Source organism: Lampris incognitus, chromosome 10 (assembly GCF_029633865.1).
Source record: "Lampris incognitus isolate fLamInc1 chromosome 10, fLamInc1.hap2, whole genome shotgun sequence".
In the NCBI taxonomy this organism is placed as follows: domain Eukaryota; kingdom Metazoa; phylum Chordata; class Actinopteri; order Lampriformes; family Lampridae; genus Lampris; species Lampris incognitus.
In genome coordinates this window covers 37688872-37833050 of record NC_079220.1, presented here as the reverse complement: position 1 = coordinate 37833050, position 144179 = coordinate 37688872, and the positions used below count along the sequence as shown (strand labels likewise).

At 44.8% G+C, this 144179-nt stretch overlaps 1 protein-coding gene across 1 annotated transcript; it reads left to right on the top strand.

The window, feature by feature from the left end:
* The first annotated feature begins 31446 nt into the window (after positions 1 to 31446).
* On the top strand, positions 31447 to 122823 carry plcd3a (phospholipase C, delta 3a). Its single transcript, XM_056288414.1, has 18 exons — positions 31447 to 31492; positions 35511 to 35661; positions 35799 to 35948; positions 36177 to 36322; positions 58801 to 58968; positions 62603 to 62831; positions 63863 to 63992; positions 70922 to 71147; positions 79468 to 79669; positions 79935 to 80079; positions 80377 to 80529; positions 80737 to 80889; positions 89141 to 89294; positions 90140 to 90256; positions 114349 to 114527; positions 121958 to 122093; positions 122441 to 122590; positions 122681 to 122823. The coding sequence occupies exons 1-18, from the start codon at positions 31447 to 31449 to the stop codon at positions 122821 to 122823; spliced, it is 2778 nt and encodes a 925-aa protein (XP_056144389.1).
* Positions 122824 to 144179: the final 21356 nt, after the last annotated feature.

Here is a 144179-nt window from a genome sequence, read left to right as displayed (position 1 = left end):
TACCTGACGGGTCGCTCCTACCAGGTGACATGGAGGGGATCTGTGTCGGAGCCTCGCAGACTGACTACAGGCGTTCCACAAGGTTTGGTTCTGGGTTCTCTCCTTTTCTTCCTGTACACAACATCCCTGGGTTCTGTTATTCGCTCGCATGACTTCTCTTACCATTGTTATGCCGATGACACCCAACGGATCTTGTCCTTTTCTCCCTCTGACACACAAATAGAGACACGCATTGCTGCGTGCTTGACTGACATCTCGGAGTGGATGGCGACACACCACCTGAAGCTCAATCTAGACAAGACAGAGCTGATGTTCCTCCCGGGGAAAGGTTGCCCGCACCGAGACCTGGCCATCATCATTGACAACATCGTGGTGACGCCAACTCGGACTGTGAGGAATCTGTGTGTGATCCTGTACGACCAACTGTCGTTTGCTGAAAACTTTGCATCGGTTGCTCGCTCCTGCAGATTTCTCCTCTATAACATCAGGAGGATTCGCCTATTGCTCACCGGTGAGATGGCACAGGTGCTCATCCAGGCTCTGGTCATCTCCCGGCTGGACTACAGCATTTCCCTCTTTGCTGGCGTCGGCCATCAGACCTCTGGAGCTTGTTCAGAAAGCTGCAGCTCATCTGGTGTTCAACCGCCCTAAGTTCTCCCACACAACTCCCCTTCTCATGTCGCTACTCTGGCTCCCAGTAGCTGCTCGCATCCAGTTTAAGACTCTGGTGCTAGCCTACAGGGCAGTGAAAGGAACAGCTCCTTCCTATCTCCAGGCCATGGTGAAGCCCTACACCCCCACCCGACCACTTCGCTCTGCTGCCTTGGGATGCCTGGTTGCCCCATCGCTCAGAGGCCCTTGCTGCCAATCGACCTGGTCACAGCTCTTTTCTGTCCTGGCCCCACAGTGGTGGAATGAACTCCCCACTGATGTCAGGACAGCGGAGTCGCTGCCCAACTTTCGGCGCAGGTTGAAATCTCACCTCTTTAAGAACTACTACCCTGTTACTTGTTCTTATCACTTATTGTATTCACTCATTTAAAAAAAAAATCTTTCTTGCACTTTTACTTTTGCACTGGTTTTGCTCTTAGATGATTGTTTAGATGCACTTATGACCTCTGATGACTAGTAGTTCTCCTGATTTCCTACGTTAAATGCACATATTGTAAGTCAGTTTGGATAAAAGCATCGGCTAAATTACTGTAATGTAATGTAATGTAAGATATCAAGCACTAATGAGACTGTGGTCTCATACCAAAAGGTTTAATACCACTACAGTACGCATTCCCTTGCAACTCGGATTTTAACTTTAATGTTCTGTTTTATATTCTTTTATCAACTCAAAGCTTACATGTAGTAATGTAGTTACAAATGTAATTTGCACAAATGTGCACATTTTGCACTGATGCAAACACTTCATCAGGGCCAGGACTATCTCAGAAAAAGAAAGCTGTTGATGTTCCTGGACAAGCAACCTAAGTACTATACCTGTAGCAATCTCATAAAACAACTTCCTTGCAGTGGGTGAGTTGACTGGAAATAAGGCACTGCCTTGCAGCTTGACGGCTTGCATCACTGCATGCTGGTGCTTGCAGGGAGCACTACTGTTGTCATCTGGACAGGTGAATATGCCCATAGACACATTCACCAGGTACACGGCATCTTTTGATGCACTGGGAACGGTATAGTTTGACTCATCTTTTTACAATATGAAAAAAGAGAAGAATGTTGAAGATAATATTATGTATATTGTTTGTTGTGAATATATACAATATGAGCCGATATGCATTGAGAATACACACCTTGACAATTCTGTCAGCACTCATGCTGCCTTTGAATTTGGGCTGCTGCTTCGTGGTCCTGTTGTTTGCCACATCCATCAATCTTCTCACATAATATACGTCCAGCCTGGTTGTGATGAAGTCTACTAGTTGTGTGACATTGTAGGCCTTCAGCCTGTAAAAGATCTTGTCCTTCAGCACCCTCATTGCATGTTCCACAAAGTTTGTGTCGTTACCTCGTGTTGGAAGGTCCAACTGTAGGCAGATAGCCCAAACCTCTACTACTACTACTACTTTCGGCTGCTCCCATTAGGGGTCGCCACAGTGGATCATCCGTTTCCATTTCTTCCTGTCTTCTGCATCTTCCTCTGTCACACCAGCCACCTGCATGTCTTCCCTCACCCCATCCATAAACCTCCTCTTTGGCCTTCTTCTTTTCCTCTTTCCTGGCAGCTCCATATTCAGTATCCTCCCAATATACCCAGCATCTCTCCTCCACACATGTCCAAGCCATCTCAATCTTGCCATCTCAAGATAGCCCAAACCTCATGCCTCTCAATAACTGAAGCCAGATGGTCTTTGTACTTCGAGTGTTGGTTTACTGTGGGGTCCTGGACTGCCTGATGGTATGACGCCTCCAGATCCAGTGGTGACTTGGCATAGATGAAACGCATGAACATTTCAAGGAGATGCTGCTGATAATTTTTTGGCACCCCATGGTGAGCATCCCATAACCATCTCCACATCGCTTGGCGCATGTGGAAGACACAGAGGATGGGGTTGGTTTAAGGGTAAACATCTTTTACTGCCTGTCGCAGAGCTTTAGTCGTCGGTCATTACGACCTGTGGGCCAAGCTCTCCCCTTCCATAAAAGGCTTCCTTGGGAAGAATGGTCTTCAGCAACTTCAGTCCTGCACTGATGGTATTGTGTGACTCAGGGGTTGTGATCACCACTCCCAGTGGCAGCCCACCTGCAGCTGAATGTGTCAGAAGGAGGAAAATCCTGCTGTTCATTCGGTTGCAGTTTCCTGACGAATCAACGAACATCATCTCTCCACTGTGCTTTTCATGTTTGTGCAGTCATTTCATTACAGGACTGCAGACAGTAATGATGGTTTGACCGTCGTCTGTGCACATCTTGGCACATATCTTGCCTTGTTCATTGTTGTAGGCACAACATGCCATCACCAGAAGGTGCTCCATAAGCCCTCTCAAAAATGGTGTAGTATAATCTGTAATGACAATAAAAACACATGCTGGTACTCTTTTTGACACCATTTTAAGTAAAAGAAAGACATTTTCGGGTTTAATTTTGCAGGTTGGGCTTCTTTAGTGTTTTTTCTCTCTCCAAAAAATGGGTTAATCTCCACTTGGCTAGCTTAGAGTAAATAACTAATGTCCATAGGATGATCACTACTAGTTGTATTAAGTATGAACTGACAGCTGGCAATGAAACAGAATTGTGTCAGGGGTATTTTAAAGGGAAAAGAATGGGGAAATTTGAATGCCATTGATACACTTCAAGCACACAATACATTTTGGGGTTGTATTTGAATAAGCAATACGTTAGGAGCAATATTCATGAAAGGAACTTATAACAAAAATTCACATCAGGGCAGGTGGAGTGATCTGCGAGGCATACACATAAGAATCACCCTGCTCCTCCTGAAGGTCGTATTTTAGTGTTCAGTGCTGAAGAGGGAGAGTGGCCACTTTCAAAACAATTTTGTCAGTTTCTACTGTTTCTTTTGACACATCTCAGTGCTGCAAGGCGTCAGCACAAGTCAAGCGGTGGTTATGGTGGTTTTTAATGGTCACATGGAACAAAAAAACCCTCTTGATTGTGGCAATCACCAGATTTACAAAAAAATGGAACTGAAACATGAGCATGTTACCTAGATTAAACGGTATGCAATCTCAAAATTATTGATATGGTATTATGATATTATTATTACTATGTTTAATAGCTAACCTGGACTTTCTGTTTTGACCGAAAGTATTATTATTTTTTTCAGTACAAGGTACAGCCCAGCTGGACAGAAAGCATTCTTTTTTGTAGCTGATGAATGCCATGTTGTGCTGGCATCTTAAGTCAACCTTAGAACATAGAAATGATTCATTAAATTTTTTGACTATTTAAACGATCATAAAATAAAGAACATTCATTTATCATGAATGCTCTTACTCTGTACTTGTTGTGGCGAGCAGAATCCTCAGTAACAGGATAGGTTTTTGCCACCCTCCAGGTAATCTGGGATGACCTTTCAAAGGCTTCCAGCCATCTCTGGACCTCCTCCCTGTGCTTAATTGTAGTTTCAAGGAGGCCCTGACCCCCCCCCTCCAGTGGCTCGTGAGAACACACATTGTGTTCATACCCTTCAGGGAAAAGTTGCTGTTTAAACAGATTAAATATTATTTTAGTAAATCAACATTATTTCAAAATTTAACCCTAACCATCTTAACACAAATTTACAATGAACTATTTATAATAACTGTCTAGTTTACTAGCTTTGAATTAGCTGTCTATTTTAGTAGAACAAAGTAGGGTGTATACATAGTCAATTCAGTCCTATGAGTCTAGTCCCGTGTACGAGAGAAATGTCCTTTATTTTCCTTATAAAATCATACCTCAATACAAAAATGGCTAATGCATGGTCAGACTGTAATTATAATAACTTGTGTTTACCAGTGAGTTACTCTTAGCCATCTAACCTCAAGATGCTCCAGTATCTCCAAATCATCTTTTTTCTCGCAAATATGATACCACTTAATTGGCACAGCTTCATCCTCTCTCTCTTCTTCCTCTCTCACCTCTCCTTCCTTCAGTAGTCTACCTTTATTGATATGAAAGTATAAATGTTAGACATGCTCGGTGAGCATTCAAGAGAGCTAGCATAGCTCGTCCAACGATGCTGGCATGACTACAGTGCCAATAGGAGCTAGAATTGACTGTGTTGGTAATAGCTGATGTAGAACATATGCCTTCTCTATTCCTGTTACATTATACAAAATCATATTCATATAACGTTATCAGTTCATAAACATTAAGGTCTTAATGCTTGCAACATTCATGTTTGTATAACTATACAGTATTAACGCTTGCTTACCTTATGCTCGTTTCCTCAGGATGTCTTGACAAGAGCGAGCAGCAATGTTTCACCGGCCAATCAGGTAGCGCTTCTTCCCGCGCAACTCACCGGTCAATCAGGCAGCGCTTCTTTTAAGAATATTAATGAGCCTTCCTCTGCCATCCTACATTTTGTAAATTTGCGTGCGGGGTCGATAGCTTCCTAACTGCTTCCGGCGTATGACAGCCTGGCTAGTCGATTACCTATCATCTAGACCCCATAACACACCCTCTGTGGGATTTCGGGGATATTTTCAAGGTTAATGTTTTGCCAGAAATGGTCTCATTCCTACCTCAAGCTCGATTACTTCACTGTTCTTTATGAAATGTATTCCATTGCAGTAGTGTGTCATCGATGGGGTAAGTTCTGGCAACGTAAACACATTGCGGTGCAGTGTGTCAGTGAAGCAGTCGCAGGCATCATTAGTAAAGGCCGTTCATCCATTCTCTAAATCATGCCATTCATGGCTATCGGTCATGCAAAATTTTATAATTACAGGCCGTATTGTGCCAGACCATGCTAATGTTATTGCTGATTATTTATCCTATCTTAATTTCCAGGTATTCAAGACTCTTTGCCCAGCAACCAGCCCAACGCCCCGAGCGAGCTCCCCTTTAGAAACATTAGCCCTCTAGCAAACCAATTCTCTCTGTAGTCATATTTAGAATCTACCAGGTTTTATATGAGAAATGGTCTAGTTGCCTCTACCCTCTGCCTGTGCATCCTATGTACAGTTTGGTGCCTCTGCAAATCATTAAGTCTCAAAGATCGCTAAAACCTTAACAGCTTATGGTAGGCAATTGCATATAACCGTTGGTCGGTAGTTGTGTTTTGTCTCACCTATATTAAACTGCACTGTCTAATTACTATTTTTAGGTCATTGCTGACCTCTTTTGGCCAGTCCACTTATTTCTGAATTCCAGGTCATCAATGTCTTATTTCTGCCTAAGCATATCATCACTATTTAATGGCTTTATTTAATGGCTAGTGTTCATTCCTAAACACTAGTCATTGCTTGCTAAGGCCCATTCATGGCAAGGGTCATTGCTGACCTCTAGCCATTGCTGGCTAGCTCAAAAAATGTTAGCTGTCCAGGTCATTGTTAACCATCAGTCATTGTTGGCTAAAGCCCATTCATGGCAAGGCCATTGCTGACCTCTAGCCATTCTGACTAGCTCAAAAATTGCTACATGTCCAGGTTATTGGTGACCATAAGCCATTGCTGGCCCATTCATTGCAAAGTCATTGCTGACCACTAGCCATTGCTGGCTAGTACAAAAATTGTCAGCTGTCCAGGTAATTTCTGACCATTAGTCATTGCTGGTTAAGGCCCATTCATTGTAAGCAGGTCATTCAAGTCATTGCTGATCATTAGCCACTGCTGGCTAAGGTCAAACTTGTTTAAAGTCATTGCTGACCTAGTCATTACTGATTGTTTTGTTTCTCTCTATTCATGTATGGTACTCTGCTACTTAAACTCAAATTTTAATTTTACCATGTCTTGCTCAGTATTTTGTTTCATCTCCTAGCACATTATGCTGTCTTTGTTATGATTATTGTGCCCTGTTCCATTCTTGCTTGGTAAGTAAATATTCTTAGGGGGGGGGGATATGTTAGATAACCCTTGATTAAAAAAAAAAAAAATCTCCGTTGAGTCTTTGATGGCACTGATGCGGTGAAAAATGTAGGAACCTAACCCTATGTAGACATTTATCTTACACCCTGTGTCGCAGGAATTTTGATTATAGACAATAAAATAACTTATTCTTATGTTATAATTAAGTTATAACAGAAATATTTCAGTGAAGCAAAGCAGACCCGGTGCTAGATCAAATCAATAGGATGGGCTTTGATTTTTATGAGGAGGCACACAAAATTACCACAGTAACTGCAAAATAGCAACAGACTGCATGTGCACTGCCGCACTACACAACACTTTGTTTTCGTTAATGAAAAAGTTTAATTTTATGTTTTAGTGCTGAGTGGCACGGTGGTGCAGTGGTGAGTGCGGTCACCTCACAACAAGATCCTGGGTTTGAACCCCGGGGTTGTCCAACCTTGGGGGTCATCCCAGGTTGTCCTCTGTGTGGAGTTTGCATGTTCTCCCCGTGTCTGCGTGGGTTTCCTCTGGGTGGTCCAGTTTCCTCCCACAGTCCAAAGACATGGAGGTCAGGTGAATCGGCCATACTAAATTTTCCGTGTGTGTGTGGGCCCTGTGATGGACTGGTGGCATGTCCAGGCTGTCTCCCTCCCTGCCGCCCAAAGGCTTCAGCATCCCACAACCCTAAGTAAGATAAGCGGCCGGCTTGGGTAACGGAATGGATTTTTTTAGTACTTTTATTATTATTGTAATGGTCACGGATGAATAGGCTCGGTAGCCCTTGGCTAACGGGTCGGACCCTTTGGTCGACTGGTTAACGTTGTTGCCTGCGGTGCAGGAGATGCGGGTTGGGGTCCCGACTGTGGCAGTTCCCGCGGCTGCCCCCGAATTCGCTGCATTGTTATTACTGTTGTCGTGGGTTCCAGTAATCCTCCGTGAACAGAAAACAAAAGGCTGCGTCAGCTTTAATTGAATATTCCAGCCAGGGTCTGTTGTGGTACTATGCAGTTGCAAAAGTCAGTTTCTTCCCTGAAATCATTCGAGCTGGAAACGTGTCCAGTTTTACATGGTTGGGCATGTTATCACCGAGGTCATCCGGCAATACTGATTGCTGTGGAGGTGCTTGCGCCGGTCTGATCCGGTTAGCAGCGAGCAGCTGTTGTTCAAGCTGAGCTTGAGGAGGCCGTTGTTGCTAGTTGTGGTGCTCCAGCGGGGAGCTGATACTGTTGGTTGTGGCACCAGCAATGTTGTAGCATCAAGAGAGGTGGAGGGCATAGTCCACGGTGGTGTAGCGGTCTAAGCATCAGCTTTGTGTCGATGCAGTTGCCCTCTGGGGCCCGGGGCTCGCGCCTCGGTCTCGTCAGATCCGACTATGGCTGGACTCGTTGAAGCAGCAATAGTTGGCAACGCTGTCTTCGGGAGGGGGGCAGAGTCGGGTTGTGTTCATCACAGGAATGCGTCTCTGGGTGTGTCGGAAAAAGTAGTGGTTCGGCCTGGATTCGCCTTGTCATGGAAGTGGCGAGGCGTCTCCTTCGAGACTGCAGGCCGGAGAGATGCAGTTGGCGAACACATGCAGTACGAGAGTGGGTGTTTGAACTAGAATAGGGCTCGATTGGCCACTAAACTGGGAGAAAAAGGGAAAATCTGAAATAATTTTAAAAAAAGCGAGCTAGGTGGAGGGCTCACAGGCTGGTGGTGGTATAGAGAGCGAGGATGCTGATGTGCTGGTTGAGATAGGCTTTTTTAACTAATTTTGTTTGCCCGATTGTGATAATATTGTAACATGCAGGGATAAGTAGACACGTTGGTCCTTGACTAACGGGTCTGACCCTTTAGTCGACTGGTTAACGTTGTCGCTTGCGGAGCGAGAGACACCGGTTCACATCCCGGCTGTGGCGGTTCCTGGACTGCCCCCCGAATTCGCTACATTGGTGTCAGAAGTGGGATGGTGGGACCGTAAGGCCATTGGAAGCGCGTGCGCCCAGAGGCGTGAGGAAGCTGATATGCTGAATCGCGGGGACGCCCTTCCCGAAGGAGGGGGGTTGTGTAGCCTGCATGGATAAGTAGACACATTGGTCCTTGACTAACGGGTCGGACCCTTTAGTCGACTGGTTAACGTTGTCGCTTGCGGTGCAGGAGATACAGGTTCGCGTCCCGGCTGTAGCGACGGTCTCCCTGACTGCCCCCCGAATTCACTACAATATCGATGAAGTGGCAGTTTAGCCTTCTTGTGTTCCTACACTGTTAGCTAATTCCACCTACCAACTTTATTCAAAACTCGAGTCAAACCAAAACTGGAGTCAAGTGATGCAACACTGTGACAGGTTAAAAATGACAATCACAAATAGATTTATTTGTGAAGCTAGGGCCACCGTCAGCAGACAAGGAGTTCAAATAAGCGGGCACAGCATCGTCTGGTCGACCCGCCAAGCCAGCCATGGAGTGATGTGATTAATGAATAATGAAGAAATTCAGGTTAACCCTGACCCCTTTGGAGCCTGTGTCCTTACATATTAGAAGGACATTCAACTTTCTCTGCCTCAGCTCTTTCTCAAGGCATCACACTAAAAAAAGGTCATTTGGTTTTGCCAGTTAAAGGATGGAAATTAAAGCTGGTACTTGTGACACAGGGCATTCCCGTTTGCTGAATAATTTGTCTTTGGTTGGGAACACTAAAAGAGCAGTCCACTCGGACTTATGCACCGTGTGCTGTGTATTTTCCCCTCCCCTACAAATAGCTTTATAATGTTGTGTTTGGTGATGTAGAAAGATTGCTGTTATTGTCATCTGAGATTCCATGCTCACCAAAAGTCATACAAGTACAGATGGATAAATATGTATGTGCCATAGGCATCCGGTTTAATGGGGGCAGTGTATTTGATTTCAGCAGGGAGTTAAAGGTTGTCACTGGGTTCAATAACCCTGGGGCTGTCACAGTCCATCTTAGTTGAGTTATTGTTTTTGTCTCCTCTTGTTTCCTTGTGTCGTGCTTCTTGTTTTATTTTGATACTCACCTTGTCTCTCGTTGCAGATACCTTCACTTCCTGTCCTCCTGTGTTTCCCGCGTGTATGATTACCTGCCCCGCCCTAATGTGTTGCACCTGTGTATTTAGTCTGTGTGCTCCCTGTCTTCTGTGCCAGTTCGTCTTGATCCTTGCATGACAGCGTTCCAGCATTTCCCCCCTTGTGAGTTCTAGATCAGACCTGAGTGTTTTTGGACTTTGCCTTTTGGCTGTCGTTTTTTTTTTGGATACCTTTGCTGAGCTGAATGACTTCTGTGTACCGAAACTTCTGCTGAGTAAAGGACTTTATTTTTGCCCTGTCCTCGAGTGTGTTCTGCTCAAGTTCAGTGCTTGACAGTACGAACTGGCCAAACATGGACCCAGCAGACACGGACTCTGCACGCTTCGTGCTTCAGGCACTCAACCTCACGATCCAGTCACAAGATGAGCAGATCGGTCATCTTCGCCACCACATAAGTGAATTGACCGACCGACAAGATTCTACCGTGATGGCATTCGGTACATAACTGAACTTCCTTGTCGAGCAAATGCAGAAGGTACATATTCTGCCAGCGGGTCCAGAGCCGGTTCCTTCGATTCTTCCGGGTCCGACAGTCAGCGTCGCTCCACCTACTTCAGCCTCAGTCCCAACCTGAACGTTTCTCCGGAGACTCCGGCGCAATCTTCACTTCGAGTTTCAGTCAGCAGCCTTCCCCACTGAACGGTCCAAGGTTGCCTACCTCATCTCTCACCTGACCGGCAGAGCCGAGGCTTGGGCTACAGCCGAGTGGGGTCGTATCCCCTATCTGCAATTACCTGTCTACCATTACCCAGGTTTTCCAGCAGACGGCGCCGGATCGAGAGGCGGCCAGGGCTCTGACGAGGCGGCCATCAGCGGGTTTCGGACTATGCCATAGAATTCCACGCTGGCAGCCAAGAGCAACTGGAAAAAGTCGGCTCTTTTTGACGCCTTCCTGGATGGGTTATCTGAGCCACAAAAAAACCCCCATATGGCTCCCCTCGACTTACCCGCTGACCTGGTTACCTCATCGCCCTGTGTATCAAGATTGATAAAAGACTCTAGACAGAGGACGGTCTTGCTCCCGCTTTTCGCCGCCTTGCCAGCAGAGGCTCCCGAGTGCTCCATCCTCTTCTTCATGGAGACATAATTCACCTGAGCATCATGCGGCGCCAGAGGAACCCATGCAGCTCAGGTGCCTTCGACTTATTCCCGAGGAAAGACAACGACGCATGACAGAGAGACGCTGCCTGTACTGCGGGCTCTCGGGGCATTTCATTGCCACCTGCCAACTGAGAGAAAGAGCCCCGGTTAAGGTGAGAGCTCTCTCTAGCAGAACTGACTGTTTCTAGCCCCCCTCATATTCAGTCTAAGGTTACTCTGTCGACCCCTTCAAACTCCACTGAACAAACTGTCTTGATTGAGGTTCAGATGCCAACCTCATGAACTATCAATTAGCATAACAGTTAGCTCTCAAGCTTTTCTGTCTTCAACAACCACTCAAAGCCAGTGCCAGTGATGGAAGAATTATCTGCAAGGTGACACACCGCACCCAATCTATTACACTGTCTTTTCCTGATTCACGCAATGAAAAGACCAGTTTTCACGTTTTTAACACTCCTCAACACCCACTCATCCTAGGCTCCCCCTGGCTGTCACAACACAATCCCCCAATCCCCATAAAGACTGGTCCACTGGTGAGATCCTCTCCTGGGGTTTGCTAACTTTTACAGAAAGTTAATTCGCAACTTAGGCTCTGTTGCTTTCCCTCTGAATGAACTGACCTCTCCTCAGTCTGCCTTCCAGTGGTCCGCTCAAGCCGACGCAGCTTTTAAAAAAAACTAAAGACTTGTTTCTCCTCAGCTCCTGTCCTCGTACAGCCTGACACCAGCCATCAGTTTGTGGTCGATGTAGATGCTTCTGACATCGATTTGGGAGCAGTGCTTTCCCAAAGGTCAGCTACAGACAATAAATTGCATCCCTGTGCTTCCCTCTCCCCTAAGTTATCATCAGCAAAAAAGGAACTACGACGTGGGCAACCGTGAGCTGCTGGCCATAAAAGTGGCTTTAGAAGAGTGGAGACTGGTTAGAAGGAGCCTCACAACCATACCTGGTCTGGACCGACCATAAAAATTTGGAATACCTCAGATCAGCCAAGAGACTAAACTCTCGTCAAGTAAGGTGGGCTCTGTTTTTCAATCGTTTCCACTTTACTCTGTCCTACAGATGTTAACGCCCCTGAAAAAGGGGTTAAATAATCACTAAAGTGATAAGACAGGTGTTTCCTCGATGAGTATTTTATTGGAACCAGTTCTTCCCAAATAAGTAACAATTTACAAAATAACATAGATACAGGTAAGTAGAGAAGACAGTACACACCATATTTTACCAAAAACAGCTGAAGCTCAGTAACTCTCATAAAATTCACCAAAACTCACTAAAGTGCATCGAACATGTTTCACGAGTAACAGTGCAAAATAAATTAGAACATGTGAAGCCACAGTATTAGCACAAAATGGCGTCTGCACTCAACAAAACAACAGGCTGCTTTTTCACAGTGTGGGGGCACGCTCTCTCTCACACACACACATACAGATACTTAACTAAGCCCGACAAAATTCGGCTCTAATTTCCTCAAAATCTCACTAACAATCTCTGAACACTTTTAACATGTTAGCCAGTTATTAAAGTCACGTTAACTGTTTATAATCCACAACATACCTGAAAAAGGGGTGAAATAATCACTAAAGTGATGACGGGTGTTTCCTCTGAATATTTTATTGAAATGAGCAAATTACCACGAATATCCCTTGGTAGTGGGTAGAGACGGAAGCAATCGATGTCAGACTACCAGATCAAGACCAATCTGTAGATCACAGTTAAACACCATTACCGCTCAAATTGCACAACAGAACAAAGCAAGCAATGAACATGAACCTACAGTATTGCTAATTTGCAACAGACTGTGAATGCACCAGTCATCCTTCCAACCTGTCACACAGACCTGGCTCTAAAAACACCAAACTTGATGCCTTATCGCACCTGTTTCAATCTGAAAATCTGTTTAAAGATCCATCACCTATCCTTCCCTCCTCCTTTGTTGTGGGCTCTTTTAAATGGGACATTGAAAAGAAAGTTAGTGAAGCAAACACTACCTGTGTCATTCCAGGCAGCTGCCCGCCGAACCGGTTGCTTGTTTCCACTGCCCTCCATTCTCAGGTCATCCACTGTATTCACGCCTCTCAGATCTCCTGCCACCCTGGAATCTCTCGAACAACGTTTGTCATCCGTAAGCGGTTTGGGTGGCCAGCAATGGACAAGGAGGTGTCTTGAGTATGTGGCAGCTTGTCCCATATGTGCCTGCAGCACGGTTTCCCATCACCCAGCTCTGGGTCTACTCCACCCTCTTCCTGTGCCCCACCAGCCCTGGTCCGGCATCTCTATGGACTTTGTCATTGGACTTCCCCCTCAGAGGGTAACACCACCATACTCATGGTAGGCGACAGGTTCTCCAAGATGGTTCACATTATTCTCCTACCCAAGCTGCCCTCGGCCAAGGAAAGGGCCGAAGTTATGTTGCATAACGTGTTTCACCTACACGGCTTCCCCAAGGATGTGGTGTCGGACTGGGGCCCGCAGTTCGTGGCACAGTTTTGGAAGGCTTTTTGCACCCTCATTGGAGTGTCGGTCAGCCTCTCGTCTGGTCATCATCCCATACCAACGGCCAGACGGAGAGGCTGAACCAGGAGTTGGAGACTTCCCTGCGCTGTTTGGCCCCGCAGAACCGCAACACATGGACTAAACAACTCACCTGGGTCGAGTATGCGCACAACCCCCCCCCCCCCCCGTGCTTCCTCTGGCCTCTCTCCATTCCAGTGTGTATATGGTTATCAGCCGCCCCTATTCCTAGCTCTCGAGCAGGAGGTCAGCGTTCCATCTGCTTTGGCCATGGTCCGCCGATGTCAATGGACCGGGCTCGACGCACTCTTCTTCGCAACTCTGAACGGTATAAGAGAGCAGTGGATCAGCGGCGGACCCTAGCTCCCTCCTACACCAGTGGACTGAAAGTGTGGCTCTCAACCAAGGACCTTTCCTTGCAGGTGGAATCCAAGAAACTGGCCCCCAGGTTTGTTGGTCCATTCCCCATTTCCAAATTTATTAATCCTGTTGTTGTGAAACTCAAACTGCCTTGGTCCATGAGAGTTCATCCCACCTTCCACGTCAGCCAAGTCAAGCTAGTTAAAGAGAGGTTCCGGCCTCCAGGCCCCCACCACCAGCACAGCTCATCGATGGTGGCCCAGTCTTCTCAGTACGTAAGCTGCTGGCAGTCCGACGTTGGGGTTGGGATCGCCAATAACTGGTGGACTGGGAGGGTTACAGTCCAGAGGAACGTTCCCGGGTTTCCTCCAGCAACCTTATGGACCCTTACCTCATCTGGGACTTCCGCCGTTTTTGTCCGGATGATCCTGGGCTGTCAGGTGCCGGCTGTTGGGGGGCGGAGGGGCGGGGTATTGTCACAGTCCATCTTAGTTATTAAGTTATTGTTTTGTCTGCTTTTGTTTCCTTGTGTCGTGCTTCCTGTTTTAATTTGATTCTCACCTTGTCTCTTGTTGCAGATACCATCACTTCCTGTCCTCCTGTGTTTCCTGCATGTGATTACCTGCCCCGCCCTAATGTGTTGCACGTGTCTTATTGTCTCCCTCCCTAGTGTATTTGTGTGCTCTCTGTCTTCTGTGCCAGTTCTTCTTGATCCTTGCATGACAGCATTCCAGCATTTTTTTCCCTTGTGTTTCCTCTGTGAAGTGTTCTAGATCTTACCTGAGTGTTTTTGGACTGTGCCTTTTGCCTGTCGTTTTGGATACCTTTGCTGAGCAGATTGACCTCTGTGTACCGAACCTTCTGCTGAATGAAGGACTTTATTTTTGCCCCATCCTCGAGTGTGTTTGCATTCTGGGTCCTGCTCTAGTTCAGTGCTTGACAGGGGCTGCAGAGTAGGGAGAGTGCACTTTTCTTTTGTGTGAGGACTACGCCTTGCCTTGTTGCCTTGGCAACATGGAAACAGTATCTGTTACTCTAAAGAGGTAAAAAAAGATTTCTTTGACTAGAAGTGAACAAATAATACGAACAGCAATTGGCTTAGTGCTTGGCAATTTTCCAGAGCTGAAAGCTTTTTGTTTGTTTGTTTTATCTCATGTCTTCTATCATACCTTATGTCTTCTGTGTAGGATAGCGCTTATTTCACAGTTTGAAGTAAAGCGGCCATATCATACTTTTTGGGGTTTTTCCCTATCCTTGTTATATAGCTGGGAGGTGCATGTAAAACGTCTGCAGCGTTATAAAGCCCAAAGTTCGAGCCAGAGGGAGTTGTTCTCCCTGACAGAAAACACTGCCTTGAACGCCTCGTTTGTAGTCCATTTTCTTCCGTTATTTATCTACGTCACTATGTAACAAATTTTCATACTGCCAACCTAGCATCTCTCCACGGGGACACGCAGTGTGATACGACACCGGCAAGAGGATGAGGCGGTGCTCACATGGACTAAGTGCTACCCCTTGCAGGCTTCTGGAAGTTGACCAATCTGAAAAAAGCAGTGGGCTTTTAAGGAGGGGGGCCTTAAATCCATCCATTATCAGAACCGCTTATCCTGCTCTCAGGGTCGCGGGGATGCTGGAACCTATTTCCAGCAGTCATTGGGTGGCCGGTGGGGAGACACCCTGGACAGTTCGCCAGGCCATCACAGGGCTGGGGGCCTTAAAGAGACAGCTAAAATGTCTTGTTTGAGACAGTATGAACTGGGGGGCTGCATGAGGGCCAGTATAAGATAAATAAAATATTTTTTTAACTATGAATCATGCAAAGCTTCTCTAGTGGAGACCCAGAATAAAATATAGAGCTGGAATGAGCATGATATGGCCTCTTTTAAAGGGTTGGCATAATTAGATTAAGTATGTGTAGTTGTATATAATAAATTGTAATTTACAGTTTACCAACTTTTTTTTGTATTCCTTCGTGCCCAGTGTTTCAAAAATTAAAAGTGGTTATTAAGAGTATGAAAAATGTATTGAGGAGAGTGAGAAGCTGTTGTTTACCGAAAAGCCGTGGGAAAGGCAGTTGGTCCTGATAACATACTTATGGAGAGATGGAGGTGTTTAGGAGAGATGGCAGTGGAGTTTTTAACTAAATTGTTTAACACAATCTTGGAAAGTGAGAGGATGCCTGAGGAGTGGAGAAGTATACTGGTACTGATTTTCAAGACTAAGGGTGATGTACAGAGCTGTAGTAACTACAGAGGTATAAAGTTGATCAGCCACAGCATGAAGATATGGGAAAGAGTAATAGAAGCTAGGCTTCGAGGAGAGGTGATGATTAGTGAGCAGCAGTATGGTTTCATGCCACAAAAGAGCACTACAGATGCGATGTTTGCTTTGAGAATGTTGAGAAGTATAGAGGAGGTCAGACGGAGTAACATTGTGTCTTTGTGGATTTAGCGAAAGCATATGACGGTGCTGAGACAGGAGGTGTGGTATTGTAAGAGGAAGTCGGGAGTTGCAGAGAAGTATGTAGGAGTGGTGCAGGATATGTATGAGGGAAGTGTGACAATGGTGAGGTGTGCAGTTGGAATGACAGATGGGTTCAAGGTGGAGGTGGGATTACATCAAGGATTGGCTCTGAACCCTTGTTTGTAATGGAGATAGACAGGTTGACGGACGAGATCAGGCAGGAGTCTCTGTGGACTATGATGTTAGCGGATGACATTGTGATCTGTAGCAACAGTAGGGTGCAGGTTGAGGAGAGCCTGGAGAGGTGGAGGTATGCACTGTAGAGAAGAGGAATGAAAGTCAGTAGGAGTAAGACAATACATATGCATGAATGAGAGGGAGGACAGCGGAATGGTGAGGATGCAAGGAGTAGAGGTGACGAAGGCATATGAGTTTAAATACTTGGGATCAACTGTTCAAAGTAACAGGGAATACAGAAGAGAAGTGAAGTAGAGTGCAGGCAGGGTGGAGAAGAGTAAGGAGTGATTTGTGACAGAAAGGTACCAGCAAGAGTCAAAGGGAAGGTTTACAAGATGGTTGTGAGACCAGCTATGTTATATGGTTTGGAGACAGTGGCATTGATGAAAAGACAGGAGGAGGAGCTGGAGGTGGCAGAGTTGAAGCTGCTAAGATTTTCACTGGGAGTGATGAAGGACAGGATTAGGAATGAGTGTATTAGAGGGACCGCTCAGGTTGGATGGTTTGGAGACAAAGCAAGAGAGGCAATGTTACATTCCCCGTTAAAGGTCCAGGGGAAGAGGGGGGAGTAACAAAGAAAAGAAAAGTATCGCGGGGGAATAAGAAAGGTGGGAGGCGGAACCAGGTGTAAAAACAAAACTAACCCTTAGCCAATATACACAACAAAAGATCAACTGAAGACGCTGGCTCTTAGCTAACCAGGATTAGGTAACAAACAAAATAACTCAGATCTGACTGAAAAAATAAATGAACAATAGCACAGGTTTCACCCTCCTTCTCAAGCAGCATTGACCATAAGCACAACAGTGCTCTCTCTGGCTGCCAACAATGGCCCACTGGCATGGCTGGCCATCTCTCTCCAAGTTATATCCCCAGTTGATGAGGGATTGCAATCACCTGGGCTCAACCAGCAGCTCCATAGGGGGGGGGGCATTATCTGGAGAGGGAAATTACATGCATACACAACACATGGCACTAGGGCCGCAACAGGCAAGATTGAAATGGCTTGGACATGTGTGGAGGAGAGATGCTGGGTATATTGGGAGAAGGATGCTGAATATGGAGCTGCTGGGCAAGAGGAAAAGAGGAAGGCCAAATAGAAGGTTTATGGATGTGGTGAGGGAGGACGTGCAGGTCGCTGGTGTGACAGAGGAAGATGCAGAAGACCGGAAGAAATGGAAACGGATGATCCGCTGTGGCGACCCCTAACGAGAGCAGCCAAAAGTAATAGTAGTAGTAGTAGTAGTAGTGGTAGTAGTGTGTGATACGATATTTATATGGATATTTATTAGTATTAAAGCTAGAATGCTTCAACAATGTATCTTAACGTAAATTTAGAGTCAATGCTGCCTTTCTTTCATTAAACTTGTTTTAAGGTTGAGAAACTTGAACCAGACCCCATGAGATGGTGGTATGTGAGTTTTAGTTATGAGGATGATAATCCTGTTGCGAGCCCACTCTTTTGGAAATGGCTCAAAACAACTGGTTGCCTTTGATCTTTGTAGGCACCCCTGCTGGTCACAATGGTGATATGTACCCTTAGAGGAAAATTTCCCATGAGATTCTCTGCATGTTGATTGTTTTCTTACTGTACACCCAGAAAAAGGCTCAATATATATTATCAGTTGTTTTCTGCATCTGAACCATATTAAGTCTTTACCCTTGGCTGCCCTTCAAAACTTAAATTCACTGTATTGGTTACAGTTTATTAGAAATTTTGTATGGAATTGCAAATTTGTACAGGATGTCCCCCCTTAATGACACAGATAGTTATTTTTTCTAATCATTGTCTTTTAAACATTTAAATTTTGAGGTAGTTAAGAAGCTCCTCGGTGGCAAGGCGCCAGGTGTGGACGAGATTCGCCCTGAGATGCTGAAGGCTCTGGACATTGTTTGGCTGTCTTGGCTGACACGCCTCTTCAGTGTCACATGGAGTTTGGGGACAATACCCGTGGAATGGCAAACTGGGGTGGTGGTTCCCATATTTAAAAAGGGGGACCACAGGGTGTGCTCCAATTATCAGGGCATCACATGGCTCAGCCTCCCTGTTAAAGTCTACTCTAGGCTGCTGGAAAGGAGGCTCCGACTGATTGTTGAACCTCGTATCCAAGAGGAACAGTGCGGATTCCGTCCTGGCCATGGAACAATGGACCAACTCTTTATCCTTGCAGAAGTGCTGAGGGGGGCATGGGAATTTGACCAGCCAGTCTACATGTGTTTTGTGGACTTGGAGAAGACTTACGACTGTGTACCTTGGGGCACTCTGTGGCGGGTACTGCGGAAGTATGGGGTACCAGGGAAGTTGCTACAAGCCATTCGGTCCTTGTATAACCAAAGTGAGAGCTGTGTCCGCATTCTCAGCACAAAGTCAAACACTTTTTTAGTGGATGTCGGACTCTGCCAAGGTTGTCCCTTGTCTCTGATTCTGTTTGTGATAGTCATGGACAGGATCTCAAGGCACAGCCAAGGTGAGGAGTGTGTCCATTTTGGGAACCTCAGAATTGTATCTCTGCTCTTCGCAGATGGTGTGGTTTTGTTGGTTTCATCAGAAGTGCACTGGGGTGGTTTGCAGCCGAGTGTGAAATGGCCGGGATGAGAGTCAGCACCTCCAAGTCTGAGGCTATGGTTCTCTACCGGAAAATGGTGGATTGCTCCCTCTGGGTTGGGGATGAGTTGTTGCCTCAAGTGAAGGAGTTCAAGTATCTCGGGGTCTTGTTCGTGAGTGAGGGTAGGATAGAGTGGGAGATTGACAGGCGTATTGGTGCAGCATCAGCAGTAATGTGGACATGTACTGGAGTGGTGAAGAGGGAGCTGAGCCAGAAGGCAAAGCTCTCAATTTACCAGTTGATCTTTGGTCATGAGCTTTGGGTTGTGACCGAAAGAGTGAGATCGCGGATACAAGCGGCTCAAATGGGTTTCCTCTGCAGGGTTTCTGGGTTCAGCCTTAGAGATAGGGTGAGGAGCTGAGACATCCTGAGGGAGCTCGGAGTAGAGCCGCTGCTCCTTCATGTCAAAAGGAGCCAGTTGAGGTGGTTCGGGCTCCTGATTAGGAAGCCTTCTGGGTCCCTTCCTTTGGAGGTTTTCCGGGCATGGCCAACTGGGGGGAGACCCCGGGATAGACCCAGAACTCGCTGGAGGGACTACATATCCAATCTGGCCTGGGAATGCCTTGGGATCCCTCAGGAGGAGCTGGAGGGCATTGTTGGGGAGAGGGACGTTTGGAGTGCCTTTCTTGGCTTGTTACCACCATGACCCGACCCCGGAGAATCAGCTGAAGATAAATGAATGAATGTCGTTTAAATCACCTTGTGTTATTGAATGGGTTTTTGTTTATTTCAACACGGTTGTTATGTAGTCAAAACAAAGAGCTTGGAGCATTGATAAAATGTATGTCAACAAGATTCTCAGAAGTTTGATACAGGAGATTTAAAGAAGAGGGACTCCAGCTCTTGGCCCTTTAGGAATCATTCCCATTCCTCCCCTTACCTCTTTCAGTGTTGTTTTGCAGAGGGGCCCATTAGAAGCTCATAGCATGTCTGTGGGGGTATGTGCTGTTGTCATGGTGAATTTTGTTGTAGACTTGCAGCCTCCTGGATTGCCTATTAGAATCATTGTATCTTGCATATCTTAATTTTTTTTTGTTAATTTCATTGAATTTACAGATTGAGTTAATGTTATTGACATATTCTTAGATGGTGCCTGTAAATAGACAAAAAAAGTAAAGGTCGGGGAAGTGATGGCAAAGTATGATGTGCAGCTACATATAACAGTTTGACCTGCTTTTGATTGAGTCCTTTGCTCTGCCTATGAGAGGAGTCTTTTATGTGTTGAATGCTTGGTGACTGTAGAAAACAGGGTTGTTGTGGTGCTGGGATTACTGTGGTGGTGCAGGGGTATCTCTGTGTTTGAGCCTGAGATGGGGAGAACTACATGGCCCCTCATTGTTTGTTCCCACATAGGAGGAGGGGTGGGAATGGCTTTTCTTGTGCTGTGCTACTTGGTCTGCCATTTGGCATAGGCAGTAGGAGAATTATACTCAGAGGGGTTAAGGTGATTTAAAGGAAAGATGAAAAAAACACGCCAAATGTGTCTGAATAAATCTTTGGATCACTTGAGGGACTCTGGACTGAGGTTTAAGTTTCCGACTGAGAGAGAGGATGTGACTGTGTAATAGTTCCTATTCCTCTGTGCAAACAATGCAGCTCTTAATCTTCCTAATAAGCATTTTCTACAGCTGTTTTGTTTGAACCGTTAATAGTTTTTTTTCAGTTTAGTTAATGTAGTGAATTATCATTATAGGTATTCATTTATTTTTGTTTTTGATAATTCCTTTGAACAGTATTTTAAATTTGTTTACTGAACAAGGAGTAAATAGGTCTAACCCTATGTGGTAGTACTATTCATACTGCAAGAATGTTTGAATGAAATGCATTGTAGATGAGATGCAATTTGGTGTGCACACTTTGAAGTCTCTGTTTCAGTAAGGCTATGAATTGCTCTAAGAGCCTACTCTGGCCATTTGGTATTTTACCCACAGCATTAATGGCGACAGGCATGGGCATAAGTCCATGAATACTGGGATGGCATCCAGCACCCTGTGCCCCTGTCCACAGGGTTAGTGGTTGTGTCAGGAAGGGCATCCGACGTAAAATTTTGCCAAATCAGTATGCGGATTGACAAGACCATATTGGTTCGGTCAAGGTCCGGGTTAACAACGGCCACCATTTGTGCTGTGCCCTCACAGTGTATTGATGGAAACTATAAAATCTGCTGTGGTGACCCCTGAGAAACAGGGAACAAGCCGAAAGAAGAAGATTAAGGGTGATGGAAACTGGTATGTAAACATGCCTCCCACAACACTGTAGTCCATCTTCTGAGACAGAGGCTTTTGAATTAATTTATTCATGGTATATTCTAAAACCAGTGAGCATAGTCACATTTCTTTATACTTTTACATCCGGTCATGTAAAGGAAGCTCTTTGCAGTAAAATGAATTAAATTATGACTATAAGAATACTCTATTGATGTTTTGTTTACAATTATGTTTTTGCTAATTCAGATAATTCATACACTTGATTCACAAAAGTTGGCCCTGTTGCTCATTTCAGTGTGGTAATAACCCTGCTGCCTGAGGATCAGCGTTGTGTCTGAAACCCGTAGCTCCTGCATGTACCCAATCTCTACAACTACCTGTGTTCCCAGCTTTTTGTGAGTTTCTTTATTTTGCATATATATTAACTTGAATAAACTATTCCCGTACACGACGAGCTTCTTATTTCTTTTAATCCTATTATATTTAACCCTGGCAGGGTTTCCCATTTAGGCCACTCATACTAGAACTGTGTGCAATCGTAGTGCTGTAGGTGGTTGAATAAGCATCTTCCTAAAATATTCCAGATAATGTCTTTCAAAAGGCATGCACTGGTCATCCATGCACGTTACCTGTGATGAGCTGCATGTTTCCCTGATATTCCTATTTACCTTGTCATTCCTCTAGAAAACCCTTACTGTTACTCCGTATAGCTTTTTCTGCCATTTAGTTTTGTCCTAAATCATTATTGATATTGACAATGGTCATTACTGTATGGGCCTTACATCATGACTCAGGTTTTTTTTTTTGGGAAATATTATTGGATCAAAATCCTCCTTAGTTGATTTTCTATTAATTGTAATATCCAAAGAGATCTAATATGTATTGTATGTTGTGACAACCACGGGGGAACTTAGCACCAGACCCAACAACGAAACAGTGACCATCGGCAAGTTGAGCCCGCTGTGGGGATTTATTCAAAACACACAAGGAAAAGCCCTCAACAGGAGTACTGCTCCTTGTCTGAGCCGGCTGGCTCCCGTCTTCCTTGGCTCCTACGCTGGGCAGCCAACACAACTATAGCTTTCTCTCTCGCCCCCTGGTGGCTGTCTCTGGCTCCCTTTTATCCTTGGGCTCATCAGCCTCTGATTGGGGCCAGGTGTGTCGCTCAGTCTCCCTCTCGTTGGGGGGGGGGGAGTAGGTACAGGTGTGTTTCTGGGCTGTGCTGGGTCGCTGGCCATGGTGCAGAAGCTGGGCTGACACTGGGGTTGTCACAATTCTCCCCCCCCAAGAAGGAAGCCAGGGTCCCCATGGATGGCCCAGAGGCAGGCATCGCGGTGGGACAGGGTGTCGGCGTTCTCCCGTTCTGGGTGGTGCACCACTCTGAAACTGTAATCCTGCAACATAAGGAACCATCGTGTTACCCGCTCGTTCGTGTCCTTGGCGGCGGCCATCCACCGGAGCGGAGCGTGGTCCGTGATGAGGTCGAAGCATCTCCCCAGGAGGTAGTAGCGGAGCTTCTCCACTGCCCACTTGATGGCCAATGCCTCCTTCTCTACCGTGGAGTAGGCCCACTCATGGGGCAGGAACTTGGGGTTTATGTAGGTCACCGGATGTTCCTCTCCATCCTTCACCTGGGAGAGGACTGCTCCCACCCCTATGGCTGAAGCATCAGTTTGGACAACAAAAGGCAGGGCAAAATCAGGGGTAACCAGTACGGAATCAGAGCAGAAGGCTTCCCTGAGCATTGTGAAGGCCTCCTCCGCTTCTCTGGTCCAGAGAACGCGGTCAGGTAGGTTCTTCTTGGTGAGGTCGTGGAGCGGGCCGGCCAGGGTTGCGTACTGGGGGATGAACCTCTGGTAGTACCCCACCAGTCCAAGGAACGACTTCACCTGTTTTTTTGTCACAGGGCGGGGCAACTCTCTGATGGCCTCTAGCTTCGGTTCCTGGGGCCACACGTTGCCTCGTCCCACTCGGTAGCCCAGATATGAGGCTTCCTCAAGCCCAAGGCGGCAGTTCCGTGGGTTGGCTGTGAGGCTCGCGGCCCTCAGGGCCCCCAGGACGGCTCGCAGGTGGGTCAGATGACCCCCCCCCAGGTGGCGCTGTGGATCACAATGTCGTTCAGGTAGGCCGCGGTGTAGGCCCGGTGAGGACCCAGGACCGGGTCCATCATCTGCTGGAAGGTGGCGGGAGCCCCATGTACCCCGAACGGGAGTACAGTGTATTGGTACAGCCCAGTTGGGGTCGCAAACGCCGTCTTCCCCCTTGCAGCCGGCGTCAGGGGAACCTGCCAATAGCCTTTAGTTAAGTCAAGGGTTGTAAGGAAACGGGCTGGCCCTAGCCGCTCAATGAGCTCGTCTACCCGGCGCATGGGATAGGCGCCAAACCTAGACACTGCATTCAGCTGCCTGAAATCATTGCAAAACCTAAAAGTCCCACCTGGCTTAGGCACAAGGACTATGGGGCTAGACCAATGGCTCTGAGACTCCTCTATCACCCCCAACTTCAGCATCTTTTCTACCTCCTCCTGATGGCTGTCCGCCTCGCCTCTGGGACCCGGTACGGCCTCACCCGAACGGTCACCCCTGGCTCGGTGTGGGTGTTGTGAGTCGTCACTGTAGTTCGCCCAGGCAGCTCTGAGAAGACGTCATGGTGCTGCAGGACCACTTCACGGAGATCCTGCTGCTGGCTGGGCCCCAACATGGCTCCCATTGGAACCTCAGGGGGGGGAGAGTGGGTTAGAAACACTGGACCGGCCTGTGGGACAGGGTGAGAGTGCCACTTTTTAAGCAGATTGATATGGTAGAGCTGCGTAGGTTTCCAGCTCCCCAGCTGTCTTACCACATAGTTCACCTTCCCCACCTGCTCAACCACCTCGTAAGGCCCCTGCCACTCGGCCAGGAACTTACATTCAGATGAGGGGATTAGGACCAGTACCTTCTCACCTGGCTGGAAGGTATGCACCTGGGCCCCTCTGTTGTACACCCGGGCCTGGGCTTGCTGGGCCTGTTCCAGGTGCGTCCGCACCACCGGCCAGATCTGGGCCAGCCTCTTCATCATCCCCTCCACGTGTTCGATGACGGAGTGGTGGGGGGAGAGACAGCTCTCCCAGACTTCCTTGGCCAGGTCGAGCAGCCCCCTCGGTCTCCTCCCGTACAGCAGCTCGAACGGGGAGAACCCAGTGGAGGCTTGGGGTACCTCCCGGATAGCGAACAGCACATGTGGCAGGAGCTGGTCCCAGTTCTTCCCATCAAGGTCGATTACCTTCTTCAACATGCTCTTGAGGGTCTTGTTAAATCTCTCCACCAGCCCGTCTGTCTGGGGGTCATACACAGACGTCCTCAGCTGCTTCACCTGTAAGAGACTCAGGAGATCCTTTAAGATCCTGGACATAAAGCAGGAGCCCTGGTCTGTTAATATTTCCCTGGCAATCCCCACCCGGCTAAACAGCAGCATCAGCTCCCTGGCTACAGACTTGGAAGAGGCGGCACGCAGTGGCACGGCTTCAGGATACCGAGTGGCGTAGTCCACCATCACCAGTAGATATCTGTGGCCTCTGCTGGTCTTGGGGAGGGGCCCCACTATGTCCATAGCCAGTCTCTCAAATGGGGTTTCGATTATCGGCAATGGGACTAGGGGGTTGTGCACGGTAGGCCTGGGTGCATTTTTCTGACACTCGGGGCATTCTCTATAATAATCACAGACTTCCTTCTTCAACCCAGGCCAATAAAACCTTGCCTCAATTCTCTCCCGGGTCTTCTCCATCCCTAGGTGCACCCCTAATAGGTGGGTGTGGGCCATGTACAGTACTTTGGTTACATATGGCCGGGGTACGACCAGCTGCTCTACCACATCCCCATTGCTTTTCACTACTCTATACAGTAGATTGCGCCGGGTGGCGAAGTGAGGATAAACAAGGGGACTCACTGGATCTAGGGGCTTCCCATTGTGGACTCGCACCTGCGCCCAGGCATTCCTCAGGACCTCGTCCTCCAGCTATGCCGTTGCGAATCGCCCTTCTCGGGCGGCTCCATCCCCAGCAGCAAATGGGAAGTCCGACAGTGTGGTGAGGGGGGAGCTGTCCAGGTCCAGGCCTGTCTGCTGAGCTGGGGCTGGCGAGGCCGCGGTGGTGTCAGGGCTGTCCATGGCGGGCAGTGGGTGGGCCTGCTCACTGGCGGTTGCGGTCTCCTGTGTCTCCAGGGAGGCCTGTTGCTCACGCTGGGCCACGTCATCCTCTCCTCCAGGCCCTTCATCAGTCGAGTGTGTGGGGGACATCAGAGCTGCGCACGCAGCGGGACGACGGTCCCTGCGCCTCCGGGTGGTGCGTGGCCGGCCTCGGCCTCTGTCGCGGTATTCACCCCAGTACTTCTCCAGCAGGGGGCAGTCTCGGCCCAGGAGGAGGGGAACCGGCAGCTCTGGGACCACCCCCAGCTGTACCGCATATGTACCCTTTGGGGTCTGGATCACGATGTGATGAGTCGGGTAGCTGCGGATGTCGCCATGTATGCAGGTCACTTCCACCATCTTCCCTGAGGGGCCATCGACGAGGTCGGGTCGGACCAGGGACAGGTGACTGCCCGTGTCGAGAAGAGCCCACGTATCCTGACACCCCACTTTTACTGGTAGGCGGAGCGCTTCGGACCCCTCGGAGGTCAGGCAGTCGGAGAATAAACAGCGTCCGGCTGATGGGGTTTCTGTATCGCTGGCAGTGGGCATGGAGGCTTCGCCTCCGCCAGGGCACTGGCGAGCTAGCTGTCCCTTCTGTCCACAGGAATAGCAGCGCCAGTCCTCTTGGGGTGATGGTGCTCGGGTTCTTCTCTGGGCGGTGGTGGGCGGGGCTGGCGTGCCCTGCTCCCCACCCCTCGCCTGTCTCTCGGGCCGCGCCTCCCTAGGGCGAATGCTTTGGGCGGCCGCGCCCTTCATCTGCTGGGCTACCTGGTATGCTTCCAGCGCTTGAGCTAATTCATCAATTGAGGTCGGGGATTTCTGGGTGGCCCACCTTTGGGCCTCTGGCGGCAGGGAGCGTACACATTTATCAAGTATTGTAATATTTGCTGGTAATATTTGATTTGCTAATGTCCCTTACGGCTTTCCGTAGCGCCACAACAAAGTCACGTGATGTACGTAACAACGTCAGTCGGAATCCGGTCGGTGAATAAACACCCAGCACGAGAGAAGTCGTCCTTGCTTTATTAATGTTATAAGTTAACTTAGCCAGAGGGCACAGATCATTACATGGTGTCAGAGTAGCGGAGTTTAAATACCCAATATGGATTCGTACGGCGTTCCAGCTCCACGGATGGACTGGGAAACGGCGAACTTACCTGAAGCATGGAGACGATTTCGACAAACAACGGAGCTAATGTTCAAGGGCCCCCTGCGCGGGAAGAACGAAGAGGAGAAATGCAGCTACCTCCTGCTCTGGATAGGGGAAACAGGGCGCGATGTGCACAACACTTGGACACTCAGCGGAGAACAAGCCAAGAAGCTAGAAACGTACTACGATAAGTACACTGAGTACATCACCCCCAAAGCAAACCCGATTTATGCCAGATATAAATTTCATGAAAAGATGCAGGGAGAGAGTGAATCCTTCGAACAATTTGTAACTGAGCTAAAGCTCCTAGTCAAAGACTGTGGCTACCCAAATGCCGACGAGATAGTCAGGGACCGCATCGTGTTTGCCACCAACTCACCCAGAGTGAGAGAAAAGCTACTTAGCCAGGGAGCTGAGCTAACGCTAGAAAAAGCCATAGATGTAGCCCGCTCACACGAGCTAACAAAGCAACAGCTAAAGTCTATGGGCCAGGGCAGCACACATGAAACGGTGCACGCAATAGGCAGAAAGACTTACAAACCGAACGCACCCAAAGCAGCTAACGCTAACTTCAGACAAAGGGAGGGTAACGTTAGCACCGCCGCCAGGGCGTGTAGCTATTGTGGAGGGCTATACGGCGCTAAAGCCACTTGCCCAGCTAAGGGTAAACAATGCATTAAATGCAAGAAGCTCAATCATTTTGCTAAAGTATGCAAGTCTAGCTCCCAGGGACAGACAAAGTACTACCGCGGCACAGTACATGCCGTCGGAGAGAACCCAGAAGAGTACACCACTGACAGAGAGCAGGAAGAACTGTACTTCGACAACATTACAGTGGAGAGCACCGCTGTGGGAGAACAGACAGAGCTGTACATAGACTGCATCTCAATAGAGAACAACGGAAAAAGCAACGAGCAGGCTTACGTAGAGGTTGGAATTGGCACACCTCCACAGAAGGTAAAGTTTAAACTAGACACTGGGGCACAGGTCAATACTATTCCCACCAACCTGTTCAAAAATGTGACACTGAAACCAGCAATACACAGACTCACTGAATATGGAGGAGGCGCGCTGAGCGTGAAAGGCACATGCAAACTCAAATGTAAGTACAGAGACAATGCAATGATGCTGAACTTTTATGTCATTGACACAAACGCCCCACCAGTCATGGCAATGAAAACATGCCGTGACCTAAACTTGGTAAAAATAGTGATGGCTGTGAGCGAGGAAAACAATGTCACATCACAGAGCGTAATGGATGAGTATGCAGATGTTTTCCAGGGAATAGGAGAGTTCCCAGGCGAGTGCACCTTCCGCGTCACACCAGATGCAACGCCGGTCGCCTGCCCGCCACGCAGAATCCCCATCGCCCTACGCAGCAAACTGAGGGACGAGCTTGACAGCATGGAGAAAGGCGGCATAATCTGTAAGGTAACAGAACCCACAGAATGGGTGAACGCACTCGTTATTGTTGAGAAGCCAAAGACAGGCAAACTTAGAGTGTGTTTAGACCCCAGAGCTCTTAACAAAGTGATACAACGACCTCACTACCCCCTCCCCACGCTGGAGGACGCCACCACAAAGCTCGCTGGAGCTGAGTACTTAAGCGTGTTAGACGCGCGGTCAGGCTATTGGGCCATCAAACTGAGCACTGAATCCTCTATGTTGACGACATTTAACACAGTGTTTGGCAGGTATCGTTTCCTCAGACTGCCATTCGGAATCGTGTCCGCTCAAGACGAGTTCCAGAGACGCGTGGATGAAACATATGAAGGATTGGACGGTGTGACGGCCATAGTGGACGACATACTAGTGTTCGGCAAGACTAAAGAGGAACATGACCAGCGTCTCAGAGCGATGCTGAGGCGCACAAGGGAGCGAGGGGTGAGGCTCAACCCCGACAAGTGTCACATATGCGTGTCCGAGGTACGCTACTTCGGCCACACGCTCTCACACGAAGGCATCAAACCAGACCCACACAAGTTGAAGGCGGTCAAGGACATGCGACCCCCACAGAACAAAGCAGAGCTGGAGACAGTCCTCGGGATGATCAACTACCTCGCCAGATTCGCTCCACACCTCTCACAGATAAACTCACCCCTCAGACAGCTTCTGAAACAGGATAGTGAGTTTGTGTGGGATGCAGTCCATGACAAGGCGTTCCAGGAGATGAATAATCTCATTACACAGCACCCAGGTCCAGTACTCTCATATTTCGACCCGCAGAAAGAGCTGCGACTCCAAGTGGATGCATCCAAAAGTGGCCTTGGGGCTGTCATGCTCCAAGATGGCAAACCAATTGCCTATGCGTCCAAGTCACTCAACAGCACTGAAGAAAACTACGCACAGATAGAGAAGGAGCTCTATGCTGTGGTCTTCGGCTGCAAGAGGTTCCACGAGTACATGTACGGACGAAAAGTGATTGTGGAGTCAGACCACAAGCCTCTGGAGGCAATACTAAAAAAGCCACTGGCAGCAGCACCACCCTGGCTGCAACGGATGATCCTGGCGCTCCAAAAATACGACATCCAAATCATCCACCGCCCCGGTAAGGACATACCGGTGGCCGGCACACTGTCACGCAAGTCAATAGAACACCACGACAGTGACCTACAGGAAGGGATGGAGGCCCAAGTGCACACAGTCCTCAGCAACATCCCTGTGAGCGACACAAGACTCACAGAAATCAAGCAGGAAACAGCGCAAGATCCACAGCTCACCACACTCAGACGAGCCACACTCACTGGCTGGCCAGACACAAAGAAAAAGTGCCCGCCCAGCATCCAGGAATACTGGAACCACAGAGCAGAAATATCAGAAATGGACGGTATCCTGTTCAAAGGTGAGAGAATCATTGTCCCCCAAAAGCTTCGCAAGGACATGATACAGCGCATCCATGCCAGCCACCTTGGCGTGGAAAAAAGCAAATGCCGAGCAAGAGACTTACTGTTCTGGCCTGGCATGGGGAAACAGATCGAGGATGCGGTAGCAGACTGCAGCATATGCCAAGAACGGCGCAGCGCAAATGCAAAGGAACCAATGATGTCACACGCCATACCCGAGCGGCCGTGGCAAGTGATAGGCACAGACCTATTCACATGGAACTCACAGGACTTCATAGTCACTGTGGACTACTACTCCAGATTCTTCGAGCTAGAGAGACTTTACAGCTGCACCTCATCTGCCGTCATCATGAAGCTGAAAGCAGCAATGGCTCGACACGGAATCCCCGTGACTATCATCAGCGACAACGGTCCGTGCTACAGCTCTGGTGAGTTCCGCAACTTCTCACAGACATGGGGTTTCTCACACACCACCACAAGCCCCCACTACCCACAGAGCAACGGCCTCTCCGAGAAGACTGTCCAGACGGCCAAACGCATCCTGGACAAAGCCAAAGCTGAGAACAAAGACCCCTACATGAGCTTACTGGAGTATCGCAACACACCGGTGGACAACCTGAAATCACCGGCACGGCTACTGATGAGTCGGAGGCTGCGGTCCATTCTCCCATCAACAGCAAAACACCTGCAGCCACAGATCGCCAGTCAGGAGGATGTTCACGAAAGGAGAGAGGTATGTCAACAGCGCCAGCAGGCATACTACAACCGAACAGCCAAACCTCTGCCCCACCTGCCCGCAGGCACACCAATCCGCTTCCGGCAGGAGGATGGATCCTGGAGACCTGCAACTGTGGAAAGACCAGCGAACACAGACAGGAGCTACCACATCCAAACCAAAGAAGGTCAGATCTACCAACGCAACTGTCAACACCTGCGACAAAGCAGAGTGAACACTCACACTACACACACTTCACAGCAGACTGTTACCAGCGCTAACAACAACACACAAGCCCATCAGCAAGAGCATGCTGAACCTCCAGACACGAACAATCAGCAACAACCAGACACACAGCCTGGTTACACCACGAGGTCAGGTCGCACGATCAAACCAAGACAAATCCTTGACTTATGAATGTTAAAAAAAGAGAATTTTACACCAACCTGTACTATACCTGCTATGTTTTGAAAAGAAATATTTACAGCGTTCACTTACCTTGTGTACCTACCTGCTGTTTGCAGTTACCAGTAATGAAATGAAAAAAAAAAGATGAAATGTTATTACGGTGTCACATTTAGACAGTGAAGGAAACGTTTTACACTACTTTGTTGCAGTCCAGTTATATAAGAGTTCCACTTTCATATTCTTTCTTATTAAGATTGTATTCGCTTATAAACGTGCTCAACGTGGTCTGTATCTCTGCAGAGAAAGCAGCACTTTTCAGAAAAAGGGAGATGTAATATTTGATTTGCTAATGTCCCTTACGGCTTTCCGTAGCGCCACAACAAAGTCACGTGATGTACGTAACGTCAGTCGGAATCCGGTCGGTGAATAAACACCCAGCACGAGAGAAGTCGTCCTTGCTTTATTAATGTTATAAGTTAACTTAGCCAGAGGGCACAGATCATTACAAGTATGACCCTGTCAACCACGGCCGGGCCATCACCCTCTGTCAACCAATTACGTGTTAGCCTTCGCAATTGAGCCAGCTGGCTGCGCACCGGCTCGGTGCCATTATATTCCCATGAAAAAACCCATTGGGCCCTAGTAGCCAAATGGTGTCCATGAATGTTCAGAATCGCTTTCTTAACAGTTTTATAATCGGCTGCAGTTACAGTGTCCAAGTCCTGGTATGCTCGCTGCGCGTCTCCCGTCAGGAACGGGGCGACAACATTCGCCCATTTTGCCTCGGGCCAGCCCCCTCGCGTTGCCACCCGCTCGAAGACCTCCAGGTACGCCGTCACGTCGTCTTCCGGTGTTTGGTGAGACGGCTGGCTGGTGTCCCTCCGGGCAGCGCCGCGGTGTGTCGAGCGCCCAGCTGCGCCACCATCGTCTGGAGAGTGGCCATGCCCTCAGCCTGCTTGGTTTGGGCTTGGATCAGTAACTGCATTGCTGCCTCCATGTTTCGGCTGTTCACGGTCTGCTTCACTGAATCGGGTGTTCTGGTTGTGTTTTCACTCTGCCCGCATCCTCCACCAACTGTGACAACCATGGGGGAACTTAGCACCCGACCCAACAACGAAACAGAGAACGTCGGCAAGTTGAGCCCGCTGTGGGGATTTATTCAAAACACACAAGGAAAAGCCCTCAACAGGAGCACTGCTCCTCATCTGAGCCGGCTGGCTCCCGTCTTCCTTGGCTCCTACGCTGGGCAGCCAACACAACTATAGCGTTCTCTCTCGCCCCCTGGCGGCTGTCTCTGGCTCCCTTTTATCCTTGGGCTCCTCATCAGCCTCTGATTGGGGCCAGGTGTGTCGCTCAGTCTCCCTCTCGTTGAGGGGGGGGGAGTGGGTACAGGTGTGTTTCTGGGCTGTGCTGGGTCGCTGGCCATGGTGCAGAAGCTGGGCTGACACCGGGTTTTTCACAATGTCCAGACAGACTGCTTTCCACCTTTCATGATGTAAATATTAAAACAGTTTCCTGTGTCTTGGACTTCTCCTGACCCATGAGAATGTATTTCAAATGTAAAGATGACTGTGTGACATCTGAGTAGTCAATCTCTCTAAGGACTCTTCTGAACCTCTGTTAGTCAAGACTCTGAAGTTTAGCTTGGCAGGAAGCTGGAAACAAATAACCAAGGATCATCTGTAAAATGAGCATTCTAAAACCTTGTCTCAGCACAAGTCATTAACTCAACAAGGTTTGCATTAAACTAAAACATCATTTTGCGTTTACGGTATAGACAGGAGTATGTGGGCAGGTCTCACAAATACTGAACACAACAGGGCTTTTTGGACAAATATTACTGTTTTATAGAGATCAGCTATTTTTTAAAAGGAACACACACAGCCAAGAAGAAGAAAACACTATTAGTTATTGTACATACATACACTCACCGGCCACTTTATTAGGCACACCTGTCCAACTGCTCGTTAACACAAATTTCTAATCAGCCAATCACATGGCAGCAACTCAATGCATTTAGGCATGTAGACATGGTCAAGACGATCTGCTGCAGTTCAAACCGAGCATCAGAATGGGGAAGAAAGGTGATTTAAGTGACTTTGAACGTGGCATGGTTGTTGGTGCCAGACGGGCTGGTCTGAGTATTTCAGAAACTGCTGATCTACTGGGATTTTCACACACAACCATCTCTAGGGTTTACAGAGAATGGTCCGAAAAAGAGAAAATATCCAGTGAGCGGCAGTTCTGTGGGCGAAAATGCCTTGTTGATGCCAGAGGTCAGAGGAGAATGGCCAGACTGGTTCGAGCTGATAGAAAGGCAACAGTAACTCAAATAACCACTCATTACAACTGAGGTATGCAGAAGAGCATCTCTGAACGCACAACACGTTGAACCTTGAGGCAGATGGGTTACAGCAGCAGAAGACCACACCGGGTGCCACTCCTGTCAGCTAAGAACAGGAAACTGAGGCTACAATTCGCACAGGCTCACCAAAATTGGACAATAGAAGATTGGAAAAACGTTGCCTGGTCTGATGAGTCTCGATTTCTGCTGTGACAGGGTCAGAATTTGGCATCAACAACATGAAAGCATGGATCCATCCTGCCTTGTATCAACGGTTCAGGCTGGTGGTGGTGGTGTAATGGTGTGGGGGATATTTTCTTGGCACACTTTGGGCCCCTTAGTACCAATTGAGCATCGTGTCAACGCCACAGCCTACCTGAGTATTGTTGCTGACCATGTCCATCCCTTTATGACCACAGTGTTCCCATCTGCTGATGGCTTCTTCCAGCAGGATAATGCGCCATGTCATAAAGCTCGAATCATCTCAGACTGGTTTCTTGAACATGACAATGAGTTCACTGTACTCAAATGGCCTCCACAGTCACCAGATCTCAATCCAATAGAGCACCTTTGGGATGTGGTGGACCGGGAGATTCGCATCATGGATGGGCAGCCGACAAATCTGCAGCAACTGCGTGATGCTATCATGTCAATATGGACCAAACTCTCTGAGGAATGTTTCCAGTACCTTGTTGAATCTATGCCACGAAGGATTAAGGCAGTTCTGAAGGCAAAAGGGGGTCCAACCCGGTACTAGCAAGGTGTACCTAATAAAGTGGCCAGTGAGTGTACAACGAAATTTGTTTTTTTGCATTTAACCCATCCTATGCTAGGAGCAGTGGGCAGCAGCAGTGCAGTGCCAGGGACCAACTCCAGTTCTTACAAGCAAAGCTCTTAAAAAAAAATGCATCAATTGGGTTAAATGGCTCTTTAATAGCAGACATTTCTGAACCTCATGGCCCTAATTGTATTTAACCTAAAAATGTTGTTTAAATAATTTCCGATTCAGTGACGTCGTGTACTTTGATGGGCTAATGAATGAAGAAAATGAGAGAGAAGGTTGGATGATGTGGGGATAGTGAATCAGGAAGTGCAGTGGATTAGCAAGGAGGAAGTGAGGGCACTTAAGAGGATGAAGAGTGGAAAGGCGGTTAGTCCAGATGACATACCTGTGGAGGCATGGAGGTGTTTAGGAGAGATGGCAGTGGGGTTTTTAACTAGATTGTTTAACACATTCTTGTAAAGTGAGAGGATGTCTGAGGAATGGTGAGGAAATGTACTGGTACCGGTTTTCAAGAATAAGGGTGATGTGCAGAACTGCAGCAACTACAGAGGTATAAAGTTGATCAGCCACAGCATCAACATATGGGGAAGAGTAATAGAAGCTAGATAAAGATGAGAGGTGATTATTGGCGAGCACCACGAAAGAGCACTACGGATGTGATGTTTGCTCTGAGAATGTTGATGGAGAAGTATAGGGGAATTATCAGTCTACGTCACTCTAACGTCAGGCTGGTTCTTCTGCGCTTTTTTTTATTTAAAAAAAATATTTTTCTACTGCGCATGTCGGCTGCGGCAAGGAAGCGGCTGGCATCATCATGTCGTGTTGTGCAGTTGGTTGCCAGAATCGTTTTGACAAACAACACAAAACGCTCAAGTTTTACCGAATTCCGTCAACTCGCACCCCTTTTAAGGCTAACCGGAGACGTCTTTGGTTGCAAGCAATCAGAAGAAGCGATTGGAGCGAGGAACTAATTAAAAATGCCCGCATTTGCAGTGATCACTTCATAACAGGTAAGTTAACGTTAGGCCTCAGCTAACAGGTTAATCAGCCATAACGTTACATCGCTCTTTTTAACTTAGAACAAACGTTAAATAACGTAATTATCGAGTCCTAAGCATATATAAGTAACAGTGTTTGCAAGCAACAGGCAGAGTAATTATGTTCAAGTTTGAGCTGAACTAGCATAGAAGCTAAAGTACCTTGGTTCAATTTTGCTAAAGTTGTGTTGCTAGTAGCTGTTAACGTAGTAATGGTAGGCCAATGACCTGTTTTGGTGTGTTAACGTTACTGTAAGTCACTGGAATACACTTTATTTGTATAGGAGAGGCATCTGAGGACTTCGACAGTCCTGACATTGTCCCGTCTGTCTTCTCCCACTCAACCCAGTCCAGCAAAGGCGATGCAAAACATGAAAGGTAAATATGGTCACTTCTTTGTGATTTGTTGTTCACTGTGCTCACCCAGCATGACTCGAAGTGCAGAGAAGAAATTGTGAATAATTTAATGTAGCTATATTTTTGTCAGGATTATCTGTTAGGCCAGATAGTTTCTGTTACATCTACATTATCTCATGAAGCCCTTTGAGGCGTGATATGTGATATCCACTGACTTGAATTGAGGATGTGATTAACCTGTGGTCAACTGAGTAAATTAACTCTTTTGTACTAACTGCTTGCTCTCTTCTGTGCGTATTGGATATGAGAGAAAAAGAAGGGATTAAACCCCCCCCCCCCCAACAGACGGCCAGACAATAGACATCAGTCCACAGAAGTTTGTGGAATGGAGCCTGGTGCTGGTTCTTGCACTGGTAAGAACTTCTAACATCTTAACTATTGTACAGTAGGACAGTCACTACCAGGATTAATCAGGTTGTCCTGTTTATATATTTGTTGTGAAAATGTATTTGGCCATGGTTCTGTTTGGCACAGTCTGAATGATCACCCAGAGTGTAGCCGTTTCCCAGATATGAAAAATAGGACTGTGAAATTTCTATTTATCTTTATATCTAATCTCTTTTTCAGAAGCCACGGTCTTGAAGGCTCTCCATGATGACCTTAATCAGAAGTACAGCCAACTTTCTACCGAATGTGACAACCTGCATGTGGACATCAACAAACTCAAAGCTGAGAATGAACAACTAAAAGCAACACTCAGGGGTGGCGTCCGGTTATGGTGAGGTGCTAGGAGGTCGCAACTTTTAAAGCTCTGCTGCTAGCATGCAATCAATCCTACAACACTAATCAGAATCTTAGTTAAAGTCAAGCAACACGTTTATAACAGAACCGGGAATCAAAAATGTCACGAAAAAGTGGCAAAAAGGGCCAAAAGAAACCACTATACGAGGACGAACATTCGGAGGGTGAAAAAACGAGCAACATCATGGCTGACATGGAGGACGACCTCGATGAAGGAGATGGCGAAATAATTGACCCAGACAAGAATAGCAATCGAGATATCACGTAGGCCATACTGTCCTTGAGAAGTGGACTTTATGAGAGAACTGATGTTGTGCAAGCAACAATTACAGAGGTAAGAAAATGGGTACAAGAATGCACAGGGCGTATAGCACACGCAGAACAATGGACTTCTGATGCGGAAGACATTGTGAATGGGCTACTATCCAAAGTGAGCACATTGGAAAGCACCGTTAAAAATCTTGCCGACAAAGTGGACAACTTGGAATGCAGAAGTCGGCGAAACAATGTGAAAATGGTGGGGTTACCGGAGAAGGTAGAGGGCCAGGATGCAGCTGCGTTTTTGGAAAAGTGGCTACCGGAGGCTCTGGGCTTGGAACCACGAGAGGCCTTGGTAATCGAACGGGCTCAGAGAATTGGTGATCCACCAAACAACGACTCGCGCACGACACGTCCAAGGACATTACTATGAAGTTCTTGAACTTTAAGGACAAGGAGAGAGTTTTGAAAGCCGCCAGAACCAAAGGAAAGGTCCTTTACAATAACGAGCAAATTCGTTTTCATCCAGACCTTTCCGCCGGTGTGCACAGGATGCAGTGCGGCTACGATAAAGTGTGAAAGAAGCTGCGAGACAAGGGGATTTACAAGCACAGAATCATCTTAACAGCCTGGCTCCTGGTGACACACGATGAGAGGTCTCACTCCTTCCAGACTCCGGCAGAAGTGGACACGTTTATCCAATCTCTTTGAATGACCGAGGCGGACTTGACGTGGGAATGTTGTGACAGGAAAGTGTAACGACAATAGCCCTACTAACGTTAGTTAAACTAGGCCTATAGCCTAGCCTAGACTACTCTATTTAATAGCCCATTGTTTCCACAAAAGGAAACATGACTATTCTTTTTTTTATCTTTCTTTGAAACGGCTGAGTTTCATTTCCTTTTTCATTACCATGGCCAACATAAATGTTCAACTTTACTGCTGTGGACAGTGGGCCTAAACCGGATAGCCTACTGACGTTTATGCATCCAGGCACTGCACAGAGTTGAAATGACATTTGCTTAGGCTACTTGGGACGTAGGCTACAACCCATCACGGATTTTATGTGGTCAACAGCCGCAGGCTATATTTGGTTTTTTATCAGTATTTTCTTCAGCCTCAGCCTGCGTGGGTTCCAGATATGTGAGTATTTGTTATGTGCTTAGGTTGTTAACACAATATGTAGGCTACAGGTTAGAAATGTTGCGTAGTTCATGATTATAAAGCTACTTAAGTTTAAGTGGTTAGTTTTCGGTAAAAAGAAAAGGAAAGCTAGTTAAGAGCTGAAAAAAAAAGAATAACTAAAAGCTAGAGAGAGTTTCCGTAAGCAGTAGTTATAGAGTGGGAGGGGAGGGGGGTGTCCAGAGGACATGGAGTCCAAGCTCGCATGGGATTCGGGAGGGGGGGGTCTTTTTTGTTTTTCTTTGTTTTTTTGGGGGAGGGTTCCCCGTGTTTAGTGGGTGTGGCTTGTCAATGTATTTTATCAAAACGATCCTTAAAGATATATTGTACTGCATATTGTAATTAATGTCTGATAGTTGTAAGATAAAATTTACCTCATGGAACTGTAGGGGTCTGAACAAACTTACAAAAGTGAAACAAGTGATGAGCAGGATAAAATTCTTGAAATCAAAAGTAGTTTTTTTTTTTTACAAGAAACTCATCTGCTGAGTGGGGATATTTCCAAAATAAGAAGAAGATGGCAGGGTCAGTTGTTGTCTGCTTCCTATACCATCCATGCTGGAGGGGTTATGATACTAATCCATAAATCTGTCCCACTACAGATCCAAAATATAGTTAAGGACCCTGCAGGTAGATATATCATGGTCCAGGGTACTTTATTATCTGAAAATATAAATTTGATAAATGTGTATGGCCCCAGTGAGGATGATCCCAAATTCTATGGTCATTTGTTTCTGACTGCTTCAAATCTCCCTGGGCAATACATAATAACTGGTGACTTTAATTGCACATTGGATCCATTAAGAGACATATCAACTGGTTTAGATGATAGTCACATCAGGTCGAGAAAGACAATACACCATTTTATGAAAGAGTTGAATTTGTTGGATATTTGGAGGCATGGTAAACCAAATGCAGTAGAATATTCCTGTTATTCCAGAACTTACAAAACTCACTCACATATAGACTACTTTTTAGTTTCAGCACTACTTGTTTCCAAAATTGATGAAGGTCATTATAGCAGTATAGTTCTATCTGATCATGCAGCTGTATCCTTGATTTATAAAGATACTAAATTAGTGAGTTATCCCCCAAGATGGTGTTTTCAACCAGGATGGCTTATAAACCCCACATTCATAGATTTTTTTAGATAAACAAATTGACTTATATTTTGAATGTAAGACATCTGCTAGCACAAGATGGGAGGCATTCAAGGCCTATATTAGGGGTCAAATAATTTCTTTTACCAGTTCAAAGAAAAAGAGTGCACAACTTGAAATGACGACATTAGATGAGAAAATTAAAAAAAATTTAAATGGATATATACCATAACAGACATATCTCTCTCAGATAAACATATATAACTACTCCTACTTAGATCTCAGTATAATGAATTATCAGCTAATAAAGCATCTAACGATTTACTGAGACTCAAACAGTCCTACTATGACCAGGGAGAAAAGCCTGGAAAACTCCTACCATGGCGCATTAAACAACAACAAACAGAAAGGTCTATTAACTATATAGAAGCTCCAGATGATAGAACTATAGTAGACCCCACAGAGATTAATGGAGCCTTCAGAGTCTTCTATGGGAAATTGTATAGCTCTGAGTGCTCTTCTAGCCTGGACATGCAGACAGAATTCCTAAACAACCTTAATATTCCCAGAATTTCTGAAGAGGAAAGTAAAATATTAGACAGAAGTATAACAAAATTGGAAATTGCAGAAGTGATTGGCTGTATGCAGGCTGGAAAAACAGCGGGTCCGGATGGCATCCCCATATATATTTATAAAAAAATTCAATCCAAATTACTTTCACCCCTTTTGGAGATGTTTCAGGAGTCCTTTGAGAACGGTCTTCTCCCCACATCCATGCGGGGTGCCCTAATCACACTACTTCCAAAGCCAGGCAAACCAAATACAAAATGTGAAAATATGCATCAAATTGGCCTTTTAAATTCAGATACAAAAATACTCTGTAAAGTTCTTACAAGACGATTGGAGGGCTTACTTCCTCTAGTCCATGGGCCAGACGATATTTCGGTACACTCAAGGTGGCAAAACTTACTTATAATTTTTGAAAGGATCCATGTCTGTAGATGATATTTTGGTATGATAACCATTCCTGAGTGGCGGCTGTATCACAGTTATCAGCTCATGAAGTTAACCACCCGCTAAACTAAATTGCATTTTAGACGCTGGTGCATATCCTGGTTTAGCCTCATGGTCAGGACATTTTTCAATGTTCTATAATATTGTCTTTGGTATCATTTTAAAGGGGACCTTCTTAGCTTTCATTAAAGCCCTGTTGTGGATATTTCTCACAAACATAGAGGTCACTTGAGCTCTTCAACCCGTCAATAACACACATCTTTCTGCAATGTTCGCCTAAACTATATACTTTCTTTTAGCCCTGTGGCATCTAGGAATATCAGGGACACAAAACACAAAAACTGGAATACTCACAGGACTGTAAAGATTCAGAAAATGTATAATATACCCATACTATTTCATTGTGTGAGGTGATTGTGAGCCTTAAATGAGAACTAGACCAAAGCCAGTTAGGTCACAAACTGGTCTCTATACATTTGTTTAAATACACAATCAAAATACATGATAAAAAGGAATACCATAGTGAGGTAATGAACTATTTTAATATTTTAAACAACATTGACATTTACATATACTTAGTCAATGATACATGTAATCCCATATCATTAGTGGGTATATGTAATGGTAATGGGTAGGGTAATGGGTATATGTGAATATGGTTACATTATTGTTATCAAGCTCTGGGTAACCAAGTCCAGAATCAACATCCTGTGCATCAATAGACTACTACCACAGTAATACCATCAGAATCATCACACTATCATTCATCAAACTGCTCGTTTCTCTCATCATCTGACTCCCCAAGTTCAAAGTCCAGTTCTGGACCATCCTGCTGTTTTTGGTTACTGCAGGTCTGTAACCTGCACATGTCTGTGCATGGAAGTCCATTTGACAGGCACATGCAGCTTGGCATTTTGCATGAATGCACACACTTGCATGTTAGCATTTCCAAGACCACATCTGGTGCAGGTGGGGAGCGCATCCAGTAAATGGCCAGCTTGCCTTCATCGTCTGTCCATCCATACTCAGTAGGGCTTGGCACCACAGGGTTAGCCTGCAGACAGCACTTCCATATTGCTGCCTGATAGTTGGCTCGTTGAACATGCATAAAGAGACAGTCTCTACATGGTGGCAGCTGGCTGGACTCAACCTCTCCCCTTTTGGTGCAGAAGAGCTGGTAACACAGTTTGTTCACCTCAGCAGTGCTGCTATTAGCAACATACATCCGACAGGTGAACTACTCAATTTTCTGGAACAGCTCATCACTCACATTCCATGTCTGTCCCAGTTGACTAAAAGTCTCTTGGCAGGAAGTGTGCTTTCTCACTATCTTCAGGGCATTCAGCTTCCCTCGACCAGCGAATGCACTGACAGTGTCGCAGCCTGTGAAGGCATGTAAGCCAATTAGGCTGTCACAGATGCTGTCTCCAAGTGAACTTGCCAGTTTGGTGATGTCGACAAACCGTGTGCGGTTCTGAGTCCCACACTTCTGGTAGATGGGACAGGTGATGTCCTTCTGGAAGCCAAGACAAAGCACCATGACATCAGTGTCCTCAGCTGTGATGATAACTGACTTTGAGCCCGCATTTGCTGCATGCAATGCATGCAGGAGCAGACGGGTGTCAGCTTCTTCATGTGTGGAGTGCAGTTCTGCTGCTTCCTCACACCCATCTTCTGTCAACTTGTAGCAGGTTTCCTCACAGGTCATGTACAACACCTTGCCATGCAGCATAGCTCTGTATCGTGGGAGTTTCCACTCTTCCACCAGAAACTTGATGAGACTGGTCTTGTTGGAGGAACTGCACAGAAATTTTCTCCACTGCTGGACGTGGTGTCCCCCTGCAAGATTCTTGTACTGGAGAGTGATGTCTCCACCCCGGTTCAGTCGTTCAGCATCTTTGATCGAAGTCTGGTGATAGACATCAAAAACAACATCAATCCTCCCACTCTGTGCTCCCTCATGGAGGACCTGGGTCAAGGCTGACTCTGCCACCTGTGCAAAGGTTTTGTTGTTGCCATTCATTTTTTGGACCAGGCTCATCCCATCAATGATGGAAGTAGATGGGATTGGGATGTCTTCTGCAGGAGATACATTCTTTTCAAGCTCTCTGGCAAGTGCAGCCTTGTTTGTTTTTCGTAAGGACCCATCAGCATTTGCCAGTGCCCATGGTAGTGGGCCCAATGGGTAGGCAAGGACATCCTTCAGATTCACCTTCCTGCTTTCAGCCACCAGGATCATGTGACTGAAAAGGTTTCTATCTGCCTTCAGAACCACATCCTGTGCTTTCTTTCCATGAGCTTGTTTTGTGCTGACATTGGAGAATGTTTTCAGACTTTGCTTGGTCATCTTGTCGTGGAATTTCACAGGTGGTGGGTCTGCATCTAACCTTGTTTGCTGGAATGCTTGGTAGGCCTCTTCTCCTTTCTCAAGAGCTCTCAAGAGATCTATGGTCACATCAGGTGGAGCCATGTTGCCAGTGGAGAGGCTAACCAAATCAATCTCATCAGGGGACATAGGATTGAGCCAGTTATTCTCCATAAGGTCCATGAGAGACTGGACATCTGCTTCATCTCTCTTGATCCTTGGACTCTGTAGATCTGGATGAGACCATTTGCACCTGCCTTGACCTGTCAGGTCTCTCAGCTGTCTGAGGTACATGCTTCTATACTCAGCTGTGAGATAATATTTGGTCACAGCTCCTGGCTTCAAGCTGAATCCCTTTGTCCCTCCAGCTGTTTGGGTGTCTTTGTTCACCGTTTCTTCGATAGCTTGGTCAACAGGGATTCGGCCAAAGGGATTGGTGGAGCCCAGTTGGACTGAGAAGCCTCCTTCCATGAATTCTGTGTACACATCTGGGTGTGTGATGGGCAGCTCAGACATCTGGGCGTAGTAGTAGGGGAGGTAGCGTGCATAATTCATCCTGTCATAAGCAAAGCACCATGGGATCATTGCTCGAATGCTAGCCAAGTGTAGCATCCAGTCTCCCTCTCTGGATGCTCGGATGAGCCCCAACAAGATTTCAGCCATGTCCAAATAGGACATCCAGAAGTTCGAGAGGCTGCCGTTTCCACCTCTAAGGAACTCACGGTAGACTTCAAATAGATCCATGATGCGTGTACAAGAGCTGTTCTCGAGGACCTCCTTCAAAGCATGTTGTGAGACTTCTTTCCCAAGGCTGTCAATGGTCTTCAGTGTCTCATTCAGGTGAACCATGTCATTCCTGTGAGTTTCTTCCAACCAGGACAGGAAACCATTCAAGGTCAGTCGCATGAGAGCCTCATACAGGAGCTTGTGTAGTCGCACTGCCCTGTTGTACTTGCGGCCATCCATAACACCAGCAATTGAGCCTTCTGCAATCATGCCAGACTCAATGCAGAGGTCTTCGAGTCCAGCATCTTGGAAACGCGTTCCTATTATTGCCAGCAGTGTGCAGATGGTGTGGAATACCCCAAGCCTAACGATGATATCATGGAACTTGTCATGGTGTTTCCATGTGATCTCGACAGCCTTCGCATACAGGGCTTGGTCAAAGACACAGACAATCTTCCTCAGGCCTAAGCACTGCATGATGCTCAGTGACTGGTTAAGCACCTCGTTGACAGTAGACATTTGTGTCGCTGGAGCACTGATGGTAGGCAGATAGCCTATATTGTCGGGGATGACCGTCATCTCTCCTCGAGTCAGGATGTTGAAGCCTGTCCAGCTGCTGACTGACTGTTCTTCTTGTTGTGACATGCGTGCTAGGACCCAAAGAAGGTTTTTCTCTCTGGCAAGCTTAGTATTGGCTGCAGTATCGGCATCTGACTTTTTGCTTTGTGCTGGCCCTACCCGTTGTCCAGCACTGTAAGTTGGTAACATTGGTGGGGGTCCATCAATGCTTCTCTTCTTTTTTTGGGAACAGTGGGCATGGGTTGGACAGGAAGTGGGTTGACTGGCTTTGCTTGCACAGCAATCCCATTGACTCTGTGAGATGTTCCCTCACCACTGACAGTTTCTTCAAGACGGTCGATATTGTCCCAGGCTAAAGTTGTGAATATGCCAGGATGGATGTTAGCTGGAAGGGCAATGCCACTCCCTGATGATGAGAGTTTCTGGAGACACAGGGCAGTGTTGATCTCTTCCATCTGTGAATAGGACACACTGTGACCAAGTCGGTTGAGGATGTTTATCAACTCTACATTTCCTGTCAACGATTTGACACTGAATGGCAGAACAATGTGCTTGGAAGGCTTGGTATTTCCACATGTCACTGCATATACTATGTCATGGCCAAATGACTGCAGAAGGCACTGCACTCTCTGGGATGCATGATCAGGATCATTTGAGCCTGTGAGTAGAGAGTACAGGAAGATAATGAGCGACTCTGGAATGGTAGGACATTCTGCTTCTGGTTTGACTTCAGGCGGCCAGGTTTGAGGAACATCTTGACTTTTAATGTCTGCTCTCAATTTGATGGCTGCTTTGGCTATAACATCTTGTGCACTGACACTTTTCAGGGTCTGCAGCTCCCTTTTGAGAGACTGATTTTCTTTGGCAAGTTCCCTCATGGACAAGTTATCGGGATAGAGGAGGAATTTTCCTTTCTCATCAGGGAATATCTGCAAGGCTCCAGCAAACTCACTCTCCAGGTTTCGCCTTATGTGCTTCTTGGTAGATTCCTTGACTTGGGCAATGCCTTGGGAGTTCATTGAAGCTACCAGTCTAGAAGAGAGATCAGTCATTGTCATCACTTCAGGATTGCCAAAAAGCTCCATCCTGATGAAGAGGAACAGCTCATTGTATGCCTTATTCACAGCAGCTTCATACTGGGCTGCAGCATCATCATCTTCATTGCTGGCAACCTCTCCTTTGGAAACCTCTTCTTTGGTGTAAAGTCTATAGCATGACCTGTGGTAGTGCCCTTCAGCTGCTACAAGGTCTCTACTCACAATGGCAAGGATTCTGCTGTCCCTTTTCTTTGTGGCTGCACTCCTGATCTTTGCATCAGCTCGCAGTTCTCGACACTGCACCAGTACTTCTCTCGTATTCTGTCTCTTGGAATATTTGCTGTTTTTCTGACAAAATATGCACTCTGCATCATAAGTCCTAGATGTACTTGGAGCATGTTGAGCTACTCTCTTAGATTGTTTCTCTTCAGCAGAGACACAACTTTTCTTTTCTTTTGCAAGGAGGCCATCAAGAATTTGCTTCATAGTGAAGATACTGCGACACTTTCTGTGGTAGTAGATTGCTGGAATCTGTCCCTCAGGAATGTCTTTTGCCAGTTTCAAAACTGGTGCATGATTTCGTATCTGAGCTGCCCTGAGCAGAGTTCTCCATGAGTCGACACTTTGTAGTGAAACCAGCTTATCTGTATCATCAGAACAGTGGATAATGCACTCCACCCGTGGGTGCTTTGGTATTGGGTAAAAACTTGCTTGTTCACCAGTGGCCATATTCAGTTAGTTTTCACCTGCCACATACAAACAAATACATGTAACTTAGGTGTATGAACACTACTAAAACAAAGTTTACTTTGCTTCACCAGCGTCATATTACCATTATTTATCTTACATAGCCACAAATAGATACATTACCTAGTTGCTATGCAACAGCTGTATTTTGTCCACATGAGGCCGCTAAAATCAACACAAGATGAAAGTTCCTCGTAGCCACTTTAACTAATCATATTAACATATACATTAAAAGAACATGCTAACATTATGGGAAATTAGCTTACAATCTTCTCCAGAGTGAGACAAGAAGATAGATACCAGTTTCCTCTATATGTGTTTAGTAGAAAGCTATCTGGCTGCACGTTAGCCTAGCTTAGCACAATGAATGGAAGTACACAGTACTGGTTATCCTTGGTTGTTGGCCAACTAAGAACTGTCCCAGAGTTTAAGCTAGGCTAATCAGTACCAGGGGTGTTGAAATGCTATGTTTGTAAAAATCTGGGCAAATACACAATCGTGAGAGGCACAGAAACAGGTTTCCTGAAAGAAAAATGAAATAGCTGCTCATTTGGAAAGGTTATCATGTATTATTTTACTTCTGTTAGTGTACCAAATAAAATGGCACCAGTGAAGTTGTGTCACCTTGGGTGATATCGATATCTGGTCTGACCCATGGACTAACTGGCTTTGGTCTAGTTAGTTTCTTAGTAATAATGCCCTTCTAATTTAAGGTTCACAATCACCTCACACAATGAAATAGTATGGGTATATTATACATTTCCTGAATCTTTACAGTCCTGTGAGTATTCCAGTTTTTGTGTTTTGTGTCCCTGATATTCCTAGATGCCACAGGGCTAAAAGAAAGTATATAGTTTAGGCGAACATTGCAGAAAGATGTGTGTTATTGACGGGTTGAAGAGCTCAAGTGACCTCTATATTTGTGAGAAATATCCACAACAGGGCTTGAATGAAAGCTAAGAAGGTCCCCTTTAAAATGATACCAAAGACAATATTATAGAACATTGAAAAATGTCCTGACCATGAGGCTAAACCAGGATATGCACCAGTGTCTAAAATGCAATTTAGTTTAGCGGGTGGTTAACTACATGAGCTGATAACTGTGATACAGCTGCCACTCAGGAATGGTTATCATACCAAAATATCATCTACAGACATGGATCCTTTCAAAAATTATAAGTAAGTTTTGCCACCTTGAGTGTACCGAAATAGGAAATTTTGGGCTCTGGCCCATGGACTACTCAGGTGGTGGGGCAAGACCAAAACGGATTTATCCAAGGTAGACAGTGCTTTCATAATGTTAGACGAGTGCTCAATATTTTACACAGCCAGAAAGAGGTGACAGACACTGCCTTACTCTCACTTCATGCCGAGAAGGCCTTTGACCGTGTTGAATGGCCTTATTTGTTCGAGGTGCTCTCCCGCTTTGGCTTTGGAGATACATTTTGTAAATGGGTGAGAGTGCTCTGTACTGGGATTCCTGTGGAAGTCCTGACTAATAGTATGATTTCTAAACCTTTTACCATCTCTAGAAGTTGCCCGCAAGGGAGTCCTTTATCACCATTGCTTTTTATCCTTGCGATAGAGCCATTTGCCATAGCGGTGAGGATGCACAGTGACATTTATGGAATTCGAGAAGGTCATTTAAAACATAAAATAGTGCTCTTTGCTGATGATGTAATTTTGCTCCTAAAAAAATCTACATAGCTCTATCCCCGTACTCCTAGGTCTTATTGAAACATTTGGAAAAATATCTGGATATAAAGTTAATCATTCAAAATCATCTATAATTCTACTTAATGAATCAGGGAGGGAAAATAGCCATGTAAATGCTTCTACTTTCAATTCAATGGATAATTTCACATATTTGGGAATAAAAATTGTCCCTGAGGTGAATAGGATTGCTCAGAAAAATTATGACCCAATTCTGGAAGCTAGTATCTCATCAATAGAACGTTGGACATCTTTACCTATTTCAATGATTGGCAGGATAAATATTCTAAAAATGAACATACTCCTTAAATTTCTTTATTTGTTCCAGAATATCCCCCTGCCCCCTCCCTCATCTTTGTTTACTAGAATCAATAAATTGTTTACCAACTTTATTTGGCAAAATAAGTGTCCCAGATTACGTTTATCTTTACTGTATCTACCATATGACCAAAGAGGCCTTAAATGCCCAAACATCTAATGGTATTACTGGGCAGCTCAATTGTGGTCCATTATGTTTTATTTTTCATCCGGAACCCTCCCTGCTTGGTTGGATTTGGAATCCTCATCTGTTACACCAAGATTACCATTGCACTTATATTTGTATTCAGCAGATCGTAAATACCTGGGGAAAAATACAGAGAACCCTATTATATTGAATATGCTTGATGTTTGGTTTGACACTTGTAAATATTTGAATATAAACTCTTCCTGGTCATGCTTCAGTCCTATTTGGGGTAATGCCAATTTTAAACCAGGGAACAGTGATACATGATTTCGAATGTGGGTTGAAAAAGGGTTAAGGAAAGTGCAAGACATGTACAGTGAAAAGGAAGTATTTATGTCATTTGCAGAAATATCGACCAAATATGACATTCCAAAGAATCATTTTTTCAAATAACTTCAATTTAGGAGCTTTATATCCTCATCTCAAAATCATTCATTAGATAAACCTGGCATTTCTACATTAGAGGTAGCAGTCACTAGACGTTGTTATGATAAAGGTTTAATTTCAACTCTGTATGATTTGTTTGTGTCTGGATCTGATGATTCATCTGAATCAAAGCTGAGATTATGGGAGGAAGATATAGGGGAGGAAATATCTTTAGAAGACTGGAGTGAGGCATGTAAGGAGGCACAGAGGCAGACAATCAGCAGTAGCTTGAAACTTATCCAGTATAAATGGCTGATGCGGACATATATAACTCCGGTTAAAATACATAAGTTTAATGATAACATTCCTGATACTGGTATCAAGTGTACAGACACAAGAGGAACACTATATCATTGTATATGGGAATGTGTGAAACTGAAAACCTTTTGGCAAGATGTTATTGATATGATCTATCAAATTTTATCAAAGAAATTACCATTGGATCTCAAGCTTTTTATTCTTGGTATATATCCTACCAACCCACATTTACAAAGCAGAGAGTTCAGGTTTATAGACATGTGTATATTACAAGCTAAACGTATAATTGCTCTTAATTGGAAAAATGTTGATGGACCAAGAATTGGAATGTGGATCAAAGAAATGGCGTCAAACATGTCAATGGAAAAGATAACGTATATTGTTAGATGTAAACAAAATGTTTTTGATGATATCTGGACACCCTTTGTGTACTTCTTAAGGTATAATGTTAATGTTGGCAACTTGCTTCAGCAAGAACTGGGGGAGTAGGGTAGATTTACAGTGGCTTGCAAAAGTATTCATACCCCTTGAACTTTTCCACATTTTGTCATGTTTCGACCACAAACATAACTATATTTTATTGGAATTTTATGTGAAAGACCAACACAAAGTGGCACACAATTGTGAAGTACAAAGAAAATTATACATGATTTTAATTTTTTTTACAAATAAAAAACTGAAAATTGCGGTGTGCCAAAGTATTCAGCCCCCCTGAGTCAGTACTTTGTGGAACCGCCTTTTTCTGCAATTACAGCTGCAAGTCTTTTGGGGTATGTCTCTACCAGCTTTACACACCTAGAGACTGAAATTTTTGCCCATTCTTCTTTGCAAAACAGCTCAAGCTCAGTCAGATTAGATGGAGAGTGTTTGTGAATGGCATTTTTGAGATCTTGCCACAGATTCTCAATTGGATTTAGGTCTGGACTTTGACTGGGCCATTCTAACACATGAATATGTTTTGTTTTAAACCATTCCATTGTAGCCCTAGCTTTATGTTTAGGGTCGTTGTCCTGTTGGAAGGTGAACCTCCGCCCCAGTCTCGTCTTTTGCAGACTCCAACAGGTTTCTTCCAAGATTGCCCTGTATTTGGCCCCATCAATCTTCCCATCAACTCTGACCGTCTTCCCTGTCCCTGCTGAAGAGAAGCACCCCCAGAGCATGATGCTGCCACCACCATGTTTGACAGTGGGGATGATGGTGTGTTCAGAGTGATGTGCAGTGTTAGTTTTCCGCCACACATAGCGTTTTACATTTAGGCCAAAAAGTTTAATTTTGGTCTCATCTGACCAGAGCATCTTCTTCCACATGTTTGCTGTGTCCCCCACATGGCTTCTGGCAAACTGCAAACGGGACTTCTTATGGTTTTCTTTTAACAATGGCTTTCTTCTTGCCACTCTTCCATAAAGGCCAGATTTGTGCAGTGCATGACCAATAGTTGTCCTGTGGACAGATTCCCCCACCTGAGCTGTGGATCTCTGCAGTTCGTCCAGAGTCACCACCGGCCTCTTGGCTGCATCTCTGATCAGTTCTCTCCTTGTTCGGCCTATAAGTTTAGGTGGACGGCCTTGTCTTGGTAGGTTTGCAGTTGTGCCATACTCTTTCCATTTCCAGATGATGGATTGAACAGTGCTCCGTGAGATGTTCAAAGTGTGGGAAATCATTTTATAGCCTAACCCTGCTTTAAACTTCTCCACAACTTTATCCTTGACATGTCTGGTGTGTTCCTTGGACTTCATGATGCTGTTTGCTCCCCAATATTCTCTTAACAAATCTCTGAGGCCGTCACAGAACAGCTGTATTTGTACTGAGATTAGATTACACACAGGTTGACTCTATTTAGTCATTAGGTCAACATTCGATCATTCAGCAATCATCAGGCAACTGGTTGCACTCAGAGAAAAGGGGGCTGAATACTTTTGCACACCGCACTTTAAAGTTTTTTATTTGTAAAAAAAAAGATAAAATCATGTATAATTTTCTTTGTACTTCACAATTGTGTGCCACTTTGTGTTGGTCTTTCACATAAAATTCCAATAAAAAATATTTATGTCTGTGGTCGTAACATGACAAAATGTGGAAAAGTTCAAGGGGTATGAATACTTTTGCAAGCCACTGTATATGATCGTGTACATTGACCAGAAAAACAGCCTTTAAATCTTCTTTCTTTTTAATGTTTTTTTTCTTTTTCCTTTTTTTCATCTTCTCGTTACTTTTGTTTATTTTATATGACTTTCTTTTTTGTACTTAAGTTGTTAGGGATTGGGTTATGGGAGGGAGAACAGGGTGAAAAATGTTTGCTGTGTTCTGTACTGTTGATGTAAAATTTGATGTGATTTGCAAACTGAAAACCAATAAATATATTGTTAAAAAAAAGCAACACTCAGGGACACACAGTTTTCCTTTAGCTCTATCAAATGCAAAGCAGCACAGGTTCAGTTTTTCACAGGTCTGACCAGTGTCATTTTTGAGTGGTTGCTCCAAACGGTAAAAGACAGTGTAGAGGTTGTGCGTGGCTCTCTGACCCTGGAGGACCATCTATTGGCTATCCTGGTGAAACTCCGATGAGGGCTCAACAACAAGGATATTGCATTCAGATTTAATGTTACCAAATGTGACATCTCTAAGATTATGAGAAGTTGGCTCCCTGTTATGTCTCAGGTTTTGAAACCTCTCATCAAGTGGCCAAGCAAGCATGCAATATTAGGGAATATGCCAAAATGTTTTAAAGCTAAATACGCACATTGCAGATGCATTATTGACTGCACTGACATTTTTATTAACAGACTCACGGATCTAACCTCCAGAGCCCAAACATATTTGAATTATAAGAGCCACAACACAGTTAAGTATTTGGTTGGCTTGTCACCTGCAGTAGCCATTACTTTTCTGTCCGTAGGTTGGGGTGGGCATATTTCTGATAAACAACTTAGAACTGAGTCTGGATTTTATGACCTAGAAGTAAATGATGAGGTACTAGCAGATCGTGTTTTTACCATCAGAGATGAGCTTGCCGTACGCAGTACCACCCTTAGAATCCCTCACTTTACGAAAGGTAAAAAGCAGCTCTCTGCTCAAGAAGTGGAAACATCAAGGCGTTTGTCTAACATGAGAATACACATTGAAAGAGCAATAGGTAGATGGAAGAATTTCAAAATTCTGACAACTGTACAGGTAATGGAATAACAGTTCCATTCACACACTCTTAGATGACATGGTGATTGTGTATGCAGCATTAACAAACCTCTGTAAATATATAGTCCCTAGAAAATAACTTGTCAATGTTTTGATAAAGGATCCATGAAATTATAATCTACATTTTCCAGCATGTAGAGTCAAAGATAAATTTCAAGGTTTTTATTAGTCCTACGTTTATGTGCAGGTACAGCAGCAGTGACAAGAGGTATTTTTTTTGTTTTTTTACAAGATGCACACTTATTGTAAAAAAATTTTTTTTTTATTGAGATTAATTCAACATTCAATTGTTTTAATGTAAGATACAACTACAGGCAGTGCCAATTTATTACTGCATTAAATGATTTGTTTCACAGTACATCTTTTTGACTTCATTTTTTTTGCAGTGTTCACAATACCAATCCACAATCCTTCTTTTGATTTTTCGTAGTGAAAATGGTTCTTGCACTTTGCACACTTTCTGAACTCTGGCCTTTCACAGTGGGAGCAGACTGTAGGTGCTTGTATGTTTGGGTCCATGCTGGGGGTTAAGAGCTCAGGCAAAACACTTTGTTTGAAGAACTGTTCATCAACAGGCAAGACTGTTTGCAGCATTTTTTCATCTCTGGCTAAGCGAGTGATAATTACATCCTGCTCTGTCCAAACCACAAAGTCGCAGTACTGGACGTCACATACAAACATGAAGCTGAACTTGGTGGTAGTATTCATAGTTCTTCTTGAGGTGTAGTGATTTGTCTAAGCAAAACAGTGTCCTCACTGCTTCCTGTCAGACCATCACGGTATTTTTATGGGCACTTAATCTCCACAGTTCCTCTCCCATAGCAGGTACAGTTTGCCATTCCATCTGGTGATGCCCCAAGATGTGGTTTGTCTGGATGCACAACAAAACTGCAGAGTTTCATGTCGAAGTTTTGATGTTGTGGTTTCATTATTGCTCTGTATCATTTTCTGGCTGTGTCTGAAGTAATACTTGGGGTAGTATTGGTAGAGGATCAATGACCACACCGGGTTATAGAACTCAGATTTAATTGTGGCTCAGTAGGCAGACGTAATAACCATACATGGTAGTAGTGTAACTATAATAACAGTCCGGGTAGTACATAACACCTAGTGTAGTTCCAGTGGATATACATAGCATTATATCACTACATCCCCCCTGTTTAGTTTTCAATTTTTTCAGTATCAAAATACTCAAGAACATTCGATTATATAAACCAACATATCACACAATTCCAATGTGGTACAATCATTGATCAGCATTGTACAGTCATTACACAGAGGTTGCCTTCTCTTTTTCTTTTTTTAAACAACACAACTCAAAATTGTCCATCTCACAAAACAATAAACATATTCAGAGCCCTCCTTTTTGTGTGATTGTCTGTACTCATAGTCCTTGTAGTGATCTGGTTTGGAAACAGCTCTTCCATATCTTGTGCATACTGGCTGGAAGAAGTTCCAGCTGCATGAGTGTCCTGTTGAGGTTCTGTGAAGCGGGTTCTTGCGCTCCTCAGTGCATGGGGGTGGTGAATTTCCCGCAGGTGGCTCCTGCCACGTCTGAGTTTGTTCCCATTTGATGTTTGCACAATGTAGCTCCTTGGCTCATTGCACTTTCGTATGACAGTGGCTGGATACCACGTCCCTTTTTCCTTGTTTAGGACAGATATGTGCTGTCCGGGACCGAGTGGAGGTAGTTCTCTGCCGCTGCTGCGGTCATGATGTTACTTCATGTCTGCTGTTCTCTGCTCCAGGTGAGTCGGTTTTCCTCCTTGCCTGGGTCCCCTCGATTCGTCAGCAGGGTGGTGACTGGCCTTCCGAAGATCAGTTCTGCTGGTGATGGTAGTTTACTGTCGATGGGTGTTGCTCTGACCTGTAGTAAGACCACTTGTATATTACCTCCTTGTCTCATGGTTTTCTTCACAATGGATTTGATGTGTCGCACATGCCTCTCAATGAATCCATTGCTTTCTGGATAGTGGGATGAGCTTGTCACGTGCCTGATTCCCCAGTCAGCCGTGCATTTCTGGAACGCGTGCCCTGTGTACTGGGGTCCATTATCTGTAAGTATCTTGTCAGGCCTTCCAAAAAGAGACATGTACATTTCCATTTTTTGTGCTACTGCCCGGCTGGACACAGGCATGGGCATTTCATCCACTAGAGGGAACTTAGAATATCTGTCCACAATCAGTAAATACTGATGTCCATCGATCTCGAATAGATCAGAAGCTAGGGATTGCCATGGTTTTGACAGTGTGTTGTGTGGGTTGAGAGGTTGCTCTGGATTTGCATCCTGATGTTCCACGCATACGCTACATGACCTGCAGACTCTTTTGATGTCATCATTCATGCTGATCCAGTAGACACTTTCTCTCGCCAGTCGCCGTGTCTTTTCGATGCCCTGGTGTCCTACATGCAGCTGTTCGAGTATAGAATCAGTCATGGAGTCTGGGATGAGCACCGGTCTGCCTTTGAATATGTCTCCTGCTTCAACTGCGAGCTCATCTCTGAATGACCAGTACTCACGTAGTTGTCTTGGTAGATCTTTGATGTTGTCTGGCCATCCCTGGTGGATCATCTCTTTCAGTGCATTGAGTCTGGGGTCGCTGGTGGTTTCCGTTCAGAGTGCATCCTGTTTCTCGGGAGAGAAGTTTATTATGCAACAGTGAGCATCTCTGGATCCTCGACTTCTGCCTCTATTCCACCAATGCGCTCGTCTAGCTCGATGTTGCTGTTGTTCTCAGGGTTGGGTAGTCGGCTGAGTGTGTCTGCCAGGACCATCTGGTTTCCTGGTCGATACGTGACCTCGTAGTTGTATTCTTGTGTTTTTATCAGCATTCGCTGAAGCCGTGGCAGGGCGGCATGCAGTGGCTTTGTGCATATGGTAACGAGGGGTTTGTGGTCTGTAACTACAATGAATGACTTCCCATACAGGTAGGTATGGTATCGCTGCATTCCATAGACTATGGCCAGCATTTCTCGCTCTATGTTGCTGTACCTGGATTGGCAGTCGTCCAGTGTCTTTGAGCCAAAAGCTATGGGTCTGTTGTTCTGCACTAATGCCACGCCCAGTCCTTTCTGTGATGCATCGACCTCAAGTGTCAGAGGTGTGCTTGGATCATAGTACTTCAGGCAGTCATGTTCGGTGATAACTCAGTTCAGATCCTCAAAGCTCTTTTAGTGGTCAGTGTCCCATGTCCAAGGCACGTCACTTTTCAGCAGCACCCTCAGTGTGTGTGCTTTGTCTGCGAACTTTGGGATGTAGGGTGACAGGTAGGTCAGCATCCCCAAGAATCTGCTCAGTTCATCTTTGTTCCGGGGTGTCGGCATTTTCTGGATGTCCCTGATTTTGGCTGGGTCAGGTTTGATGCCTTTGTCTGTGTACAGGTTGCCAAAGAATGAGATGCTTGTCTGTTTGATTGTGCACTTGTCACTGTTGAACACAATACCTGTCTTGGCTGATCTCTCCATCAGGTTGGTCAGGTTCCTGTCATGCTCCTCTTCGTTCGCTCCGTAGACTGCGATATCATCGGCTATGCTGACGACACTGTCGAGCCACTCCAGGATTTGGTCCATCTTTGCCTGGAAGAGATGTTGAGAGACACTGAGACCAATATCCAGCTTTTGCGTCAAGTTTACTGAATATTTTTGCATTTGCAAACTTCGGGTTCAGTTCCTCCACAGTAGGACTCTTGTGTGGGCATCTCCTAAGGCTGGCATTAAGCTTTTAGGGGTCTAAGCATATACGAAGGAAACTGTCTTTCTTTGTGCTGTATGCCAGACTCGAGCACCAGTCTGTGTGCTGTTCTACTTTTCTTAACACATCTTGTTCGACTAGGTTATTCAGTTCATCTTTCAGTTTGTCTTTGATGTGGATGCTGCACTTACGTGGTGGGTCTATGAATGGTTCAGCATCCTTTTTCAGGAAGAGCTTGGCCTTTCCACTGAAATTGCCAATTTTGTCAAACTGGTCTGGGTATGCTCTCTTTAGGTCTGCGCTATTAGATATGGTCATTTTGGGTTTTGTCTGTCTTGTGTTGACTTTTTCCTGGTTTGCATTTCCTTTCTCGGTCACTGCATCTACATTGACAGTCACTAGGTTTAACAGTTCACATGTTTGGCAGCCCAACTATGGCTGGCCCTGGTACGTCTACAACGTAGAACTTTGCATTAATCCATTTGGATTCTTTGTACTGGCATAGAATGTCAATGGTGCCTAGGCAGGGGATGGCGTGACCATTGTATGCAGATAGCCTCCTGTTGGTTTTTTTCAGTCGTTTCTGGGTGCATGCATTTACACCGTACATCTGCTTGAAGGTACGTAATGGGAGTGTGTTGCCTGACGCACCTGTGTCTATCTTCAGACGTAGTGTGTATCTACGACCAGGTAGGTCAGGTGGTGTCACCTTCAGGACTGTGTACGCCTCCTCTCTTGTCGGCTTGCTGTCTATGCTATGCATGCACTTTTCACTGATAGTTATGGAGTGGAACTGTTTCTGGTAGGTACTTTCGTTCTCACTGTCCGTTTCACTGCTACTCTCTACAGCATGTATGCGAGTCCTGCTCTGTTGCTTTTTGTCTTTATAGGTTTTGCGCTTGTGCTGTTTGTCTTGTGGTGTGTGGGACTTACTTCCCCCGCTTCTGCTCTGGCTGGAGTGTTCCTGGCACTCTTGTTTGGCCTTCCTGCAGCACCGCTCCCAGTGACCTTTTGCACCACACATATTGCATTCATCATCATATGCAGGACATCGACGTGGTTTGTGGCTTCTCCCACAGTTACGACATATGCGGTCCCTGTCCACAGCATGGATTCTCTCATTGTGTGACAGGCTAAGTTTGCCTAACTGTTCATTGCCTGCTGTCAGGGCTTCATATTTTCGTCCCTCGGCCAGAACCTCTGCTAAGGAGTATCCTTTTGGTTTGCCGTATAGATCATTCCTCAGAGCATCATGGGGAGTGCTCGCAATAATGAGCTCAATCATATGCTCGTTAAGCTCTTCGTCTGAAAACTGACATTTCTGTGCTAGTGTTCTGGCTCTGGTCACAAAATCATCAATATTCTCATCTGGTTTCTGTCTGTGTTGCATCAGTTGCAGTCTATGGATTCTGAAATTTACATTCAACTTTAGCTGTTTTTCAAAGAAGTCTCATAGTTTGGCAGGCTTTTTCTTTTCGTCATCGGTGAGACCACTGGCGTTCAGTCTTTTTAATCCTTCATCTCCAATTCCAAGACATATTTTCGTAGCTTGTTTAGCTGCGCCATTTATTTCTTCATCTTCTAAATACAGAGTCATTTTCTGTTTTATACAGTGAAATTGCCTCACCCAGGCCCGGGTCTGACCAATTCATCGTCGGTAGATGCGATGCCATGACGTCTCCTGTTGCTAGCTAGCTAGTTAGCTTTGCGGCTAGCTCAGCTCCGGCGCACTCTTGCTTGAATGATGACAGAAATTATCCACGGACAATTTTATCAGTCTATCTTCATTCTTCATAGAGAGTACTTTACCGCTGCCACCATGAAGTAATACTTGGGGTAGTATTGGTAGAGGATCAATGACCACAACGGGTTATAGAACTCAGGTTTAATCGTGGCTCAGTAGGCAGACATAATAACCATACATGGTAGTGGTGTAACCATAATAACAATCCGGGTAGTACATAACACCTAGTGTAGTTCCAGTGGATATACATTGCATTATATCACTACAGTGTCCTCATTCTTTCTTTCCCAATCTATTGCATTTACACGGGACAAGTCTTTGTCATCGTAGTGCATTACCTGTTTGACTAAGTTCGTTTTAGCTGTCTCGGCTCTTACAGTGCATACACGATGTACGGTGGTGCTGACCTGAGCTTAAAGCATATGGGTCTCCAAGACGTATCCATTCACCAAGGTTAATTTCGTAGCATAACTGGTCTTATCACTGGGTGACAAGCTGTTGTAGTAGGCAGAAAACATTTTGAAACTAAAATCAAGCCGTTGTAATGTATCGGAAGTTCGCTAGCCATTTTCATACCAAGCCGAGACGGTAATCAACAGTCCGGTAACGTTCTTCCTGCAGCCAAGCGGTGCGCGCATCCCCAGTGTTTGATAACAAATAATTCTTCTATACAGAAGGCCAGAAGGAATTACGTTGTGTCTTTGTGGATTTACAGAAAACATATGACAGGGGGCTGAGACGGGAGGTGTGGTACTGTATGAGGAAGTCGGGAGTTGCAGAGAAGTATGTAGGAGTGGTGTAAGATATGTATGAGGGCAGTGTGACGATGAGGCATGTGGTTGGAATGACAGGTGGGTTCAAGGTGGAGGTGGAATTACATCAAAGGATCAGCTCTGAGCCCTTTCTTGTTTGCAATAGTGATGGATATCAGGCAGGAGTCTCCGTGGACTATGATGTTTACGGATAACATTGTGATCTGTAGCAAGACTAGGGTGCAAGTTGAGGAGAGCCTGGAGAGGTGGAGGTATGCACTGGAGAGAAGAGGAAGAAAGTCAGTAGGAGTAAGACGGAATACATATGCATGAATGAGAGGGAGGACATTAGAATGGTGAGGATGCAAGGAGTAGAGGTGACAAAGGTGGATGAGTTTAAATACTTGGGGTCAACTGTTCAAAGTAACAGGGAGTGCAGAAGAGAGGTGAAGAAGAGAGTGCAGGTAGGGTGGAGTGGGTGGAGAAGAGTGTCAGGAGTGATTTGCAACAGAAGGGTACCAGCAAGAGTTAAAGGGAAGGTTTACAAGATGGTTGTGAGACCAGCTATGTTATATGGGTTGGAGACAGTGGCACTGATGAAAAGACAGGAGGCGGAGCTGGAGGTGGCAGAGTTGAAGATGCTAAGATTTTCATTGTGAGTGATAAAGAAGGACAGGATTAGGAACGATGATGTTAGCGGATGACATTGTGATCTGTAGCAACCGTAGGGTGCAGGTTGAGGAGAGCCTGAAGAGGTGAAGGTATGCACTGTAGAGAAGAGGAATGAAAGTCAGTAAGAGTAAGAATACATATGCATGAATGAGAGGGAGGACAGCGGAATGGTGAGGATGCAAGGAGTAGAGGTGGCAAAGGCATATGAGTTTAAATACTTGGGATCAACTGTTCAAAGTAACGGAATGCAGAAGAGAGGTGAAGTAGAGTGCAGGCAGGGTGGAGAAGAGTAAGAAGTGATTTGTGACAGAAAGGTACCAGCAAGAGTAAAAGGGAAGGTTTACAAGATAGTTGTGAGACCAGCTATGTTATATGGTTTGAAGACAGTGGCACTGATGAAAAGACAGGAGATGGAACTGGGGGTGGCAGAGTTGAAGATACTAAGATTTTCATTGGGAGTGATAAAGAAGGACAGGATTAGGAATTAGTATATTAGAGGGACAGCTCAGGTTGGACGGTTTGGAGACAAAGCAAGAGTGGCAAGATTGAGATGGCTTGGACATGTGTGGGAGAGATGCTGGGTATATTGGGAGAAGGATGCTGAATATGGAGCTGCCAGGGAAGAGGAAAAGAGGAAGGCAAAAGAGGAGGTTTATGGATGTGCTGAGAGAGGACATGCAGGTGGCTGGTGTGACAGAGGAAGATGCAGAGGACAGGAAGAGATGGAAACAGATGATCCGCTGTGGCGACCCCTTATGGAAGCAGCCGAAAGCAGCAGCAGCAGTAGTAGTAGTAGCAGTAGTAGTAGTAGTTAGTATTCAGTGACATGTCAATTACTTAATAATGTTCATTGTGAAATTAAGGCAAGGAACGAGACTGCCTGAAAAGAAATGTTAATACATTTTATTTATTTATTTATTTATTTATTTATTTATTCATTCATTTACAGCAGGGGGACATGATGTGAACTTTCTAGGAACTCCCAATCAAATCATTTAGAACTATGATAAAACAGAAATATATAATGAAATACACATTGTACAGATTCCTTTTGTTAATTATGACATACAGTCTAAGTCATGACGTACTCACACAAAGTCAAAGTTGTTATCCATTAATTTTCCATTTTCTGCTGATTTCTATTTGGTGCTCCAGGGGTTCAAGATAATGAGGACATACGTGTGATGATGCAGGGCTCCAGCATGGTAAAGGTGCGCTCTTCAAGATGGCAGAAGAGCCGTAACCTGAAGTTATTGGAGGATGGGGTCACTGTGTGGTGCGAGTCCACCAAGAGCTCCCGCAAGGCCAAAGCCCAACAGACATGTAAGTATGCCCACAGCCTCTAACTCCTGGGACAAGCTAAGCTGCAGGGAGAAAAGAGAGTGTGTTGGCTGGTAAGAGCAAACTAAGATGTAAAGGAGAGATACAGGTAGAGGAAGAGGAAAGGGAGGAGAGATTTTGTTATGAGCAGTGAGGCTATATATTTGAATTTGATTTCCTTTGCTTTGCCACCTGCTTCTGGGCTGGGTTTAGAGACCCGTGCCTGAGCTGAGAAAAGATTGTAGTTCTTCTTCTTCTTCTTCTTCTTCTGCTTCTGCTGCTTCTTCCACTTCTTTTTCTTCTGCTTCTGTTTCTTCTGCTTTTGCTTTTGCTTTTTCTCTTTCTTTTGGATACTCCCATTAGGGGTCACCACAGCGGATCAACCATTTCCATCTCTTAAGACTGTAGTTATCTTATAAAGTGTGCAGTGGAACACATTTGCTCTTTACAACAGCTACCATCCCATCCACTCCATTGTCAGTAGAAAATAGTTCTGGAATATATTTTCAACATTATTTTTCTCTGTGTCTGCTTGCTTAATTGACTGATCTATTGAATAGCAGGCTGTTTTCTGTACATAACTGGCATCTATGTTCAGTTTACTAGCTTTGTAATTTGTTCATAGAAACACATACCCAATTAAATTTAAATAAATAATTGAATAATAATATTAATAATAAATAATTTTTAAAATGTTAAATTACATATGTGGGTGTAAAGAGCATTTAAGTACACTACCGTTCAAAAGTTTGGGATCACCCAAACAATTTTGTGTTTTCCATGAAAAGTCACACTTATTCACCACCATATGTTGTGAAATGAATAGAAAATAGAGTCAAGACATTGACAAGGTTAGAAATAATGATTTGTATTTGAAATAAGATTTTTTTACATCAAACTTTGCTTTCGTCAAAGAATCCTCCATTTGCAGCAATTACAGCATTGCAGACCTTTGGCATTCTAGCTGTTAATTTGTTGAGGTAATCTGGAGAAATTGCACCCCACGCTTCCAGAAGCAGCTCCCACAAGTTGGATTGGTTGGATGGGCACTTCTTTGAGCAGATTGAGTTTCTGGAGCATCACATTTGTGGGGTCAATTAAACGCTCAAAATGGCCAGAAAAAGAGAACTTTCATCTGAAACTCGACAGTCTATTCTTGTTCTTAGAAATGAAGGCTATTCCATGCGAGAAATTGCTAAGAAATTGAAGATTTCCTACACCGGTGTGTACTACTCCCTTCAGAGGACAGCACAAACAGGCTCTAACCAGAGTAGAAAAAGAAGTGGGAGGCCGCGTTGCACAACTGAGCAAGAAGATAAGTACATTAGAGTCTCTAGTTTGAGAAACAGACGCCTCACAGGTCCCCAACTGGCATCTTCATTAAATAGTACCTGTTAGAGCCTGTTTGTGCTGTCCTCTGAAGGGAGTAGTACACACCGGTGTAGGAAATCTTCAATTTCTTAGCAATTTCTCGCATGGAATAGCCTTCATTTCTAAGAACAAGAATAGACTGTCGAGTTTCAGATGAAAGTTCTCTTTTTCTGGCCATTTTGAGCGTTTAATTGACCCCACAAATGTGATGCTCCAGAAACTCAATCTGCTCAAAGAAGTGCCCATCCAACCAATCCAACTTGTGGGAGCTGCTTCTGGAAGCGTGGGGTGCAATTTCTCCAGATTACCTCAACAAATTAACAGCTAGAATGCCAAAGGTCTGCAATGCTGTAATTGCTGCAAATGGAGGATTCTTTGACGAAAGCAAAGTTTGATGTAAAAAAAAAATCTTATTTCAAATACAAATCATTATTTCTAACCTTGTCAATGTCTTGACTCTATTTTCTATTCATTTCACAACATAGGGTGGTGAATAAGTGTGACTTTTCATGGAAAACACAAAATTGTTTGGGTGATCCCAAACTTTTGAACGGTAGTGTATGTGAGAGAATTCATTTTCATTTTTTTAATGAAATTAGGTCTGGAATTTCAGCATATTTTAATGTTTCATTCTTCTGTTCAAATTTCATTGCTAAGGTAGGAATGAGAACTTACACTTGAGGGAAGAGGAAAAGGTCTTAGGGGCAACTGACATTCACATGATCAGCTTTTCTCCCTCGCCCCCTTACTCTTTCTCTCTCGCTCTAATTATCCTCCTTCTTTTTTTTGTTGCTCTGGCCTTTACCTTTTCCACTTTTGCTGTGTTTGTGTCATGTTTATCAGTGTCTCTCTCCCTGATCATAGAATACATGTAATTTCCCTCTTACTGACATTGCGTTGCTCTCGCAGCTTGCATACAGCCTTGCACAGCATAAGAAGTCCATGGGTGGTGACAGCAAATGTGATTCTGTTGCAGTCATGCTAGAAATAGACAGTGTGTTGGTGTTATGATCTGCGACACCCAGACTCTCTCTCTGGCACTCAACTATCACGACAATATACAGGGCAAAGGGCAGGGTGACCACCTGAGCAGACAGAAACACTGACGTATAAGCTCACTGACGCATTGCTTTCTTCTGTGTACTTCTTCTTTTGTGTGTGTGTGTGTGTGTGTGTGTGTGTGTGTGTGTGTGTGTGTGTGTGTGTGTGTGTGTGTGTGTGTGTGTGTGTGTGTGTGTGTGTGTACTCAGCTTAAAGGCTTGAACTTATGCCTCTGACCCTGCTCCTCCAGGGTCAGTCTGGTCTGGTTCCTGCCGCTCATCATGAAGCCTTTTCCCTCTGTAGGTGTGTGCATGCCAGTTCACACCACACTGGCATGACCCCCCCCCCCTCCCAACACACACACACACACACACACACACACACACTACAAATACTCCATGCTTGTAGTTATAGGTATTGGGTAACCACAGAGAAGGAATGCGTCAGCACTTCTGAAGAGGTGGATGGGGCCTTTATAATGTCTAGCAAGAGAAAGAAGCCATTGTTTGGACAGACACTGCTTATTGCCCATGTGAGCAAACATTGCACTGTCATTATCAGTCATATATTGCTTTTCTCACTGGACAGCTGATCTTAGAGCAGAAATGGACAACCCCCTGTACTAAACAATATTGCTGTGAAAAGAAAGGATTTTACCCCTTTCTCTGTACTGGGCATTGGGTGTTTGGTTTGTGCTGTGGAGTTGATTTCTCTGAGCAGTTATTTAAAGCAAAATGTGAGGCACTGTCTACCCATATCATTGGATATTGCTGACTCAAAGATCATTTACAGCGGCCGATGAGATGGCATCATGTTTTCAGTGGCTTTAGAGAGAGCATCTGTTGGTATTTAACTGAAGATGTAGCATATGCTCCAGTGTCCAACCAATACCATAGTTGCAGGTTAAATTTATTCTATTCAGACGCATGTACATTGTGCACATTTGCTACACTGATGCTTGTAAAGGTCATTTTTACAACAGCCATATTTGTACCAAAGTATTGCATTGGTATGTCTGGGTGCAAGGCAGAATTTATGACTATGCCTACTTAACATTTGAACCTTGACCTTTCAGTTGCTCTCAATTCTCCTTTAGCACCATGTGCTTTCAAGACTACTGTGGTGTCCAACTAGAGCTCTGGTCACCAACCAACTCTTTGGCTTTTTTGTCCCTATTGACTTTTATACCAACCTTCACTACCATATCTCCCCTCTGTCCTCCCAGTCTCAGTGACAGAGGTGGAATGTGTGCGGGAGGGCTGTCAGTCAGAAGCCCTCCGGACACTGTATGGATCAGTGCCAGAAAATCAGTGCTTCACAGTGGTGTTTCGAGGACCCAGGAAGAGCCTGGACCTGCTGTGCCCCAGTGCAGATGAAGCTCAGTGCTGGGTCCGTGGAATCCGCACCTTGAAGGAATGTGTGGCCAACATGACCCAGAAGGAGAAGCTGGATCAATATCCTTACCATCTCAACGTGCCATCTTCAGCCCAGAATAAATATAGGGCGGTTGAGACTGAGTTGCTAAGATGACCAACCCTGCTTTGGTTGTAACACTGTAACATGTGCCATCTGATGTCCACAGCATAGCTAAGATGTGCAGCAATGACCAGCCAAAAACACTGTCTAAATATAGTCTGAATATTCTCGTCAATTATAATCCCTCATAGCCACTCAGAGACATAAGTGTAGTTAGCCTTTATCTCTAAGATCCTCCTTGCTTCTTTGTTTTTCTAATTTTATGTTGAAATAATTTTTAGTAGTGAAAACACAAATCAAAAGGGCAATTTGGCATATGTTAGTGCATGATAGTAATGTGCAGTAGATGGTTCAGGGGTTAAAAAGTGTCAAACCTTTTTCTTTTTTTTACAATTGGTCTTTTTGTGTGGTTTCAAGTTTCCATTTATTTTAATATTTATAGAAAGTTGAATGGGCTGTATATCCACCTTTTGAAATGCAATTTAGATGGGCGTAAAGTAGCTAGTGGGAGACAAAAGAAACACAGAAAAAACTCTGGCAGGATTCAATCCTTGGCCAGTAAGGGTGCACACAGACATACCCACTCAAACATCTTCAAGCACCACATTTTTCGTTATTGAATTTGTGGAATATGAAAGATTCGACATGAAAAATGTAATATTGTCTTTCAGCTTTTGATGTTTACTGAGCTCCATGACAAACAATGCTAAGATAATCACCAAGGTAAAAAAAAGACCAATTTTAAATGATTGTTTTATATTTTCCACTACGTGCAGATTAGCATCTGGATATACTACCTTACTCACTCACTTAATATAGATAATTACCCATGTTCATCAAAGGCAAAACTCTTGTAATGATTAAAATAACACTGAATTAGTATTCAATACACCTGATTTAAATGTATCACTATGTGATGGAAAATGTATCACTGCGTACACAAACTACCTTCAAAGTACGCATGGTGGTATATTGGTTTAATCTACTTCTATTCCTTAACCACCAACACTTGGATCCGTGGCTACCTCAGACGGGCTGATCAGAACCAGGATGGCAAGATGAGCTACGATGAGGTCAAACGACTACTGCAGATGATCAACATTGACCTAAATGAACAGTATGCCCGCTCTTTATTCAAGGTTAGAGTTATGAGAACATTCCAAAATGTTCTTGTACTTTCAAAATATCTTAAGTTCTCTTATTCCAGAAAGTTGAATCAGTTTATCTGGACACAACATTTAGTGGGAGAAATATTTCCTCACTCATCTAAGCGACTTCATAAGTTTCAATTGGCTGCAGGAATCCCCAACCTTATAAACAATACAGTTCCATAACAACTGAAACCAGCACAGTTGCATCACAACCAAAACCAGTGATCGGTTTCATATGGAAATTGCTGTGACCATTAATGAGAGTTAAAATGGCCATGTGTACTACTCACAGAGGATTGGGGAATAGTTGCAATCACAGCATTGTAAGATGGATTTACTGTTAGCGCCCCCCCCCCGACTTGCGGATGGTCGTTCTCTCTTCATATAGATGGGCTTTTTGACTCCCTGTTCAAACCAGCGTTCCTCCCTATCAAGGTTGTGCACATCCTCATCCTTGAAAAAGTGGCCACTGGCCTGTAGATGGGTGTAGACTGCAGAGTCCTGGTCTGACGTGTTAGCTCTCCTGTGTTGTGCCATACTCTTCACCAGAGTCTGTTTGGTTTCCCCAATGTACAATTCATGTTAATCCTCCTGGCACTTAACAGTATACACTATACCACTGTTTGTGCCTGGAGACCTGATCCTTGGGGTGGACCAATTTCTGGCACAGCGTTGTTTTGGAGTTTGAAAGCAACCAAGACGTGTTGTTTGGAAAATATGTGTCTCAACTTTTGCGACACTACTGCCACATACGGAATCACCACTGGTGATTGGACAAAAGCTTAGACAGCTTTTGTCCTTCTCCTCTCTTTGATTGGCTGGTGCATTGCTTGGGCGTCTTCCTGGCTTTGACAAATGCCTGGTTAGGATAACCACACTTAACCAGGGCCTGTTTAATGTGGGATTTCTCCCCTTCCCTGTCCTCTGTGTCAGTTGGGACATTGTCAGCTCGGTGGTGCAGTGTCCTGATGACTCCTAGTTTGTGCTCCAGTGGATGATGAGAGTCAAACCTTAACTACTGATCAGTATGTGTTGGTTTACGGTAACCATCAACAGTCAAATGTCCCCCATCACCAATTGCATTTCACAGTTTAAGAAGGCTAACCTGTCATTTTTCACATCCTCCCTGGTGAACTTGATCTGGTTGTCCACAGAGTTTATGTGTTCAGTGAAATTTGGTACCTACTGAGATTTAAGTTTAACCCTGGTGTCATCCACATATCTACACCAGTGGCTAGGTGGTGTCCCTGGATAGGACCTCAGAGCCCTCTTTTCCACTTCCTCCATATAAAAGTTGGCAACTACATTTAGGTCCCCGGTTTCACCTATTGTTAACTATAGTTTCACCCATGTTTTTGCCTATAGTACTGCCGCCTGTATGTGAAGTAGTTGGACTGAAGACACAGCTTAAATAAACAAGCTGCCCATGTAAGAACAAAGTCAGCTGTCCAAAGTCAGGTCAGGGAACTGAAGAACCAGTGGTGGACAAAGAAGTCCCTTGAGATCCAACACCTTGCAGACTCTGGGGATACCAGAGGCTTCTTCGACGCTACTAAAGCAATATACGGCCCCAACCACCACCATCTAACCCCCCTTCACTCGAAAGATTGGCACACACTGCTAACAGATGAGTCTATCAAAGAGTGGTGGAAAGAGCACTACCAGGACCTGTTTAACCAGGACTCTAGCCCTGAGATGGATGCCTTCCAACAACTCCTTCAACAACCCAAAGAGGAGGACATGGCAGCACCACCTAGTCTAAGAGAAGTACAGGAGGCCATCAAGAAAATTGAAATCAACAAGGCTGCTGGTCCCTATGGAATACCGGCAGAAGTATTGAGGGCAGGTGGACCTACACTACTCAGACATATCCATGCCCTGCTACATAAAATATGGGAAAAGGAGGAAATTCCTGTGCAACGTAGGGATGCACTCATTGTCTCTATCTTTAAGAAAGGGGACAAAGCTGAATGCGGAAACTACCGTGGCATCTCCCTGCTTACCACCACAGGGAAAACCCTGGCTAGGGTCTTGGCCAACGAATATCAGGAAATTCTGACAGAATTCCAGAGTGGTTTTCGTCCTAACAGAGGCATCACTTACATGATTTTTACCATTTGCCAACTCCATGAAAAAGCCCAGGAACAGAATTAACCATTGTACATGGCCTTTATAGACTTAACCAAAAGCTTTTGAAACTGTGAAGTGCCAGGCCTTCTGGTTAGTTGTGTCAAAAATAGGCTGCCCTGACAAATATATCAGAGTACTACAACTACTACATGACAATATGTCAGAGTACTCAGCAGGCTGTGTCATTGCCCCAACCCTGTTCTCTGTCTTCACTGCTACCATCCTCCACCTCACAGGTCCCAATCTGCCTCAGGGAGTCAAAATAATGTACAGAACTGATGGGTATCTTCTGAACATTAACAGGTTCAGGGCTAAATGTGAAACCACCTCCGCATCCATCATTGACCTGCAGTACACTGATGACAATGCCTTAGTGTTAGAAGAGGAACTACAGAGCATACTGGACACCTTTGTACAGACATACAAGCAGCTTGGCCTGGACATTAACATAAAAGATCCATATCCTCTTCCAACCCCCACCCAACAGAAATATGCCTGCTCTGCACCCATCCATCTCTGCAGACAACACTGACTCAAAAACGTGGAAGAGTTCCCATGTCTTGGCAGCCTCCTCTCTTCCAAAACCAACATTGACATTGAAATACACAATTGTCTAAGTTGTGCCAGCCAAGCCTTTTCAAGATTAAGTAAAAGGGTTTTTGAAAACCGCGACCTTCAGGCCAGAAAAAAATTCTGGTGTACAAAGTGGCAGTGTTGCCCACCCTACTGTATGGGTCAAAAAGCTGAACCACATATAGCAGGCACCTGAAGGCACTCGAGACATACCAACAGCAATACCTCAGGGAGATCTTTAAGATCAGCTGGGAGGATAAGCGCTCCAACTTCAGTGTCCTCAATGAGGCCAATATGCCTACTATAACTGCCACTATCGCACAACATCAGCTGAGATGGACTGGCTATGTATTCCACATGTCTGACTCTCACCTCACGAAACAAGTCAAGTCAATTTTATTTGTATAGCCCAATATCACAGATTACAAATTTGCCTCAAGGGGCTTACTCTCAGCTCATAACAGGCTGCCGTGCTCCAGGAGGAGAAAAGAAGCACTATAAAGATAACATCAAGGTCCACATCAAAATATTTGGCATCGACCTTAACACCTGGGGACAAGCAGCAAAAAACAGTGAAGCCTGGAGACTGGCTGTCTGTGAGGGTGTTGGGTGCGACAACCATGACCCCCACCGTACTGCCGAAAACAAGCGCAGACTCAGAAAGGAGCGAGTTACCAGAAAGGCCAAAACCACACCCTCAACCATTGCTTTACACCTTTGCCCACATTGTCCCAAAATATGCGGTTCCAGGATCAGCCTCCATGCCTACCTGAAGACCCACAAGTACCTAGAAGGAGGACAGTCATACTCGACCCCGAGTGACTACTGATGAAGTACGTGGACCAAAGACACAGTTTCAGGAGCAGATCCACTTGGTCAGTGTTAGGGGTTGTCTTATTGCTAAGGGTGGGGTTGTCAATGTCATATGGACTACCTCCACTGCTTCAGCAAGGGGAATGCATGTGAAGAGGGACACAACATCAGAGGAGACTATTGTTTCATCTGCCTCCGTAATGATGTCCCTGTCCCTCATCCACAAAATCCATCCATCCATCCATCCATTTTCCAAGCCGCTTATCCTGCTCTCAGGGTCGCGGGGATGCTGGAGCCTATCCCAGCAGTCACTGGGCGGGGAGACACCCTGGACAGGCCTCCAGACTGTCAACACAGCGCCGGCATACACACACATACCCACACACATTCATACCTAGGGACAATTTAGTATAGTGTTCTGAATGTGATGTTCAGTACTGCCTATCAACTGCTTAAGAATAGATGCCAAAAATTTAGAGATGTTATAGGTCACTGAGTTAATCATACAAACATTAGGCCATCAACAATCACACATCCTGTTTATGTATCTTTTTTTTCTTTTTTTTTTTGATCCTCCCCTTCCCCCTTTTCTCCTCAATTGTACTTGGCCAATTACCCTACTCTTCACATCCGGCTTCGCATCCGCAGACACGACCAATTGTGTCTGTAGAGATGCCCGACCAAGCCGGAGGTAATACGGGGATTCAAACCGCTGACCCCCGTGTTGGTAGGCAATGGAATAGATGGCTGCGCTACCCCATTGAACACCTTTGGGATGAACTAGAACAGAGATTGCAAGCCAGGTCTTCTCGTCCAACAGCAGTGCCGGACCTCACAAATGCTTTTCCCACAGACGCACTCCTAAATCTTGTGGAAAACCTTCCCAGAAGATTGGAAGCTGTTATAGCTGCAAAGTGGGGACCAGCTCCATATTAATGCCTATGGATTTAGAATGGGATGTCATAAAGCTGCTGTAGGTGTAATGGCCGGGTGTCCCAATACTTTTGTCCATATACGTATAAGGCAACACAATGGCCCAGTGGTTAGCACTGCTGTCCCACAGCAAGAAAGTCCTGAGTTCGAACCCCAGGCTGTCCCAGGTCCTTTCTGTGTGGAGTTTGCATGTTCACCCCGTGTCTGTGTGGGTGCTCCGGTTTCCTCCCACCATCAAAAAGACATGCATGTTAGAGTTAATACTCCTGTCTGTGCCCCTGACTAAGGCAATGGAAAGAAGAACTGGAGTTGGTCCCCAGGTGCTGTAGCTGCCTACTGTTCCTATACAATAGGATGGGTTAAATGCAGAATACAAATTCATTGTAAGAATACAATTTGTTGTAAGAATCCAGTGTCAAATAAAGTGGCTTTCATTCATTCATTTAATTCATATAATCTAACAAATTCAGACAATCTATCATCTTTTTCTTCTAACTCCCTGGATCTCGTTTCAGGGGCTCATAAGTATTTACATCGCTAAGTAATGTCATAACTTTCTCATGATAGTCTGTCTGGTTTAATACAACAGTGCATCTACCTTTGTCTGCCAGAAAGATGCTGAGGCAGGCTGAGACTTTCGTCCGCAGTTACGCTGCCTCTGGGTCTGTGATGTTGTTGTTACAGATCACTGATTCCATGGCTGTGGTCAGTTCCACTAGTGGGACTTGTCTCGGCATGACAGAAAAATTCAGCCCCTTAGCAAGGATGTCTTTCTCTACCTGGGTGATTTGTCTATCGGACAGATTCTTCACCCCCTTGTTCACATTACCGGTGGGTGTCTGGCATCCATCTCTCTGTCTGGCATTGTCTGCCGATGTCTCTGGCGTGCAGCAAGTAGGCCGAGTTTCTTTTGCTGCCTTGTTTTCGACTTTCCATGTTGTGCTAGACGAGCCTTCCCCATGAACTCAATCACATATTGGAAAGTGGTCTCATCTACATGCGACGTAAGTCTGTTCGATCTGCTCCTCTTTGGCTTTCAAAATGTCGATGGTAAAACTAGTATGCCTCACCCGTTTGTTCAACTGCTGGCTCTGTGCCTTCTGGATTATCTTGCTAGCTCGGGGTGGCCCTTGACAGATTTCATTTGCAGGCTCTTAGGTGTAATCCTGCTGTCTGCATCTGAGGCTGAATCTGAGGTGGGTCCTGTAGTCTGCCATCTTACACGCCTTTCACTCATACTAACATACAAGTTAAAGGCAATCCTCGCTGAAATGAGTCAAAATGTCTTAATGCATTCTCAATAATCCAGGTAAGGAAATCCCAGAAAGTTGAATCAGTTCATCTGGACATTTAGTTGGAGAAATGTTTCATCACTCATCACCCAGTTGTTCTCAAACCCCAAAACATGCTGCGCCAGAGACTGATCCAACCCAAGGATCGGGTCCCCCGGTACAAACAGAGCAATATAGTGTACGTTGTAAAGTGCCAGGAGGATCCCCGTGACTTATATATCGGGGGAACCAAACAGACTCTGGCGAAGAGGATGGCACAACACAGAAGAGCTAATGTGTCAAGCCAGGACTGTGCAGTCTACACCCATCTCTACAGGCCAATGGGCCACTCCTTCAAGAGTGGGGATGTGCACATCCTTGATAGGGAGGAACACTGGTTTGAACAGGGAGTCAAAGAGGGAACGACCATCCCTGAACTGAGGCGGGGGCTAAGAGTACATCTGCCGCCATCTTATAATGCTGTGATTGTTGTACAAATGGCCCTTTTAACTCTGATTATTGGTCACGGCAATTTGCATATGAAACCAATCACTGGTTTTGGTTGTGATGCAACTGTCCCGGTTTTGGTCATTATGCAACTGTGCTGTTTATAAGGTTGGGGATACCTGCAGTGAGCCGAGACTGAGGAGGTCACTTAGATGAGTGATGAAACCTTTCTTCCACGAAACATTGTGTGCAGATGAACTGATTCACCTTTATTGGATTTCCTTACCTGGATTATTGAGCATGCATCAATAATCATCTGTGTTTTATTACCAAACCCATGGCAAGCCCACCAGCAGCCCCCATTGACCTCCTTATATTTCCTCACCAGTTAGCCAGTTATGTCTTTAATGTAGAGAACTACTACCTGTTACTGCACTTTAGCTCCACATTACACCGGATTGTTGTGTTCATGCTCCCTCAAAATTAAATCCCTACGACTACTTCTCAGTGAATATTTTCTGAAAGTATTTTGATTCTGGAGCTTTCCAGGGAATTTGGTGCATTACCAAAATAAAAGCATGCCACAGTTTACCCAATTAAATAAGGACTCTTCACCGTAAAGCTATAGTGCTACACTGCTTTATTTGTCTTCCTGCTTGTTGAGCTCTTTGACACTGTGGCTCTGACTGTTTTGTTAGGTTTACCAAACTCTTCAAAACCCTTTCCATCTCTGTGTCCTCCATTTTCCAGAAGTGCGACCGATCGTGTGATGGCCGTTTGGATCACATAGAGATTGAGGAGTTCTGCCGAGAGCTGCTGCGGCGGCCAGAACTGGACGCAGTATTCCGATATTATTCTAGCAATGGTTTTGTCCTAACCACTGCTGAACTCCGTGACTTCCTAGGAGACCAGGGGGAGGATGCCTCCTTGTTTCATGCTCAGAGCCTTATAGTTTCCTATGAGCTCAATGAATGGGGTACGTCCTTTAAACACTGTTCTGCCCCAAATATATTTTATATGTTAAAGAGACACTAAGTTGACTGCTGAAATATGTTTTGTTTGGTTTATCTATGCATGGATGATTGTGGAGCTTTTATTTTGAAGCCCGCTATGATCAGGGAAAACAGGAAGTAGGAAGAACCTTAAACTGTGAAAGGGCATGGTTGCATCTGTATGGTTTCTCATGTCTAATCCAAATTAATCCATTGTGTGTATCCCTCAGAAAGCAATGGCTATAAGTGTTACATGTTCTTTACATATTTGATAATTGATAGTGATGGGTTTTATGGACATTTTGCAAGTTTGTATGAACATTAATAGCTTAATGTCTTATAGATGGGTTTCCTGTTTACAGACATTACTGGGTGCATGTGCAGCCAGGGGGCAAAACCGCTTTGGTAGCTCTCAAAAGTTTATGAGACTCAACAATGAAAATGTTGAAAAATTTCCACCCATCCTTTTGGCGGTTTGTGCAGTTTATTGCACAACAGCTGCGCGTCATCTTTGCTGTGTCTGAGCACTATCTAGATTAAAGTCTCTGCTCTGTAGCTGCTTTCTGCCCCCTAGTTGTGCACGCATCTCTGTGATGACGTTGCACAGAAGCCCTCCTACAGCCTATAAGATAACAATATCATATACTTACCTTTGTAGACCATTAGATGAGTAGCAGGTAACGTTAGGCTATTCATATTTACCTGTTGCTCACATAACAGTCCATTAAGGCTATTTTGAATCTTCTTTTCTAGTTTCACTCCAATTCAATCTTGTCATCTTGATTTACCCGCTGTGTATGAAGTCATTAAACGAGCAAGCACGCTCACTCTCCTGGCTCTTAAAAAAGAGTTTAGATGGCTATTTATCTATGTTAACACTTGTGAAGTAAAACACAGAGCGAATAGTACTGTGAAAAGCCACTGATATCAGAGGGATTCATCCACCACAGTTATGGAAGTCCCAAACAATAGAAAAAGATGAAAAAGCATAATCAGTGTCCAGCTGTAAGCACACATCTTCCTCCAAGTGTTCAGTAGCCAGTGCTGCTGCTAAAGCTAGAGCCGCAGCTGAAGCCATGCGACCAGGGTAACATTCACACAAAAGGAGCAAGAATTGAAAAACAGAACCTAATTAGATCTGGAAAAGGCTACACTGGAAGCGGACCTAGAAGAACTAGAACTTTAAAAAGCAGCTGCTGCTGCCATTGCAGAGGCTGAAGCAGGAATACAATGTGAGGATATGTGCTGTGCCAGGAGCAGCGTCTCATCACAGACAAGTAGACAGCAAACATTTGTACCTGGAACATCAGGCTCAGGACAGCTTCAACCCTACAGCACCCTCTCTATATCAAAGAGTCACCGCCATTATCAAAATAGGGAGCCCCTAAGTTAAGCCCTACATACCACCATGATGTCTCACTCCTAATGCCAAAGCACACAGCAGAATGAGTACTTACCAACATCAGAGCACCAGACACAGCTGCCTTAGCACCCCAGATCATACTCTCACTCCTCCTATAAGACCTATCAGGGGCAGGGCTCTTCTTCATTCAGGCATGTGAGCTATCCAAACCATTTTCCTAGGAACAACACACAGGACTCTCCTATTACCTCAGTTGCTAACATGATACTTTGCTAAATATTTGGCCTGCAGGGAGTTAATTACTACAGGGCTTATTGAATTTGATAATCAGCCTGAGAGCTTCAGAGCATGGCAATCCTCCTTTAATGCCACTCAGGGCTTAGAGCTAACATCCAGTGAAGAGTTAGATCTACTGGTAAAATGGCTAGGGAAGGAATCATCTGAACACATAAAAAGAATTTGAGCCATCCATGTCACCAACCGTCAAGGTGCACTTCAGTTGTCTTGGATAAGATTCTAAGAGTGCTACACTACCCCTGAAGTGATAGAGAGCACTCTATTTAAGTGGCTGGACAGCTTTCCTCATCTCATGTTGAAGGAAAATGTTAAACTAAGAGAACTTAGTTTAGCTCAAGGGGATGGTCTGGTCTTAGTTACATTGACACACCTCGAGGCATTAACCATTGAAAAGTTGCCACTGAACCTACAACAGAAATTGCTTTCTGCTGGTTCAAGATACAAAGAACAACACAGGGTTTGCTTTCCCCATTCTCTTTCTTTGCTTTGTCAGCAGCCAGGCAAAGGCCAGAAACGATCCTAGCTTTGTGTGACAAACAGCAGCCACACTCATTACCATAATGAAAGGCCCATAGCAAAGCATGATGGTGTGAAGACTGCTATATCTGTCCATAAGATGGATGTGTTCACAACAACAGATTCAATCTTGATGCATAGAGCAGAGATGGACAAGAAATGTAGTAGTGATCCAGCTAAGTACTGTCCACTTCGTAATAAATCTCATCCTCTGGAAAAACGTAGAGGCTTTAAAATGAAGCTGCTGACAGAACACAAGAAGTTACTAAAAGAACACAGACAAAGTTTGAGGTGCTGCTGTGCTACTCATGTGGCCAAGGAATGTCCAGTGGAGCTGAAATGCATCGAGTGCCACAGTGATCGACAATGCACAGCCATGCTTCCAGACACTACCCTCTCACCAGCAGTGTCTCCTGTGATCAGCCAGACACAGAGCAGCAAAACAACTCCCCTCCAGAGGTAACTTCAAGGTGCACTGAGGTCTGCGGAGGTTTCCCAGTGCAATCTTGTGTGAAGATGTACTTGGTGCAAGTTTTCTGATGAGGATAATGAGAACACCCTTGATCACTTGCTGGCCAGATCTGAGTTTTTCCAGCTCTTTGGCATCCATGGTAACCTTTTGCCTTACCAGATGAGGACCTGTGCTGACACAACTGAAATGACTGTAAGGATGGCAGTCGGTTTTCAGGTAAAAGCAATAAATGATGAAGTGTGTTTAGACTTACCACCACTCACTGAATGTAATGAGATCCTGAGCATAGATCAGAAATCCCCTCAACAGAGGTTGCGCTTTTCCATGCTCATTTGAAACCCATGGCGCCTTACATCCCAGAGCAGGATCCTGAGGCGCAGATCCTAATCTTAATCTACTGGGGAGAGACCTCATATGTGTTCACAAGGTGAGAGAGCAAATCAATTGGCCCTACAATGCACCTTCACCCAGCGTTTGGATTTAGGGTGGGTGATGATGGGAGAAGTTTGCATCGACAGTGCCCACAAGCTTACTGTGGCCATCTTTTAAGACTAATAACCTGCAGAACTAACGTCCATCTTTCTGACACTATATCAGAGTCACATCTGCATTAAAGAAAAGGTGAGCTACGGCAGGGAGCACAGGCATAGTATCTCCACCCATCTGTCCAGCCATTCTGCTGTTGGTGTGCCTGCTGAAGACAAGCTTGGACTAAGTGTGTTCATGAGAACAGAAAATGATAACAAACCCCCTTTGTCTGTTCAAGATGAGACCTTTCTGAAGACCATGCATAAAGAGTTCCAGCGAGATGAGCAAAACAGCTGGATTGCTCCCCTACCATTAAGGTCAAACAGACCATGCCTTCCAAATAACCATAAACAATCCCTCTCCTGCCTCCATTCCTTGTAATGCACACTGAACAAAATCCTGACATGAAGGAACAGTTTGTTGGCTTTATGGGGAAGCTCTTTGAAAACGGACACGCAGAGAAAGCACCCCCTCTCCACAAAAATGTAGTGTTGGTACTTACCCATTTTTGGGGTGTACCACCCCCAAAAGCCGTGTCAGATATGAGTTGTGTTTGACTCGAGCATGTAAGAAGGTGGCATCTTTCCTAACAGCGTCCTGCTCTCAGGCCCTGACTTAAATAACTCCCTCCTCGGAGTATTGCCTAGGTTCAGAAAGGAACTTGTTGCACTAACAGCCGACATCTAACATATGTTCAATGGCTACTTGGTGAAAGAAGACCACAGAAACTACTTAAGATTCATCTGGCACAAGGATAATGACCTGACTAAGGAGGTAACAGAATATCCTATGTGAGTGCATATGTTTGGCAATAGCCCTTCACGTGCAGTGGCTATAGCATATGGTTTTCGAAGAGCCACCCAAGAAGATTGAGAGGTATGGATCTGACTCATGCCACTTTGTTGAGAAACACTTTTATATGGATGACAGACTCATCTCCCCCTCGACTGAAACCGAGGCCACTGATCTGCTCAAATGCATTCAAGCATCACTGTCAAAATCGAAACTTAAGCTGCATAAAATTGACTCACATAGCATGTGGGGAAGCCTGGCCTGAGTGGCTAAAATGTAGGAGGCAGACTCAAAACAGTTGCTATATAATAGAACGATTTATTTACAGGGTGTAGCTACATATGAACTGAACAAACAGCTCCCAACAATTGAGCTTTAAATTAACAAATAAATGAACAAAACTCAACTCATAACAATTGAAACCACTCATGCACACATCCACACCCTGACGTCCTACAGCCCACTAACAACTCCAAAGCTACTGCTTAAATACTCCTTGAGTTGATCAGCAGCACCTGAGTTTAGGCTGCACCGCTGTGGCAAGGAAAGCCAACCCCTGGTACCAACTGAGATGATGATAGGACAAATGGTTGTTTTCTCACCCACTTTGTCACATAGCGTCACAGTGATGCAAGCTTTCACACCTGGAGACCTGGATATGGGCCTAAAAGACTTATTCTTTGATGAAGAAGCTCTGCCTATACAAAGAAGCCTTGGTTTGTGCTGGGACATAATAGACATTGACACTTTTACATTCAGAGTAGCAATTAGCGACAAGCCGTTCATCCGCTGTGGAGTGCTATCCGCTGTCAATAGCCTCTTCAACCCCTTGGGCTTAGTTGCACCAGTGACCATCCAGGGGCGAGCACTGCTCAGGGAACTTTCTGCTGACGTTCATGACTGGGACACTAAACTTCCTGCAGAGAAGTTAAACAAGTGGGAAACATGGAAAAAATCGTTACAGGATTTGAGTAGCCTCCATCTCCCCCACTCATACATACAACAGTCATTCTCCAGTGCCACATACACTGAGTTGTCTCTTCGCCGATGCTTCTAACTGGGCCATAGGAGCAGTGGCTTACCTGAAGGTTATCACAACAGATGGGCAGTGTAGAGATGCGTTTGTGCTCGGGAAAGCAAAGCTAGCTCCTCAACCAGAGCCTACTATCCCTCACCTCAAACTATGCAGAGCTGTTTGGCTGTTGAAATAGCTGAACTAATCCTTGATGAGCTTGACCACAAGCCAGATACTGTTAAGTTTTACTGTGACAGCAAAGTCATCCTCGGATATATACACAATGACTCTAAGCGATTCTTTGTATATGTGCATAATCTTGTTTACCGTATATGCCAGACAACTTCTTCTGAACAGTGGCACTACATACCTACGGATCAAAATCCAGCTGATCTGGCCACCAGGTCTGTGCCCACATCACGGCTTATCAACACCATGTTTGTTTACAGGACCAGAGTTCCTTCACAATCTACCTCAGTCTGAAACAGACAAGTCTTTTAAGCTGGTAGATCCTGAAACAGACATAGACGTGAGACCTCAGCTGACCACCCTTGCTACTCACATAAGTGAAGGTAAACTCACATCAGAATGGTTTCATCACTTGTCCACTTGGAATCTTTGCTGAGAGCAGTTTCTTTCTTGATCCACCAAACTCATTCATACAAGTCAGACTTGTCAGATATGTGTAAAGGATGGCATCAGTACAACAAACCTCGTACTCCAAAGGAGCTGGCAGCAGCAAAGCTAGCCATACTCAAGCCAGTCCAAAGAGATGCTTATGCAGAAGAGAATGCTGTGCTACAAGAGAACAGAGCAATCTCAAGACCTTAGACTTAGTAGACTGCTTTTATTTGTCATTGTCTTATATGTATGTCTCATACATACAAGGGAATGAAATTACGTTTCACAAGGACCTCAGTGCCACATAAAAACAAATAACACACAATAAATATTAAAAACAAAGTGCATTAAAATCACGAATTACTTCACAGACCTAAACATCACAAGCACACCTGACACGGACAGTGAATAAGACAGTCAAAAATTATTTTGCGAAGGTCTAAGTATTCAGACTGTTGAGGAACCTCACAGCCTGAGGAATGAAACTGTTGCATAGTCTGGTGGAGGCAGCATGGATGCTCCAGTCTATCAAGTGCAGTCCTAGATTCTGATCCTTTCATGCCTGATGGTCTCTGGTAGACTGGCGGACGTCTGAGACATCTATTGATCCTAAAGTGAGAAAACCAATCATTTCCCCAAAACAATGTCATGTCACAAAATTACTGGTGAGCCATTACCACACAAAAGTGGAACACAAAGAGTGACAATTAAGATGGGGGCAGTCAGAGCTGCTGGCCTGTGGATTGTTGCTGGCAAGAGGCTGATAGGTTCAGTCCTCATCACTTTGTCACCTGCCATAAGCTAGGAGGGAAGCTTGAGGTGGCCAACCTCCCTCCAGAACATCCGAGCTTGTCCCCACCATTCATGTATGTGGGATTAGATGTTTTTGGTCCCTGGAATGTGGTCACCTGACATACCAGAGGTGCTGCAGCTCAGAACAAGCTGTTGGCTAAACATTTTACATGCATGAGTACGATGGCTGTGCATGTAGAATTTATAGAATTCATGGACTCAGCCATTTGTATCAATCTCCTACAAGGGTTTTTTGCTTTAAGAGGGCCAGCAAAGCAGCGGTGCATCAAGATACAAACTTTGTTGGAGCCAGTTTTGAACTCGGCATGGGTCAAGATGATCCAAGCCAAACCAACACTCTAAAGTACCTTCATGAGAATGGTTGTACATGAGAATTCAACCCCCCACACGCATCTCACATGGCGGGCATGTGTGAGCACATGATTGACATAACCCGAAGGATACTTGACTCCATGTTGCTGCAAACCAAACATACTCACCCGATTCATGAAGTGCTCTGTACTTTAATGGTAGAGGTGTTTGCCATAATCAATGCAAGACCATTAGTCCCTGTCTCCTCCGAACCCTCTTCACCAATGCTCTTGCTATGCTTTTGACCCAAAAACCAGGTGTGCCTACTCCAGGTGGCAGTTTCAGTGAAAGGGATCTTTTCATGTGCCAGTGGAGACAAGTGGAGGCACTAGCAAATGAGTTTTGGACCTGATGTAGATATGACTATCGCCACACTTTTCAGCCAAGGTGCAAGTGGCACACAGCATGTTGAAACCTGCAAGCTAGAGACATTGTGCTACTTAAACAGAGCCAGTCACCTCACAATGAGTGGCCAATAGCTCTGGTCACTTCCACCCTTCCAAGCAGTGATGGGAAGGTCTGCAAAATCCAGGTCAGGATGACATCACAAGACAAATATATTTTTAAGGCCTATTTCTGATGTTGTCTTGCTCCTGCTAAAAGAAAGTCATAGGTCAAGTAAGGACAGTTAAGTCTTGAATGGCATCAGTAAATGCCAGATGGGGAGTGTTCTTCCCCGAATAGGTTTTATATGTTAAAGAGATACTAAGTTGACTGTTGAAATGTTTTTTATTGTTATATATGCAGAGATGATTGTGGAGCAATCATCTGTGCAGGATTTTGAAGCCCGCAATGATAGGGGAAAACAGGAAGTAGGAAGAACCATAAAATGTGAAAAGGCATGGTTGCATCTGTATAGTTTCTCATGTCTAATCCAAATTGATCTATTGTGTGTATCCCTCAGAAAGCAATGGCTGTAAGTTTTACATGTTCTTTACATGTTCGCTAATTGATAGTGATGAGTTTTATGGACATCTTTCAAGTTTGTATGAACATAAGCTTAATGTCTTATAGCCTTTAAGATAACAATATCATATACTTACCTGCTACTCACCTAGTGGTCTACAACGGTGAGGGTGTTCATATTTACCTGTTGCTCACATAGCAGTCCAGTAAGGCTATTTTTGTATCTTCTTTAATAATTTCCCTCCAATTCAATGTTGTCATCTTGATTTACTCACTATTAAAGAAGCAAGCACACTCACTCTCATGGCTCTTGAAAATGAGTTTGGCTGGCTCTTTATCAATGTTAACACTTGGGAAGTAAAACATATAGAGAGAACAGTACAAAACCCTAAACCATTAAGTTCAGACTGGTTTCTGAGACTGTGATTAACTTAATCCCAGTGATATAGAGAGTGTATATTAACCTTGGTTTAAGTCTACATTTCTAAACCTTGTTTTATCTTGTGTTTTCTTGCTTTGTACAAACACCGATCTGACTGTAAGTACAATTTAGACTAGTAGATATCATCACTGATTTTGCTGATAAATTTATGAAAGGATTTGATGGATCTTCTTTACAACTTAATCCAGCTCAGAAGAACCAATTCATGACACAGAATGGTTTCACCATGTACATGCTGTCGCTGGAGAATGATGTTTTTAACCCCGACCATGCCAGAGTCTACCAAGACATGAACCTCCCCTTGGCCCACTACTTCATTTCCTCCTCTCACAACACATATCTTACCAAGGACCAAGTCACCAGCACTAGCAGCACTGAGCCATACATCAGGTATTCATGGAGAGATCCTGTAATCCATTCTGAAACCTAAATCTGCACCAAACAGCTTGGAGTAACGTGTACAAACACTCAAAAGGAATAACATACAATGAAAATAGTAAAGATGGTTTTTAGGAAATAAGTTAATTGGTTTGCCTATGGTTAAAAATTAAGTCCAGCTTTTCTGGAAAAAAGAAGGAAAAATAACTATTTCAAATATTATTAAAAGTGTCAGGAAACCAACATAGCAATATCCCTCCCTGCTTGTCACTGATAGGGCTCTGAATCAGGGCTGTCGCTGTGTTGAACTTGACTGCTGGGATGGAGATAAAGGGGAACCTGTAATATACCATGGGCACACTCTCACCTCCAAGGTGCTGTTCAAAGAGGTTATTGAAACCATTGCCCAGTATGCCTTCAAGGTAAGATAAACTTAGTTATCTTTACTGATGCAATCTTCAGGTTGGACACTATTCATGTAGTTCTTTGTTTGTTCAAATGGAATAGTCTCAAATCAGCGGCAGTAAAACAAATCCAAAATCTTGACTTCTTGCATCTACTAGCTTAAATATTACTACTACATTCTTGGCTCTTAGACAGTCCTGCAGTATCTTGGCTTTAATATTGTGGCATTGGTGTTAAGTCTTGTGCTAACACATGTTGGTTCAGTTGCACTTTAATGGCTTGGGAGAATAGATATCTTCTACTAATTTGTGCAGACTTCTCCATACCCCCTAATTCTGTCCTTGGAGAACCACTGTTCTGTGGAGCAGCAGGCTGTCATGGCCAAACACCTCTGTACCATCCTGGGCAGTAAGCTTCTCACCAAGCCACTCAATGACCAGCCACTGAAGGAACTCCCATCTCCTGAGGTACAAGTCTCCTCAAATGCATTTGTGTGCGCACATACACACACACACACACACACACACACACACACACACACACACACACACACACACACACCTGTGTCCTTGTCTTTCTCTTAGTTTTTCTCTCTTTTGTGCTATCCTGATCCTGTGTGGGAGTCATTGCCACAAAGCTCCCCTAATGGAATATTTCCATGGCTCTCCTTGTAGGAGCTGAGAGGATATATTCTGGTGAAAGGAAAGAAGGAGACCCCTCACCTGGGCCAGCTGGTGAAGACCTGCAGCTATGCCAGTTTCTCATCTAGCTCTGATGATGAGTTAACAGGTGGTAATAGAAACACGCCCAAGAAGGATGCTGGAAAGGTCAGTTCAAGAATAATTATCATTATACCTCTGCAGTATGACTGAGTAGTTGATATATATCTATATTGTAGCGAATTCGAGGGGCAGTCCGGGAACCGTCGCCACAGCCGGGCCGCGAACCCGTATCTCCTGCACCGCAAGCGACAATGTTAACCAGTCGACTAAAGGGTCTGACCCGTTAGTCAAGGACTAACGTGTCTACTTATCCATGCACGTTAAACTACCCCCCTCCTTCGGGAAGCGCGTCCCCGCGCTTCAGCATATCAGCTCCCTCACGCCTCTGGGCACACGCGCTTCCGATAACCTCACGGTCTCACGATCCCACTTCTAACACCAATGTAGCGAATTCGGGGGGCAGTCCGGGAACCGTCGCCACAGCCGGGACGCGAACCCGTATCTCTTGTACCGCAAGCGACAACGTTAACCAGTCTGACCCGTTAGTCAAGGACGAACGTGTCTACTTATCCATGCATGTTACAATATCATGGATTTATGCATGCTCAATAATCCAGGTAAGGAAATTACAGAAAGTTGAATCAGTTTATCTGGACACAACATTTACTGAGAGAAACGTTTCATCACTCATCTAAGTGACCTCTTCAGTCTCAACTGACTGCAGGTATGCCACCCTTATAAACAATACAGTGGCATAATGACCAAAAATAATGATCGGTTTCATATTGTTTGTAGGATTAACTCAGTGACCTATAATATCTCTAAGATTCTGGCATCTATTCTTACCCCGTTGGTAGGCAGTAATGAACATCACATTCAGAACACTAGGATTTTGTGGATAAGGTGAGGGGACATCATTATGGAGGGGGATGAAACAATGTGTAAGGCTATAGGAGTGTGTGTATAGACCACCTTGGCCAATTAACAAAATATATAACCCACTGATCTAAGCTGGGTTTGACAAAGGAGGAGTTGAAGGAAAAAACACAACGGACACAGTTATTTTAGAAAATGAATAAGCTGGCATGTATTTTACAACAAAATGAAATATGTCACAAGTGCACTTCGGTATAGAATAGAAAAATAATAAACTCTGTTTTTTCAGTTCAGTATTAAACCCGCTTTGTTTTTTGTTTGTAATGTCCCTTTAAATGAAAATAAAAATTAGAGCTCTTTTGTTGAACGTCCACAAAAAAATGATGAAAATTCTACCCGGGTAGTATAATTTTGAATTTGGAGATCTCCCAGGAAAAAAGAAAAACTTATCTGACTGTCCAAAGGAGTTGAATCAAGTGCAACTGAACTTGGTATACTATATCCGTGAAGACGTTTCGCCTCTCATCCAAGAGAGGCCATTCCTCAGTTCGTGCCTTTCTGACTAGACCAAGCTAGTCTGACTGGCTGGTGATGAAACTCAGAATTTATCCTCTTGGAGTCGTTATCAGAGCTATAGATGTCCATGGCTCTTTGTGTCCCGATGTTTACCAACGCCCATCGCTAACAGAGCCATAGATATGAGTGGCTCTTTTGTGTGCCGATATTTTGGCCGCGCCCGTCGTTATCGGAGCTATTGATATGCGTGGCTCTCCTGTGCTCCAATCAATGTCCAGCCGCGCCCGTCCTCCTGTGCTCCTCTTATCCTGTGTTTGACATCTTTGCCACTGAGGAAGTGGCAGAGTGCACTGGCTGGAATGGCGGATTTCTTCCCCCACGTGCTGTCCACGTTGCTCTCACTTTGTCAGAATCATACACGGAAAAAAACAAAAAAGCAATCTGCATATGGCAGGAGAAATCAGTAAATGTCTACTACTCAAATGCACCAGATATGGAATTTGACTCTATACTGTATCGCTCACATTCCCAAAACATAGAATTAGGAAACAAATCAACAACAAAAAGGAATTAAGCTACTGAAACAGCATATGGGCTAACGAGACGTAGTCACTTAGCTCTGTGTAGCTAACAGCACTAACCACGGCAGAATCAATACATTCATCACTTTAGATACCACTTTCAATGAAATAGCAGGCTGTATGTTTAATAATCCTCCGATTGTTTTTTTTAAAATAATGGAATATCTTAGGCTCTCGTTATCATTTGAACAAGACAGCAACGAAAATATTAGAGTGGCAAAGTTAGATCAAAGTCAGCCGATTCCGCTGAGCTAAATTGGCTAATGGCTAATGCAGCACAGCTAGCTACTGTTAACACTCACAGGAGAATCTGGGAAAAAGAACACAACATCCTCAAGGGCAATCCTCAACGAAATCCTCTTTAATAATCAAATTAAAAAACAAAAAAACAAAAAACAAAGCAAAACTTAAAACTTTAGTGGCTACGTTTGTAATAATAATAATAATAATAATAATAATAATAATAGTACATTAAACTTATACAGCGCTTTTCTAATACTCAAAGTCGCTTATGTAGACTTCAATCATAGAATTTAGGTCAACTTAATTGCTTCAGTAGCTTTCTAGAATCAGTCTCGCTCTGCAAGCAATCTACGACGTTCTGAACGTGGCTTAGACTGTCCCTTACTACACACTGCTAGCGCCCTCTACTGGATGGCTGGGGGGACATGCTAAAATGTATAACAACTTAATTAGTAGGGCAGCTAAATTTATGGGGGTTACAAATTATTTCTTATGGTGTTACATCTCTCCACGGGTGTTCCTGTTGATGAAGCAGTGGAGGTAGTCCATATGAAATTACAAAATGACCCCACCCTTAGAAACAGGACCACCTTTAACACTGACCAAGTGTGTCTGCTTCTGAAGCTGTGTGTTCAGTCCACATACTTCACATACAGGGGCAGTACTATAGACAGAGGCATGGGTGTGATATGGGTTCTCCAGTCGCACCTGTAGTGGCCAACTTGTATATGGAGGAAGTGAAAAAGAGGGCTCTGATGTCCGATCCAGGGACACCGCCTGGCCATTGGTTCAGATTTGTGGACAACACTTGGGTTAAAATTAAATATCAGGACATACTATATTTAACTGACCACATTAACTCTGTGGACAACCACATCAAGTTCACCAGGAAGGATGTGAAAAATGACAGATTAGCCTTCTTAGACTAGGAAATTGCAGTTGATGATGGGGGGGAGGTTTGATTGTTGATCTGCTTCTTCTTCTTCTCCTTCTTCTTCTTTCAGCTTGTTCCCTCTTTCTCAGGGGTTGTCACAGCAGATTTTTCCCCTCCATAGCTTTCTGTCTGACCCATCCGTCTCCCACAGTCCAACCCTCATGTCCTCCTCTATCTGGTCTCACCATCTTTTCCTTAGTCGTTCTCTTTTTCTTTTGCCAGTTATTTCCAGGTTCAATGCCTTCTTTCCTATATAGTCTATGCCTCCTCTCTGTACATGTCCAAACCATCTCAATCTTGTCTTTCTCAACTTCTCATCCATTTCTCTGATCTTGAACGTAGCTCTCAGTTCTTCATTTTTCTTCTGGTCTTTTCTAGTCACACCCAAGGACCAATACAGCATATTCATCTCTGCTACCTGTAATCTTTAGTCCTCTAATCTCTAGCACTTCTCTCCAATCTTCCAAGATCTGTCCCCAACCTTTCCTTGTCCTCGTTTGCTAGCACGATGTCATCAGCAAACATCATGCTCCATGGTGAGTTTTTCTTAAGATGTTCTGTGAGAGTGTCGATCAGTATCACAAACAGGGAAGGGCTCAATGCCAATCCATAATGCAGTCCTGCCTTAACCTCAAACTCACTTGTTCCCACTGCACATCGAACTATGGTCCTACAGTCCCTGTACATGTCCTGAATTATGCTGATGTAATTTTCTGCCACTTTCTTCGCTCCCTGGCAAGACCACAACTCCTCTCTCAGTACTCTGTCATGTGCCTTCTCCAAATCAATAAATATGTAGGTCAATTCTTTCTGTCCTTCAATGTATTTTTCAGCTAAGGTCCTGAGTACAAATGCCACATCTGTGGTACTTCTTCCAGGCATGAATCCAAATTGTTCTTTCCCTATAGTCACTTCTTCCTAAGTCTCGCTTCAATCACTCTCTCCCATAACTTCATTGTGTGTCCCATCACTTTTATCCGTCTGTAGTTGCAACTTTGAGCATCACCTTTTTTCTTGTAACTTGGTACACTGTACTCTTTCTCCATTCATCTGGCATTTTCCCAGTCTGTATTATGTTGTTGAAGAGTCTAGTAAGGAACTCTATGCAAGTATCGCCTAAGTAATTCCAGACTTCTGCTGGTATGTTGTCCAGTCCCACAGCTTTTCAATTTTTCATTCATTGCAACGCTTTTATCACCTCATCCCTTGTAATCTCTCCCACGTCCTCTTCGTTCCTTGGTGGTTCATCTGTCCTTCTTTCTCTGTTATTCTCTTCATTCATTTGGTGACTGAAATAATCCCTCCATCTCTCTAAAATATCATAAACTTTCGACAATACTCTTCCATCTGCGTCCTTGCTCAGTTTTAATTGTTCAACATATTTGCTTGCTCTGTCTCTCTGTTTGGCTATTACATATATATATATATATATATATATATATATATATATATATACACTATATATACACTATATATACACTATATGTACAAAAGTATTCGGACACCTGGCCATTACACCTACAGGAGCTTTTATGACATCCCATTCTAAATCCATAGGCATTAATACGGAGTTGGTCCCCCCTTTGCAGCTATAACAGCTTCCACTCTTCTGGGAAGGCTTTTCACAAGATTTTGGAGCGTGTCTGTGGGAATTTTTGCCCATTCATCCAGAAGAGCATTTGTGAGGTCAGGCACTGATGTTGGATGAGAAGACTTGGCTCGCACTCACCGTTCTAGTTTATCCCAAAGGTGTTTGATGGGGTTGAGGTCAACGCTCTGTGTGGGCCAGTTAAGAGCTTTCACACCAAACTCACCCAACCATGTCTTTTTGGGCCTTGCTTTGTGCACTGGAGCACAGTCATGCAGGAACAGAAAAGGGCCCTCCCCAAACTGTTCCCACAAAGTTGGAAGCATAAAATTGTCCAAAATGTCTTGGTATGCTGAAGCATTAAGATTTCTCGTCACTGGAACTACTAAGGGGCCTAGCCCTGAAAAACAACCCCATATCATTATCCCTCCTCTGTCAAACTTTACAGTTGGCACAATTCAGTCAGGCAGGTAACGTTCTCCCGGCGTCTGCCAAACCCAGACTCGTCCATCAGACTGCCAGATAGAGAAGCATGATTCGTCACTAAACAAAACATGTTTCCACTGCTCCAGAGTCCTGTGGCATCTGACGCTTGGCATTGTGCTTGGTGATGTAAGGCTTTCATGCAGCTGCTTGGCCATGGAAACCCATTCCATGAAGCTCCTGGCGCACAGTTTTTGTGCTGATGTTAATGCCAGAGGAAGTTTGGAACTCTGCAGTTATTGAGTCAGCAGAACGTTGGCAACTTTTACACACTATGTGCCTCAGCACTCGTTGACCCCACTGTGTGACTTAACGTGGTCTGCCACTTCGTGGCTGAGTTGCTGTTATTCCTAAATGCTTCCACTTTTCAATAATACCACTTACAGTTGACCGTGGAATATCTAGCAGGGAAGAAATTTCACAAACTGACTTATTGCAAAAGTGGCATCCTATGACAGTTCCACGCTTGAATTCACTGAGATCTTCAGAAAGGCCCATTCTTTCACAAATGTTTTAAATGCAGACTGCATGGCTAGCTGCTTGATTTTATACACCTGTGGCAATGGGTCTGAATGACACACTTGAATTCAATGATTAAGAGGTGTGTCCCAATACTTTTGTATTGGGAGAGAAGGATATATCCTTCTCTCCTTCCTTTGTATTTAGTCTTTTGTACAGGTCCTTGTGTGGTCTTGCCCTTGCTATTGCTACCACTCTCTTTGTTCTTTCTTAGTTTTCTTGTGTTCATATTTGTTTAACTCATTCTCGTTTTTGTCCAGCTTAATTTTGGCCAATTTTTTCTTCTTTATGCAGTGCTGAACTTCTTCCTCCCAACTCCAACTTTTCTGTCTTTTCTTTTTACCCCCCTGAGATTCTCCTTGTGGTCCCCTGCCTGCTTCCCTTGGTCCTTCTGGTGTTCTTTTCCAATCTAGTGTCAATCTATCCCCCAACAGCTCTCTTACCTTCATCCTAAAGCTTTCTGTACAAGGGTCCTCTTTCAGCTTCCACCATTGAATCGTGCATGCTGCTGGTCTTTGTACTCAGAGTTTGCTGCTTGTCTTTATTCGGCATATCAGTGGTCTATGTTGTCTTGTTACCCACTCACTTGGTATTACTTTGCAATTTACAGCTTCCCTCAAGTACCACTTTCTGCATAAAATGTAGTCTAGCTATGTAGTTCTGCCTCCACTCTTGTAGGTTGCTGTCTGATCTTCCCTCTTTTTGAAATATGTATTAACAGCCATATCCTTCCTTGTAGCAAAATCAACTATCAGCTCCCCACCTCCATTTCTCATTCCAAACCCACATTTTCCCATGACATCCTCATCACCACCGTTTCCTTCTCTCACATGTCCATTCAAGTCTGTTCCAATAAACACACTTTAATCCCTTGGTATGCCTGCCATTATATCGTCCAGTTGTCTCCAGAAATTCACCTTGTATACCTCATTGCAATCCACCTGTGGTGCACATGAACGTATTATATTTGCCAGATGTCCATACAAATCCAACCTCACCCACATCAGCCTATCTGATTCTCTCTTTACTTCTATGACTTTCTGTTGTAGCTCTCTGTCTAGGATTATTCCCACACTGTTCCTTTTAGTGTCTGTCCGATGGTAGTATATCTTATAATCTCCAATCTCTCGTGCCTTGCTTCCTTTACATTTTGTCTCCTGAACACACATCACTTGTATTCTTCTCCTGTTCATCATATCTGCTATTTCTCTCCCTCTGTCTGTCATTGTCCCAACATTAAGTGTGGCTATTCTAAACCTTTCTTCTTCAGTTGTCTCTTCTCTCTTTTCTGTCTTGCTTGTAACCCTCCTCCCCGCTGTCTTTTCCTACATTCCCCAACAGGTGCATAGTTTCCATTGGTACCCTGTGAGGGCACAGCACCAATGGCGGATGTTGTTAACCCTGACTTCGACCGATCCGATATGTCATTCCAGGTCTTTTCAAGCCGCATAATGATTTGGCAGAATTTTATGTTGGATGCCCTTCCTGACACAACCACTAACCTTATGGACAGGGGCACAGGTAAAGTGCTGGATGCCATCCCAGCATTCATGGACTTACGCCCATGCCTGTCACCAGAGGACATTTGATTGTTGGTGTTTACGTAAACCAACACATAACGATCCGGATTTAAGATATGACTCTCATCATCCACTGGAGCACAAACTAGGAGTCATCAGGACGTTGTAGCACTGAACTGACAATGTCCCCGACGTCACTCCAGCCGGGGAAGGGGATAAATCCCACATTAAAAAGGCCCTGGTTAAATGTGGTTATCACGCCTCGGTGTTTGTCAAAGCCAGGAGGGTGCCCAAACGGTGCACCAGCTGATCGAAGAGAGAAGGGCAACAGCTGTCTAATTGTAAACCAGCAGTGATTCTGTAGTATGTGGCGGGAGTTTCGAAACAGTTGAGACACATATTTTCCAGAAATCACATTCAGTTGCTTTCAAACCCCAAAATACGCTGTGTCAGAAATTAGTCCAACCCAAGGATCAGGTCCCCCAACACAAACAGAGCAATATCGTGTACGCTGTTAAGTGCTGGAAGGACTGCCATGACTTGTACATCGGGGGAACCAAACAGACGCTGGCCAAAAGGATGGCAAAACACAGAAGAGATAATGCTTTAGGCCAGGACTCTACAGTCTACACCCATCTACAGGCCAGTGATCACTCTTTCAAGGATGACGATATGGACATCCTTGATAAGGAGCAATGCTGGACTGAACAGGGAGTCAAAGAGGCCATCTTTGTGAAGAGGGAATGACCACCCCTGAACTAAGGTTGGGGGGCCTAAGAGTATATCTGTCACCATCTTAGAATGCTGTGATTGCAACTATTTCCCAATTCTCTGTGAATAGTACACATTACCATTGTAACTCTAATTAATGCTCACGGCAATTTGCATATGAAGCCGATCGTTGTTTTTGGTCGTTATGCCACTGTATTGATTATAAGGATGGGGATACCTGCAGTCAGTTGAGACTGATGAGGTCACTTAGATGAGTGATAAAACGTTTCTCTCAAAACACATTGTGTCCAGATGAACTGATTCAACTTTCTGTGATATATCATGAATGGTTTTCAAGTTTCGCTGTTGTTTTTGCTCTTCCTAGGTTGTCTCTACTAAATTGAGCCCAGAGCTTTCTGAGCAAGTGGTGTACTGCAGGAGTGTCCCCTTCCGTGGATTTGAACGAGTGTCTGAAAAACCAGCGAATGAGATGTCCTCCTTCTCTGAGAATGATGCCCTAAGACACATCAAAGACTCGGGTAATACATTGAAACTTTAAATTCCCGGAAAGTAAATGAAAAGGATTTATTTCATACTTAACCAACACTTTATATGTAAACAATGTATGTCTTTATGCATGCTCAATAATACAGGTAAGAAAATCAAAGAAAGAACGTTGAGTCTGTTCATCTGGACACGTTTATTGACAGATACATTTCATCACTCATCTAAATGACCTCTTCAGTTTAAAAGAGACTAGACGAGATTGAACAGGTCACTTAGATGAGTGATGAAACGTAGTGTCAAAAACGTTATATCCTGATGAAGTGATTCAACTTTCTTTGATTTTTTTCCTGGGTTATTGAGCATACATAAAGGCATATTGAAAGAACCATTTCATCACTCGTCTAAGTGACTGCTTCGGTCTCAACTGACTGTAGGTATCCTCACCCGTATAAACAATACAGTGGCATAATGACCAAAAAACAATGATCAGTTTCATATGCAAATTGCCATGACCATTAATTAGAGTTACAATGGCAATGTGGGGCCTAAGAGTATATCTGTTGCCATCTTATAATGCTGTGATTGCAATAATTCCCCAATCCTCTGTGAAGAGTACGCATGGTCATTGTACTTTAGTTAATGGTCACAACAATTTGCATATGAAACTGATCGTTGTTTTTGGTCGTTATAACACTGTGTTATTTATAAGGGTGGGGATACCTGCAGTCAGTTGAGACTGAAGAGGTCACTTAGATGATGGGTGAAACGTTTATTCCAATAAACGTTATGTCCAGATGAACTGATTCAACTTTCTGTGGTAAGCAATGTTTATATATATCCTTGTCATTTGTTTTGTTCTACCTTTTCATTTATGCAGGAAAACTGTTTGTAAGACATAACAGCAGGCAGCTGAGCCGGATCTATCCCTCTGGTCAGCGCCTCCAGTCATCCAACTATGACCCCCAGGAAATGTGGAATGTTGGCTGCCAGATGGGTCAGTATTCAGGCCAGAGGGTTGTATGGATTGTTGGATTATTATTCCATCTTTACAACAACAGATCAATATCCAGCTCAGATCAACCCAACTCATGCACACAAATTCTGCCCGAAATCTGGGTGTCATGATTGATGAGTAACTAACCTTTAAGGTTCACGTGGCCTGGATTGCTCAGTTGTGCTGATTTGCCATCAGGAAAATTAGACCCTACTGTCTGAGCATGCAGCACAACTCCTGCTACAGGGTCTTGTAATACCACACATTGACTACTGCATCGCCATACTGGCAGGCCTCCTTGCATGCACTTTCAAACCTCTGCAAATGATTCAGAATGCGGCAGTGCATCTGGTCTTCAACCAATCCAAAACAGCACATGTCACTCCCCTGTTCATATCCCTCCACTGGCTCCCAGTCGCTGCCCGTATCAAATTCAAAACTTTAATGCTCGCTGACAAACCCACAACAAAAACGGCTCCCACCTACCTGAACTCTCGCTTTCAGGTCTACATTCAGTCCTGCGCAGTACACTCTGCCAGTGAAGGTGCCTGGCACTTCTGCCACAACAGGGCCCTAAGTCACTAGCCAGACTCTTCTCTTCTGTAGTTCCCAGGTTGGGGAACGAGTTACCAAATTCCATTCGATCCAGTGAATCCCTCTCCATCTTTAAGAAGCTAAAGACCCAGCTTTTTCACGAACACCTCCACACCTACTACTATGACTACTACTATTACTACTACGGCTATTGGCTGCTCCCGTTAGGGGTCGCCACAGCGGATCATCCGTTTCCATTTCTTCATGTCCTCTGCATCTTCCTCTGTCACAGCTGCGTCTCCTCTCTCACCACATCTATAAACCTCCTCTTTGGCCTGCCTCTTTTTCTCTTTCCTGAGAGCACCATATTCAGCATCCTTCTCCCAATATACCCAGCGTCTCTCCGCCATACATGTCGAAGCCATCTCAGTCTTGCCTCTCTTGCATTGTCTCCAAACTGTCCAACCTGGGCTGTCCCTCTAATATACTCGTTCCTAATTATGTCCTTCTTCGTCAATCCCAATGAAAATCTTAGCATCTTCAACTCTGCCACCATAAACCATATAACATAGCTGGTCTCATAACCATCTTGTAAACCTTCCCTTTAACTCTTGCTGGTACCCTTCTGTCAAAAATCACTCCTGGTACTCTTCTCCACCCACTCCACCTCTCTTCTGCACTCCCCGTTACTTTGGACAGTTGACTCCAAGTATTTAAACTCGTACACCTTTTCACCTCTACTCCTTGCATCCTCACCATTCCACTGTCCTCCCTTTCATTCACGCATATGTATTCCATCTTGCTCCCACTGACTTTCATTCCTCTTCTCTCCAATGCATACCTCCACCTCTCCAAGCTGTCATCAACCTGCACCCTACTCTCACTACAGATTACAATCCATCCGTCCATCCATTATCCGAACTGCTTATCCTGCTCTCAGAGTCGCGGGGATGCTAGAGCTTATCCCAGCAGTCATTGGGTGGCAGGCAGGGAGACACGCTGGACAGACCGCACAGACCATCACACAGGACCATAATCCATGAAGACTGCCTGATCTCGTCCATCAACTTGTCCATCACCATTGCAAACAAGAAAGGGCTCAGAGCCGATCCTTGATGTAATCCCACCTCCAACTTGAACACATCTGTCATTCCAACTGCACACCTCACCACTGTCACACTTCCCTCATACATATCCTGCATCACTCCTACATACTTCTCTGCAACTCCCAACTTCTTCATACAATACCACACCTCCTCTCTCGTACACCTTGAACACCTCCACACCTGATGGTATTTAACAAAAGAAAATCACTTCTATGCCCCTATGCATTGCCTTTTACGCACTGTGTGTTGACACCTATGTCCTATTGGACTTGAATCTAGTTTTTTGGCACTGACTTGCATTGTCACCTCCTGACTAGATCCTTGCTTGTGTTGTATTAACTCTCAGATGTACATTGCTTTGGATAAAAGCGTCTGCTAAATGAAATTGTAACATTGTAACATTGTATGGATGCTCTTATGATGCTAGAACATGCACACAATTTTGTCAGTTCATTTGTAAACTCTTATGTAGTCAAGAAATCCCAAACGAGAATGACCACCAGTACACAAGAGTAATGCATTCTTTTTAACACTCCCAGGGGCCAGCAGAGAATATTCCTTTGTGTTTGTTTCAGTATCTTGTTGTGTTATGCCAACACACACTGTTGTCACGGGCAGAAATTTCACATGGACTGTGTGAAATGTGTGACCACACAGGGCCTCGTGCCTCTAAGGCTTCATGCCTGGCCTGCAATCCTATAGTTGTTCTGTTCTTTGTTTTTTAATATACTTTTTTTTATGACTGTTTATGACTGTTCTTGAACCAACATGCTTCTAAAGTGAAATTCCTGTGTGTCAATCCAACACACTGCTTTCCAGGTGCCAAGGTAAATGACATTCTGGTAGAACTTCCTAGTCTGCTATCCCAGTATACCTTCCGTTGAGAAAGTTGTCATTCACGTTGGCACAAATGACTTTCCACGGCAGCAGTCAGAGCTTTTAAAATCGGATTTCATGCGTCTTTTTAACCTTCTAAAACTTAGTAGGAAGGAAGTTTTTATCTGTGGCCAACCTCCCACTTTTGGCCATGGCATTGTTTGCTTTAGCAGAGTTTTGCAGCTTCACACTTGGCTTCAGTCGAAGTGCTCTCATTTGCAATTTGGTTTTATTGACAAATTTAATCTGTTCTGGAAGCGCTCTTCTATTTTTAAACATGATGGGCTCCATCCAAATTGAGCAGGCTCACGAATGCTGGCTGCAAGAATGTTTTATTCCATTGTCTCCAACTCTCGTGTTCGTGCTATGGACAACAACATTTGGTACCCGTACACAGGTGAGGACAGTTCCGTCAGTAATTGACGTCCACAGGGGCAGAGTGCATTCAATTTTGGTTCTGCAGTAAACCATACAAAAAACCAAAAAAAAGGGGAAGGGGGAGGGGGTACCGGAGGGTGTGCTCCAATTATTGGGGCGTCACACTGCTCAGTCTCCCTGGGAAAGTCTACTCTAGGGTGCTGGAAAGGAGGCTGCGACCGACTGTCGAACCTCGGCTCCAGGAGGAACAATGCAGATTCCATCCTGGCCATGGAACAATGCACCAACTCTTTACTCTTGCGGAAGTGCTGAGGGAGGCATGGGAGTTTGACCAGCCAGTCTACATGTGTTTTGTGGACTTGGAGAAGGCTTATGACCATGTGCACCGGGGCAGTCTGTGGGGGGTACTGCGGGAGTATGGGGTACTGTGCCATTGTTACAAGCCACCCAGTCCTTAAATAACCAAAGTGAGAGTTGTGTCTGTATTCTCAGCATAAAGTCACACATGTTTTCGGTGGGTGTCGGACTCTGCCAAGGTTGTCCCTTGTCTCCGATTCTGTTTGTGATATTCATGGACAGGATCTCAAAGTGCAGCCAAGGTGAGGATTGTGTCCGTTTTTGAAACCTCAGAATTGCATCTCTGCTCTTCGCAGATGATGTGGTTAGGTTGGCTTCATCAGAATGCGACCTCCAGCACACACTGGGGCAGTTTGCACCTGAGTGTGAAATGGCCCGGATGAGAATCAACACCTCCAATCTGTTGTGATTGTTGCCATCTTACAATTCTGTGATTGCATCTATTCCTCAACCCTCTGTGAATAGTACACATGGCCATTGAAACTCCAGTTAATGGTCACACCACATGAAACTGGTCATTGGTTTTGGTCGTTATACATCGGTCACCATCTTACTGTGATTGCAACATTTCCTAATCTTCTGTGAATAATACACATGGCCTTTGAAACTCTAGTTAGTGGTCACACCCATACTTGCAGATGAAACTGGTTGATGGTTTCGGTCGTTAGGCAACTATATTGTACTGTGTTGTTTATAAGGGGTGGGGGGCCTGCAGTCAGTTTAGACTGAAGATGTAACTTAGCTGAGTGATGAAATGTATCTGTCACTAAACGTATCATCTTCTTTGATAACTAATAAGCCATTTTAGTTAATGATCTTACGAGAAGCACAAAACACCTGTGATTTTTTGTGCTTCTCGTAACATCAATAAATGAACAGACGACTGGAGTGAACGATGGCTTTAGCGAGGTCTCACAGGATATATTTACACATGGCAGGTGGCTTCCTGACTGAATGTAGTAAGTACCTAACTACCTAGCTGGCTACAATATCCTCCAATCAGCAGGGGGCGTACTTAGACTAGAGCACAGTCATGTAATGATCTGCTTGTGAACATTACATCACTTTTTTTTTAACAATAACTCCGTTTCAATTTCTGAAGTGCTACTGAAGTACTTTCCATGTAAGCATACTCAAATACCCAACAATAAAAAGATAAAAACCCATAATGGCGTTAAATTTGACTGTTATTCCTTACTCACAATAAACGCATTTGCTGTAGCTGTCCCTGAAACAACGGAAAAGTCAGTTTGTATAGTGCAACCAAAACAGTCCTTTACTTTGTGCTTTAAGCTTGCTTGTGTAGAAAAGTCCATGGAACAATATTCTTTGTTTGGAAAAGTCTCAAATGACAACAACATTGCCAGTCCATGAGATAGAATAATCTCTCAGTCCATAACAGTCCATATCGGTTCGTGAGACTACTCATATTCACAGAGGTAGGGAGGAGGACGTCTGTTGTGCCAAACAGGATATCTTGGAGGTGGCGTGTTGACAACGGTTATCGTCATCTGGCTCTGGTGGAATACTCTGGAGCTAGCTCAGTAGGGATATTCTTGAAGAAGGATGAGTTCCTTTTGATGGAGTGCCCTTCCTTTGTTGCTGTGACCATCAAGCCTTTGATCTTTGACAGTGTATGGTTTACTGTTGTAGGATGTGGTGAGCTTGTTGTGCTTAGACTGGCGGTGGAGCACGGTGTCTCCTAGGGTGAGAGTACTTGGTGGTGTGTGACGACGTGTGTCGGCATAAGCTTTCATCTTAACTTTAGCTTCTCAATATTTTGCTCGGATTCCATGATCTGAGCTGTTGGGAGTGGAATGGTTGACTGTGGGAATCTTTGTGTAGATATTCTGTTGGAACAGAAGCTCCATTGGTGAAGCATATTTGGTGCTGTGTGGTGTGGAATGATACTCTCGAAGGATGATGTTGAGATGCTGCTTCCATGGTATGCCTTGTGTTCCTGCAACACGGATGGTCTTGCTTACTGTGCGCATAAAACATTCTGCAGTGGCGTTAGCCTGGGGCCACTGGGGTGTGATTTTGCAGTGGTGAAACCCAAAGTAGGTTGTGAACTGGGCAAACTGGTCACCATTACATGGAGGGCTATTGTCTGTTTTAAGCAGTCTGGGGATTCCAAACATGGATAATGCTTTTTCTATAACTGGTATGACTGTGTTAGCTGAAGTTGACTTAACAGACACAACTACCGGGTACTGTGTGTATTAATCCACAATGACAAGTAGATACTCTCCAGTGGGGAGAGGTCTGTAGAAGTCTGCACTTATGCTATGCCAGGGGGCTTCTGGTAACTCAACATTTACAGTGGCTCTGAGTGTGTGACTGATGTGTTCGCCTGGCATGCTATACAGTTTTTGACTGTAGCTTCTGCTTGCTGGTCCATGTTTGGAAACCAAACTTTTGTCCTGAGGAGTATTTTGTTCTTAACAATGCCCTGATGTCCCTCGTGGGCGAGCTGTAGCACATCTGTTCTGTAGGGCTGCGGGGATGACGATTCTCATGTTTCTTAAGATGATATAGTCGGTGGGTGACATTGTTAGTTCACTGCCGATTTGTTTGAACTGTTTCAGAATGGTAGTGTGTTATGTGTCATGTGTGACCTTATGCCACGTATTGTTTCTGATATGTGCACTGACCTTGATAACACTTTATTTTCGGGGGTCGAGTAATAAGGTGGTAATTATCACGTAATTTCTTAGAAATAAGGTTGGAATTACCTTGTAATTTCCTAGTAATAAGGTGGTAGTTTTTACAGGTAATTTTACAGCTAACCCTAACTCTAACCCTAACCCTAACCCAAATTACAAGGTAATTTCAACCTTATTTCTAAGAAATTAAATGATAACTACCACCTTATTACTAGGAAATTACTAGGCAATTTCCGACCCCCTAAAATAAAGTGTAACCCTGACCTTTTGTAGGATCGGGTCTTTCAGAGTCTCCTCTTTGGTCTCTGTGAGAGTCATTACTTCGGGTGTAGCGTGATGTGTCATGAAGTTGACATATTCCTCTGCTACTTTTGCTGCCCGTGTGTTGTCACCTGTCTGTGTGGGTATGGGATGATGGGACATGTTGTCATCTCATTTTCTATACTCCACTTTGTAGTTACATGGCTGAAGCCCAAGTCCCCATCTCTCGATTCTGGCAGGTGGTTTTGATTTGGGATTGTTCCAGATGATCTCAAGGGCCTTGTGATCAGTCACTAGTGTAAATGGATGTCCGTATATGTGTAAGTGGAAATGCTCGCAGTTCCAGACAACAGCCAGTGCTTCTCGCTCTGTCTGTGAGTAGCACTTTTCCACATTGCTGAGAGCACGGCTTGCATAGGCTATGGCTCGTCTCTCACCTTTCTCCTTTTGATAAAGGATGGCGCTAAGCCCTACAGGGCTGGTGTTGGTGATCAGCTTTTTCTTTGTTTTGATCAAAGTATGACATGGTGGTATCACTGGTGAGACTGTCTTTGATGGCGTTTAGTGCTGTTTCTTGTTCTGGACCCCACTCCCATGGTGTATCTTTCCTTGTGAGCTTGCACAGTGGTGCAGAGATAGAGGCAAAGCCTTTGATGAATCGAGAACAGTAATTAACCATCCCAAGTAGACTCCTGATTTCACCTGGATCCTTTGGGTCGCTGGGCTGCTGTACCCCTGCTACCTTTTTGGGGTCCGCTGAGATGCTGTCAGCAGAAAAGATGAATCCAAAGAATTCATGCCTGGACATGTTGAATTCATATTTCTTTCGGTAGAGTGTGAGGCCACTCTCTTTGAGCCTCTGGAACACTGCTCTGAGGTTGCTGTCATGCTCAGACTGGGAGGTACCATAGACGATGATGTCGTCACTCAAGATTTTTCACTCCTTTGAGGCCTTGGAGAGTCTGGTAGATTGTGTTCTGAAACACATCTGCAGCTGATGAGATGCAGAAGTTCAGGTGTTTATATCTCCTCAAACCAAGGTGGCTGGGGAACGTGGTTATATACCTGCTGTCAGGGTGGGGCTCTAGCTGGTGGTACCCTGCTGTCAGATCCAGCTTAGAAAACACAATGGCTCCCTTCAATTGATGAATAACATCATCCATGGTGAGTGTGATGTGACATTCACGTTTGATGGCAGTGTTTGCTTTACGCATGTCCACACAGATTCTCACTTTGTCTGGGTCTTTTCGTTTCGGGGGTATGACAATGTGAGAGACTGATGGTGTGGGACCTGACAATGTCTCAATTATGTCATCTGCTTCCAGCTTTTGCAGTTCATCTCCTAGTTTCTGCCTTATGTGGAATGGCACACACCTGTGCGGTTGGCATGTGGGTTGGACATTGGGGTTGATATGGAGCTTAACCTGAAAGTGTTTCAGCTTGCCAATGCCATCAAACAGCTCTGGGTAGCTGTTGACAAGCTTGTCTGCAACTATCCTGCTGGTTGGTGTGGGTGACAGGGAGGGCTCTATCTTGATCAGTCCTAGCTCCATAGATGTGCTTAAGTATGGAGAAACTGTCCCCTTGAATCACATAGAACATGCCTGTCTGTGAATATTCTCATTCATCCAGGTCATGGTTATCCAAAGGAGTTGAATCAAGTGCAACTGGACTTGGTATATATCAGTGAAGACGTTTCGCCTCTCATCCAAGGGGCTTCCTCAGTTCGTGCCTTTCTGACTAGACCAAGCTAGTCTGACTGGCTGGTCTCATCACCAGCCAGTCAGAAATGCTTATCCTGCTCTCAGGGTCGCGGGGATGCTGGAGCCTATCCCAGCACTCATTCTCCTGCTAAGTGCAACAGCAATGCTTTTAGATTAGCATCTCCAGTGATGTTCATATAGCTATGGTATAATTTTCAAACCGTTGTACCCATTTTATCCATTGTGGTCCAATAGAACTGGGATCGCTTTCAGTATCAAAGGGGAGGAGAACGACGTTGCCTGCGAGCGACATTGTAGTGTTTGGGAGTTAGCTTGTGTCCTCGTTAGCTTAGCTTAGCAACCCACTCGGTGTTTTCCTCTTCTTCTTTTTTTTTCTCTCTCGATGAAATTTTCCTTCATCGCACAGGTTTGATCCTCATCACCAGTGTGATATTTTGTGTTTCTCATAACTAGGGTTTCCAACTCCCTGATTTGTAAATAAGGGACAGGGGACAGGGTGGGGTGGGGGGTCTCAGGTCCCGACTCCCTATAACAAATATAATGTGTCTTACACCTGCATGACTGAATTATTATTACATTTACTGTATCTAAATATACCATGTACTTGGTTGTAAGAATTAATATTCATACCATAATCCCATCAAGGACATGCAATAGCTTCAACCATTTACCAGACATACAGGTGCATGTCAAAAAATTAGAACATTGTGGAAAAGTTCATTATTTTATGTAATTTAAGTCAAAAAGTGAAACTTTCATGTGCTTCTGGATTCATTACACATAAAGTATGTCAAGCCTTTTTTTGTTTTAATCTTGATGATTACGGCTTACAGCTCATGAAAATCAAAAATCCAGTATCTCAAAATATTAGAATACTACATAAGACCAATCCAAAAAAGGATTTATAATACAGAAATGTCGACCTTCTGAAAAGTATGTTCATTTATGCACTCAATACTTGGTCGGGATTCCCTCTGCACAAATTACTGCATCAATGCGGCGTGGAATGGAGGCAATAAGCCTGTGGCACTGCTGAGGTGTTATGGAAGTCCAGGTTGCTTTGATAGCGGCCTTCAGCTCGTCTGCATTGTTGGGTCTGGTGTCTCTCATCTTCCTCTTGACAATACTCCATAGATTCTCTATGGGGTTCAGGTCAGGTGAGTTGGCTGGCCAATCAAGCACAGTAATACCATGGTAATTAAACCAGTTACTAGTAGTTTTGGCACTGTGGGCAGGTGCCAAGTCCTGCTGGAAAATGAAATCAGCGTCTACATAAAGCTTGTTAGCAGACGGAAGCATGAAGTGCTCTAAAATCTCCTGGTAGACGGCTGCATTGACTCTGAGCTTGATAAAACACAGTGGACCAACACCAGCAGATGACATGGCACCCCAAATCATCACTGACTGTGGAAACTTCACACTGGACTTCAAGCAACTTGGATTCTGTGCCTCTCCACTCTTCCTCCAGACTCTGGGACCTTGATTTCCAAATGAAATGCAACATTTACTTTCATCTGAAAAGAGGACTTTGGACCACTGACCAACGATCCAGTTCTTTTTTCTCCTTAGCCCAGGCAAGACGCTTCTGACGTTGTCTCTGGTTCAGGAGTGGCTTGACACTAGGAATGCGACACTTGTAGCCCAGTTCCTGGGCATGTCTGTGCGGGATGGCTCTTGATGCACTAACTCAAGCCTCAGTTCACTCCTTGTGAAGCTCCCCCAAGTTCTTGAATCAGCCTTGCTTGACAATCCTCTCAAGGCTGCGGCCATCCCTGTTGCTTGTGCACCTTTTCCTACCACATTTTTCCCTTCGAGTCAACTTTCCATGGATATGCTTTAATACAGCACTCTGCGAACAGCCAGCCCTTTCAGCAATGATCTTCTGTGGCTTACCCTCCTTGTGGAGGGTGTCAGTGACTGTCTTCCGGACAACTGTCAAGTCAGCAGTCTTCCCCATGATTGTGGTTGTGTGTACTGAACCAGACTGAGAGATTTAAGGCTCAGGAAACCTTTGCAGGCATTTTGAGTTAATTAGATGATTAGAGCTCTTCTCAGGACTGTTTGAGTCTAGAATATATACAATTTTCACAGAAATATTGAACTTTTCCACGATATTCTAATTTTTTGAGATGCACCTGTATATCCATCAGCCCATGCACTAAGAAAAACACACAAATACCTTAATTTGATCACTTTGCTATTTTTGAACAATAGAAATACATGTGTAACAGATTATCATTCAGTAATTTTAATTGGTCAGTGCAAAATAACAGTTCAGTTATTCAATCTTCACATTGGCATGTATTTATTCAAGAACTTTCTTTTGACATGTAACATGTTCTCCAGTAGTGCAAACAACTTTCTTTTAATGGCGCAAAACAGTATTTTCTCATTCTTTAGAATAAAAAAATCTTATTAAAGAACTTTCTTTTAACATGTAACATGTTTTGCAGTAGTGCAAAACAGCAATTTCACATATTATTTGGAATAAAACAATCATTAGTGCAAACACCATTTTAGATTTCAGATCTTGAAATTATTCCACAAAGGTTCATGGTTGAATATACTGTAAACAAAAGCACTTTTTGTGCCTCAAATGTCAAAGGCCATGACTACACTTAATACCAATAACAATTATATCAAGAAATAGTTATATAGAATTCACTTGTGTAGGCCGCTCTGATGGCCCAGCGGAATAACCCGCCGTTCTTGCAATCCGCTCGTCATGTAGCTGGGAGGTTCGTATCCCAGACTCGCCGTAACTGGTCACGGCCAGAGCGTCCACGGGGTAAGACATTAATTAGGTCACCCTTACACGAGGGATAGTGGGTGTGGATCGGTGTAGCGTTCGGGGACTCGTCGTTCTCCAGCGACCCCTCTGGCCCATCCGGGCGCCTGCAGCCAAGCAACCGAAAGCATTCTCCCTACGTCTCCTTCGCAGCCTGAGGGTAATGGAATCCATGCGAGGTTTCAACGTGTAAAATGGCGTGAGCAGCCGACACGAGTTTGAAGGAAGCTGGTGTTATGACTATCTCCTTCCTGTGGAAACGTGAGCCAGGGGAGTTGTTCGACAAGAGTTCCGGCCATATGCCATTGGGTTAATCGGGTGGGATAAGGGGAAAAACTAGAAATAAATTAAAAAAAAAAAGAATTCACTTGTGTAGCCTATTATTAATATCAGGAATAGAAGAAAAAAAGGAATTAATAAAAGCACAGTCATCATAGCTGGGAGCATATACACTGGCAAGGACAAACCGCTTATTGAAAAGCTGTCCTGCGACAATAACACATATGCCATTTGGGTCTGCAATTATTTTGTCACTTTCAAAAGAAACACTTTGTGTACAAGAATAGCTGTGGCTCTGGCCTAAGAATCAAACTTGAAATGAAATACTTTCCCTACCCAGCACCTCTGGATTCTTAAATGCGTCTCTTGAAGGAAGGCTACTCCTGCCCCCAGTTGATCCAGATGTGCCAGCACTTTACTCCTCTTCAAAGACTGATTAAGAGATTTCACGTTCCAAGAAATAAAATTGACCTTTCTACCACTATTCCTAACCATGCTCATAATTTCCTAGGTTGCATTGTAAAATACAGAGCATTATACCAAGGTACAGAATACTATTAAGTATGTCAAGAGCATGCTGGAGGTGAAGAGAGTGTCAGACAGAGTGATGAGTATGAAGCTGGGAATTGATGGTGTATTGCTGAATGTTAGCAGCGCATATGCCCCGCAAGTTGGGTGTGAGATGGACGAGAAAGAATAATTCTGGAGTGAGTTGGACGACGTGGTGGAGAGGGTACAAAAGGAGGAGAGAGTGGTGATTGGAGTGGACTTCAATTGACATGTTGGTGAAGGGAACAGGGGTGATGAGGAGGTGATGGGAAGGTATGGAGGAGAGAAATGTGGAAGGACAGTTGGTGGTCAATTTTGGGAAAAGGATGGAAATGGCTGTGGTTAATACATATTTCAAGAAGAGGGAAGAACACAGGGTGACGTACAAGAGTGGAGGAAAGTGCACACAGGTGGACTGTATCTTATGTACAAGGCACGATCTAAAAGGGATTGGAGACTGCAAGGTGGTGACAGGGGAGAACGTTGCTAGGCAGCATCGGATGGTGGTCTGTAGGATGACTTTGGAGACCAAGAAGAGAAAGTGAAGGCAGAGCCGAAGATCAAATGGTGGAAGTTGAAGAAGGAAGACTGTTGTGTGGAGTTCAGGCAGGAGTTAAGACAGGCACTGGGTGGTAGTGAAGAGTTGCCAGATGGCTGGGCAACCACTGCAGAAATAGTGAGGGAGACAGCTAGAAAGGTACTTGGTGTGTCATCAGGACAGAGGAAGGAAGACAATGAGACTTGGTGGTGGAATGAGGAAGTACAGCAAAGTATACAGAGGAAGAGGTTGGCAAAGAAGAAGTGGGATAGTCAGAGAGATGAAGAAAGTAGACAGGAGTACAAGGAGATGCAGCGTAAAGCGAAGAGAGAGTTGGCAAAGGAAAAGGCATATGGTGATTTGTATGACAGGTTAGACACTATGGAAGGAAAAAATGACTTGGCTAGACAGAGGGACCAAGCTGCGAAGGATTTGCAGCAAGTTAGGGCGATCAAGGATAGATATGGAAATGTGCTGACAAGCGAGGAGAGTGTCTGAGAAGGTTGAAGGAGTACTTTGAGGGGCTGATGAATGAAGAAAATGAGAGAGAGAGAAGGTTGGATGATGTAGGGATAGTGAATGAGGAAGTTCAGTGGATTAGCAAGGAGGAAGTGAGGGCAGCTATGAAGAGGATGAAGATTGGAAAGGCAGTTGGTCCTGATGACATACCTGTGGAGGCATGGAGATGTTTAGGAGAGATGGCAGTGGGGTTTTTAACTAGATTGTTTAACACAATCTCGGAAAGTGAGAGGATGCCTGAGGAGTGGAGAAGAAGCATACTGGTACCGATTTTCAAGAACAAGGGCGGTGTTCAGAACTGTAGCAACTACAGAGGTATAAAGTTAATCAGCCACAGCATGAAGATATGGGAAAGAGTACTAGAAGCTAGGTTAAGAGGAGAGGTGATGATTAGCGAGCAGCAGTATGGTTTCATGCCACAAAAGAGCACCACAGATGCGATGTTTGCTTTGAGAATGTTGATTGAGAAGTATAGAGAAGGCCAGAAAGAGTTGCATTGTGCAGGATATGTATGAGGGAAGTGTGACAATGGTGAGGTGTGTGGTTGGAATCACAGATCGGTTCAAAGTGGAGGTGGGATTACATCAAGGATTGGCTCTGAGCCCTTTCTTGTTTGCAATGGTAATGGACAGGTTGACGGACAAGATCAGGCTGGAGTCTCCATGGATGATAATGTTCGCGGATGACATTGTGATCTGTAGCAAGAGTAGGATGCAGATTGAGGAGAGCCTGGAGAGGTGGAGGTATGCACTGGAGAGAAGAGGAATGAAGTTCAGTAGGAGCAAGATGGAATACCTATGCGTGAATGAGAGGGAGGAAAGTGGAATGGTCAGGATGCAAGGAGTGGAGATGACGAAGGCATATGAGTTTAAATACTTGGGGTCAACTGTCCAAAGTAACGGGGAATGCAGTAGAGAGGTGAAGAAGAGAGTGCAGGCAGGGTGGAGTGGATGGAGAAGAGTGTCAGGGGTGATTTGCGACAGAAGGGTACCAGCAAGTGTTAAAGGGAAGGTTTACAGGATGGTTGTGAGACCAGCTATGTTATATGGTTTGGAGACAGTGGCACTGACGAAAAGACAGGAGGCGGAGCTGGAGGTGGCAGAGTTGAAGATGCTAAGATTTTCACTGGGAGTGACGAAGAGGGACAGGATTAGGAATGATTATATTAGAGGGACCGCTCAAGTTGGACGGTTTGGAGACAAAGCAAGAGAGGCAATATTGAGATGGCTTGGACATGTGTGGAGGAGAGATGCTGGGTACATTGGGAGTAGGATGCTGAATATGGAGCTTCCAGGGAAGAGGAAAAGAAGAAGGCCAAAGAGGAGGTTTATGGACGTGGTGAGGGAGGACATGCAGGTTGCTGGTGTGACAGAGGAAGACGCAGAAGACAGGATGAAATGGAAACGGATGATCCGCTGTGGCGACCCCTAACGGGAGCAGCCGAAAGTAGTAGTAGTAGTAGACAGAATACTATTAAGTACAAGGAAAGTGTTACAGTAAAAAAGAATGAGTGTAATTAACAGCGATAAAATAACAAATGGTGAACTTGAAAGAAATGAGATACAAACAGTATATAGAGAGACAAAAAAAACCCCAAAACGAGAGATCGAGGATGCCCCCCACCCCCACCCCGCACTTACCCCAACCGAGTGCGTCAGAGCCCCAGACAGCATGTATGCAAAAAAGGTGCATCGCCAATTTACAACATTGCACCTTAGCTCCCCTCGCTTAACAAAGGATTCATAACCACGTCTTTTTTTTCTTTTCTTTTTACCAAGTGTGGTTAGTTTGTGCCATGCCTGTGTCCTATGTCATTGTTTACTCTTAGCTTAAATTTTGGCTATTTTATGACGCCCTATCCTGACATTCGGCATCAGGAAAACAATAACCAACAATAAGAAAAGAACAACAACAAACAGATATGTTATACCTGTATGTACAAAGCATTGTAACTTGCACGAATAAGTCGGGTCGGACCCTGTAGTCGACTCGTTAACGTTGTCGCTCGCGGTGCAGGAGATACGGGTTCGTGTCCTGGTTGCAGCGGTTCCTGGGCTGCTCCCCCTAATTCGCTACCGTATGAAGGAAATATTAGGCAGATAACCGACCCTACTTAGCAGTAATATCACCAACGGTTTAATACGACATACCATCATCTTCAGTCCTTTCCGGACTGTTTTTTTCCACCTCAGGTAGAATCTTGCTCTCAACAAAAGCAGCCGCCTCCGTCGGTGTTTCAAATACGTGCTTTGTCCCATTGAAAACGAGCCGCAGTTTTGCTGGATGTAGAAGGGAATATTTCACATGCCTCCCGAAGTTGTTTCTTCACCGGGAGGAATGCGGCTCTTTTGTGCAATAAATCAGCACTGAGATCTGGGTAGAAACTGATGTTTCTTCCTCGATAAGTTAGCTGTCCTCTCTCCCATGACATCCGCAGGATCTGCTTCTTAGTCTGGAAATAATGCATATGAACCACCATAGCCCGTGGAGGAACTGTCGACGTTTGTCAGAGAGGTTTCAATGTCCGCAAATTTTTCGACATTTGCAGAGACAGTAGTTTGGAGGACTGATACAGAAGAACGTAACTCTGCTAATATTTCCTCCTTCACTACCGCCACGTCAGCTTTGATACCCTCTCCCAATTCCTTCAGTATCTGTGCCAGATCTAAGCTAGCCGTGTCAGCCATTAGCCCGCTCGCACACGGTTTAGGTGACGAGGTCTTGTTGGCGTTTTTAACCCTGCCGCTTTTGGTAGACATTGTTACAGGTCAAACAATGATCGTAACGATAATAACACTGATAGTTATAAAACGGCGCAGGTTTAAGTAAAAAAAAAGGGAAAAGCGTGTATTAAAGGAATGAATTGTACAGAAGATGAGGAGCGCTTTGGAAAGACGTCCTTACTCCGCCATGACCCGGAAGTCCCCAAAACTAATGGGGCTTTCTATCAAAATCGGACTGAGAAATGGATCCATGTATTTATGTAAACTACTAATAAGACACGTTAGTCCCTAGTTAACGGGTCTGACCCTTTAGCCGAGCGGTTAGTGATGTCGCCTTGTGGAACAGTACACCACGTCTCGAATCCCGCACCGGGCAAGAAAATAACCGGTTACATTGGTGGCAGCGGTGGGATCTGGAAGTGTGCAGATCCTCAGAAGTCTCTTCTCTTAAGTGGACACGTTGGTCCTTGACTAACGAGTCGGACCCTTTAGTCGACTGGTTAACGTTGTCGCTTGCGGGGCAGGAGAGACGAGTTCGCGCCCCGGCTGTGGTGATGGTTACCAGGCTGCCCCCCTAATTCGCGACAGTATTACACATTATACCTGTTCTTAGAGCTCTGCATTGGGTCCCCATCAAAAATAATGTCATTTTTCAAATTATGTTAATTGTATACAAAGCACTAAATGGCCTTGCACCACACTATATAAAAGGCATGTTTATTACTTACAAACCAGCAAGAACTCTCAGGTCCAAAGGCAGTGGTCTTTTAATCATCCTTCGTGCTGTTGTGACTTCTCTTATGTACACTATTGTAGTGTTACTATTCGTGGGTTACTAACTTAATCACTAATATATATACTAAGTACACAGAGACGAGGATGCGGCACAAGTCTGATCTTTACTGACGGAGACATCACACACTACTAGGCTCGACCAGTGTATTACAGAACTCAGTAGTGGTGACAGTCCAACACAATCGAGCACCGAGTGCTCGATCCAATACACCACATCCCTCTTTTCCAACTGAGATGTGGCCTACTCATCAGTTTCTTCAACAGTAGACCCTTTACCGAACCATTAACACTATGGCATTAACACTGACCAAGTCTTTTCTACTTGCATACTTCAATGATTAATACAGCATTTTTTTTAAATGACAGATGACTCTCATTAAACAACATAAACCATTTCCTTTTCACATTCTGGTGGTTAGCATGTAAACATTTTGAACATTCAGCAATCTTGCAACATTTCAGGTTAAACACACCTTGTACTCTTTGTTTCACCTTCTTTTTTTCTTAATAAACACTTGAATGATCACACAAAAGAACCCTGAGGTTAGTCATTGTATCTGGCAGGGCGCCTAACTGCTCTGCCGCACTTTGTGTAGCATGTGGGTGTACTGCCTGTAGTCACCGGAGGAGGGTCGTGTGGTGGCAGGTCATGTGGTGGTGAGTCGACTGGCACAGGCGCTTGTGAGGGTGAGGGTTGTACCTCTGGGTCAAAATGTTCCTCACTGTCCGTGTCTCTGAATAGGCTCGGATGTATCTTCCTCAGATGTCGCCTGTTCGTTCTTTGCATCCTCCCAGCCGGTGTGTGCACAGTGTAGGACCGTGGTTCATCTCGCTGTCGGATGACAACGGCAGGCTCCCAGCCGCGCCGCATTTGCATGTGTACGGTGTCTCCTGGGGTCAACACTGGCAGGGGCTTTGCACACTGGTCGTAATGTTGTTTTTGGCGGAACTGCAGGTTCCGGATCTTGCTGTGAATGTGCTGTGGGACTGATTGTGTCAGCACAGCACTGGAGCACGGAAGTGTGCTTCGTAGAACTCTCCCCATCAACATTTGTGCAGGTGATACGTCCAGTCCTGTCACCGGTGTGTTCCTCAGTGACAGCAGCACCAGATGTGGGTCAGTGCCGGTCTGCATTGCCTTCTTCAGCGCATGTTTCACTGTCTTTATGGCTCTCTCAGCCATGCCATTTGAAGAGGGAAAACCTGGGCTGGAGTGTGTGAGCTTGAACTCCCATGAAGCTGCAAATGACTTCATCTCATAGCTGGCAAATGGGACATGGTCACTCACTATCTCCCTAGGAATCCCGTGTCTGGCAAACACAGACTTCATCTTCTGGATTACTGTGTATGCTGTTTTGTCAGATATGTTGAGCACTTCAGGATATTTGGTTAGGTAATCAACTAACAACAGGTATGACTGACCGTGTAGCTCGAAGATGTCAGCTCCGACTTTCATCCATGGCAGTTCTGGGACCTGATGCGGCATAAGTGGCTCAGCCTGCTGTTTGGGCTATAGCTGCTGGCATTGCACGCACTTTTCCACCATTGCCTCTATATCTCGTGCCATGCCAGGCCAGTAGAGAGACTTTCTTGCTCTGGCTTTTGTGCGCTGCACTCCTTGGTGTGCAAGATGCAGCTTCTCCAAAATCGTGCTCCTGAAGCTCTGGGGTATGATGATTTTGTCTCCGACCAAGACAATGTCATCTTCCATGCTTATAATGTCCTTTACTGCCCTGTAGGCGTGTAGTTTTCTGTCCAAACTTTTCTTTTTCATGGGCCAGCCTTTCTTGTGTTTCTCACACACAGCTTGCAGCACGCTATCTGCTGCAGTTGCTTTCTTTAATTGGCTGAGTGTTTCCTCGCTCAAGGCATCTGTGGCATCCAAGGCATACACAACTCTCTCATCACAAGGGTTTTCATCAATATGGTCACCTTCTCTGCTAGCTGTAGCGCGTGAGAGTGTGTCGGCAATGTACATGTGCTTGCCTGGTGTGTATGTTACACTCAGATCATACCTCTGCAGTTGTAAAAGCATACCTTGCAGCCGCGCAGGTGCTTTGCTCAGCGGCTTGCGCATGATGACCTCCAGAGGCTTATGATCGGACTGGACAGTTACTGGTCTGCCGTAGACATACTGGTGGAATCTCTTAGCAGCAAACACTATAGCGAGCAACTCTTTCTCTATCTGTGCGTACCTCTTTTCTGTGTCGGTGAGCGCTCGTGAGGCATAGCACACTGGGCGGTCGTCCTGCATCAGACAGGCTCCCAGTCCATCCTTTGAGGAGTCTGCTTGTAGAGTGAGAGGCTGCTTGTGATTGTAGTATCTCAGCACAGGGGCTTGTGTGAGGATGGTCTTTAGTGCCTTTAGCGCTGAGCTGTGGTGCGGGCACCATTGCCACGCTACATCATTCTTGAGCAGCTGTCTGAGGGGTGCCGTGAGTGAGGCTTCGTTTGGTATGTATTGCGCTAGGAATTTTGTCATTCCCAGCAGACGTTGGAGACTTTGTTTGTCTTCCGGGGTTGGCATGTCGACAATCGCTTTGATCTTTGTGTCGTCAGCTCTCTGTCCTGCTGCCGTGATGACGTGTCCCATGTACTTTACAGTGTCAACTTTAAACTGGATCTTGTCCCTGTTAAATTTCACATGTGCGGTCTTGGCTCTCTCCATTACTTTCTGCAGGATTTCATCGTGTTCCCGCTCTGATGACGCTGTGATGATCATGTCGTCTGCTATAATGTACACACCTGGGATATCGCCGAAGGTCTCACAGTTCTTTTGTTGAAACACTTCGCTGGCCGATTTGATCCCGAATGGGAGTCTGAGGAAGCGGAACCGGCCCCACGGCGTGTTGAAGGTGCATAGCTTAGGCGACGGCTCATCTAGTTTGATCTGCCAGTATCCATCCTTTTCATCTAGGATGGAGAAGATGGATTTTCCTGTTAGCCTGCTGCGCACGTCTTCCGGTGTAGGAACGGAGTAGTGTTGACGCTTGACTGCCTCATTCAGGTTGCAAGGATCCAAACATACCCTTAGCGCACTATTTTTTTTTCTTTGTGGCAACAAGACTGTTCACCCATTATGTAGGTTCATTGACAGGAGTTATGACTTTCCTGTTCTGCAAGTCTGCGAGTGTCTCTCTTAGTGAGTCCATGATGGAGAGTGGTACGTTCCTGCACGCGTGAATCACAGGCGTGACGCTGGGGTCAATGTGTATGTGATGAACTCCAGGAAATTCGCCTAATCCTGTGAAGACCTCCGCATACCTCTGCAGCAGCTCCTCTTTGGTGGCCGGAGGTTTTGCTGGTTGTGGGGACTCCACTGCAAGCGCCTCGACTCTTCTCACCAGCTGCAGCTCTTCACACGCATCTCCACCCAGGATTGGCTTGTCAGCTCGGCTAGACACATGGAAGTCCAATATAGCCGTATGCTTAGATGTGCGGCAATCTAGAGATGCAACACCATCTGAGGGTAGTCGTGCACCACCAAAAGCAATCAGCACAGTCTTTGTGGGCCGTAACTGAACGGGACCTGATAGCTGCCGGAATACGCGCATAGGAAGCACATTTGCGTCGGCGCCTGTGTCCAACTTGAAGTTAATTGCTACGCCTCTGACCGTGGCTGTTTCACGCCATACAGTGCCTTTAGCTTGGTGGGCTGCTTTGTTTTTGTATTTTCCAATCATGCCTATATATAAGGAATCAATTTCACTTTCTAGATTATGCACTGGCTTTGTCTTGTAATTGCCGCTTTTTTCAGTGCTTAATTTACACACCTTGGAAAAATGATTGTTCTTACCACATTTGTGGCACACTGCACCATAAGCTGGGCATTGACGGGGCTCATGTTTATTTCCACACTTGTGGCAGAGAGTTGTTGCTACATGCCTCTTGCTGCTCGTTTTGTTCTTGTTCCAGCTGCCCGTGCGCGTTTGCCCTGTTGCTTTCTTCAATGCCTCCACTGAGGCGTCTTGGACAACATGTGACGTCTGCATCGCTTGTATTTGTGACTTAGCGAGCTCGGCTGATCTACATATCTCTACGGCCCTGCGCAAAGTAAGCTCATTATCACGTAACAGTCTTTCTTTCAAACGGGCATCATTTATGCTGAACACTAATTTATCCGTTATCATGTCATCTTCATGTCTGCCAAACTCACAGTCTTTGCTCTTCTGGCGCAGCTCTGTGATGAACCTGTCCGCCGATATTCCTGCTGACATCGTGTGCGACCAGAATTGATGGCGTTCGAACACGACGTTCTTCCGAGGGCTGCAGTAGTCCTTGAAGGCTTTCAGAACGTCCTCCATCGATTCGTCGTCTCCTTCTGGGATGACGGTGAGTGTGTTACACACTTCCAGCGCCTCCTCGCCGATGGTGTGAAGCAGAATGGCTATTTTAACCGTCTCTTCCTTATCCAACGCACCTGAAGCGGTCATGTACAGCTGGAAACGCTGCTCCCATCTTCTCCAGTTTTCTGCGACATTCCCGGTAAGTATCAGCGGTGGTGGCGGCTTGAACTGTTCCATATTTGTGCGCAGGCTAGCACGTGTTAGCTAGCTGCCTCAGCTACCAGCGAACTCGTTGAAGTACCGCCCTCGAATTATACCGTAACTCCGTCTTCTGACACCATGTTGTGACTTCTCTTATGTACACTATTGTAGTGTTACTATTCGTGGGATACTAACTTAATCACTAATATATATAAGTACACAGAGACGAGGATGCGGCACAAGTCTGATCTTTACTGACGGAGACATCACACACTACTAGGCTCGACCAGTGTATTACAGAACTCAGTAGTGGTGACGGTCCAACACAATCGAGCACCGAGTGCTCGATCCAATACACCACACGTGCTAGGTCTAGAGCAGGGGAAGCTGCAATTTGTATTTATGCCCCAAGTAGATGGAACGCCCTGCCTGAGACCTGAGAGAGGCCCCCGCACTGGACACATTTAAAAACAGGTGAAAAACCTTACTTTTTAAAACAGCATTTGGCTAAGTTCTTGGTGTGTGTGTGTGTGTGTGTGTGTGTGTGTGTGTGTGTGTGTGTGTGTGTGTGTGTGTGTGTGTGTGTGTGTTTTGCTATTTTTGTATATTCTGCTCCGATTGTTTTACTTTCAATTAATCAGTTTTATGGCACTTTATTTCTTTTACTAAGGCTCCAGGACCCCCGCGACCCTGAGAACAGGATAAGCGGTTCAGCTAATGGATGGGTGGAAGTTTTAAACTTGTCTTTACTTTTATAAAAAAAAATTGTCTTTTTGTGTGTGTGTGGGGGGAGATTTTAGTGTTTTATTGTGTGATTTACTGACTGATTGATTATGCATAGTTAAGGTAACATGAAAAAATATCAGATAAATTATTCAAGTTTTTTTCATTTTTGATATTGGTTCATTTCGCTGCTCACTGCGAGGAAGATGGAGAAGAGGAAACAATGTCGGCTGCATGAAAGCGTGACCGATTTTGTAAACATGAGTCGGTTGCCGAGAAAAGGAAATGATTAAAAGGAAGAAATAATTTCATAAGTCACTGTGAGGATCTCTGGATAATTTGTTAACACTTTCAGCGATGTGGTTGCTGAGAAGGTGTGCAAAGCTAGCGGGTGTGTGTGACTGTGACCATAGACTACGTGTAATGACCGAATAATGTAATGATGGAGTGAAATCAAGATATCAATCGTCGAAATTGTTCAATCGTTTGACGTCATCAAGAAGGCGCCGTGGACGGTCGCCTCGGTTCTGCGCTCCAGGGACGTACACGGACATTTTGAGGGGCAGGGGCTCAAGCTAAGAAAAAGGGCACCCCACCCCCACCCATCCTTGATGTCGGCACACTACACCATGACACCATTAAATAGTACAGTATGTCTAAACACACTCATTCACACGCACGAGTGTGCGTGCGCAGACAGACAAACACAGAATGGTGTGCTATTTGTACCTGGATGAAAACCTCACTAGGAATAGTGAAGTAATATGAATATGAATTAGGGATAGTGACGTCAGCATCATTCAATCACATTCAATCACGATCCCTAATTCATATTGAAGAATGAAAAAAAGAAACTGTACACTGTTATACAGTTAACACACTTTATTACTGTATAACTATTTACATGATCAACAATACTAAATTAGCAACCTAATCTTTGGTAGGTCGTAGAAGTTAATACTTTATTGAAAATACTTCAACCTATTTACAATGTACACAATACTACTACTACTACTACTACTACTGCACAATTTACTTACACAATACTCAATGAACAACCTAAACAGTTCTTTGTTGGTGGTGGTGTTATAGTTTTTGAGTATGGATTATGGATTTCACCAAGTTAACACACTTTATTGAAAGTACTTCAAACTATTTACAATTTACACAATACCCTACACAATTTACTACTTGAACAATACTAAATTAACAACCTAAACTAATATTTTGTCCTCCAGTGTTCTGCCTGTGGGTGTTACAGCAAAATCTTTCTGTTTGTTACCATTTCTTGAAAGATCTTCATGACCTCATCCTTGTTGATGGGGATGTCCTTCTCTATGGCTAGAAGCAGGAGATCAGAGAGTCTTTCATGTCCACAAAGGTTTCTAAGTTTGATTTTCACCAGCTTCAGCTTGGAGAAGAAGCATTCAACACTGGTTGTTGACACAGGTAGTGTCGCATAGATCTTCAGCAACTTGAAGAGTGTTGGAAACACAGATTGGGCATTGAACTCTTGGAATATTCCCAACATTGCCTGAGCACTCTTCTTGGGGCATGCATATGCACAGTGGAAGACTCAGCTCAGTTCGTAGCTGGTCCTCCTCTTGGAAACTACACTACATCACAATACGTACGTGTCAGAGGACACGGTTTTGCGAGAGCGAAATACGTGTATATGGACACGTATTAGTTGGCACTGGGGCCGCAATTCCGCCTTCTGGCCACTGGGGGCGCAAGAAAAAGGGCGGACAGCGTCATGGTGGCAGCAGTCCTGCAACCAACATAGTAGATGAATGCGGGAGGTGCGGCAAGACGCAGCACACCGATGAGCGGAAGTGTCCTGCAATGAACAGTAAGTGCAACAACTGTCATAAAAAGGGACATTGGGAGCGTGTATGTCACTCTAAAGCGGTGAGAGACGTCACTGAAGAGGTTAAACAGCTGTACTTTCTGGGAGAAGTTGGCAAAGACAGCAGTCAGGAACATTCGCTCCGCCATCTTTGTTCAATATTTTTGACATTCTATTGCGTCATCACCATGGTCATGACAGACCTAGTAGGCTACAGGGCGCCCCTAGCGGCATCTGTGAGATACGTGTCAATGAACACGTATAAGTGACTTGCAGAAGCGTGTCCATAGACACGTAAAGAGGAGGCGACCGGTCTGAAATAAAGTGACAGCTGAGCTAACTTGATAATGTAAAGCCAATAGTTTTACCGTTGATTTTTTTCCTTTGAAAGACTATAATAGCAGAAAGTCATAGCTGAGACTGTGTATTATGATCCTGTATTATTCTACTCATTAACATGTATTGTACCTAGATTACGCATGCAATATAACTAGAAACACACAGTAGAACTAGATGAGCAATGTGTGTGTGACCGTGATTCATGCACATACATGTCAATGAGCAGGACGTTGCACTTTAAGTTTGCACAGGGCCTTGCTCCCTCCTGCGACAGCCCACGTCACAGGCATTTACTGATTCACTCAATTCAGACTTTACCCTTGCTGAAAGTTTCTTTTCTGTTGGCAAGTGCAGTTTTATTTTTTCTCTTCACATACAAAGACATTACATAGACATATTAAATATTACATTTTCATATTACTTTTTAATCTTTTTTCAGTCTTGTGTATGTTTCATGCGAGCAACCCACCAAGGCCCACCACACCCTTGTTTGTGTAAATGTACTTAGTAAATGAAAGTAGATTCTGCTCCTGATTGTGTGATTTAAAAAAAAAATTTTTTTAAATGTGTCACTGACTCTGCTCTCCCGTTGGACATGCAGTGGCCATGAACTTCCAGACACCAGGAGAGCAGATGGATTTGAACCAAGGTCGCTTTCTACCCAATGGTTGCTGTGGATATGTCCTCAAGCCCAGCTTCCTGTGTAGCCCTATCTCCAACTTCAACCCAGAGAACACAGGAGGCGGCCCTGGTCACGTCCCCACCCAGCTGACCATACGAGTAAGGAGTGACTTTGTGACAAAAAGTGTTAATGACCATTTCAAATAATATAGCTGAGATTATTGTAAAGTTTTATCAAACTTTTGGAAAGCATCTTTGTGTTTGACAGAGAAGACTTTTTCAGCTTTTTTTTTGGATATCTTAAAAGTAAATTATATTTTGTTTAGTTTTTTTTTTTACAACTTGGGTCTTATTTTCATAGTTTTTGCTGTCGTGCATATCAGATTAGAAATAATTTTCCTTTTCAAATCATTGTTTACTGGCTTAATTTTGGCGATTTTGGACATGGGACCACCGCTCGACATCACTTTACATCATCACAACTGAACACAAGCCTCAACCTGTCCTTTCAACAACAATAATAAAAGAAAAACTTGGTGCCTCAGTTAGACTGTGTACATGATTTCCCATTATCTATGATGCCTCAATCACACTGGCTGCATGGTTACTTCTACATACGATAATATAGATAGGTCATTCCTGCAAGTTGCACCAGGCTAGAGGGACGGGCTGGCAGAAGTGTGGTGTGTTTGGTGAGATTTTTTGGAGAGAGAAAATCTAAATTTTAAAATAACCCAGTGGTCTGTGCATAAAGTGGTCTTTGACTGGATGGCAGGGACTGGAGGCGGCAGTGGGGGTCAAGGGTCAATTGCAGAGCAAAATGAGATGGATCATTATAGTAAAAGCTGCAGTAAGGTGACATTAGATTTTAAAGGATGGGGAGTAAGGTAATCAGGGAGGAAAGACCACTCAAAGTCAGGATGAAAGTGGCAGTTCAGATGAGATAAAGGGAATTTGAGAACTGCTCAGAGGAAAATAGATGATCCCACTTCTGACACCAATGTAGCGAATTCGGGGGGCAGAGTCCGGGAGACCGTCGCCACAACCGGGATGCGAACCCGTGTCTGCCGCTCCGCAAGCGACAACGTTAACCAGTCGACTAAAGGGTCCGACCCGTCAGTCAAGGACCAACGTGTCTACTTATCATGCACATTACAGTATTTACACCCCTTCACTTTCCCCACATTTTGTTATGTTACAGCCTTATTCCAAAATGGATTAAATTCCTTTTTTTTCTTATCAATCTACAAACAATATCCCATAATGACAAAGAGAAAAAAGTTTTGTAGAATTTTTTGCAAAGTTATTAAAAATAAAAAACTTAAATATTGCATGTACATAAGTATTCACACCCTTTACTCAGTACTTAGTTGAGGCACCCTTGGCAGCGATTACAGCCTCAGGTCTTCTTGGGTATGAAGCTACAAGCTTGGCATAACTATATTTGTGGTATTTCTCCCATTCTTCTCTGCAGATCCTCTCGAGCTCTGTTAGGTTAGATGGGGAGCGTCGCTGCAAAACTATTTCCAGAGATGTTCAATGGGGTTCAAGTCTGGGCTCTGGCTGGGCCACTCAAGGACATTCACAGACTTGTCCCGAAGCCACTCCTTCATTGTCTTGGCTGTGTGCTTAGGGTCATTGTCGTGTTGAAAGGTAAACCTTCGCCCCAGTCTGAGGTCCTCAGCGCTCTGGCGCAGGTTTTCATCAAGGATCTCTCTGTACTTTGCTCCATTCATCTTTCCCTCGATCCTGACTAGTCTCCCAGTTCCTGCCGCTGAAAAATATCCCCACAGTATGATGCTGCCACCACCATGCTTCACTGTAGGGATGGTATTAGCAAGGTGATGAGAGCTGCCTGGTTTCCTCCAGACGTGACGTTTGGCATTCAGGCCAAAGAGTTCAATCTTGGTTTCATCAGACCAGAGAATCTTGTTTCTCATGGTCTGAGAGTCCTTTAGGTGCTTTCTGGCAAACTCCAAGCAGGCTGTCATGTGCCTTTTACTGAGCAGAGGCTTCCGTCTGGCCACTCTACCATAAAGGCCTGATTGGTGGAGCGCTGCAGAGATGGTTTTCCTTCTGGAAGGTTCTCCCATCTCCACAGAGGAATGCTGGAGCTCTGTCAGAGTGACCATCGGGTTCTTGGTCACCTCCCTGACCACGGCCCTTCTCCCCCGATTTCTCAGTTTGTCTGGGCGGCCAGCTCTAGGAAGAGTCCTGGTGGATCCAAACTTCTTCCATTTACGAATGATGGAGACCACTGTGCTCTTCAGGACCTTCAAAGCTGTAGAAAAATTTTTGTACCCTTCCCCAGATAAGTGCCTCGATACAATCCTGTCTCAGAGGTCCACAGACAATTCCTTTGACTTCATGGCTTGGTTTCTGCTCTGACATGCACTGTCAACAGTGGGACCTTATATAGACAGGTGTGTACCTTTCCAAATCATGTCCAATGAATTGAATTTACTATGGGTGGACTCCAATCAAGATGTAGAAACATCTCAAGGATGATTGGTGGAAACAGGATGAACCTGAGCTCAATTTTGAGCGTCATAGCTAAGGGCGTGAATACTTATGTACATGCAATATTTCAGTTTTTTATTTTTAATAAATTTGCAAAAATTTCTACAAAACCTTTTTCACTTTGTCATTATGGGGTATTGTGTGTAGATTGATGAGAAAAAAAGGAATGTAATCCATTTTGGAATAAGGCTGTAACATAACAAAATGTGGGGAAAGTGAAGGGGTGTGAATACTTTCCGGATGCACTGTATATACTGTAAATGTATATACTTTGTGGCTAAATTAATAAATTGTACCTTCCAATCAAGATACACTATGCTCGCAGCAAGATACCTTGACACCAAAGCCTTGGAAGAGGTGTGAGAAGACAAGAGCAGCACAACATAAGCACAGAATGCCAGTCTGTTTGGATTTAGCTTTACTGTCTCAGTCATCAACTACTGGCAGTGATCACTATCCCCTATTATGTCAGATAGATATGGGAAAACGTAAATTACAAGTGTATATTAGAAGGATGGGTATCTAGTAACGCACAACAAACATTTGAGAATATAAGTGAACAAAGTATAAAGCGGACCAATACAACTTAAGATATTGATACATTTAATGTTGATATTAGAAAAATAATTATGGGAGCTGCTAATCAGAACTCTGTAAGGTGTGTGTGGGGGGGGGGAGTGGTGGTAGACACCTAAACATGATAAGGCAGTTAAAGATCGGAATAAGGCATTAAGATAATTTAAAAAGTCTTATAATTTCAGTAATCTTACAGAAAACAAAATAAAGCAACAGTAAGGAAAACAATTAGGGAGGCAAATAGAAACTATCGGGGCATCCGGGTAGCGTAGCAGTCTGTTCCATTGCCTACCAACATGGGTATTGCTGGTTCAAATCCCTGTGTTACCTCCGGCTTGGCTGAGCGTCCCTACAGACACAATTGGCCGTGTCTGTGGGTGGGAAGCCGGATGCAGGTATATGTCCTGGTTGCTGCACTAACGCCTCCTCTAGCTGGTCGGAGCATCTGTTTGGGGGGGGGCTTGGGGGAATAGCGCGATACTCCCACACGCTATGTCCCCCTGGTGAAACTCCTCACTGTCAGGTGAAAAGAAGCGGCTGGCGACTCCACATGTATCGGAGGAGACGTGGTAGTCTGCAGCCCTCCCTGGATCGGCAGAGGGGATGGAGCACCGACCGGGATGGCTCGGAAGAGTGGGGTAATTGGCTGGATACAACTGGGGAGAAAAAAGGGGGGGCTATCGGTAGGAAATAATACACCAATAGAAGAGGTATGGGGTGTAATTAAAAGATGAGTGGTGTTACAGGTTGTGCAGGAGGACCCAGACGACCACACGGGAGGCGGAGGTCTCTTAATAGTGTTTAATGAAAATTAACAAAGGGAAAAAACAATATCGGAGAGAGAAATGTGGGATGTGTATGGTGCTCAGGTAGTTTTGTTAGTGGGGTGTGTGAATACGCTATGTGTAGTGACAGGCGGTAATGTGTCTAGCTATGTGTTAGTGTAAATTATCCTAAGTGTGTGTAAAATTTGAATGGGGTATTGGGTGTTGTGTAAGTATGCGTGTATCAGCCAAAGCACCAAGTCCGAGTTCAAAGTCTAAGTGGTAGTCCGAGGAAGTAGGTTGGTTGGCAGGTGAGCCAGCTCTGCACAACCGGTCAGAGGTATCCTATGGGAAGATCTGTCAATGAGTTTGAGAGAAGGCCAGGTTCTTGTAGGGGTAGAAGTGACTGCAGATGGGGAACATCCAGAGGGAACGGTAGAGGTAGGTTGCGAGGGTTGTGAGGGTGAAACCGTAACAAGTGGGGTGAGAAGAGAAAGGGGGTATCCTGTTTAGAACATGAAGTAATATTCACAGTTAATGATCAAGATAAAGCTAATATGATAGCAAGAGTTTTTTTTTCTAGAATGCACAGTTCAGGGAATTTAACAGAGGAGGCAAAAAATGAAAGGGATAAAACCAGAAAAACATTTTCATTGGTTGGAAAGTAATGAAGAGCTGGGGATAGTATACATTCCTTGTTTTCATTGGATGAGTTAAAAAAGGGCAATTGAGAAATCAAGAGTTACTTCACCGGTAAGGATCAAATAAGTTATATAATGAAATCTCATCCAGGTGAGATTTCATTATAGGTTTTATTAGAACTTTACAAAAGCGTAGGGATGGAGGGTCAATTAGCAATAAGCTGGAAACAAGTAGTCATAGTTCCATCCATCCAGCTATCCGTTATCCGAACCGCTTATCCTGGTCTCAGGGTCGCAAGCATGCTGGAGCCCATCCCAGCAGGCGTAGTTCCAATAAGCTGGAAACAAGTAGCCACAGTTCCAATAGGGAAACAAGGGAAAAGCCTTTCAGTGTCAACAGACTGCACTTTCATGTCTCATCTTTGTAAAATAATGACGAATGAATAATGATGACAGAAAGACTAGTTTCTTATCTGGAATCAAGAAACCTAATGTCCTAATGTCAGAAATGTAGAAACCTTATGTAGAAAAGATATAACTATATGTAATGAGGTTTTAAATGTTGTGAGATGTACTGTGGGCAAGGAATGGGGAGCCGATAGATCAGCTTTGAAATCAATATACTTGGGTTTGATTATGTTGGTAATGGATTATAGATGCAGCTTATGGTTCAGCTTCAAAATCATTGCTAAAACAACTGAATTTAATTCAAGCTCCGGCTCCGAGAATCTGTTGTGGTCCTTTCAAATCAACATTGATTCCAGCATTGCAAGTTAAACATGGGAGAAATGTCAGCAGCAGGTGAGAGGGACATGTTGGGTCAGTTTGCAAGGTTATAGTAGAAGTCCTTCGGCTGAAAATGTTATGGAGAATGTTAGGAACATAAGAGTGGGATAATGAATAGTTGTTGTTGGATGGTATGTGTAAAAGCTAGTGAAATGGAAGTTTTGAATAAGCATTATAGTCCAACAGTGTTCCTTCCTACAATTCCACCTTAGACATTACTGCAGCCAGATGCTGACCTGGAGATTTTATTTTCATTGGTTGGTAATACAAGATCTGGAGGGAGAAATAGGATAAGAAAATGTCTCCATTTGGTTAAGACTGGAACACACAGAACTAAATATAGCACTTTATTTGTCATAATAAAAATTAAATTGGTAGGTGTGATAATTGTGATGATGAAGAAACTGTAAATCACGTAATTAAAAATTGTAGAAAATACACTTGAGAAATATTGAAGATTAGGCAACAAGAGATTGGGGAAGACTAAAATGTAAATATGATTCTGAATAAAGTATCAGGAAATAGTATCATATTTTCATTACAGTACTTAATAGCAACAGGGCTTATAAATAGAATATGAGGTTCTATATATATATATACACTACCGTTCAAAAGTTTGGGATCACCCAAACAATTTCGTGTTTTCCATGAAAAGTCACACTTATTCACCACCATATGTTGTGAAATGAATAGAAAATAGAGTCAAGACATTGACAAGGTTAGAAATAATGATTTGTATTTGAAATAAGATTTTTTTTACATCAAACTTTGCTTTCGTCAAAGAATCCTCCATTTGCAGCAATTACAGCATTGCAGACCTTTGGCATTCTAGCTGTTAATTTGTTGAGGTAATCTGGAGAAATTGCACCCCACGCTTCCAGAAGCAGCTCCCACAAGTTGGATTGGTTGGATGGGCACTTCTTTGAGCAGATTGAGTTTCTGGAGCATCACATTTGTGGGGTCAATTAAACGCTCAAAATGGCCAGAAAAAGAGAACTTTCATCTGAAACTCGACAGTCTATTCTTGTTCTTAGAAATGAAGGCTATTCCATGCGAGAAATTGCTAAGAAATTGAAGATTTCCTACACCGGTGTGTACTACTCCCTTCAGAGGACAGCACAAACAGGCTCTAACCAGAGTAGAAAAAGAAGTGGGAGGCCGCGTTGCACAACTGAGCAAGAAGATAAGTACATTAGAGTCTCTAGTTTGAGAAACAGACGCCTCACAGGTCCCCAACTGGCATCTTCATTAAATAGTACCTGTTAGAGCCTGTTTGTGCTGTCCTCTGAAGGGAGTAGTACACACCGGTGTAGGAAATCTTCAATTTCTTAGCAGTTTCTCGCATGGAATAGCCTTCATTTCTAAGAACAAGAATAGACTGTCGAGTTTCAGATGAAAGTTCTCTTTTTCTGGCCATTTTGAGCGTTTAATTGACCCCACAAATGTGATGCTCCAGAAACTCAATCTGCTCAAAGAAGTGCCCATCCAACCAATCCAACTTGTGGGAGCTGCTTCTGGAAGCGTGGGGTGCAATTTCTCCAGATTACCTCAACAAATTAACAGCTAGAATGCCAAAGGTCTGCAATGCTGTAATTGCTGCAAATGGAGGATTCTTTGACGAAAGCAAAGTTTGATGTAAAAAAAATCTTATTTCAAATACAAATCATTATTTCTAACCTTGTCAATGTCTTGACTCTATTTTCTATTCATTTCACAACATATGGTGGTGAATAAGTGTGACTTTTCATGGAAAACACAAAATTGTTTGGGTGATCCCAAACTTTTGAACGGTAGTGTATATATATATATATATATATATATATATATATATATATATATATATATATATATATATATATATATATACACATACTATATTTATATATACATACTATATTTCATGTAAGGCTACTCACTTCATACTCTAGGTCAGGGGATGGTGGTGATGCACCCTTTCTTGTTTGTCAATCACTGTAAAATAATACTATACGAACACTTTTTCCCACTTCAATATATGTGGTTTAGGTAACTGAATTAAATTGGCCTGGTTGAAACATATCTGATGGTTGTGCTTCGTGTTGTGATGTTATGCGCAAGGATGGACCTGTTTCCAAAATCTCTACAATGAAACTGCTGAGTAAAACGATATCATTTTACTCAGAAAAATATAAAAACAACACCTGGGTTGTCAAAAAAAAAAGAAGGGAAAAAAAGGCGGAATTGTCCTATTAACATAATTGTAGTGACTTTCATATGAGAATTTGAGATGCAGAGGAAATGATTGCAAATATTTTATTTTCAGATAATATCTGCACAGCAGCTGCCAAAAATCAAAACAGACAAGGCGAGTTCCATTGTCGACCCACAGGTTTGGGTGGAAATTCATGGAGTGGCTATTGATAATTCAAGAGACAAAACCCACCGCATTGACAACAATGGTAACATTACCATTTCACTTCATGCATGCCATACAATAAAGCATCAACCTCGAAGTTTGTGTTAGCTAAGTAGGGAGACCCTTCCTTCATTTTTTACAGACCTTATGAATCTTAAATAATTTGTTTGTATCCTTTCTATATTTTGAATTATGAATAAGTGGCAAATTAGCAACCAGTCTTCAAAGTCAGAACTCAACAATAATTATGTTAATATCTGATTTTGTTTAGTGAGTTTTCATAAGCATGCTTTGTATCGTAAACCTTGACTAATTTGTTCGTTTGTTTTGTTTTGTTTGTTTGGGGTTTTTTTGGGGGTTTTTTTTACAATTCACTTGCGCCCTCTACAGGTTTCAACCCACGCTGGGACTGCACCCTGAGCTTCCAGCTGCAAGTTCCTGAACTGGCCCTGGTGCGCTTTGTAGTCGAGGACCATGAACACACTACTAAGAATGACTTTGTGGGCCAATTCACTCTTCCTTTCTCAAGCTTATGCACAGGTCAACAGAAGTATCTACTGAACCAATGACATGATAGTGCTCGTCTCTGCATGCTGTTCAAAACGTTGATATTATACTTCTCTTCTTCAGGTTATCGACATGTTCACTTACTGAAGGCAGATGGTTCCAGTCTGTCTCCTGCCACGCTCTTCATCCAAGTGAAGGTGTCCCGCAAGGGAGTGCCCATCAAAACTGTTTCAGAGCGCATGGGCTTGGCCAAGGGCAAGGACTGACATGCAAACTGTGTGGGGAAAACCGCATTAGTGACAAATAAGATCTTTCTTTGAATGTTAGCCCAGAATGTGAAGAAAGTAGAATTTCACCAGTCTGTCTCCCAGTTTCAAGCTGAAGTTTACAGCAAACCCCTTCTGAACAAAAAAGAGAGATGCCAAGCATCAGTCAAAGATGATGAAAGACGACAAATAATTTTCCTTTACTGCATGAGAAATACATGCTGCATTGTGGCAGTATTTTACCCTCCCTATCATGGCAGAGCTCGTTGCACTCAACTGCAATGAAAACTGGACTTACTGGATTGTGAGACACGGATCTTATCTGTCTCCACAATGGTTCTAAATGATATTAACTTTCATATCAAGGAGGAGATCCCAGAAATGTGGGACATAGTATTAATGTGTTCCTTCACTTTTTTGAAAATGATTAGGATTTATAAACATCATCATTGGGTTTTAAATCAGTATTACAGAAAAGCTCTTACTTGACATGGGACCAGCTGTCTCAGGTAAGAGGCCATTTAGACAAGATGTAAAATTCAACATGAAGGCTGCTGCAAGTTTCTCTGTTTTAGCTCTAAATGTGCTGAAATATATTTGTACTGAAATGTGATTGTAATATTTGCCACATTACCTTTGAATGAAGGCTGATGAAATTATCAAAGTATTCATGCAGTTTTTGTAATTTCATTCACTTTTATTAGCCTCTATTTAATATTCTAATTTCAATTTTTGTCAGCAGAAATGTATTTCAGTTTCAATTAGTTATACATTTTCAGAAAACAAGAATAGACTAACTAAACTTAGCACAAAAAGTAAGGAAATTTGTGTTTGGTAGATTATTTCTTTGTTGTAACAATGCTTCTTGGCAATAAATCTTATATCAGGCACCTGATTGTCAGCACCTGGGGTACCAGAAGCTCAAAACAAGAGTCAATAGCAACAGCAAAATAAGCTGTTTGGCATTGGCAGAGAAGATTTGGCAAATTTTTCATGGGCGCAACCCACATACTCAGCTCTGCTGCTCATCCCACAAATGCATGTTCCTTACAAATGTGGCACATTTAAAAGGGAAATAAACAGGTTTTCCAACGGTATAAGATTTATTGCCAAGAAGCATTGTTACAACAAAGAATAATCTACCAAACACAAATTTCCTTTCTTTTTGTGCTAAGTAGACTTCAACTAATTAATGGTTAATATAAATATTAATACTATAAATGTTAGCTCTCATAACGTCTTCACTATTCTGTCATTTGAAGTTATGAGAAAAGATTGTGTTGGTGTGCTTTTGTTTGAGAACATTTCATAAAAGGTAATGTGAGCTATTCAGTTTAAAATCATGCTTTCATGTTTGATTACTTAAAATAGGTTTAAGTATGCTAGCTGCCTCAAGTTAAATGCATACCTGCAGGGGCTATTTCATTTGCTAACACCCTTGTGCTATGGATAGTTTGGATTCAAAATGGAAAATTGCTAGTTTAGAATAGTTGTCAAATCTAGCCTCCAACTACGCCAAAATGACATCATAAGATCTCTTATAGATAAGAGGTGATGTGTTTTCAATAATATTTAGTGAAAAGGTGCCAAGTGGCACCTTTAAAAAGGTGTTTGCAAGTTACATGTCATTGTACCTGATAAGAAAGGGTTTCCTAATTCTGACACTAAAACCCTATATTGTGCCAGTGAAGGAATGAAGAAACCTTTAGTGTTAATTAATGTAAGTTATGTGAAGGGTATTGGGGGTATTATGTGTCTCAACCAATGTAAAATATAAAACCTACATCTTAATAAAAACACTAAAATCAAATTGATATGTAAACTTTTCTTTTGTGTCTACATGTGTAAGAGAGGGGTAGATGGTTGTACAGAGTGAGTAATCTCTACAAAGATAGAATGGTCTCTGAGTGGATTTTGTGTATATTTTGCATTATGCTATGAACAATAAACTCACTGCTATCTGATAGCTTCAGGATAACCAGAAGGCCATTGACTTGTTTCCATATGCAAGGCTTTACAAAAACACCATGGATGCAAGTTTGGTGGGTATGACATTTGATCGAGCTGCAGAAGCACTTCAAGGCAGAGAGGGAACTTAACATTTGGAATGTTAACTTGGACGAATTTCATCTCTAGAGTATGGTCAAACGGCGGGCCAGTCAACCCATCCAGAACTGTCTGCAGGTCCCACTGATGGACAAGGTGTTGAGTAGGGGGCCTCAGCCTACAGAGCCCATCAGGAAGCACTTGACCAAGGGGTAATTTACTTTTACTTCATGCTTCTACTGAAATGCTACATGGAGAGCTGCTAAGAATCCATTCTACTTAAAGACTAAAGGTCTAAAGTTTGGTGAAGATCTCTCAAAGGGGGAATGTGAATGGAGACAGAAGTTGTGGCCTGGGATGCAGAAAGTGCGTGCAGAGGGAAAGGTAGCTTATTTTGTTGGAGTCAGAGCATGCATCCAGGGCCAGGGATAATTAACACCTAGAGGTTAAGCTACTCCTGCGTAAGTAATGGATCAGTCATCTTCCGCACATGCTCCGTCTTGGTATTGATTTTGTTTTGTTTTGGTGAATTCAATTCTTAGGGACTGGCAGTTGTCAAAGCCTATTTAGAACTCAACGGAGCACTTTTTTTCCCCTTTTTTGCTTTGAGACTTTTATTCTGAACTCGATGACAGCGATAATTCCGTTTTATTACCTTTCTGTCTTTTTTAGTGTAATGGTGCAGCTGTATACTTCAACATATTTGTTCTACTTTAAGTCTTTATTACTAATACGTTGTTCTATTGTTTGTTCTTCGTGTTTTTATGTCTTGTTCTATCTTATCTTTGAATGCCAGGGGGTTAAGCAATAATGTCAAACCTAAGGCCTTATATTTGTTTACAAAAAGGTTCAAAACTGATTTTGTATTTTTTTCAAGAGTCCCATTCTATTCAAAGTGATACAACTTTTTGGAGATCACAATGGGGCAATGATATATGGTTATCTCATGGAACAGAAATATCTGTAGGGGTCCCATCTTTGAAAAATAATTATGATGGTGTTATTTTGCACTGTGAGTGTGACCCAGAGGGTCACTTCATCTGCCAAGTCTTAAACTGCTTTAATACTATCCTGGTCATAACAAATATCTATGGGTACAAGTCAAAGTTTGGTGTAATGATGTCCTACTAATGGACTAGAATGCAAGTTCAAACAGCGGCTATCTAACTATCCAGGTGCTTACTTGCGGATAGGAGGAGACTTTAATTCAGTTTTAGACGAAGCTGTTGACAGGTGGCCCCCATGTCAAAGGCCTAATCAAAATTCCTCTTTAAAGCTGTTCATGGATAGATTTGATATTGAAGATATACGGAAAGAGGAATTTAACTGACAGAGTTTATACTTGAAGCAACAAGGGTGGCCCTAGACTATCATGCTTAGATTACTGGCTTGTTTCTTAAAAACTTGCCTAAGGATTTGTGTACAGTCAAGGTGATTGCAATTCCACTTAGAGACCACAAAGCCATCTACATTCATGTCAGATTTGTGTCTGATTATGGTACTATGAGGGGTTGCTCTTTCTGGAAATTGAATAACTCTTTGCTAAAACATGGTATTGTTAAAATCGAATTGGAACGGATTATTACCTTTTATTGGAATAAAGCACAAGCTGAGGGATTGTTTGGTTGTAATTGGGAGTTCCTAAAATATGAAATTGGTAAATATTTAGGCAGTATGGACATGATTATGCTGTTGTATCCAGCAAAACTCGGACCACGACTTTGAATCAAACTGTGTTTATTGCTGCCACAGTAAACGTTATATACACGTACAGTATAGTATCAACCACGCCTTGTGTTACTGCTGCAAACCGACTGCCGTAAACCGGCTGTAGTAAAACTTAAAGCTGCAGTGTCCTAGACTAGTCACACTTTTGTGACTTATACACAACATTCCCCCCCCCCCTCTACAGAAATCAGCAGAACAGTGAACATGAATGAACTGTATCACAACTAGGTAAACTGGGTGGACTACCAGCGTAGCCATGTGGATTATTCTACCACGTGACAGGCCACGCTCTAACTAACCTAAACGTCAGAAGTCCGTAACATAGTCTTTCAGATAGCCTGGTGGAGCCTGAGCTCGAGCTGGCCGGGCCTCATGATCAGCTGCGGGGCCCCCACCCTCAGCTGGGTGTCCCTCTGCGGGTTCTGGCTGTGCTATGAGAAAGTCACAGTCTGCCGCCATGGAACCCCAGTTCTCCGAGGCATTGGGGTGTGTGGTGTTAGGTGGAGTTACCTTGTGAAGTCGGCTGGCATGCCACCGTGACCCATCAGAGAGGCGGAATGTCGCTGCACCTAGCTGACTGGTGACCTGCAGTGGTGCCGACCAGAAGCAGAGCAATTTGTGACCCTGGTGCGTCCGACGGACCCGGACCCAGTCCAGAACTGTGAACTGTGGCACACGCACTTTACACCTTCTGTCAAACCGCTGTTTCATCTGATGTTGATGGCCAGCGACCCTGCTGCTGTGCTGGACCGGCGTTACCGATGCAGGTGCGGTAGCCAACTGTGCTTGCAGGCGATCCAGAGGAAGTTGGAGCTCCCAGCCTATCATGAGGTGGGCTGGTGAGCTGCCTGGGGTTGAGTGTGGTGTCGCCCGGTAGTGCAGCATGGTGTGAAGTAAAGCAGCTGAGAAAGGTAAACCGTCAGCCAGATGTGCCCTGATGTCGTTTTTTAGTGTTTGGTTGAACCTTTCCACACCCCCATTGGCTTCTGGGTGGTAAAAGGCAGTGCGAATGTGGTTGATCCCTTTGTCTGCCAGGAAAGCTACAAATTCAGCTGAGATAAACTGCGGGCCGTTATCCATAGTGATTCTGTTAGGGATCCCCCATCTGGCGAACAGAGAGGCGAGGAAGGCAGTGACCACCTGGGTCGTGACCGAACCCGCAGCGATCACTTCCGGCCACTTAGAGTGGAGGTCGTATGCCACCACAAGGAAGCGCTGACTATGCGGGACACCGTGGCGCTCTCCACAGATATCCACCTGGATATGCTCCCAGGCAGTGGCAGGCCAGTGTACTGGTTGTAGTGGGGGTGGGGCCAGCGGGCCAGTCTTCCCACTGATGAGGCAGGCTGTGCAGTCTTTTACCATGGCCTCGATGTCCCTGTCAATGCCCGGCCACCACACAAGGCTCCTGCAACGCTGCTTCACCTTCACAATGCCCAAATGACCTTCGTGGGCCATGGCCAGGATACGTGCCCGCAGGCTGACAGGGACCACTGTGCAGAGCCCCCGAGCCACGCAGACATCATGCCAACAGGACAGCTCCTCCCTGACCCTCCTGTACGGTACCAGCTCCTCAGGGACCGTCAGGGGCCAGCCCTCCCGGATGAAGGTACGCAGTTGGGAGAGGAGGGGGTCCGCCTCCGAGGCAAGCTGGAGGTCCTGGAGAGAAACTGCAGCTTGGAGTGGGGTGTGCAACATTTGAATGAGGTCTGGCTCCGTTAGGTCTGGGCCTGAGTCTGGTGGGGGGCCAGGGCTAGCTCTGGAAAGAAGGTCCGGCACTACGTTATCCCGACCTGGGGTGAACTGAGGGGAGAAGTCGTACTGCTGGAGCCTCTTGGACCAGCGGTGGACACGCAGCAGTTTGTGTCCTGACCCAGATGAAGCTAGTAGGGACATGAGGGCCTGGTGGTCAGTCCGCAGCGTGAAGTGCCTCCCATACAGGTACATGTGCCAACGCTCACACGCCCACACACATGCCAATGGCTCCCGCTCCCCCACGGAGTATTTCTGTTCAGCCGCAGTGAGTGAGCGAGAGGCGAATGCAACAGGGCCCTCAGTGTCGTGCTGGAGCTGGGCCAGCACAGTGCCCACTGCTGTGTTGGAGGCGTCACAGGTCACTATAGTGGGGCTGTTAATGTCAAAATGTGCCAGCACCGGGGGAGATGTAAGTTGTTCCTTAAGCTGGTGCACAGCTGCAGAGCAGGCCGGGGTCCATGTCCAGGCCGCATTCTTTTTTAGGAGTTCCCGTAGTGGGGTTGTGGTTGAAGAATACTGAGGCAGGAAGCGCAAGTAATAGGCCGTCATACCCAGGACGGAAGCGAGCTGGGTCGAGCATGTGGGTTCAGGGAGGCGTTGTATTGCCTCCACATTAGAAAGGAGCGGGCTGACGCCATCAGCAGTCAGGCAGAAACCCACAAACTCAATGGCGGGTACTGAGAAGGTGCACTTCTCACCATTCAGCGTGAGATTGTGGCTGGCGAGGACATTGAGCACCCTAGTGAGGCGCTCATCATGGACAGCTGCAGTCGGGCCATGCACCACAATGTCATCCAGGTACATGACCACCCCAGGAATGCCGGCAAATATGGTGGGCATAATTTTCTGAAAGCAACTGGGGGCAGAGCTAAGGCCGAATGGCATACGTGTGTAGTGGTAAACCCCAGTGTGTGTCAGAAAGGCAGTGAGGCCACGGCTATCAGGGTGTAGTGGGACCTGCAGGTAGCCCTGGCAGAGGTCGAGTTTTGAGAACATGGAGGAGCCGTGAAATTTGGACGTCAACTCCTCTACTGTCGGTAGTGGGTACTTATCCGGAATCACCGCCTTGTTCACTGACCTGAGATTGATGCATGGACGCAGCCCTCCTGACTTTTTCTTTGCCACCACCAGGTTGGAGATCCAGGGTGATGCGTCCACGCGCTCGATTATGCCTGCGTTTAGCAGCTTCCCCAGTTCAGCAGTTACGTCGTCACGCAGGGCAAGAGGTAGGCGGCGCAGAGGCTGGATGACTGCGCACACCTCAGAATTCAGGAGGGGCTGGTGGTTAAAAGCAGTTAGGCAGCCCAGGCCGCTGAACAGAGAAGGCCAGCGCTGCTCCCATGACAGGCCCACAGCCAGGATGGTACAGCCAGCATTGTCCATGAGAGAGAACCCTAAGTCACAGAACAAATCCAGACCCATAAGGTTAGCTCCATGATGGGACACCTGGAAAGTGAATGAGGTGAGGGCTTTGGTCCCATACCGAATTGAAAAGTCTACGGTACCCACCATACCAATCTTGGAATTGGCATAGCCGTACAGGTCCTCCGCATCAGTCCTGATGTGCTGCAGGGGAAAAAACCGTCGGACTGTGGACACGTTCAGTAACGACTTTGAAGCCCCTGTGTCTAGCAGGAGCGGCAAACACACCCCGTCCAATTCCACAGTGCACCACTTGAAGGGCCGGGCCTGGGAGCTTACTGAATGGATGGTCGTTGGCGCCGGTGGGCGGTAAACACTTTGCATTTGAGGGGAAGCAGCAGGGTTGGGATGACAAACCCTCGCAAAGTGGTTTAACTTGCTGCAACGTGAACATGTCTGTCCTTTGGCCGGGCAGGTAGGGCTACGGGTGGGGTGATTTGAAGAGCCGCAATTACTACATGCCGTGCGTGTTGGCGCTCTCTGGCGCCCAGCAAAATTCACCTCTGCGTTGCTCACCTCGGGTTCGGGTGGAGTCGAGGAGGGCTGTACAGTCTGTGTTGCCAGCATGGATAGTGGGGAACATGCTAATTGAGATGCTAATCCAGCTGCAGACCCCACCTGGAATGCTATTTCCACTGCCTTCGACAGTCAAATCATCAGGGGACATGAGCAGTTTCTCTCTGACTTTATGGTTATTGGTGTGTTCTGCCAGCTGGTCCCTCATTAGTTCATCTTCCAGAGCCCCGAATTTACAGAGGCTAGCCAGACCTCTCAAGTCAGCTATGTAGTGATGTACTGACTCACCCGCGCGCTGCTGGCGCTGACGGAAAACAATCCGCCGGAGTATGACGCTCTGTGGAGCGGCAAAATGTCCAGCGAGCTTAGCAACACAAGCCGCGTATGTAGAAGTGGATCCGAGCGTCCTAAAGATCCGCTGACCCTCGCTGCCCAAGTGGTGTATCAGCAGGGCTCTCTGCCGTGAGTCTTCCGCGTCCACCAAACCCGCAGCCGCGATGAATGTCTCGAACGATTCATGCCAGCGAGTCCAAGGAACTGGTGGTTCGCCGGGTAGAGCCAGGAAGGGAGAGAGAGGCGTGAGTGAAAACTCCATCTTCGTCGCCAATGTTGTGTCCAGCAAAACTCGGACCACGACTTTGAATCAAACTGTGTTTATTGCTGCCACAGTAAACGTTATATACACGTACAGTATAGTATCAACCACGCCTTGTGTTACTGCCGTAAACCGATTGCCGTAAACCGGCTGTAGTAAAACTTAAAGCTGCAGTGTCCTAGACTACAGTCACACTGTTGTGACTTATACACAACATAGGCCGACGTGCCATGGAGGAGAAGGTGGTTTTGGAAATTGCTTCCCTCACTAATTTGCCACCACAGGAAGTGAATGATGAACACATTGTTAGGCTTGCAGAGTTGCAGAACAAACTGGATGACTTGTATAGAGAGAGGGCTGAGGGGGGCTTTGTAAGATCCAGGTTGAAATGGATGGAACACGGAGAGCAAATGTCAGCTTTTTTTTAAATTAGAAAAGCAGAGCGAAATATAATCTTTTGTCACAGCTGAATATTAACGGGTCTTTTACTGATAATGCAGATGAGATATCTAAATTGTGTTATAATTACTATTCTAATCTATACAGATCAAAGTTCGATGAAAGTAACTTTATTTTTTTTGTTTGTTAACATCTTGATTAATTTGATCCTATAAGTGAGGATTACTGTTTATCATGTGAAGCTCCAATATCAAAAGGTAAAATTAAGGAGGGAATCCATTCACTCAAAAACAATAAATCGCCTGGTAATGATGGTATCACTGCTGAATTTTACAAATTATTCCGTGATTTACTCACACCATTTCTTTATAAGGTCTACTTAGAAAGTATCCAGAATTCCTCTCTTCCTACTAGATTGACACAAGGAGTAATATATGTTTAATCCCCAAACCAAAAAAAAGATCTGCTTCTGCTGAACAATTGGAGACCAATGACTTTACTACTTTACTAGCTAAAAGATTCAAGCAAGTCTCAAACTCAATTATTGATGAAAATCAATCTGGATTCATGAGCAGTAGACATATCAACAATAATATTAGATCGGTCTTAGACCTCAGACTATTCTGATCTTATTCTGGACAAAAGTTTCATATTTTTCTTGGACTTTGTTTGTGACTCTGCAGAACATCCTTTTATTTTTTATTGTCTAGAACGCTTTGGTCTTGGGACATATTTTTGTAATGCTATGAAAATTCTCTATGTTAATGGTAATAGCTCGGTTAAACTAAAACATGGGATAACTCAAAGATTTTCTCTACAGAGAGGAGTGAAACAAGGTTGCCCTGTTTCTGTTTACCTTTTCCTCCTGGTGGCTCAGGTTTTTTTGCCATTATATTAAATCTAGTAGGTTAGAAGGTATCGCTGTTGTTGATAATAATCTTCTTATAGGTCAGTTGGCAGACGATACAACCTTATTTCTGAAAAATGCTTCTCAGGTGCAATCAGCTATAAAGATTATTGATTTATTCTCTAGAGCTTCATGTTTATGCCTGAATTTGGATAAGTGTGTTATTTGCACTGAAAAACTGTAGTGAGGTGTCAATTTGCAACATTCCTGTAAAAGAAAAAGTAAACTATTTAAGGATTGTTGTAGCTAAAAACCCCAAGGACAGAGTTATCTTAAATTACAACCTAATGACTGATAAATTAAAACATAAATTTAATATGTGGTTACAAAGAGATTTGTCATTAAAAGGGTGTACTCTTATGTGCAAGGCTAAGAGAATATCCAGGCTTATTTAAATTGCTTCATCTGTATTTTTGGATGACAAAATTGGTAATGCCAATGATAAAATATTAATTAATTTTCTATTGAAAAATCGAGTCCACTATATCAGGAAATCTGTAGTTGTCAACTCTATTAAGAACCATCAGAGGTACCAGGCATTGCCTGGGGAAAATGTTCTTACCAAAACAACCAACACGATCTGATCTTTACAATATAATCGATTGTGGTGGACACGTATTGGGGACAGAATTCAACCCAGGAACTAAGGGTTAAGTCATGGTTGCCCTGGCAGGTTAACGCAGGGTTAAGTTATGGTTGTCCAGCCAGTTTTCTGGTTATTCTTGCCACCTCCGCTCAGTCGAGCTGTGGGTTTTGTTTGTCTCGCTGATTTACCGTGGATTAAAGAAAGTTGCCTACACGGCTAAAGTGTGAACCTACGGTCTTCTCCGTTACTTCGGCTCTACACTGGTGACCCCGACGTCGGTTTTCGGATAAGTTTTCTGAAACCACACACATTATGGCTACGAACGCCGTTGCAATTAAACTGCCGGAGTTTTGGGAGTCTTCCGCGGTTACATGGTTCGCGCAGGCTGAGGCACAGTTCGCGCTCAGAGACATAACAGCAGACGAGACCAGGTACTACTACGTAGTGGCAGCGCTAGGGGGCGCTACGGCTTCCAGGATAAGCGGGTTCATAACCAACCCACCGGCCGATGGTAAATACGCCGCACTTAAACATCTCCTCCTTGAAACTTTTGAACTGTCAACAACGGAAGGAGCACGTCGCCTCTTCGCAATTCAGGGCTTGGGAGATGGCAAACCATCGGAGCTAATGGGCAGGATGTTAAACCTACTGGGTCAAGAAAAGCCTGTTTATGGAGCTGTTTCTGCGCAACATGCCGCCCCACGTCCAGACTGCGCTCGCTAACTCCACCATCACTGATCCCCGTGAGCTGGCAAAGGAGGCTGACCGATTCTTCGTCGCTACACAACGTTCCTCCTACCTTCACTGGCCCCCCGCCGACATCGCGGGCGTGGCCCGACGGTGGCGCCACAGCATCAGACCGCTACAAGCCCTCTGGACTCTGTATGTACCACGCTCGATTTGGTGCGAAAGCTAAACGGTGCCGTTCCCCCTGCAACTACAGGCCGACGGGAAACGAGAGGGCCAACACTCCGTAGTGGCCACGAGTGTCGGCGATACGAGCAGGCTACTCTTCATCCTCGACACCATCTCCGGTCGGCGATTTCTTTGTGACACGGGCGCACAGAGAAGCGTGCTCCCTGCTACTGACGTCGACATCATGGGCGGGGAGCGGGGCCCCCAGTTGGCGACGGCTGACGGCAGCCCTATCCACACCTACGGCGTGCGGTCTGTAGAACTGTGTTTTGGTGGACAACGTTTCACGTGGGAGTTCGTCATGGCCAATGTAACGCTTCCCCTCCTCGGAGCTGATTTTTTGTGCGCTTACGGTTTGCTAGTGGACATTCAGAACAGCCGTCTGGTCGATGCCTTAACCTTCTCCTCCTTCGCATGTACGCGGAGGGAAGCGGCCTATGCAGGTCTAGCCAACTCTCTCTCAGAGGCAGACAAGTTCAACCGCCTCCTCGCTGAGTTCCCTGACCTCACCCAGCCTACCTTCTCTGCACCCACCGCTAAGCATGGGGTGGAGCATCACATTGCTACGAAGGGGCCCCCGGTCTACGCCAGAGCCAGGCGTCTCGACCCCGCCAAACTCGCCATTGCCAAGTCTGAGTTCGAGCACCTGGAACGCATGGGGATCATCCGCCGCTCTGACAGCCCGTGGGCGTCCCCACTCCACATCGTCGCTAAGCCTGATGGAGATTGGCGCCCATGCGGGGACTACCGCCGACTAAATGACGCCACCACGCCTGACCGCTATCCTGTCCCACATATCCAGGACTTTTCTGCAAACCTGTCTGGCAAATGCGTCTTCTCAAAAGTCGACCTGGTCCGTGGTTATCATCAAGTTCCCATGCACCCCTCAGACATCCCCAAGACAGCGGTGACAACCCCATTCGGCCTATTTGAATTCCTACGAATGCCATTTGGACTCAAAAACGCGGCCCAGTCCTTTCAGCGGCTGATGGATTCAGTGCTCCGTGGCCTTCCTTTCATCTTCGTCTATTTGGACGACATACTCATCGCCAGCGCCTCCGAGGAAGAACACCTGTCCCATCTTCATGCCCTCTTCACACGCCTCAGCCAGCATGGGCTGATCGTCAACCCGGCGAAGTGCCGGTTCGGGCTGACAGCCATTGATTTCCTCGGGCACCGCATCACTGGGGACGGGGCAGTCCCCCTGCCCTCAAAGGTGGAAGCGGTGGCGGCCTTTCCGCGCCCCCAAACAGCTCGTGCGCTCAGGGAGTTCATCGGGATGGTGACATTCTACCACCGCTTCATTCCTCGAGCCGCCTTTATCATCCGGCCACTGTACGAGGCGCTGAAAGGCATGTCCCCCAACCAGGCGGTCGACTGGACAGCAGAGCGGGACCGTGCGTTCACCGAGACTAAAGCTGCGCTCTCCCAGGCTACCCTGCTAGCGCATCCTTCACCTACAGCGCCTATTTCCATAACCACGGATGCATCGGACTATGCTGTTGGTGCGGTTCATGAACAGTGGGTGGGGGGGGCTTGGCAGCCTTAGGCCTTTTTCAGTCGCCAGCTTACACCCCGAGAGCGCAAGTATAGTACTTTTGACAGGGAACTCCTCGGTCTCTGGCTCGCCGTCCGGCATTTCCGTTTCCTGCTAGAGGGCCGCGAGTTTACTGCGTGCGTGGACCACAAGCCCCTCACGTTTGCCATGTCCAAGACGGCCGAGCCATGGTCCGCTCGCCAGCAGCGACAACTCTCCTACATTTCGGAATTCACTACCGACATCCAGCACGTCGCTGGTAAGTCTAACCAGGTAGCTGACTGCCTCTCTAGGGCAGTGATTGGAGCGGTCCACCTAGGCCTTGACTATGCACAGATGGCTGCTGACCAGGCCATGGACCCGAGCATCCTCCGTCTCCGGGCCTCCGACACGGGGCTCCACCTGCAGGACGTTCCTTTCAGCGACACAGGTGTCACCCTCCTGTGTGACGTCTCCACAGGACAGCCCAGGCCCATCGTCCCGCACAGCTGGAGACGCCCCGTATTTGAAGCTGTGCACGGCCTCTCTCATCCAGGCGGTAAGCCATCCATGTGCCTGACCTCTGCTAAGTTTGTGTGGGAGGGACTTAAGAGAGACGTGAAAGCGTGGGCCGACTCGTGTGTTGCCTGTCAGCGGGCTAAGATACACCGCCACATTAAGGCGCCCCTGGAACGCTTCGCAGTGCCGGAGAGACGATTTGACCATGTCCACGTCGACCTGGTTGGTCCCCTACCCCCCTTCCATGGGTTCACCTACCTCTTCACTGTGGTGGACAGGACTACGCGCTGGCCTGAAGCTGTTCCCCTGGCATCCACGACGTCTGCTGATGTGGCCCGGGCTTTTATTGGGTCGTGGGTCTCACGTTTCGGTACGCCTTCCGACCTTTCATCTGACCGTGGGCCACAGTTTACCTCAGAGCTATGGAATGCTGTGGGTGAGGCTCTGGGCGTCAAGCTTCATCGCACTACCGCCTACCACCCTCAGGCGAACGGCCTATGTGAGCGCTTCCACCGGTCCATGAAGGCTGCGCTTCGGGCTACTCTCAAGGACTGCAACTGGGTCGACAAGCTCCCATGGGTCATGCTGGGCCTGCGGACCGCCCCGAAGGAAGACCTACAAGCCTCCTCTGCGGAGCTGGTGTACGGCACGCCGCTGCGAGTCCCAGGCGATTTCATGCCCAATGCAACGCGTCCCTGGTCAGCTGTGGACCAACGAGCCTCCTTGCTGGACGGGGTCAGAGCTTTCACACCCGTCCCTACCGCCCAACACGGCGCTCCGGTGTCCCAGGTGCCCCCAGGTCTGCAGTCAGCGGACTACGTGTTCATCCGTCACGACGCACACCGCCCCTTATGCAACCCCCTTATGACGGCCCCTTCCGCGTCCTGGAACGGGGAACTAAGCACCTGGTGGTGGATTTTGGGGGCACGGCCGAGCATGTTTCAGTGGACCGAGTTAAACCCGCACACCTGGACTTGACGCAGCCGTTGGAGTTAGCCCAACCTCCTCGTCGCGGTCGTCCCCCGGCTCCGCCTCCTCCCCCCGTGGAGGCCCGAGCTGCCTCTTCTGCTCCTCAGGCCGACCTCCACAGGCCCGCGTCAATGCCTCCCACAGACACTCCGGCCCCTGTTATCCGGAGCCGCCGCGGACGGCCTGTCGACCACCCGCGCCTGCCTGACTTCGATTACTAGGGCGAATTCTGGGGGGGCTCATGTGGTGGACACGTATTGGGGACAGAATTCAACCCAGGAACTAAGGGTTAAGTCATGGTTGCCCTGGCAGGTTAACGCAGGGTTAAGTTATGGTTGTCCAGCCAGTTTTCTGGTTATTCTTGCCACCTCCGCTCAGTCGAGCTGTGGGTTTTGTTTGTCTCGCTGATTTACCGTGGATTAAAGAAAGTTGCCTACACGGCTAAAGTGTGAACCTACGGTCTTCTCCGTTACTTCGGCTCTACACGATGATGAATTATAGGATAACTTGTGATATGACACATGTGATAAACGAATGTTGAATAAATTAATCTTATTAACGAAAATTGTCAAATGTCATAATTTTCAATCCATTCATCAAGCTTCTTTGCCAATGTGTGTATTAATCGGTCAGTGCTCAATTGCCTCAGGGTAAACCATGTTGCGTGCCTTCAGGCTAGCTTTGAGAATGTTAGGTGTAGTGCCTCCCTTGACCACTGGAAGGATTTGTCATAAGTCTCCACAAAGCATCGTTGAAATGAGTCTTTCGCAAATAAATCAAAATTTTTACTTGGGTTTTTGAAATATTTTTCGAACTGTGCAATCCTTGGAAAGTGCTGATTCTAAAGATACCTTTCTTTTTGTTCTACAATGAGTATTTCTGGAGTTTTAAATGAACATAAAAACATACACTTTCTCTTTATATATATAGAAGATAGTGGTTTGGATTTTCTGGATTTTTCTTCTATGAATTATACTCCGAAGATTAACTGGTTAAAGTACTTCTTGTCTAAAAGCTCATCCTTGTGGAACATCATCTCTAGAACTGTCTTCAATAAGGTTGGGGGTCTTCTCTTCTTGATAATGTGTAATTATCAAATTGACAAACTCCCTCTTAAACTATCAGCTTATCATAAGCAAGCCTTACTAGCATGGAAACTGATTTACAAGCACAACTTTTCTCCACACCATTACTGTATATGGAATAACTGCAATATTTTATACAAGCACAAGAGTATTTTCTTTAGTAACTGGTTTAACAGAAATATGTTATCGGTAGGACAGCTGCTGAACTCTCAATGTTATCTTATGACATATGATGAGTTTCTTGTACATTTTAATTTTCTTGTAACACATAAAGATTTTACTATAGTGATGGCAGCTATCCCCAGTGTTTCAATTTCCTTATTGCAAGGTACTCAATATCCTTGCATTATTTCTTTAGTGTATTCAAATGAAACAATGTGTGGAAGGGTTTACTTCACTGAAGCCATAAAAAAATAAGGCTGTCCGTACTCTTTTTCATAGGGAGTTTACCACTTCTCCATATGTTGTAGCTTACTGGTCCCAGTTTGATCAGACTATTCCATGGGGAAAAAAGTTGGACATTATCTCATAGAGATCTTCTCACAAAAAGGTAAGGGATGTTTCCTTTAAAATGATTCACAGGTGCTATCCAGTTAAGCAATTTCTTTCTAAATATGTGAGAGATAGTGCATCCGGAAAGTATTCACACCCCTTCACTTTCCCCATATTTTGTTAGGTTACAGCCTTATTCCAAAATGGATTAAATTCCTTTTTTTTCCCTCATCAATCTACACAGAATACCCCATAATGACAAAGTGAAAAAGGTTTTGTTGAAATTTTTGCAAATTTATTAAAAATAAAAAACTGAAATATTGCATGTACATAAGTATTCACACCCTTTGCTATGACACCCAAAATTGAGCTCAGGTTCATCCTGTTTCCACTGATCATCCTTGAGATGTTTCTACATCTTGATTGGAGTCCACCTCTAGTAAATTTAATTGATTTGACATGATTTGGAAAGGCACACACCTGTCTATAGAAGGTTCCACTGTTGACAGTGCATGTCAGAGCAGAACCAAGCCATGAAGTCAAAGGAATTGTCTGTGGACCTCCGAGACAGGATTGTATCGAGGCACAGATCTGGGGAAGGGTACAAAAAATTTCTACAGCTTTGAAGGTCCCGAAGAGCACAGTGGTCTCCATCATTCGTAAATGGAAGAAGTTTGGATCCACCAGGACTCTTCCTAGAGCTGGCCGCCCAGACAAACTGAGAAATCGGGGGAGAAGGGCCGTGGTCAGGGAGGTGACCAAGAACCCGATGGTTACTCTGACAGAGCTCCAGCATTCCTCTGTGGAGATGGGAGAACCTTCCAGAAGGAAAACCATCTCTGCAGCACTCCACCAATCAGGCCTTTATGGTAGAGTGGCCAGACGGAAGCCTCTGCTCAGTAAAAGGCACATGACAGCCTGCTTGGAGTTTGCCAGAAAGCACCTAAATGACTCTCAGACCATGAGAAACAAGATTCTCTGGTCTGATGAAACCAAGATTGAACTCTTTGGCCTGAATGCCAAACGTCACGTCTGGATGAAACCAGGCACCTCTCATCACCTTGCTAATACCATCCCTACAGTGAAGCAAGGTGGTGGCAGCAGCATGCTGTGGGGATATTTTTCAGCGGCAGGAACTGGGAGACTAGTCAGGATCGAGGGAATGATGAATGGAGCAAAGTACAGAGAGATCCTTGATGAAAACCTGCTCCAGAGCGCTGAGGAACTCAGACTGGGGCGAAGGTTTATCTTTCAACACGACAACGACCCTAAGCACACAGCCAAGACAACGAAGGAGTAGCTTCGGGACAAGTCTGTGAATGTCCTTGAGTGGCCCAGCCAGAGCCCAGACTTGAACCCCATTGAACATCTCTGGAAAGACCTGAAAATAGCTGTGCAGCGACGCTCCCCATCTAACTTTACAGAGCTCGAGAGGATCTGCAGAGAAGAATGGGAGAAATACCCCAAATATAGGTGTGCCAAGCTTGTAGCTTCATACCCAAAAAGACTTGAGGCTGTAATCGCTGCCAAGGGTGCCTCAACCAAGTACTGAGTAAAGGGTGTGAATACTTATGTACATGCAATATTTAAGTTTTTTTATTTTTAATAAATTTCCAAAAAATTCTACAAAACCTTTTTCACTTTGTCATTATGGGGTATTGTGTGTAGATTGATGAGGAAAAAAAAGGAATTTAATCCATTTTGGAATAAGGCTGTAACATAACATAATGTGTGGAAAGTGAATGGGTGTGAATACTTTCCGGATGCACTGTAAATAGATTATGCTTGTTTTGTTCTCTCCATCCAGAAACAATGTCACATATCTTTTGGTACTGCAGGTATATGAAAAAACTGTGGCAAGACATATCAATGTTCATTAGAGAGAAGCTATTGGACAACTTTGAGTTATTTCATGAATATATTTTGTTTGGTTTTCATACTGAGGATAAGAATTTGAAAAAAAAGTGCTTTTGTGATTAACCTCATTCTCTTTCTGCCAAAAGTTCACATTCATCGATGCAAGTTTTCTAAAATGACTCCTCTTTAAAGTGTTTTCACAAAGGACTTGGAACATTACATGGACTCTGTTAAATCCTGTAGTTAGTCCACCGCCCACTATGGGGGTCAGTAGAAGGGAGAAGTAAGAAAAATACATGTAAAAAAAGGACAGAGGAAAATAAAAAGAGCTGATGAGGACGTTTTCGCCTATATTTTTTTTCTAGTGTGCCATGGTGTACATTAAACATTGCTGCTATGGGGAATGCAATAGTGGCTCCAGATACGCGGATAATCCGCAAATGGTGGGTGTACGGTTCCTTAATTTTCCGAAACCCAAGCAGCAGCCGGAGAAGTGTTTAACTTGGATCAGAGCTTGCGACCGTCTTAATGGATTCTGCCAGCCAGTGGTAGATGTGACCATGATTGAATGACTCTGGCAGCGGCAGGTCCATGACACTCGTCAGACTTTTCCAGCCTGTTATCGGTGGGATGGGAGGAGCCGGTTGGTAACCTTGGATTGCACGAAGTTGCATCTGGTACCACCTGCCATCATCAATGGGTGGATAGATTACATTGTCCCATCCATCTTCGATGCAGCGCTTGATCCTGAAATGAATTGCCAGTACACCACCAGCTCAGATCTCAACGTAAACAAAAGCTTCACTAAGAAACTCGGCCAGAAAATGTGTTCAAGACCTACGTGCATCAAATCACATGTATTATAGAAGCCACACATAATCTAAACCAATATACAGTACTACTTCTACGACTTTCGGCTGCTCCCGTTAGGGGTCGCTACAGCAGATCATTCGTTTCCATTTCTTCATGTCCTCTGCATCTTCCTCTGTCACACCAGCCACCTGCATGTCCTCCCTCACCACATCCATAAACCTCCTCTTTGGCCTTCCTCTTTTCCTCTTCCCTGGCAGCTCCATATTCAGCATCCTTCTCCCAATATACCCAGCATCTCTCCTCCACACATGTCCAAGCCATCTCAAGCTTGCCTCTCGTGCTTTGTGTCCAAACCGTCCAACTTGGGCTGTCCCTCTAATATAATCATTCCTAATCATGTCCTTCTTCGTCACTCCAAGTGAAAATTTTAGCATCTTCAACTCTGCCACCTCCAGCTCCGCCTCCTATCTTTTCGTCAGTGCCACTGTCTCCAAACCATATAACATGGCTGGTCTCACAACTATCTTGTAAACCTTCCCTTTAACTCTTTGTAGCGCTATCTATCCCTTTTAACTGTCAAGGACAATGCTCCTGAGTTCTCTATACAACTCGGTATCCAATAAACTATTGAAGTATGCTAACTTCGCTTCTTATGTGTTTAAAGTATGTTCTAAAGGCTCTAAATGTCTTACAGTGTCATCTGGTAACTCCAACTAAAAAGGTTGACTACCCCTTTAAGGCGCTTAAATATGGCATATGACCCCTTTAAGGCAATCTAACATGGTCTAGTCACCTCAATGTGTCACCGAGTAACTTATATTAAAACGGTGGACTAGCCCTTTAAGGTTCTAAAATATGGTGTATTAGCCCTTTAAGGTTATATACTATGGTCTACACATCTCTGGGTGTCACTAGGTTACTTCCAGTAAGAAGGTGGACTAGCCCTTTAAGGCTGTAAAAATATGGTGGACGGCCCCTTTAAGGCTAACTCAACATGTCACTTACCATAGCCTAGACACCACAGGAATAAACACCCATGAATAATCCACACTCACACAGGTACATAGAATTATATATACAAATGTATTATGAGTAATAATTATTAGAATGAATGAAAGTAATAAGCCTCAATGGCTAACAAGCATCTGCATTCATATACACACAAATGAATCAGACCCACACATTAACATACAGCTCAACAACCCTATAACTAAGCCGGCAATAAAAATAAAAGAAAGTCAACCCCCAGTTGCAGGCCTGTTTCTTTATCGGGTACGTTGGGGCCCTAAACAGCCCTCTTCACTCCCCTTGGGAGCCCGCCCATCCGGCTTGTACTCACAAAGAATGCTCCTCTTCGTCTCGCGCTTCCCGCCGCAGCGCAGCAGCGAACGTCAGGCAGGCAGCCCTCCTAGCTAACTGGCTAGTTAGCCGTTAGCACCATCTCACGGTCGAACCGTGCGCTCGCCTCGGCAGCACAACACGGCAACAGACGACTCCTTCTGCGTTCCTCGGTGGTCGCATGAACACAACACTACACTGTAACTGATAACGTTACTTCGCTAAACTAGAAGACGGCCCGACTCACTGTGGGGAGAGCCCCTTACCGCATCCAGTCCATCCGCGCGTCTTGCTGTGCTAGCAACGAACACCGACTGGCTAGCTCGCGCCGTAACGTCACTGGGTCCACATATGGGACTGACGAGTAGTCAGTTTGTCTCCCCAGTCCACACAAACAGTTCCCGGGATGGGTCTCGGTCAGACACCCGCACACATCACTGTTCATTAAATTTCAATTACATTTCTCTCACCGCAAAATAGCATATAACAACTCGACATCAAACTGCTCCGTTTTGCTCACACAAGGGGCGAGTGACCGCCTTTCTCTCACAGTTCAGTCTGCTCGCGCTGACGTTCCCCGCTGCCCTCTCAACCAATCACATTCAAGGTAAGTTATTCTCTCCACAGCCAACCAATCACAACAATGGTAAGTTTTCAACAATAAAAGTAAATGCATTTCACATTGGTAAACAACTGTTTTGCAGAACAATATCAACAATATAATATATTCATATTCAAAAGGTAAACAAAATAACAAACATAGGCCAAACTCTTATCTAATAGTGCAATATAATATATCTAAGGCCTATAATTTAACCACAGGGTTACATCTTGCTGGTACCCTTCTGTCGCAAATCACTCCTGACACTCTTCTCCACCCACTCCACCCTGCCTGCACTCTCTTCTTCACCTCTCTACTGCACTCCCCGTTACTTTCCCGTAATTCCTCTTCTCTCCAGTGCATACCTCCACCTCTCCAGGCTCTCCTCAACCTGCACCCTACTTTCGCTACAGATCACAATGTCATCCGCGAACATCATCGTCCATGGAGACTCCTGCCTGATCTTGTCCGTCAACCTGTCCATCACCATTGCAAACAAGAAAGGGCTCAGAGCCGATCCTTGATGTAATCCCACCTTCACCTTGAACCTATCTGTCATTCCAACTGCAGATCTCACCATTGTCACACTTCCCTCATACATATCCTGCACCACTCCTACATACTTCTCTGCATCTCCCGACTTCCTCATACAATACCACACCTCCTCTCTCGGCACCCTGTCGTATGCTTTCTCTAAATCCACAAAGACATTATATAACTCCTTCTGGCCATCTCTATACTTCTCCATCAACATTCTCAAAGCAAACATCGCATCTGTGGTGCTCTTTCGTGGCATGCAACCATACTGTTGCTCGCTGATCATCACCTCTCCTCTTAACCTAGCTTGTATTTGTAGCACTTTCTTGGTATCGCCTTACCTGAGATACAGCGCCCTGGGTCCTTTAAAATTAACCTTCTTTTGTTTTTATGTAGGTTACCCCTTAAAGGTAAGTAAAGTATTAATTGTCTGCCAACTTAAGATATTATGATGCAAATGTATTTTAAACTTTAACCTTATCCCTATAAAATTCTATACTTTTAACTCTTTTAACCCCCTCTATTTATTACATACAATGAGAAAAGTGAAATGACCTTTCATGAAGATGTATTATTTATTCACAATAGAAAATAATAAATTAAATGAAAATAGACCCCTTTTTAGTGTTCTTTTAACGCACTAAGGAGTTTCACTCAACAACAAAAATATAGGCACTAACCCTTTAAACCTGTATTCACAATTAGGAAACATTAATAATCAATTTGCATGAATTTACACTCACAATGAACACTTGACAGA

What these genes read in the sequence shown, in the direction of transcription:
- plcd3a (XM_056288414.1), top strand. Translation starts at nt 31,447, where the DNA reads ATGGGGGAACTTAGCACCCGACCCAACAACGAAACAGAGAACGTCG. An exon ending in AGGGGTGGCGTCCGGTTATG is followed by an intron (nt 35,662 to 35,798) that starts GTGAGGTGCTAG and finishes GTCACGAAAAAG; the next exon opens with TGGCAAAAAGGGCCAAAAGA. An exon ending in GAATGTTGGCTGCCAGATGG is followed by an intron (nt 90,257 to 114,348) that starts GTCAGTATTCAG and finishes TTGGACATGCAG; the next exon opens with TGGCCATGAACTTCCAGACA.